The 124268-nt window shown below is 41.7% G+C and overlaps 1 protein-coding gene across 3 annotated transcripts; it reads right to left on the reverse strand.

Moving 5' to 3' along the window:
* Positions 1-48415: 48415 nt before the first annotated feature.
* LOC124163835 (chitooligosaccharidolytic beta-N-acetylglucosaminidase-like) lies at positions 48416-95942 on the reverse strand. 3 transcript variants are annotated; one of them, XM_046540938.1, is made up of 7 exons: positions 95866-95942; positions 73198-73323; positions 69699-69796; positions 61127-61723; positions 59098-59983; positions 53590-53920; positions 48416-48833 (listed from the first exon to the last, which is right to left on the reverse strand). In XM_046540938.1, exons 2-6 carry the CDS (start codon positions 73210-73212, stop codon positions 53609-53611), a joined length of 1908 nt encoding a protein of 635 aa, XP_046396894.1. In that variant the 5' UTR covers positions 73213-73323; positions 95866-95942; the 3' UTR covers positions 48416-48833; positions 53590-53608. The 3 variants fall into 3 exon arrangements, with proteins under 3 accessions (XP_046396894.1, XP_046396895.1, XP_046396896.1); XM_046540939.1 differs by lacking the exon at positions 95866-95942 and having other exon boundaries at positions 73198-73503; XM_046540940.1 differs by lacking the exons at positions 73198-73323; positions 95866-95942 and adding an exon at positions 70114-70389.
* Between the last annotated feature and the right edge of the window lie 28326 nt (positions 95943-124268).

Here is a 124268-nt window from a genome sequence, read left to right on the forward strand (position 1 = left end):
TAAGCCATCTCCCCCTGGATGAAGCTCCAACACTCTTCCGGTCCTCCACTGAAGAGGGGGCTGGTTTTCCTCGACGAGCAGCACCAGAGTCCCAACTCTTAGATTCTCCGACTTAACCGTCCACTTGGTCCGCTACTGAAGACTGGACAAATACTCCGTCGACCATCACCTCCAGAAGGCCTGGAAGAGCTGCTGCACATGTTGCCACCGCGACAGTCGGTTGACCTGGAGAGCAATCAAATCTGGCTCTGGCATTAATAATGATAATAATACGTCTTTATTGGGCGAGATTGGGACTAGAAAGTCCCATCTTCCATCTAACCCCTAATGTTTATGTCTTCTCGGCCAAGGATCTCTAGTATTAGACGTGTGTTGGATTTCTTCCATGGCCATTTCTTTCCTATGGCCTTAAGGGCATCACCCGCAAAGAGATTGTAAACCTCACTTCTGTGAGGGGTTATCGCCTTATCTTCTAGTAGCTCTGTAGGATCAGGATAGTAGTTGAACTTCTTGTGGGGCTTAAAAACTACATCAGCCCAGTATTTATCTGGGACCTCTCTCATGTTGTCATTGTTCCCTGGTTCTCGACTTGCTACTATCACCTGAATCCCTTGATGATACGTCAAGCTTGGAACTATTGGTGGAAGACATCCCTCCTTCTCGTAGTAACCCAGTATATACGACCTGACAAAGGCCCCTGCTACCCTCTTGCTATACGGGATGTCCCCTGTTCCAAATTGAGTTCCATAAGAGTACATCTTGACTAACCCAGATTCTAGATTAACTATCGGAAAGAAATGCATCTTTTCCTGACCGTACTGCTCAATGATATCAGGGATTATTATATCACCCCATTTTCCTATGAGGTAACTCGCCTTGTCAACAACCTCTTGGGCTGCAGATCTAAGATCGGGATGATCACCTGCAATCCCTTCCATAATCTCATCAAGAAATTTGTGATCATGGGTGTTCTCAGGGAGGTGTCTCAGTATCACCCCACAGAAGATTGCTTCTAAAGATTTAAAAAGGTTGACTGCCTTATTTCCAAATGCGCGATAAACATCATCCAGTAATATGTACAACCAATCGCCAAAACTCTTAAGTTCTGCTTCTCTTGGAATAGCACTATTGTATCTGGAGGTCATATACACATGGTAGGAAAACTCCGATTATACTTTGTCCAGAACACAAACTAACATAGAATAAGGGATGCACAACTGACCGCCAGGGAAAGTAGGCATATAAACAATATCTCTATCCAGAATAAATGGCAATAACGGTTCCAGAGACCCTCCATCAGGGGTGGTTCCAGTCAGGGTTTCTAAGCACTCATGAATAGCCATTATGTGAAGTTTTACCCTGAATGAGAATGCACAATCTGGGGAATTATCAACTCTCGTGACCATGCCATCGAAGGATTCAAGGTCCAAGTAGTTGGAATTGCTGCTCATACTTGATGCCTGAACTCGGATACTCGTGGATGCACAACACACGACTCTTTCCCACATTTGTTGAACCGAGTAAGACCATTCTGGGCACCTGGATTTGATAAGATCAGCTATCCAGCTCATGATGGTGACTCCACCATGTATCCCATCAGGGATCCCGTGCACTGCGCCGGAGGGAATCTTGGGATACCTCTTCTCCCACATCTGCGGATGCTTCGAATAAAATGATAGTTTGTCATCAGATATAGTCTCATCTAAGTGTCTTGAGTAATTGAAGGGTGGCCGGATCCTGGTTGGATCTGGTGTCCCGGGGCCGTCGTGCGATGAGGTTTCCATGGCTTTTTCCATGGCATTGAGGTTAAGGGTTGGCCAATTAGGAAGTGGCCGGGAGTGAGAGGCATTAGGTCATTAGGATCGTTAGACATGGGGGTGATAGGGCGTGAGTTGATGCAAGCTTCAATTTGCGCTAACAGTGTAGTTAATTCTTCATACGTAAGGATAGCCTTGCCGATCACTCGTAGAAGATGGCGTTTTGCAGATTTGACGCCTGTTTCCCAGAGACCCCCGAAATGCGGAGACCTGGGTGGTATGAAATGCCACGCCACATTGTATTCTGATAAAGAGCGAGAGACCTCGTATTGATGCTGCTGTGATTGGAATAATCTGCGTAGTGCTATCAACTCGTTTCATGTTCCCACGAAATTGGTAGCGTTGTCGCTGTAAAAGTCATGCGGTCTCCCTCTGCGTGCCATAAAGCGTCTCAAAGCTGCCAAAAAAGAAGCAGTAGTAAGATCGCTGACGAGCTCCAGATGGATAGCCTTTGTGGAAAGGCATATGAAAAGAGCCGCGTAGCCCTTAACGGGTGGACTGCGCCTCTGTTGCACCCGTCGAAACCACACAGGACCAAAATAATCGATGCCAGTGTTGCTAAAGGCTCTGCTGGGTGCCATTCTTGGAGGTGGAAGTTGTCCCATGAGTTGCTTAGAAGTGGAAGGGTACACTTTAAAGCAATTTAAACATTTGCTTACTACCTTGTGGGCTAGTTTTCTGCCATGAATAGGCCAGCAAAATTGTCGAACCTCACATAAGAGCGCTTGAGGTCCTGAATGTAAGGATAATATATGAAATTCTTTTACTATCAATTCAGTAAAATGCTCATTTTTTGGCAAAACAATTGGATGCTTCCGGTCATAATTTAGTCGTGAATTTTCAAGTCTGCCGCCCACCCTGATCACACCCTTGTCATCCAGAAAAGGGTTTAAGGATCTCAGGTTGCTTCTAGGGGGCACCTCCTTTTCCTTCCTCAAAGCTTCTAATTCTGGACCGAAATGCTGAGATTGAATGACCTTAATTGAATGAAACAGAGCATCTTGAATTTCGCCCAAAGTTAGTATTCCTATTTTTCGTTGACGTTTCGGTAGCCTACTGTTATTTACAAATCGGAGGCAATAGGCGATGACCCTCTTCAATTGGGAAAATGATGAAAATCTCTTGAAGATAGTATTCCCGCGCATGCGCGTTGGGCTGCAGCAGACGGCGTGAGGCGCTGGAACCGTAACCTCGCGTCCGTGCTTCAACATACCGCCCACCTTGAAAGCAGGCGCTTTCAATGACATGCAAAAATAAACAATTGGAATGAAAAAAAAGAGCATAATAAAAATCTAAAAATGAAACAGATTCTGCTTTGAAATAAATGATATAAAAATAATACATGAAAACACAAAACATTCTTAATTCTCAATTGGTAGAATGCACAGCTTGTTAATAGCTCTCTTAAAAACACCCGTGGAGGTTTTTACGGTAACGACCCGGCATAAGCCATCTCCCCCTGGATGAAGCTCCAACACTCTTCCGGTCCTCCACTGAAGAGGGGGCTGGTTTTCCTCGACGAGCAGCACCAGAGTCCCAACTCTTAGATTCTCCGACTTAACCGTCCACTTGGTCCGCTACTGAAGACTGGACAAATACTCCGTCGACCATCTCCTCCAGAAGGCCTGGAAGAGCTGCTGCACATGTTGCCACCGCGACAGTCGGTTGACCTGGAGAGCAATCAAATCTGTCTCTGGCATTAATAATAATAATAATAATACGTCTTTATTGGGCGAGATTGGGACTAGAAAGTCCCATCTTCCATCTAACCCCTAATGTTTATGTATTCTCGGCCAAGGATCTCTAGTATTAGACGTGTGTTGGATTTCTTCCATGGCCATTTCTTTCCTATGGCCTTAAGGGCATCACCCGCAAAGAGATTGTAAACCTCACTTCTGTGAGGGGTTATCGCCTTATCTTCTAGTAGCTCTGTAGGATCAGGATAGTAGTTGAACTTCTTGTGGGGCTTAAAAACTACATCAGCCCAGTATTTATCTGGGACCTTTCTCATGTTGTCATTGTTCCCTGGTTCTCGACTTGCTACTATCACCTGAATCCCTTGATGATACGTCAAGCTTGGAACTATTGGAGGAAGACAGCCCTCCTTCTCGTAGTAACCCAGTATATACGACCTGACAAAGGCCCCTGCTACCCTCTTGCTATACGGGATGTCCCCTGTTCCAAATTGAGTTCCATAAGAGTACATCTTGACTAACCCAGATTCTAGATTAACTATCGGAAAGAAATGCATCTTTTCCTGACCGTACTGCTCAATGATATCAGGGATTATTATATCACCCCATTTTCCTATGAGGTAACTCGCCTTGTCAACAACCTCTTGGGCTGCAGATCTAAGATCGGGATGATCACCTGCAATCCCTTCCATAATCTCATCAAGAAATTTGTGATCATGGGTGTCCTCAGGGAGGTGTCTCAGTATCACCCCACAGAAGATTGCTTCTAAAGATTTAAAAAGGTTGACTGCCTTATTTCCAAATGCGCGATAAACATCATCCAGTAATATGTACAACCAATCGCCAAAACTCTTAAGTTCTGCTTCTCTTGGAATAGCACTATTGTATCTGGAGGTCATATACACATGGTAGGATAACTCCGATTATACTTTGTCCAGAACACAAACTAACATAGAATAAGGGATGCACAACTGACCGCCAGGGAAAGTAGGCATATAAACAATATCTCTATCCAGAATAAATGGCAATAACGGTTCCAGAGACCCTCCATCAGGGGTGGTTCCAGTCAGGGTTTCTAAGCACTCATGAATAGCCATTATGTGAAGTTTTACCCTGAATGAGAATGCACAATCTGGGGAATTATCAACTCTCGTGACCATGCCATCGAAGGATTCAAGGTCCAAGTAGTTGGAATTGCTGCTCATACTTGATGCCTGAACTCGGATACTCGTCGATGCACAACACACGACTCTTTCCCACATTTGTTGAACCGAGTAAGACCATTCTGGGCACCTGGATTTGATAAGATCAGCTATCCAGCTCATGATGGTGACTCCACCATGTATCCCATCAGGGATCCCGTGCACTGCGCCGGAGGGAATCTTGGGATACCTCTTCTCCCACATCTGCGGATGCTTCGAATAAAATGATAGTTTGTCATCAGATATAGTCTCATCTAAGTGTCTTGAGTAATAGAAGGGTGGCCGGATCCTGGTTGGATCTGGTGTCCCGGGGCCGTCGTGCGATGAGGTTTCCATGGCTTTTTCCATGGCATTGAGGTTAAGGGTTGGCCAATTAGGAAGTGGCCGGGAGTGAGAGGCATTAGGTCATTAGGATCGTTAGACATGGGGGTGATAGGGCGTGAGTTGATGCAAGCTTCAATTTGCGCTAACAGTGTAGTTAATTCTTCATACGTAAGGATAGCCTTGCCGATCACTCGTAGAAGATGGCGTTTTGCAGATTTGACGCCTGTTTCCCAGAGACCCCCGAAATGCGGAGACCTGGGTGGTATGAAATGCCACGCCACATTGTATTCTGATAAAGAGCGAGAGACCTCGTATTGATGCTGCTGTGATTGGAATAATCTGCGTAGTGCTATCAACTCGTTTCATGTTCCCACGAAATTGGTAGCGTTGTCGCTGTAAAAGTCATGCGGTCTCCCTCTGCGTGCCATAAAGCGTCTCAAAGCTGCAAAAAAAGAAGCAGTAGTAAGATCGCTGACGAGCTCCAAATGGATAGCCTTTGTGGAAAGGCATATGAAAAGAGCCGCGTAGCCCTTAACGGGTGGACTGCGCCTCTGTTGCACCCGTCGAAACCACACAGGACCAAAATAATCGATGCCAGTGTTGCTAAAGGCTCTGCTGGGTGCCATTCTTGGAGGTGGAAGTTGTCCCATGAGTTGCTTAGAAGTGGAAGGGTACACTTTAAAGCAATTTAAACATTTGCTTACTACCTTGTGGGCTAGTTTTCTGCCATGAATAGGCCAGCAAAATTGTCGAACCTCACATAAGAGCGCTTGAGGTCCTGAATGTAAGGATAATATATGAAATTCTTTTACTATCAATTCAGTAAAATGCTCATTTTTTGGCAAAACAATTGGATGCTTCCGGTCATAATTTAGTCGTGAATTTTCAAGTCTGCCGCCCACCCTGATCACACCCTTGTCATCCAGAAAAGGGTTTAAGGATCTCAGGTTGCTTCTAGGGGGCACCTCCTTTTCCTTCCTCAAAGCTTCTAATTCTGGACCGAAATGCTGAGATTGAATGACCTTAATTGAATGAAACAGAGCATCTTGAATTTCGCCCAAAGTTAGTATTCCTATTTTTCGTTGACGTTTCGGTAGCCTACTGTTATTTACAAATCGGAGGCAATAGGCGATGACCCTCTTCAATTGGGAAAATGATGAAAATCTCTTGAAGATAGTATTCCCGCGCATGCGCGTTGGGCTGCAGCAGACGGCGTGAGGCGCTGGAACCTTAACCTCGCGTCCGTGCTTCAACATACCGCCCACCTTGAAAGCAGGCGCTTTCAATGACATGCAAAAATAAACAATTGGAATGAAAAAAAAGAGCATAATAAAAATCTAAAAATGAAACAGATTCTGCTTTGAAATAAATGATATAAAAATAATACATGAAAACACAAAACATTCTTAATTCTCAATTGGTAGAATGCACAGCTTGTTAATAGCTCTCTTAAAAACACCCGTGGAGGTTTTTACGGTAACGACCCGGCATAAGCCATCTCCCCCTGGATGAAGCTCCAACACTCTTCCGGTCCTCCACTGAAGAGGGGGCTGGTTTTCCTCGACGAGCAGCACCAGAGTCCCAACTCTTAGATTCTCCGACTTAACCGTACACTTGGTCCGCTACTGAAGACTGGACAAATACTCCGTCGACCATCTCCTCCAGAAAGCCTGGAAGAGCTGCTGCACATGTTGCCACCGCGACAGTCGGTTGACCTGGAGAGCAATCAAATCTGGCTCTGGCATTAATAATAATAATAATAATATGTCTTTATTGGGCGAGATTGGGACTAGAAAGTCCCATCTTCCATCTAACCCCTAATGTTTATGTCTTCTCGGCCAAGGATCTCTAGTATTAGACGTGTGTTGGATTTCTTCCATGGCCATTTCTTTCCTATGGCCTTAAGGGCATCACCCGCAAAGAGATTGTAAACCTCACTTCTGTGAGGGGTTATCGCCTTATCTTCTAGTAGCTCTGTAGGATCAGGATAGTAGTTGAACTTCTTGTGGGGCTTAAAAACTACATCAGCCCAGTATTTATCTGGGACCTTTCTCATGTTGTCATTGTTCCCTGGTTCTCCACTTGCTACTATCACCTGAATCCCTTGATGATACGTCAAGCTTGGAACTATTGGAGGAAGACAGCCCTCCTTCTCGTAGTAACCCAGTATATACGACCTGACAAAGGCCCCTGCTACCCTCTTGCTATACGGGATGTCCCCTGTTCCAAATTGAGTTCCATAAGAGTACATCTTGACTAACCCAGATTCTAGATTAACTATCGGAAAGAAATGCATCTTTTCCTGACCGTACTGCTCAATGATATCAGGGATTATTATATCACCCCATTTTCCTATGAGGTAACTCGCCTTGTCAACAACCTCTTGGGCTGCAGATCTAAGATCGGGATGATCACCTGCAATCCCTTCCATAATCTCATCAAGAAATTTGTGATCATGGGTGTCCTCAGGGAGGTGTCTCAGTATCACCCCACAGAAGATTGCTTCTAAAGATTTAAAAAGGTTGACTGCCTTATTTCCAAATGCGCGATAAACATCATCCAGTAATATGTACAACCAATCGCCAAAACTCTTAAGTTCTGCTTCTCTTGGAATAGCACTATTGTATCTGGAGGTCATATACACATGGTAAGAAAACTCCGATTCTACTTTGTCCAGAACACAAACTAACATAGAATAAGGGATGCACAACTGACCGCCAGGGAAAGTAGGCATATAAACAATATCTCTATCCAGAATAAATGGCAATAACGGTTCCAGAGACCCTCCATCAGGGGTGGTTCCAGTCAGGGTTTCTAAGCACTCATGAATAGCCATTATGTGAAGTTTTACCCTGAATGAGAATGCACAATCTGGGGAATTATCAACTCTCGTGACCATGCCATCGAAGGATTCAAGGTCCAAGTAGTTGGAATTGCTGCTCATACTTGATGCCTGAACTCGGATACTCGTCGATGCACAACACACGACTCTTTCCCACATTTGTTGAACCGAGTAAGACCATTCTGGGCACCTGGATTTGATAAGATCAGCTATCCAGCTCATGATGGTGACTCCACCATGTATCCCATCAGGGATCCCGTGCACTGCGCCGGAGGGAATCTTGGGATACCTCTTCTCCCACATCTGCGGATGCTTCGAATAAAATGATAGTTTGTCATCAGATATAGTCTCATCTAAGTGTCTTGAGTAATAGAAGGGTGGCCGGATCCTGGTTGGATCTGGTGTCCCGGGGCCGTCGTGCGATGAGGTTTCCATGGCTTTTTCCATGGCATTGAGGTTAAGGGTTGGCCAATTAGGAAGTGGCCGGGAGTGAGAGGCATTAGGTCATTAGGATCGTTAGACATGGGGGTGATAGGGCGTGAGTTGATGCAAGCTTCAATTTGCGCTAACAGTGTAGTTAATTCTTCATACGTAAGGATAGCCTTGCCGATCACTCGTAGAAGATGGCGTTTTGCAGATTTGACGCCTGTTTCCCAGAGACCCCCGAAATGCGGAGACCTGGGTGGTATGAAATGCCACGCCACATTGTATTCTGATAAAGAGCGAGAGACCTCGTATTGATGCTGCTGTGATTGGAATAATCTGCGTAGTGCTATCAACTCGTTTCATGTTCCCACGAAATTGGTAGCGTTGTCGCTGTAAAAGTCATGCGGTCTCCCTCTGCGTGCCATAAAGCGTCTCAAAGCTGCCAAAAAAGAAGCAGTAGTAAGATCGCTGACGAGCTCCAGATGGATAGCCTTTGTGGAAAGGCATATGAAAAGAGCCGCGTAGCCCTTAACGGGTGGACTGCGCCTCTGTTGCACCCGTCGAAACCACACAGGACCAAAATAATCGATGCCAGTGTTGCTAAAGGCTCTGCTGGGTGCCATTCTTGGAGGTGGAAGTTGTCCCATGAGTTGCTTAGAAGTGGAAGGGTACACTTTAAAGCAATTTAAACATTTGCTTACTACCTTGTGGGCTAGTTTTCTGCCATGAATAGGCCAGCAAAATTGTCGAACCTCACATAAGAGCGCTTGAGGTCCTGAATGTAAGGATAATATATGAAATTCTTTTACTAGCAATTCAGTAAAATGCTCATTTTTTGGCAAAACAATTGGATGCTTCCGGTCATAATTTAGTCGTGAATTTTCAAGTCTGCCGCCCACCCTGATCACACCCTTGTCATCCAGAAAAGGGTTTAAGGATCTCAGGTTGCTTCTAGGGGGCACCTCCTTTTCCTTCCTCAAAGCTTCTAATTCTGGACCGAAATGCTGAGATTGAATGACCTTAATTGAATGAAACAGAGCATCTTGAATTTCGCCCAAAGTTAGTATTCCTATTTTTCGTTGACGTTTCGGTAGCCTACTGTTATTTACAAATCGGAGGCAATAGGCGATGACCCTCTTCAATTGGGAAAATGATGAAAATCTCTTGAAGATAGTATTCCCGCGCATGCGCGTTGGGCTGCAGCAGACGGCGTGAGGCGCTGGAACCTTAACCTCGCGTCCGTGCTTCAACATACCGCCCACCTTGAAAGCAGGCGCTTTCAATGACATGCAAAAATAAACAATTGGAATGAAAAAAAAGAGCATAATAAAAATCTAAAAATGAAACAGATTCTGCTTTGAAATAAATGATATAAAAATAATACATGAAAACACAAAACATTCTTAATTCTCAATTGGTAGAATGCACAGCTTGTTAATAGCTCTCTTAAAAACACCCGTGGAGGTTTTTACGGTAACGACCCGGCATAAGCCATCACCCCCTGGATGAAGCTCCAACACTCTTCCGGTCCTCCACTGAAGAGGGGGCTGGTTTTCCTCGACGAGCAGCACCAGAGTCCCAACTCTTAGATTCTCCGACTTAACCGTCCACTTGGTCCGCTACTGAAGACTGGACAAATACTCCGTCGACCATCTCCTCCAGAAGGCCTGGAAGAGCTGCTGCACATGTTGCCACCGCGACAGTCGGTTGACCTGGAGAGCAATCAAATCTGGCTCTGGCATTAATAATGATAATAATACGTCTTAATTGGGCGAGATTGGGACTAGAAAGTCCCATCTTCCATCTAACCCCTAATGTTTATGTCTTCTCGGCCAAGGATCTCTAGTATTAGACGTGTGTTGGATTTCTTCCATGGCCATTTCTTTCCTATGGCCTTAAGGGCATCACCCGCAAAGAGATTGTAAACCTCACTTCTGTGAGGGGTTATCGCCTTATCTTCTAGTAGCTCTGTAGGATCAGGATAGTAGTTGAACTTCTTGTGGGGCTTAAAAACTACATCAGCCCAGTATTTATCTGGGACCTTTCTCATGTTGTCATTGTTCCCTGGTTCTCCACTTGCTACTATCACCTGAATCCCTTGATGATACGTCAAGCTTGGAACTATTGGTGGAAGACATCCCTCCTTCTCGTAGTAACCCAGTATATACGACCTGACAAAGGCCCCTGCTACCCTCTTGCTATACGGGATGTCCCCTGTTCCAAATTGAGTTCCATAAGAATACATCTTGACTAACCCAGATTCTAGATTAACTATCGGAAAGAAATGCATCATTTCCTGACCGTACTGCTCAATGATATCAGGGATTATTATATCACCCCATTTTCCTATGAGGTAACTCGCCTTGTCAACAACCTCTTGGGCTGCAGATCTAAGATCGGGATGATCACCTGCAATCCCTTCCATAATCTCATCAAGAAATTTGTGATCATGGGTGTCCTCAGGGAGGTGTCTCAGTATCACCCCACAGAAGATTGCTTCTAAAGATTTAAAAAGGTTGACTGCCTTATTTCCAAATGCGCGATAAACATCATCCAGTAATATGTACAACCAATCGCCAAAACTCTTAAGTTCTGCTTCTCTTGGAATAGCACTATTGTATCTGGAGGTCATATACACATGGTAGGAAAACTCCGATTCTACTTTGTCCAGAACACAAACTAACATAGAATAAGGGATGCACAACTGACCGCCAGGGAAAGTAGGCGTATAAACAATATCTCTATCCAGAATAAATGGCAATAACGGTTCCAGAGACCCTCCATCAGGGGTGGTTCCAGTCAGGGTTTCTAAGCACTCATGAATAGCCATTATGTGAAGTTTTACCCTGAATGAGAATGCACAATCTGGGGAATTATCAACTCTCGTGACCATGCCATCGAAGGATTCAAGGTCCAAGTAGTTGGAATTGCTGCTCATACTTGATGCCTGAACTCGGATACTCGTGGATGCACAACACACGACTCTTTCCCACATTTGTTGAACCGAGTAAGACCATTCTGGGCACCTGGATTTGATAAGATCAGCTATCCAGCTCATGATGGTGACTCCACCATGTATCCCATCAGGGATCCCGTGCACTGCGCCGGAGGGAATCTTGGGATACCTCTTCTCCCACATCTGCGGATGCTTCGAATAAAATGATAGTTTGTCATCAGATATAGTCTCATCTAAGTGTCTTGAGTAATTGAAGGGTGGCCGGATCCTGGTTGGATCTGGTGTCCCGGGGCCGTCGTGCGATGAGGTTTCCATGGCTTTTTCCATGGCATTGAGGTTAAGGGTTGGCCAATTAGGAAGTGGCCGGGAGTGAGAGGCATTAGGTCATTAGGATCGTTAGACATGGGGGTGATAGGGCGTGAGTTGATGCAAGCTTCAATTTGCGCTAACAGTGTAGTTAATTCTTCATACGTAAGGATAGCCTTGCCGATCACTCGTAGAAGATGGCGTTTTGCAGATTTGACGCCTGTTTCCCAGAGACCCCCGAAATGCGGAGACCTGGGTGGTATGAAATGCCACGCCACATTGTATTCTGATAAAGAGCGAGAGACCTCGTATTGATGCTGCTGTGATTGGAATAATCTGCGTAGTGCTATCAACTCGTTTCATGTTCCCACGAAATTGGTAGCGTTGTCGCTGTAAAAGTCATGCGGTCTCCCTCTGCGTGCCATAAAGCGTCTCAAAGCTGCCAAAAAAGAAGCAGTAGTAAGATCGCTGACGAGCTCCAGATGGATAGCCTTTGTGGAAAGGCATATGAAAAGAGCCGCGTAGCCCTTAACGGGTGGACTGCGCCTCTGTTGCACCCGTCGAAACCACACAGGACCAAAATAATCGATGCCAGTGTTGCTAAAGGCTCTGCTGGGTGCCATTCTTGGAGGTGGAAGTTGTCCCATGAGTTGCTTAGAAGTGGAAGGGTACACTTTAAAGCAATTTAAACATTTGCTTACTACCTTGTGGGCTAGTTTTCTGCCATGAATAGGCCAGCAAAATTGTCGAACCTCACATAAGAGCGCTTGAGGTCCTGAATGTAAGGATAATATATGAAATTCTTTTACTATCAATTCAGTAAAATGCTCATTTTTTGGCAAAACAATTGGATGCTTCCGGTCATAATTTAGTCGTGAATTTTCAAGTCTGCCGCCCACCCTGATCACACCCTTGTCATCCAGAAAAGGGTTTAAGGATCTCAGGTTGCTTCTAGGGGGCACCTCCTTTTCCTTCCTCAAAGCTTCTAATTCTGGACCGAAATGCTGAGATTGAATGACCTTAATTGAATGAAACAGAGCATCTTGAATTTCGCCCAAAGTTAGTATTCCTATTTTTCGTTGACGTTTCGGTAGCCTACTGTTATTTACAAATCGGAGGCAATAGGCGATGACCCTCTTCAATTGGGAAAATGATGAAAATCTCTTGAAGATAGTATTCCCGCGCATGCGCGTTGGGCTGCAGCAGACGGCGTGAGGCGCTGGAACCGTAACCTCGCGTCCGTGCTTCAACATACCGCCCACCTTGAAAGCAGGCGCTTTCAATGACATGCAAAAATGAACAATTGGAATGAAAAAAAAGAGCATAATAAAAATCTAAAAATGAAACAGATTCTGCTTTGAAATAAATGATATAAAAATAATACATGAAAACAAAAATTCTTAATTCTCAATTGGTAGAATGCACAGCTTGTTAATAGCTCTCTTAAATCACCCGTGGAGGTTTTTACGGTAACGACCCGGCATAAGCCATCTCCCCCTGGATGAAGCTCCAACACTCTTCCGGTCCTCCACTGAAGAGGGGGCTGGTTTTCCTCGACGAGCAGCACCAGAGTCCCAACTCTTAGATTCTCCGACTTAACTGTCCACTTGGTCCGCTACTGAAGACTGGACAAATACTCCGTCGACCATCTCCTCCAGAAGGCCTGGAAGAGCTGCTGCACATGTTGCCACCGCGACAGTCGGTTGACCTGGAGAGCAATCAAATTTGGCTTTGGCATAAATAATAATAATAATAATACGTCTTTATTGGGCGAGATTCGGACTAGAAAGTCCCATCTTCCATCTAACCCCTAATGTTTATGTCTTTTCGGCCAAGGATCTCTATTATTAGACGTGTGTTGGAGTTCTTCCATAGCCATTTCTTTCCTATGGCCTTAAGGGCATCACCCGCAAAGAGATTGTAAACCTCACTTCTGTGAGGGGTTATCGCCTTATCTTCTAGTAGCTCTGTAGGATCAGGATAGTAGTTGAACTTCTTGTGGGGCTTAAAAACTACATCAGCCCAGTATTTATCTGGGACCTTTCTCATGTTGTCATTGTTCCCTGGTTCTCCACTTGCTACTATCACCTGAATCCCTTGATGATACGTCAAGCTTGGAACTATTGGTGGAAGACATCCCTCCGTCTCGTAGTAACCCAGTATATACGACCTGACAAAGGCCCCTGCTACCCTCTCGCTATACGGGATGTCCCCTGTTCCAAATAGTTCCATAAGAATACATGTTGACTAACCCAGATTCTAGATTAACTATCGGAAAGAAATGCATCTTTTCCTGACCGTAGTGCTCAATGATATCAGGGATTATTATATCACCCCATTTACCTATGAGGTAACTCGCCTTGTCAACAACCTCTTGGGCTGCAGATCTAAGATCGGGATGATCACCTGCAATCCCTTCCATAATCTCATCAAGAAATTTGTGATCATGGGTGTCCTCAGGGAGGTGTCTCAGTATCACCCCACAGAAGATTGCTTCTAAAGATTTAAAAAGGTTGACTGCCTTATTTCCAAATGCGCGATAAACATCATCCAGTAATATGTACAACCAATCGCCAAAACTCTTAAGTTCTGCTTCTCTTGGAATAGCACTATTGTATCTGGAGGTCATATACACATGGTAGGAAAACTCCGATTCTACTTTGTCCAGAACACAAACTAACATAGAATAAGGGATGCACAACTGACCGCCAGGGAAAGTAGGCGTATAAACAATATCTCTCTCCAGAATTAATGGCAATAACGGTTCCAGAGACCCTCCATCAGGGGTGGTTCCAGTCAGGGTTTCTAAGCACTCATGAATAGCCATTATGTGAAGTTTTACCCTGAATGAGAATGGACAATCTGGGGAATTATCAACTCTCGTGACCATGCCATCGAAGGATTCAAGGTCCAAGTAGTTGGAATTGTCTCATACTTGATGCCTGAACTCGGATACTCGTGGATGCACAACACACGACTCTTTCCCACATTTGTTGAACCGAGTAAGACCATTCTGGGCACCTGGATTTGATAAGATCAGCTATCCAGCTCATGATGGTGACTCCACCATGTTTCCCATCAGGGATCCCGCGCACTGCGCCGGAGGGAATCTTGGGATACCTCTTCTCCCACATCTGCGGATGCTTCGAATAAAATGATTTTTGTCATCAGATATAGTCTCATCTAAGTGTCTTGAGTAATTGAAGGGTGGCCGGATCCTGGTTGGATCTGGTGTCCCGGGGCCGTCGTGCGATGAGGTTTCCATGGCTTTTTCCATGGCATTGAGATTAAGGGTTGGCCAATTAGGAAGTGGCCGGGAGTGAGAGGCATTAGGTCATTAGGATCGTTAGACATGGGGGTGATAGGGCGTGAGTTGATGCAAGCTTCAATTTGCGCTAACAGTGTAGTTAATTCTTCATACGTAAGGATAGCCTTGCCGATCACTCGTAGAAGATGGCGTTTTGCAGATTTGACGCCTGTTTCCCAGAGACCCCCGAAATGCGGAGACCTGGGTGGTATGAAATGCCACGCCACATTGTATTCTGATAAAGAGCGAGAGACCTCGTATTGATGCTGCTGTGATTGGAATAATCTGCGTAGTGCTATCAACTCGTTTCATGTTCCCACGAAATTGGTAGCGTTGTCGCTGTAAAAGTCATGCGGTCTCCCTCTGCGTGCCATAAAGCGTCTCAAAGCTGCCAAAAAAGAAGCAGTAGTAAGATCGCTGACGAGCTCCAGATGGATAGCCTTTGTGGAAAGGCATATGAAAAGAGCCGCGTAGCCCTTAACGGGTGGACTGCGCCTCTGTTGCACCCGTCGAAACCACACAGGACCAAAATAATCGATGCCAGTGTTGCTAAAGGCTCTGCTGGGTGCCATTCTTGGAGGTGGAAGTTGTCCCATGAGTTGCTTAGAAGTGGAAGGGTACACTTTAAAGCAATTTAAACATTTGCTTACTACCTTGTGGGCTAGTTTTCTGCCATGAATAGGCCAGCAAAATTGTCGAACCTCACATAAGAGCGCTTGAGGTCCTGAATGTAAGGATAATATATGAAATTCTTTTACTAGCAATTCAGTAAAATGCTCATTTTTTGGCAAAACAATTGGATGCTTCCGGTCATAATTTAGTCGTGAATTTTCAAGTCTGCCGCCCACCCTGATCACACCCTTGTCATCCAGAAAAGGGTTTAAGGATCTCAGGTTGCTTCTAGGGGGCACCTCCTTTTCCTTCCTCAAAGCTTCTAATTCTGGACCGAAATGCTGAGATTGAATGACCTTAATTGAATGAAACAGAGCATCTTGAATTTCGCCCAAAGTTAGTATTCCTATTTTTCGTTGACGTTTCGGTAGCCTACTGTTATTTACAAATCGGAGGCAATAGGCGATGACCCTCTTCAATTGGGAAAATGATGAAAATCTCTTGAAGATAGTATTCCCGCGCATGCGCGTTGGGCTGCAGCAGACGGCGTGAGGCGCTGGAACCTTAACCTCGCGTCCGTGCTTCAACATACCGCCCACCTTGAAAGCAGGCGCTTTCAATGACATGCAAAAATAAACAATTGGAATGAAAAAAAAGAGCATAATAAAAATCTAAAAATGAAACAGATTCTGCTTTGAAATAAATGATATAAAAATAATACATGAAAACACAAAACATTCTTAATTCTCAATTGGTAGAATGCACAGCTTGTTAATAGCTCTCTTAAAAACACCCGTGGAGGTTTTTACGGTAACGACCCGGCATAAGCCATCTCCCCCTGGATGAAGCTCCAACACTCTTCCGGTCCTCCACTGAAGAGGGGGCTGGTTTTCCTCGACGAGCAGCACCAGAGTCCCAACTCTTAGATTCTCCGACTTAACCGTACACTTGGTCCGCTACTGAAGACTGGACAAATACTCCGTCGACCATCTCCTCCAGAAAGCCTGGAAGAGCTGCTGCACATGTTGCCACCGCGACAGTCGGTTGACCTGGAGAGCAATCAAATCTGGCTCTGGCATTAATAATAATAATAATAATATGTCTTTATTGGGCGAGATTGGGACTAGAAAGTCCCATCTTCCATCTAACCCCTAATGTTTATGTCTTCTCGGCCAAGGATCTCTAGTATTAGACGTGTGTTGGATTTCTTCCATGGCCATTTCTTTCCTATGGCCTTAAGGGCATCACCCGCAAAGAGATTGTAAACCTCACTTCTGTGAGGGGTTATCGCCTTATCTTCTAGTAGCTCTGTAGGATCAGGATAGTAGTTGAACTTCTTGTGGGGCTTAAAAACTACATCAGCCCAGTATTTATCTGGGACCTTTCTCATGTTGTCATTGTTCCCTGGTTCTCCACTTGCTACTATCACCTGAATCCCTTGATGATACGTCAAGCTTGGAACAATTGGAGGAAGACAGCCCTCCTTCTCGTAGTAACCCAGTATATACGACCTGACAAAGGCCCCTGCTACCCTCTTGCTATACGGGATGTCCCCTGTTCCAAATTGAGTTCCATAAGAGTACATCTTGACTAACCCAGATTCTAGATTAACTATCGGAAAGAAATGCATCTTTTCCTGACCGTACTGCTCAATGATATCAGGGATTATTATATCACCCCATTTTCCTATGAGGTAACTCGCCTTGTCAACAACCTCTTGGGCTGCAGATCTAAGATCGGGATGATCACCTGCAATCCCTTCCATAATCTCATCAAGAAATTTGTGATCATGGGTGTCCTCAGGGAGGTGTCTCAGTATCACCCCACAGAAGATTGCTTCTAAAGATTTAAAAAGGTTGACTGCCTTATTTCCAAATGCGCGATAAACATCATCCAGTAATATGTACAACCAATCGCCAAAACTCTTTAAGTTCTGCTTCTCTTGGAATAGCACTATTGTATCTGGAGGTCATATACACATGGTAAGAAAACTCCGATTCTACTTTGTCCAGAACACAAACTAACATAGAATAAGGGATGCACAACTGACCGCCAGGGAAAGTAGGCATATAAACAATATCTCTATCCAGAATAAATGGCAATAACGGTTCCAGAGACCCTCCATCAGGGGTGGTTCCAGTCAGGGTTTCTAAGCACTCATGAATAGCCATTATGTGAAGTTTTACCCTGAATGAGAATGCACAATCTGGGGAATTATCAACTCTCGTGACCATGCCATCGAAGGATTCAAGGTCCAAGTAGTTGGAATTGCTGCTCATACTTGATGCCTGAACTCGGATACTCGTCGATGCACAACACACGACTCTTTCCCACATTTGTTGAACCGAGTAAGACCATTCTGGGCACCTGGATTTGATAAGATCAGCTATCCAGCTCATGATGGTGACTCCACCATGTATCCCATCAGGGATCCCGTGCACTGCGCCGGAGGGAATCTTGGGATACCTCTTCTCCCACATCTGCGGATGCTTCGAATAAAATGATAGTTTGTCATCAGATATAGTCTCATCTAAGTGTCTTGAGTAATAGAAGGGTGGCCGGATCCTGGTTGGATCTGGTGTCCCGGGGCCGTCGTGCGATGAGGTTTCCATGGCTTTTTCCATGGCATTGAGATTAAGGGTTGGCCAATTAGGAAGTGGCCGGGAGTGAGAGGCATTAGGTCATTAGGATCGTTAGACATGGGGGTGATAGGGCGTGAGTTGATGCAAGCTTCAATTTGCGCTAACAGTGTAGTTAATTCTTCATACGTAAGGATAGCCTTGCCGATCACTCGTAGAAGATGGCGTTTTGCAGATTTGACGCCTGTTTCCCAGAGACCCCCGAAATGCGGAGACCTGGGTGGTATGAAATGCCACGCCACATTGTATTCTGATAAAGAGCGAGAGACCTCGTATTGATGCTGCTGTGATTGGAATAATCTGCGTAGTGCTATCAACTCGTTTCATGTTCCCACGAAATTGGTAGCGTTGTCGCTGTAAAAGTCATGCGGTCTCCCTCTGCGTGCCATAAAGCGTCTCAAAGCTGCCAAAAAAGAAGCAGTAGTAAGATCGCTGACGAGCTCCAGATGGATAGCCTTTGTGGAAAGGCATATGAAAAGAGCCGCGTAGCCCTTAACGGGTGGACTGCGCCTCTGTTGCACCCGTCGAAACCACACAGGACCAAAATAATCGATGCCAGTGTTGCTAAAGGCTCTGCTGGGTGCCATTCTTGGAGGTGGAAGTTGTCCCATGAGTTGCTTAGAAGTGGAAGGGTACACTTTAAAGCAATTTAAACATTTGCTTACTACCTTGTGGGCTAGTTTTCTGCCATGAATAGGCCAGCAAAATTGTCGAACCTCACATAAGAGCGCTTGAGGTCCTGAATGTAAGGATAATATATGAAATTCTTTTACTAGCAATTCAGTAAAATGCTCATTTTTTGGCAAAACAATTGGATGCTTCCGGTCATAATTTAGTCGTGAATTTTCAAGTCTGCCGCCCACCCTGATCACACCCTTGTCATCCAGAAAAGGGTTTAAGGATCTCAGGTTGCTTCTAGGGGGCACCTCCTTTTCCTTCCTCAAAGCTTCTAATTCTGGACCGAAATGCTGAGATTGAATGACCTTAATTGAATGAAACAGAGCATCTTGAATTTCGCCCAAAGTTAGTATTCCTATTTTTCGTTGACGTTTCGGTAGCCTACTGTTATTTACAAATCGGAGGCAATAGGCGATGACCCTCTTCAATTGGGAAAATGATGAAAATCTCTTGAAGATAGTATTCCCGCGCATGCGCGTTGGGCTGCAGCAGACGGCGTGAGGCGCTGGAACCTTAACCTCGCGTCCGTGCTTCAACATACCGCCCACCTTGAAAGCAGGCGCTTTCAATGACATGCAAAAATAAACAATTGGAATGAAAAAAAAGAGCATAATAAAAATCTAAAAATGAAACAGATTCTGCTTTGAAATAAATGATATAAAAATAATACATGAAAACACAAAACATTCTTAATTCTCAATTGGTAGAATGCACAGCTTGTTAATAGCTCTCTTAAAAACACCCGTGGAGGTTTTTACGGTAACGACCCGGCATAAGCCATCTCCCCCTGGATGAAGCTCCAACACTCTTCCGGTCCTCCACTGAAGAGGGGGCTGGTTTTCCTCGACGAGCAGCACCAGAGTCCCAACTCTTAGATTCTCCGACTTAACCGTACACTTGGTCCGCTACTGAAGACTGGACAAATACTCCGTCGACCATCTCCTCCAGAAAGCCTGGAAGAGCTGCTGCACATGTTGCCACCGCGACAGTCGGTTGACCTGGAGAGCAATCAAATCTGGCTCTGGCATTAATAATAATAATAATAATAATATGTCTTTATTGGGCGAGATTGGGACTAGAAAGTCCCATCTTCCATCTAACCCCTAATGTTTATGTCTTCTCGGCCAAGGATCTCTAGTATTAGACGTGTGTTGGATTTCTTCCATGGCCATTTCTTTCCTATGGCCTTAAGGGCATCACCCGCAAAGAGATTGTAAACCTCACTTCTGTGAGGGGTTATCGCCTTATCTTCTAGTAGCTCTGTAGGATCAGGATAGTAGTTGAACTTCTTGTGGGGCTTAAAAACTACATCAGCCCAGTATTTATCTGGGACCTTTCTCATGTTGTCATTGTTCCCTGGTTCTCGACTTGCTACTATCACCTGAATCCCTTGATGATACGTCAAGCTTGGAACAATTGGAGGAAGACAGCCCTCCTTCTCGTAGTAACCCAGTATATACGACCTGACAAAGGCCCCTGCTACCCTCTTGCTATACGGGATGTCCCCTGTTCCAAATTGAGTTCCATAAGAGTACATCTTGACTAACCCAGATTCTAGATTAACTATCGGAAAGAAATGCATCTTTTCCTGACCGTACTGCTCAATGATATCAGGGATTATTATATCACCCCATTTTCCTATGAGGTAACTCGCCTTGTCAACAACCTCTTGGGCTGCAGATCTAAGATCGGGATGATCACCTGCAATCCCTTCCATAATCTCATCAAGAAATTTGTGATCATGGGTGTCCTCAGGGAGGTGTCTCAGTATCACCCCACAGAAGATTGCTTCTAAAGATTTAAAAAGGTTGACTGCCTTATTTCCAAATGCGCGATAAACATCATCCAGTAATATGTACAACCAATCGCCAAAACTCTTTAAGTTCTGCTTCTCTTGGAATAGCACTATTGTATCTGGAGGTCATATACACATGGTAAGAAAACTCCGATTCTACTTTGTCCAGAACACAAACTAACATAGAATAAGGGATGCACAACTGACCGCCAGGGAAAGTAGGCATATAAACAATATCTCTATCCAGAATAAATGGCAATAACGGTTCCAGAGACCCTCCATCAGGGGTGGTTCCAGTCAGGGTTTCTAAGCACTCATGAATAGCCATTATGTGAAGTTTTACCCTGAATGAGAATGCACAATCTGGGGAATTATCAACTCTCGTGACCATGCCATCGAAGGATTCAAGGTCCAAGTAGTTGGAATTGCTGCTCATACTTGATGCCTGAACTCGGATACTCGTCGATGCACAACACACGACTCTTTCCCACATTTGTTGAACCGAGTAAGACCATTCTGGGCACCTGGATTTGATAAGATCAGCTATCCAGCTCATGATGGTGACTCCACCATGTATCCCATCAGGGATCCCGTGCACTGCGCCGGAGGGAATCTTGGGATACCTCTTCTCCCACATCTGCGGATGCTTCGAATAAAATGATAGTTTGTCATCAGATATAGTCTCATCTAAGTGTCTTGAGTAATAGAAGGGTGGCCGGATCCTGGTTGGATCTGGTGTCCCGGGGCCGTCGTGCGATGAGGTTTCCATGGCTTTTTCCATGGCATTGAGATTAAGGGTTGGCCAATTAGGAAGTGGCCGGGAGTGAGAGGCATTAGGTCATTAGGATCGTTAGACATGGGGGTGATAGGGCGTGAGTTGATGCAAGCTTCAATTTGCGCTAACAGTGTAGTTAATTCTTCATACGTAAGGATAGCCTTGCCGATCACTCGTAGAAGATGGCGTTTTGCAGATTTGACGCCTGTTTCCCAGAGACCCCCGAAATGCGGAGACCTGGGTGGTATGAAATGCCACGCCACATTGTATTCTGATAAAGAGCGAGAGACCTCGTATTGATGCTGCTGTGATTGGAATAATCTGCGTAGTGCTATCAACTCGTTTCATGTTCCCACGAAATTGGTAGCGTTGTCGCTGTAAAAGTCATGCGGTCTCCCTCTGCGTGCCATAAAGCGTCTCAAAGCTGCCAAAAAAGAAGCAGTAGTAAGATCGCTGACGAGCTCCAGATGGATAGCCTTTGTGGAAAGGCATATGAAAAGAGCCGCGTAGCCCTTAACGGGTGGACTGCGCCTCTGTTGCACCCGTCGAAACCACACAGGACCAAAATAATCGATGCCAGTGTTGCTAAAGGCTCTGCTGGGTGCCATTCTTGGAGGTGGAAGTTGTCCCATGAGTTGCTTAGAAGTGGAAGGGTACACTTTAAAGCAATTTAAACATTTGCTTACTACCTTGTGGGCTAGTTTTCTGCCATGAATAGGCCAGCAAAATTGTCGAACCTCACATAAGAGCGCTTGAGGTCCTGAATGTAAGGATAATATATGAAATTCTTTTACTATCAATTCAGTAAAATGCTCATTTTTTGGCAAAACAATTGGATGCTTCCGGTCATAATTTAGTCGTGAATTTTCAAGTCTGCCGCCCACCCTGATCACACCCTTGTCATCCAGAAAAGGGTTTAAGGATCTCAGGTTGCTTCTAGGGGGCACCTCCTTTTCCTTCCTCAAAGCTTCTAATTCTGGACCGAAATGCTGAGATTGAATGACCTTAATTGAATGAAACAGAGCATCTTGAATTTCGCCCAAAGTTAGTATTCCTATTTTTCGTTGACGTTTCGGTAGCCTACTGTTATTTACAAATCGGAGGCAATAGGCGATGACCCTCTTCAATTGGGAAAATGATGAAAATCTCTTGAAGATAGTATTCCCGCGCATGCGCGTTGGGCTGCAGCAGACGGCGTGAGGCGCTGGAACCTTAACCTCGCGTCCGTGCTTCAACATACCGCCCACCTTGAAAGCAGGCGCTTTCAATGACATGCAAAAATAAACAATTGGAATGAAAAAAAAGAGCATAATAAAAATCTAAAAATGAAACAGATTCTGCTTTGAAATAAATGATATAAAAATAATACATGAAAACACAAAACATTCTTAATTCTCAATTGGTAGAATGCACAGCTTGTTAATAGCTCTCTTAAAAACACCCGTGGAGGTTTTTACGGTAACGACCCGGCATAAGCCATCTCCCCCTGGATGAAGCTCCAACACTCTTCCGGTCCTCCACTGAAGAGGGGGCTGGTTTTCCTCGACGAGCAGCACCAGAGTCCCAACTCTTAGATTCTCCGACTTAACCGTACACTTGGTCCGCTACTGAAGACTGGACAAATACTCCGTCGACCATCTCCTCCAGAAAGCCTGGAAGAGCTGCTGCACATGTTGCCACCGCGACAGTCGGTTGACCTGGAGAGCAATCAAATCTGGCTCTGGCATTAATAATAATAATAAAAATATGTCTTTATTGGGCGAGATTGGGACTAGAAAGTCCCATCTTCCATCTAACCCCTAATGTTTATGTCTTCTCGGCCAAGGATCTCTAGTATTAGACGTGTGTTGGATTTCTTCCATGGCCATTTCTTTCCTATGGCCTTAAGGGCATCACCCGCAAAGAGATTGTAAACCTCACTTCTGTGAGGGGTTATCGCCTTATCTTCTAGTAGCTCTGTAGGATCAGGATAGTAGTTGAACTTCTTGTGGGGCTTAAAAACTACATCAGCCCAGTATTTATCTGGGACCTTTCTCATGTTGTCATTGTTCCCTGGTTCTCGACTTGCTACTATCACCTGAATCCCTTGATGATACGTCAAGCTTGGAACTATTGGAGGAAGACAGCCCTCCTTCTCGTAGTAACCCAGTATATACGACCTGACAAAGGCCCCTGCTACCCTCTTGCTATACGGGATGTCCCCTGTTCCAAATTGAGTTCCATAAGAGTACATCTTGACTAACCCAGATTCTAGATTAACTATCGGAAAGAAATGCATCTTTTCCTGACCGTACTGCTCAATGATATCAGGGATTATTATATCACCCCATTTTCCTATGAGGTAACTCGCCTTGTCAACAACCTCTTGGGCTGCAGATCTAAGATCGGGATGATCACCTGCAATCCCTTCCATAATCTCATCAAGAAATTTGTGATCATGGGTGTCCTCAGGGAGGTGTCTCAGTATCACCCCACAGAAGATTGCTTCTAAAGATTTAAAAAGGTTGACTGCCTTATTTCCAAATGCGCGATAAACATCATCCAGTAATATGTACAACCAATCGCCAAAACTCTTTAAGTTCTGCTTCTCTTGGAATAGCACTATTGTATCTGGAGGTCATATACACATGGTAAGAAAACTCCGATTCTACTTTGTCCAGAACACAAACTAACATAGAATAAGGGATGCACAACTGACCGCCAGGGAAAGTAGGCATATAAACAATATCTCTATCCAGAATAAATGGCAATAACGGTTCCAGAGACCCTCCATCAGGGGTGGTTCCAGTCAGGGTTTCTAAGCACTCATGAATAGCCATTATGTGAAGTTTTACCCTGAATGAGAATGCACAATCTGGGGAATTATCAACTCTCGTGACCATGCCATCGAAGGATTCAAGGTCCAAGTAGTTGGAATTGCTGCTCATACTTGATGCCTGAACTCGGATACTCGTCGATGCACAACACACGACTCTTTCCCACATTTGTTGAACCGAGTAAGACCATTCTGGGCACCTGGATTTGATAAGATCAGCTATCCAGCTCATGATGGTGACTCCACCATGTATCCCATCAGGGATCCCGTGCACTGCGCCGGAGGGAATCTTGGGATACCTCTTCTCCCACATCTGCGGATGCTTCGAATAAAATTATAGTTTGTCATCAGATATAGTCTCATCTAAGTGTCTTGAGTAATAGAAGGGTGGCCGGATCCTGGTTGGATCTGGTGTCCCGGGGCCGTCGTGCGATGAGGTTTCCATGGCTTTTTCCATGGCATTGAGGTTAAGGGTTGGCCAATTAGGAAGTGGCCGGGAGTGAGAGGCATTAGGTCATTAGGATCGTTAGACATGGGGGTGATAGGGCGTGAGTTGATGCAAGCTTCAATTTGCGCTAACAGTGTAGTTAATTCTTCATACGTAAGGATAGCCTTGCCGATCACTCGTAGAAGATGGCGTTTTGCAGATTTGACGCCTGTTTCCCAGAGACCCCCGAAATGCGGAGACCTGGGTGGTATGAAATGCCACGCCACATTGTATTCTGATAAAGAGCGAGAGACCTCGTATTGATGCTGCTGTGATTGGAATAATCTGCGTAGTGCTATCAACTCGTTTCATGTTCCCACGAAATTGGTAGCGTTGTCGCTGTAAAAGTCATGCGGTCTCCCTCTGCGTGCCATAAAGCGTCTCAAAGCTGCCAAAAAAGAAGCAGTAGTAAGATCGCTGACGAGCTCCAGATGGATAGCCTTTGTGGAAAGGCATATGAAAAGAGCCGCGTAGCCCTTAACGGGTGGACTGCGCCTCTGTTGCACCCGTCGAAACCACACAGGACCAAAATAATCGATGCCAGTGTTGCTAAAGGCTCTGCTGGGTGCCATTCTTGGAGGTGGAAGTTGTCCCATGAGTTGCTTAGAAGTGGAAGGGTACACTTTAAAGCAATTTAAACATTTGCTTACTACCTTGTGGGCTAGTTTTCTGCCATGAATAGGCCAGCAAAATTGTCGAACCTCACATAAGAGCGCTTGAGGTCCTGAATGTAAGGATAATATATGAAATTCTTTTACTATCAATTCAGTAAAATGCTCATTTTTTGGCAATACAATTGGATGCTTCCGGTCATAATTTAGTCGTGAATTTTCAAGTCTGCCGCCCACCCTGATCACACCCTTGTCATCCAGAAAAGGGTTTAAGGATCTCAGGTTGCTTCTAGGGGGCACCTCCTTTTCCTTCCTCAAAGCTTCTAATTCTGGACCGAAATGCTGAGATTGAATGACCTTAATTGAATGAAACAGAGCATCTTGAATTTCGCCCAAAGTTAGTATTCCTATTTTTCGTTGACGTTTCGGTAGCCTACTGTTATTTACAAATCGGAGGCAATAGGCGATGACCCTCTTCAATTGGGAAAATGATGAAAATCTCTTGAAGATAGTATTCCCGCGCATGCGCGTTGGGCTGCAGCAGACGGCGTGAGGCGCTGGAACCGTAACCTCGCGTCCGTGCTTCAACATACCGCCCACCTTGAAAGCAGGCGCTTTCAATGACATGCAAAAATAAACAATTGGAATGAAAAAAAAGAGCATAATAAAAATCTAAAAATGAAACAGATTCTGCTTTGAAATAAATGATATAAAAATAATACATGAAAACACAAAACATTCTTAATTCTCAATTGGTAGAATGCACAGCTTGTTAATAGCTCTCTTAAAAACACCCGTGGAGGTTTTTACGGTAACGACCCGGCATAAGCCATCTCCCCCTGGATGAAGCTCCAACACTCTTCCGGTCCTCCACTGAAGAGGGGGCTGGTTTTCCTCGACGAGCAGCACCAGAGTCCCAACTCTTAGATTCTCCGACTTAACCGTCCACTTGGTCCGCTACTGAAGACTGGACAAATACTCCGTCGACCATCTCCTCCAGAAGGCCTGGAAGAGCTGCTGCACATGTTGCCACCGCGACAGTCGGTTGACCTGGAGAGCAATCAAATCTGGCTCTGGCATTAATAATGATAATAATACGTCTTTATTGGGCGAGATTGGGACTAGAAAGTCCCATCTTCCATCTAACCCCTAATGTTTATGTCTTCTCGGCCAAGGATCTCTAGTATTAGACGTGTGTTGGATTTCTTCCATGGCCATTTCTTTCCTATGGCCTTAAGGGCATCACCCGCAAAGAGATTGTAAACCTCACTTCTGTGAGGGGTTATCGCCTTATCTTCTAGTAGCTCTGTAGGATCAGGATAGTAGTTGAACTTCTTGTGGGGCTTAAAAACTACATCAGCCCAGTATTTATCTGGGACCTTTCTCATGTTGTCATTGTTCCCTGGTTCTCGACTTGCTACTATCACCTGAATCCCTTGATGATACGTCAAGCTTGGAACTATTGGTGGAAGACATCCCTCCTTCTCGTAGTAACCCAGTATATACGACCTGACAAAGGCCCCTGCTACCCTCTTGCTATACGGGATGTCCCCTCTTCCAAATTGAGTTTCATAAGAGTACATCTTGACTAACCCAGATTCTAGATTAACTATCGGAAAGAAATGCATCATTTCCTGACCCAACTGCTCAATGATATCAGGGATTATTATATCACCCCATTTTCCTATGAGGTAACTCGCCTTGTCAACAACCTCTTGGGCTGCAGATCTAAGATCGGGATGATCACCTGCAATCCCTTCCATAATCTCATCAAGAAATTTGTGATCATGGGTGTCCTCAGGGAGGTGTCTCAGTATCACCCCACAGAAGATTGCTTCTAAAGATTTAAAAAGGTTGACTGCCTTATTTCCAAATGCGCGATAAACATCATCCAGTAATATGTACAACCAATCGCCAAAACTCTTAAGTTCTGCTTCTCTTGGAATAGCACTATTGTATCTGGAGGTCATATACACATGGTAGGAAAACTCCGATTCTACTTTGTCCAGAACACAAACTAACATAGAATAAGGGATGCACAACTGACCGCCAGGGAAAGTAGGCGTATAAACAATATCTCTATCCAGAATAAATGGCAATAACGGTTCCAGAGACCCTCCATCAGGGGTGGTTCCAGTCAGGGTTTCTAAGCACTCATGAATAGCCATTATGTGAAGTTTTACCCTGAATGAGAATGCACAATCTGGGGAATTATCAACTCTCGTGACCATGCCATCGAAGGATTCAAGGTCCAAGTAGTTGGAATTGCTGCTCATACTTGATGCCTGAACTCGGATACTCGTCGATGCACAACACACGACTCTTTCCCACATTTGTTGAACCGAGTAAGACCATTCTGGGCACCTGGATTTGATAAGATCAGCTATCCAGCTCATGATGGTGACTCCACCATGTATCCCATCAGGGATCCCGTGCACTGCGCCGGAGGGAATCTTGGGATACCTCTTCTCCCACATCTGCGGATGCTTCGAATAAAATGATAGTTTGTCATCAGATATAGTCTCATCTAAGTGTCTTGAGTAATTGAAGGGTGGCCGGATCCTGGTTGGATCTGGTGTCCCGGGGCCGTCGTGCGATGAGGTTTCCATGGCTTTTTCCATGGCATTGAGGTTAAGGGTTGGCCAATTAGGAAGTGGCCGGGAGTGAGAGGCATTAGGTCATTAGGATCGTTAGACATGGGGGTGATAGGGCGTGAGTTGATGCAAGCTTCAATTTGCGCTAACAGTGTAGTTAATTCTTCATACGTAAGGATAGCCTTGCCGATCACTCGTAGAAGATGGCGTTTTGCAGATTTGACGCCTGTTTCCCAGAGACCCCCGAAATGCGGAGACCTGGGTGGTATGAAATGCCACGCCACATTGTATTCTGATAAAGAGCGAGAGACCTCGTATTGATGCTGCTGTGATTGGAATAATCTGCGTAGTGCTATCAACTCGTTTCATGTTCCCACGAAATTGGTAGCGTTGTCGCTGTAAAAGTCATGCGGTCTCCCTCTGCGTGCCATAAAGCGTCTCAAAGCTGCCAAAAAAGAAGCAGTAGTAAGATCGCTGACGAGCTCCAGATGGATAGCCTTTGTGGAAAGGCATATGAAAAGAGCCGCGTAGCCCTTAACGGGTGGACTGCGCCTCTGTTGTACCCGTCGAAACCACACAGGACCAAAATAATCGATGCCAGTGTTGCTAAAGGCTCTGCTGGGTGGCACTCTTGGAGGTGGAAGTTGTCCCATGAGTTTCTTAGAAGTGGAAGGGTACACTTTAAAGCAATTTAAACATTTGCTTACTACCTTGTGGGCTAGTTTTCTGCCATGAATAGGCCAGCAAAATTGTCGAACCTCACATAAGAGCGCTTGAGGTCCTGAATGTAAGGATAATATATGAAATTCTTTTACTATCAATTCAGTAAAATGCTCATTTTTTGGCAAAACAATTGGATGCTTCCGGTCATAATTTAGTCGTGAATTTTCAAGTCTGCCGCCCACCCTGATCATACCCTTGTCATCCAGAAAAGGGTTTAAGGATCTCAGATTGCTTCTAGGGGGCACCTCCTTTTCCTTCCTCAAAGCTTCTAATTCTGGACCGAAATGCTGAGATTGAATGACCTTAATTGAATGAAACAGAGCATCTTGAATTTCGCCCAAAGTTAGTATTCCTATTTTTCGTTGACGTTTCGGTAGCCTACTGTTATTTACAAATCGGAGGCAATAGGCGATGACCCTCTTCAATTGGGAAAATGATGAAAATCTCTTGAAGATAGTATTCCCGCGCATGCGCGTTGGGCTGCAGCAGACGGCGTGAGGCGCTGGAACCGTAACCTCGCGTCCGTGCTTCAACATACCGCCCACCTTGAAAGCAGGCGCTTTCAATGACATGCAAAATTAAACAATTGGAATGAAAAAAAAGAGCATAATAAAAATCTAAAAATGAAACAGATTCTGCTTTGAAATAAATGATATAAAAATAATACATGAAAACAAAAAATTCTTAATTCTCAATTGGTAGAATGCACAGCTTGTTAATAGCTCTCTTAAATCACCCGTGGAGGTTTTTACGGTAACGACCCGGCATAAGCCATCTCCCCCTGGATGAAGCTCCAACACTCTTCCGGTCCTCCACTGAAGAGGGGGCTGGTTTTCCTCGACGAGCAGCACCAGAGTCCCAACTCTTAGATTCTCCGACTTAACAGTCCACTTGGTCCGCTACTGAAGACTGGACAAATACTCCGTCGACCATCTCCTCCAGAAGGCCTGGAAGAGCTGCTGCACATGTTGCCACCGCGACAGTCGGTTGACCTGGAGAGCAATCAAATTTGGCTTTGGCATAAATAATAATAATAATAATAGTCTTTATTGGGCGAGATTCGGACTAGAAAGTCCCATCTTCCATCTAACCCCTAATGTTTATGTCTTTTCGGCCAAGGATCTCTATTATTAGACGTGTGTTGGATTTCTTCCATGGCCATTTCTTTCCTATGGCCTTAAGGGCATCACCCGCAAAGAGATTGTAAACCTCACTTCTGTGAGGGGTTATCGCCTTATCTTCTAGTAGCTCTGTAGGATCAGGATAGTAGTTGAACTTCTTGTGGGGCTTAAAAACTACATCAGCCCAGTATTTATCTGGAACCTTTCTCATGTTGTCATTGTTCCCTGGTTCTCCACTTGCTACTATCACCTGAATCCCTTGATGATACGTCAAGCTTGGAACTATTGGTGGAAGACATCCCTCCTTCTCGTAGTAACCCAGTATATACGACCTGACAAAGGCCCCTGCTACCCTCTTGCTATACGGGATGTCCCCTGTTCCAAATAGTTCCATAAGAATACATGTTGACTAACCCAGATTCTAGATTAACTATCGGAAAGAAATGCATCTTTTCCTGACCGTACTGCTCAATGATATCAGGGATTATTATATCACCCCATTTACCTATGAGGTAACTCGCCTTGTCAACAACCTCTTGGGCTGCAGATCTAAGATCGGGATGATCACCTGCAATCCCTTCCATAATCTCATCAAGAAATTTGTGATCATGGGTGTCCTCAGGGAGGTGTCTCAGTATCACCCCACAGAAGATTGCTTCTAAAGATTTAAAAAGGTTGACTGCCTTATTTCCAAATGCGCGATAAACATCATCCAGTAATATGTACAACCAATCGCCAAAACTCTTAAGTTCTGCTTCTCTTGGAATAGCACTATTGTATCTGGAGGTCATATACACATGGTAGGAAAACTCCGATTCTACTTTGTCCAGAACACAAACTAACATAGAATAAGGGATGCACAACTGACCGCCAGGGAAAGTAGGCGTATAAACAATATCTCTCTCCAGAATTAATGGCAATAACGGTTCCAGAGACCCTCCATCAGGGGTGGTTCCAGTCAGGGTTTCTAAGCACTCATGAATAGCCATTATGTGAAGTTTTACCCTGAATGAGAATGGACAATCTGGGGAATTATCAACTCTCGTGACCATGCCATCGAAGGATTCAAGGTCCAAGTAGTTGGAATTGTCTCATACTTGATGCCTGAACTCGGATACTCGTGGATGCACAACACACGACTCTTTCCCACATTTGTTGAACCGAGTAAGACCATTCTGGGCACCTGGATTTGATAAGATCAGCTATCCAGCTCATGATGGTGACTCCACCATGTTTCCCATCAGGGATCCCGCGCACTGCGCCGGAGGGAATCTTGGGATACCTCTTCTCCCACATCTGCGGATGCTTCGAATAAAATGATTTTTGTCATCAGATATAGTCTCATCTAAGTGTCTTGAGTAATTGAAGGGTGGCCGGATCCTGGTTGGATCTGGTGTCCCGGGGCCGTCGTGCGATGAGGTTTCCATGGCTTTTTCCATGGCATTGAGATTAAGGGTTGGCCAATTAGGAAGTGGCCGGGAGTGAGAGGCATTAGGTCATTAGGATCGTTAGACATGGGGGTGATAGGGCGTGACTTGATGCAAGCTTCAATTTGCGCTAACAGTGTAGTTAATTCTTCATACGTAAGGATAGCCTTGCCGATCACTCGTAGAAGATGGCGTTTTGCAGATTTGACGCCTGTTTCCCAGAGACCCCCGAAATGCGGAGACCTGGGTGGTATGAAATGCCACGCCACATTGTATTCTGATAAAGAGCGAGAGACCTCGTATTGATGCTGCTGTGATTGGAATAATCTGCGTAGTGCTATCAACTCGTTTCATGTTCCCACGAAATTGGTAGCGTTGTCGCTGTAAAAGTCATGCGGTCTCCCTCTGCGTGCCATAAAGCGTGTCAAAGCTGCCAAAAAAGAAGCAGTAGTAAGATCGCTGACGAGCTCCAGATGGATAGCCTTTGTGGGAAGGCATATGAAAAGAGCCGCGTAGCCCTTAACGGGTGGACTGCGCCTCTGTTGCACCCGTCGAAACCACACAGGACCAAAATAATCGATGCCAGTGTTGCTAAAGGCTCTGCTGGGTGCCACTCTTGGAGGTGGAAGTTGTCCCATGAGTTGCTTAGAAGTGGAAGGGTACACTTTAAAGCAATTTAAACATTTGCTTACTACCTTGTGGGCTAGTTTTCTGCCATGAATAGGCCAGTAAAATTGTCGAACCTCACATAAGAGCGCTTGAGGTCCTGAATGTAAGGATAATATATGAAATTCTTTTACTATCAATTCAGTAAAATTCTCATTTTTTGGCAAAACAATTGGATGCTTCCGGTCATAATTTAGTCGTGAATTTTCAAGTCTGCCGCCCACCCTGATCACACCCTTGTCATCCAGAAAAGGGTTTAAGGATCTCAGGTTGCTTCTAGGGGGCACCACCTTTTCCTTCCTCAAAGCTTCTAATTCTGGACCGAAATGCTGAGATTGAATGACCTTAATTGAATGAAACAGAGCATCTTGAATTTCGCCCAAAGTTAGTATTCCTATTTTTCGTTGACGTTTCGGTAGCCTACTGTTATTTACAAATCGGAGGCAATAGGCGATGACCCTCTTCAATTGGGAAAATATTGAAAATCTCTTGAAGATAGTATTCCCGCGCATGCGCGTTGGGCTGCAACAGACGGCGTGAGGCGCTGGAACCGTAACCTCGCGTCCGTGCTTCAACATACCGCCCACCTTGAAAGCAGGCGCTTTCAATGACATGCAAAAATAAACAATTGGAATGAAAAAAAAGAGCATAATAAAAATCTAAAAATGAAACAGATTCTGCTTTGAAATAAATGATATAAAAATAATACATGAAAACACAAAACATTCTTAATTCTCAATTGGTAGAATGCACAGCTTGTTAATAGCTCTTTTAAAAACACCCGTGGAGGTTTTTACGGTAACGACCCGGCATAAGCCATCTCCCCCTGGATGAAGCTCCAACACTCTTCCGGTCCTCCACTGAAGAGGGGGCTGGTTTTCCTCGACGAGCAGCACCAGAGTCCCAACTCTTAGATTCTCCGACTTAACTGTCCACTTGGTCCGCTACTGAAGACTGGACAAATACTCCGTCGACCATCTCCTCCAGAAGGCCTGGAAGAGCTGCTGCACATGTTGCCACCGCGACAGTCGGTTGACCTGGAGAGCAATCAAATCTGGCTCTGGCATTAATAATGATAATAATACGTCTTTATTGGGCGAGATTGGGACTAGAAAGTCCCATCTTCCATCTTACCCCTTATGTTTATGTCTTCTCGGCCAAGGATCTCTAGTATTAGACGTGTGTTGGATTTCTTCCATGGCCATTTCTTTCCTATGGCCTTAAGGGCATCACCCGCAAAGAGATTGTAAACCTCACTTCTGTGAGGGGTTATCGCCTTATCTTCTAGTAGCTCTGTAGGATCAGGATAGTAGTTGAACTTCTTGTGGGGCTTAAAAACTACATCAGCCCAGTATTTATCTGGGACCTTTCTCATGTTGTCATTGTTCCCTGGTTCTCCACTTGCTACTATCACCTGAATCCCTTGATGATACGTCAAGCTTGGAACTATTGGTGGAAGACATCCCTCCTTCTCGTAGTAACCCAGTATATACGACCTGACAAAGGCCCCTGCTACCCTCTTGCTATACGGGATGTCCCCTGTTCCAAATAGTTCCATAAGAATACATGTTGACTAACCCAGATTCTAGATTAACTATCGGAAAGAAATGCATCTTTTCCTGACCATACCGCTCAATGATATCAGGGATTATTATATCACCCCATTTACCTATGATGTAACTCGCCTTGTCAACAACCTCTTGGGCTGCAGATCTAAGATCGGGATGATCACCTGCAATCCCTTCCATAATCTCATCAAGAAATTTGTGATCATGGGTGTCCTCAGGGAGGTGTCTCAGTATCACCCCACAGAAGATTGCTTCTAAAGATTTAAAAAGGTTGACTGCCTTATTTCCAAATGCGCGATAAACATCATCCAGTAATATGTACAACCAATCGCCAAAACTCTTAAGTTCTGCTTCTCTTGGAATAGCACTATTGTATCTGGAGGTCATATACACATGGTAGGAAAACTCCGATTCTACTTTGTCCAGAACACAAACTAACATAGAATAAGGGATGCACAACTGACCGCCAGGGAAAGTAGGCGTATAAACAATATCTCTATCCAGAATAAATGGCAATAACGGTTCCAGAGACCCTCCATCAGGGGTGGTTCCAGTCAGGGTTTCTAAGCACTCATGAATAGCCATTATGTGAAGTTTTACCCTGAATGAGAATGCACAATCTGGGGAATTATCAACTCTCGTGACCATGCCATCGAAGGATTCAAGGTCCAAGTAGTTGGAATTGTCTCATACTTGATGCCTGAACTCGGATACTCGTGGATGCACAACACACGACTCTTTCCCACATTTGTTGAACCGAGTAAGACCATTCTGGGCACCTGGATTTGATAAGATCAGCTATCCAGCTCATGATGGTGACTCCACCATGTATCCCATCAGGGATCCCGTGCACTGCGCCGGAGGGAATCTTGGGATACCTCTTCTCCCACATCTGCGGATGCTTCGAATTAAATGATAGTTTGTCATCAGATATAGTCTCATCTAAGTGTCTTGAGTAATTGAAGGGTGGCCGGATCCTGGTTGGATCTGGTGTCCCGGGGCCGTCGTGCGATGAGGTTTCCATGGCTTTTTCCATGGCATTGAGGTTAAGGGTTGGCCAATTAGGAAGTGGCCGGGAGTGAGAGGCATTAGGTCATTAGGATCGTTAGACATGGGGGTGATAGGGCGTGAGTTGATGCAAGCTTCAATTTGCGCTAACAGTGTAGTTAATTCTTCATACGTAAGGATAGCCTTGCCGATCACTCGTAGAAGATGGCGTTTTGCAGATTTGACGCCTGTTTCCCAGAGACCCCCGAAATGCGGAGACCTGGGTGGTATGAAATACCACGCCACATTGTATTCTGATAAAGAGCGAGAGACCTCGTATTGATGCTGCTGTGATTGGAATAATCTGCGTAGTGCTATCAACTGTGTCCCGGTGGCCCGGACCACCATAAGTTGCAGTGAAGAAGTTGAAGCGGAAAGGAACCTCGGGATAATACATCGGCCGGATTCTCAGAAGAGGGAACGTGGCCCCACTCCATGTTATCAGTTAGCTCCTGTATTCATGCAACCCGGTTAGCAATGAATGTTTTCCAAGTTTAAGATGGGGATGAAAGCCAAGCTAAAACTATCTTCGAGTCCGTTCAAAGAAAATAACGCTGACACTTGAGATGACTTGATACCTTTGAAGCTAATTGCGCTAATAATAATGCAGCACAAAGTTCCAGTCGCGGAATAGTCATTTGTTTTAATGGAGCGACTCGGGATTTTGCACACAATAATGTCACTTTTATTTTTCCCTTGTCGTTAACGGAACGTACGTAAATACAGGCGCCGTACGCAGCTTCGGAAGCATCACAGAATCCATGCAGCTGGTCATCGTTGTGGTTTCCACCGCCATTTATAATACTTCTGGGTATCTGTATCCGATGGATTTCTGCAAGCTGCCGTCGGAATTCCAACCATTCAGTGTGGATATGGGTAGGAATAGATTCGTCCCATTGCAGCTTGAGTTGCCAAAGTTTCTGCATTATTAATTTGGCCTTTGCGATTATTGGTCCTAAGAGCTCCAATGGATCGAATAATTTAGATATATCAGACAAAATGCTGCGTTTTGAAAATTGAACTTGATTATCGATGGGAGGAACAATAAAAGAAAAATGATCCATCATTGGTTGCCACTGCATCCCTAGAGTCCTGATGGTATTTTCAGATTCATTTGGGAGTTGATACAATGTTTCTTGATCTTCAATCGGGATCCTTTCTAGGATAGATGGATGGTTTGCGCACCATTTATGAAGTTTAAATTGAGCAGATTCAAGCAATTTCTTCAATTCTGCTTGCAATTCTAAGGCCTCCTCGAGTGTATTAGCTCCTGACATGATGTCATCCATGTAACAGTTGTTTTCCAAAGCTGCTGATGCCAAAGGAAATTCCACTCGTCCATCGATGGCTAGCTGCAAGAGGCATCTGGTGGCTAAAAAAGATGAGGACGATAATCCATAGGTAACGGTGTTTAGGCGATAGGTCCTCAATTCCTCCTTCACGGAATCCCTCCACAAAATTAACTGCATGTCGGTGTCAGGTGATTGAAGCTTAATTTGCCGATACATGTGCTGAATGTCCGTGGTGACGGCAAAAGCGTATGACCTGAAGGTAAGAAGAATTGAGAACAAGTCCCTTTGGACCACTGGACCGACCATCAGAATATCGTTCAAAGAAATTCCAGTTGAACTCTTCGCTGAACCGTCGAATACAACTCTTAATTTTTTAGCGGCATTGGTTTGTTTTATGACCGCATGATGGGGTAAATAAAACACTGTTTTTGATGTATGGTTCTCAGAATCAGATTCATCTAACAAATCCATGTGATCCAGTTCTAAATATTCATTAAGAAAATTGCCGTATTCCACTTTTAATTGTTGATCGGCCGTAAATCGCCTTTCAAATTTTTTAAATCGTGGAAGTGCATTGGTTTTGAGTCACCTAACAGGTGTGGATCATGGCGAAACGGAAGTCTAACTGAAAATCTTCCTCCCAAACTGCGACTGAAGTGGCGTTTGAAATGTTCTTCGACAGCCTTTTCTTCTTCTGAGAGAAATTTTCCCTCTTATTTACTTGTTCAATTTCCCAAAATCTCTGCATAGTATCCTCCAAGCTGTCCCCTAGTGTGCTAAGATTACAGACACTTGGTGGTAATGAATGAGGTGAGCAAACGTTAGTTGTAATTTTTCCTGATACCACCCATCCTAAAATAGTTTTCTGTAGGGTAGGTAAGTTATCAGAAATTCGGATTTGGCCAACACACATCAGACGCCAGAATATCTCGGCACCAAGAAGTGAGTCTATTCTACTGGGGCGATAGAAGCAGGGATCAGCGAGTTGAATATTCTTGGGTGCATGAAATGACGAACGACGCACTGTTGTTGATGGTAAATCCCCGGTAATACGGGGCAGAACTATGAAATCTAGTTCCGATGTGAAAGCATTTATCCTTGATTTGATGCTAGTAGTAACATAATGAGATGCTCGGGATATATTTTGATTGATGCCCATAATAGGTTTGGAAGCCTTAATTCTTTTAAGTCCCAAGGATCGAGAAAGTGATTTTGTCATGAGATTCGATTGAGAACCAGAGTCCAACAATGCTCTGCAACTATGCAAATGGCCTCGTGAATCCGCGATGTTGATGATGGCAGTGGCCAAAATGATTTGTTGAGATTCATCGCTGTTGTGGAGGCAAAACTCGTTTCCTGCCGTTTGAGGCTGTTGAGTGGAGGAGGCGGAAGAATCGTGAATGGGTTGCTCCAAATGCAATAATGTGTTATGCCTCTTCCCACATTTCTTGCATTAAGTCGATTTGCAATTAATTGTCATGTGGCCCCGGCGCAGGCAATTCTTACATAACTTTAGATTTCTGCATTTATTTATCTTCTCAGAAGTCGGTAACTTCTGGAAAGCGCTGCATTGGAATAGCTGATGAGCCTTCTCACAGAACGCGCAAGAGGAGGGTTGCGCGGCAACATGAACGCTTGACTTGCGAGAATATTCCCCCGGTAGACGAGAATGCACTGTAGAGTTCCCCGGGGGTACATACTGAATGGACCTCTGGTGAGCGCACTGATCATTTTCAGATGCCTCCAAGATTTTGCAACGCTGGGATAAAAATGAAATTAAGTCCTCGAAAACTGGTAGTTCATTTGAACTCAATGTTAATTCCCATGCTCTCTTTGTTGTCGAGTCCAATTTATGGAAAACTATGTGAATTAATAGGGTATCCCATTGCTCTGTGGGTTGACCCAAAGCCTTCAAGGCTCTAACGTGCTTCAGAGTTTCGTCCAAGAGACGCCTTAACGCTGCCACCGATTCCTTGGCTATCGGAGGGAAATTCATAATCTCTTGTACGTGCTTGTTTATGATTATTCTTTTATTCTCATAGCGGTCCTTTAATAGTTGCCAAGCCACTTGGTAGTTAGTGGCAGAAATCTCTAAACTATCCAGTAATTGAGAAGCCGCTCCCTTTAAAAATGATTTAAGATAATGGAGTTTTTGAATGGGAGAGAGCGATGCATTATCATGAATTAGAGACTGAAAAGTGTCATGAAATGGAACCCATTCCTCGTATGCTCCAGTGAAAGATGGCAAATTTAACGCGGGCAGCTGGAGTCCGGCGATTGAGGCATTGACGTTTGGAGGCGAATTTGACGAAGTTGAAGTTCCACTTTTGATAAGCTCTTCAAAACGGGTCTCCAACTCAAAATAAGTATCTTCAAAAGCTTCTCTTTCGGCAAGAGCTTCGCTTACAGATTTAGATTCTGATGGTAATAATTCAATTTCTGTTTGAATAGAATCAAATTCCGACCAGCACTCTCGCAGCCTTGACAAACGGCTTGATAACTGAAACTCCGCGAGGTTTCGTTCTTCGTCGTCCAAGTACGCCTTAAACCTCGCGAGGCGAGATTTTATTAGACCCCGCTTATGAATTAATTTTTTAAGATCCTCACTCATGTTAGCTTGGTAACTTATTGCATCAAAGGATACTGAGGATTACAATGGGAGAAGGAAGAGCCAGAACCAAAAATGATTACACTCACCAGAGACGGCAATCGTCGACAGGAAAGGTAGAATCGGCAGAACAGCCGCTCGCTCCGTCGTTCCACCGGCGTGGTTTCCACAGGCGTGATGACGCTCGTCGGGAAAACTGCACATGCGGTCGCGCAGCAGTCGAAGTAAGCTCCTTCTCGTTGAAGACTGCTCTCTCGTGAAGAAATACGACTCGGAAACCGATCGCAGCCACGTGGTTGATTCATGCAAAGTATCACGTCGGGGTCACCAAATGGTTATTGCAGGAGTAAATTAAAATTTCCTGGCTTATCTTTGCTAATTGTGTATTGAAAATTGAAATAAGGACAAAGATACACAACTAAAAATATTCTGGATGAGGCAGGCTGCGCTCGTTGATAGTGCTCGGCTGATGCAGTTGGATCAGGTCCGCACGCCGTAGAGGTTGTAGTAAGAGAGAGAGCGTCAGTGCGCGGACGAGAATTGAGGCCGGAGCGGCGAGAGAGGGCGCCTCAAGTATTCCCGCGCATGCGCGTTGGGCTGCAGCAGACGGCGTGAGGCGCTGGAACCGTAACCTCGCGTCCGTGCTTCAACATCTCTAAAAGTTGATAACTTCAATTTGTTTAACGCCGGCAATGCAGCGAATAGGAAACAAGTAGTCTCACTACTCATCATATTTTACCTTCTACCACCTTCATTAAAAATGCTACCGCTTGTCTCTCAAAATGCTTCTACAGTAGGGGGAACCTTATGCTCCTTCTTTCACATTAGAAAATTTTTCGCATTATTTCAAATGTTCCTTTGAGAGTGTTTTGAGTTTTGTGCTTCAATAAAACTCTACTTTTGGCCTATTCGCAGTTTCCATAAGTTTTAGTACTTCCTGTGGTACAACTAAATCCATATAGTCACACACATAATGGAAGAAAAGCGCGTCACCATAGTTCGCACACTTTTATAGCCACTCGAGAGGCCTTTCCGTAGACCTTAGGCTTCTTTCCTGCGTTCTCGGATCTGTTAATATTTCATAACTTCCCTAAAAGTTGGTAACTTCGATTTTTTTTACGCCGGCAATGCAGCGAATGGGAAACAAGTAGTCTCACTACTCATCACATTTTACCTTCTACCATCTTCATTAAAAATGCTACCGCTTGTCTCTCAAAATGCTTCTTCAGTAGGGGGAACCTTATGCTCCTTCTTTCACATACGCAAAAATATCGCATTATTTCATAACGTTCCTTTAAGAGTGTTCAGTTTTGTACTTCAATAAAACCCTAATTTTGGCGTATTCGCATTTTCCGTAAGTTTTAGTACGTCCTGTGGTACCACTAAATCCATGAAGTCACACATAATGGAAGAAAAGCGCGTCACCATAGTTCGCACGCCTTTATAGCCACTCGAGAGGCCTTTCCGTAGACCTTAGGCTCCTTTCCTGCGTTCTCGGATCTATAAATATTTCATCACTTCTCTAAATGTTGGTAACTTCGATTTGTTTAACGCCGGAAATGCTGCGAATAGAAACAAGTAGTCTCACTACTCATCATATTTTACCTTCTACCATCTTCATTAAAATTCTTCCGAATGTCTCTCATGATGCTTCTTCAGTAGGGGGAACCTTATGCTCCTTCTTTCACATACGCAAAAATATCGCATTATTTCAAACGTTCCTTCAAGAGTTTTTGAGTTTTGTAATTCAATAAAACCCTACTTTTGGCCTATTCGCATTTTCCGTAAGTTTTAGTACGTCCTGTGGTACCACTAAATCCATTTAGTCACACACATAATGGAAGAAAAGCGCGTCACCATAGTTTGCACGCCTTTATTGCCACTCGAGAGGCCTTTTCGTTGACCATAGGCACCTTCCCTGCGTTCTCGGATATATTAATATTTCATCACTTCTTTAAAAGTTGGTAACATCGATTTTTTTAACGCCGGCGAGGCGGCAAATGGGATACAAGTCGTCACACTACTCATCATATTTTACCGTCTACCATCTTCCGTTTTATATTATCTATGATGAACGCCCTCCTAGCTAGACACGCAGGATGAATTTAGGTGTATTCGAGGCGTGCGGGGATGAGATGCGAGCGGGGAGGGGACAGGATCTGTCTGCAGTTCTTGTATCCGCGAAGCTGCGTGGGCGTTGGAATATTTTCTTCGCGTACGCGGACTTAAATTAGGCATTTTGGGGCTAAACGGTGGCAGATACGTCAGAGTGCACGAAATTTTCGTGTTAAAGGGGTAGAAACTCGGAAAAATCTATTGGGAGTGACCATTAAATATTATATTTTTCGAATTTTGACCCTCCCTCCTTAATATCATTTGAGCGAGGGTCAGGGGTTCACCTACAGGTCTAAAAAATTTCATGCCATTTTTTGGTCGGTCCCACAATTTTTTTCTATGGGCCAGATGGATTAAAAAATCGATTTTTCCGATCCTCCCTACTAGATCCGCCCGCGGAAAGATTCCTATCCGCCCACGGCGCTTTGTTCCACTCGCGCTTTTCTGATGTGTGACCTCATTCATAATATAGTATAATGGACGGGATACTGTTGCAGAAATTAGGTAAATGAGAATGAAGTAAGAGTGTTTGGAACAGTAATTGGCCAAAAGTTTGTATGCATGATTCGTAGGTTTACCCTAAGTAAAAGTGTCCACGCCTCGGTAACTATCGGTATTCGTATCATTATTTCCAATGCCGCCCTTATTTTAAGAGAAGAACTATTTTCTCTACTATTATTATTTAACCTACTTAACCTCGAGATCATATTTCTTCGTATTGATTTTTGGCCAATAGTGACTAATGAATATTCATGATTCATTATTTAACTGCCGTAACTTCTAGGGTACCTAAGGTTTAAAACGTAAGCATAAATAGCTGTAGTTAAATTTAGGTACATTCCAAGCAGTAATCAGTCCTCCATTTCTTTGACAAAACGCACTTGTTATTGATGTTTTTGTTCTATCGTGGAAATGATAAAATCAAAAGCGGATTCCTGATTTTATCAATGTTTATACAGTTTATTTAAATTTTGCCAATGTAGTTATGTCAGTTAGCTATACATTTGCTTGTGTGAGGTTTATGAATTACATTTCTGAGGTATATCTTAAAATAATGTTGAAAATTCGGGCCGTATGTCAATAATTTTAATGGAAGTAGATTCTCGGGGTGGAAATCAAATGTTTGTCTGTATTAACTGACGATTACTTTTCATTCATCGGTATTGAATTTGCTTCTAGTAATATTTATTAGCGCAATTTTTGAGTTGGGTCGTCTTCTCTACATTTTTTCATAGTTTTAAGTTTATAGGTTTTCATGATACAAATTTTTGCTCTCTTTTGTTACTTCTATCTTATAATTCTTATGAGTACTTAACGATGAACTTAATGGATAATTTAAGTAATATATACTAGCTAAGACTCCACGTACATATAATTCCGCTGTTGATATTTAGTTTTAATTCGCGTTTTCTGTTAATTATTAAAATTGAGCTTGTTTCCATTTGTTGCTTTTATAACTCATATGATAAATATTTACGTTAAAGTTATGGATACTGTTACTTAGTGACTTAGTTATCACGAATTAAGTCGTAATATTACGGGTATCATCACAGTTTAAGTGTCACCATTAAAATTTATGTCAATACAAATCTGCAAGCGAACTTAAACGCGAGAACCGAAGAGCAAGAAACACTAGTAAGTTGCTCTTGGTAGAAAAGTGGATAGAGTGCGTTCCACATTTAGTTAACAGCTCGGGCCCTATGGAGAGAGAACGGTGTTGTCAAACTCGCTCCGACGGCAGGCATCCTGACCTCTTATGATACCACTCATAACAGAGCGCCAGATGGTGTAGTTCAAAAAGGAATATGGGTTCTTACGAAAGATGACGTAAATAAAGATTTTTTAAAGTGTAAATGACACAACGTTTGTTGGAATACAAGGGGAAAAGTTTTTTTATCGTATGTGTACACCTATTCAGCATACATCAGCTGAAAAATGAAAAATCTGTATTGTTACATTCGGCTTCAGGCCGCGCGTTGCGACCATTTCGGAAGCTTTTGGGCAGGTCCTAGCCAACACAAGCAGTGATGATAACTTCCACGGCTCCTTTCTCCACCGTAAACGCCAACACGAAGCCTCTCGCCTTTCCTTCTTAGTAGGAGATACAGATGCTCCGTACAACGACCCGTTCACCCTGTGGGAACTCACCTCCGCCATCGAAGACACCAGGAACACCTCGCCAGGGTTGGACGAGGTACATAATGCATTCCTCCGTAATATTCCGGAAAAGGCATTGGACGAAGTTCTGCTCACTTTAAACCAACTTTGGGTTGATAGGGATTTTCCATCGTCATGGCGGGAGTCAATAGTGGTACCTATCCCTAAACAAGGAAAAGAAAAAGCTGACCCGAATAATTACAGACCCATTTCCCTCACAAGCTGCCTATGTAAAGTCATGGAGAGAATGATAAATCGGAGACTCATGTGGTGGCTGGAAAAGCAAAAGCTTCTCTCAAACATTCAATGTGGCTTCCGCCGAGGTCGATCCACATTAGATCACCTCGTCCGTGCAGAAAATTTTATTCAGGAAGCCTTCCTCCTTCGACAGCATGTCGTAGCAGTCTTTTTCGACCTAGAAAAGGCGTATGACAGAGTCTGGCGGAGGAGAATTTTAGACAGGCTTCATGCGTGGGGTTTTAGGGGGAACTTGCCGATTTTTATTCAAAACGTTTTAACCGACCGAGTTTTTAAGGTACGAACAGGAAGGCATCTCTCACAATTTTATTCACTTGACAATGGCATACCCCAGGGCTCAGTTTTAAGCGTGACTCTCTTCGCCATTGCTATTGACGACGTAGTCGACTGTATTCAGGAACCGGTGATGGGATCTCTATTTGTAGACGACTTGGCGATTTTTTGCCGTTCGTCTAGAGTTGCAACAGCAGGACGGCAGTTGCAAATTACTCTCAACAGGCTGAACGTGTGGTCCAAGCGAAACGGATTTCGATTCTCTGCGGAGAAATCTAAGTGCCTGCATTTCCACCGTATGCGTGGGATTCATTTCCCACCAAACCTTCGCCTGGGCAATGCTGTACTCCCTTTCGTTGAGTCATATCGCTTCTTGGGGATGATATTTGACCGACGGCTAAACTGGCGTGAACACACGAAAGACTTGAGGGAGAGATGTCTGAAGATTTTAAATATTTTACGGTTTTAGCGACGAGAAATCACCCAGCGCATAATGTCATTTTCAAACCACGATTTTTAGAAATATTTAACCGACGACGGAAAGCCACCACACCAGTAAGCGTACGGCTAAGAAACTTTTTAGACGAATGTCCGTTCAACGTTCCCGTATTATTCCCCGCTACTACTTCTAGACTACCTCCATGGGAGAAGACGAGACCGTTATGCGATACGCAACTCCACAGACGTCTCAAGAGTTCCACTTCGGCCGCCGAATACAAGCAGCTCTTCAACGAATTCTTAGCCCTCAACCAAGAGTTAATTCCCGTGTACACGGACGGGTCGAAAACTGATTCGGCGTGTGCATGTGCCGTGGTCTCAAATCACCACGGTGTCATCAAGCGGAAGCTCAGCCCTCTGTGTGGTATTTTCACGGCTGAATTGATTGCTCTGTGGATGGCCCTTCAGGGAATCCATCAAAATGACACACCTTATGTCATCTGGACTGACTCAATGAGCTCTCTGCAAACCATACTCCGATTCTCTCCGTCGCATCCCATTGCAAACGAAATTCATGTTGCCCTCCACTCTCTCCAAATGAGGGGTGTGAAAATCAGTTTCATGTGGATACCAGGGCATATGGGTATACGCGGAAACGAAAAGGCAGACAGAGCGGCGAAGGAGGCTCTATCCGATATAGAACGCAATACACTTCCAGTACCTGCAGGTGATCTCCAGGTAGCGTGGAAGAGAATCGTTCTAAATCAGTGGAAAGAACGCTGGTGTTCCCAAACGGGAAACAAACTCCGTAGTGTGAAACCTGACGTGTCAGAGTGGGCCTCTTTGGTCAGGAATACTCGGAGAGAGGAGGTAGTCATCACACGACTGAGGATAGGGCACTGCGCCATGACTCACTCCTATCTATTCACAGAAGAGAAAATCCCGCCTAATTGTGAGGAATATGACTCTATAATCAGTGTGAGACATATCCTGACGGAATGTGACCTATATCGGGTATTGCGATATAGGATGAACCTTGTTGGAGGACTAAACGATATGCTTCGTGACGACCCTGAACGTCTTAGTCGGGTAATAAAATTTCTGAAAACTATTGGTCTGCTGAATGAAATCTAACCTCGTTACACAATGTGTATTCACGCACTCACCTTTCTCACCTATTATTTTATATTCCGAGGAAGTAAATATCCAGATTCCTTCAGGTTCAGGTTTATGACGTGATCCTCCCAAAATGAATTTTTACGAATGGAATGATGCGGTTCAAAATGACCTAAGATGTCGACGCACCCTAAAAATAACAATAACTAACTAACCGCGCGTTGCGAGCCGAATACGCGACAGCCGGAAGCTAGAGCACGATACCTCAAGGCTGGACGATGTAAAAATAAGCGCGTCCATACAACTAATGAAGCGGTTGATAGGAAACCAGGAAACCTCCGTTCTCGAATTTTAAATCCCAAAACACATTTATACTTTAGTAAGCAAGATTTATTCATGAAATGGTTAGTAAGGGGACTTATCTCTATTGAGAAAATATCTGCATCAATGAAATATGTGAACGTAAAGAAATCAACAAAAAACAACTTGTCAAAGAAAAATGATGAAAGTTAAATTTTCAATCAATTCCACAACACAACTAACCTTTTTTGGCAATTTTTAGTCTCTTCCGCGTAAATTACTTAAATATAGGTGACCCTGAGAATTATTTTCACAAAATGACATGGCATTACGAAAGTTATGTGTTTCTTCTTGAAAAATAATACGTGTGCGCTGATGGGAAACGAAGGGGAAAATCGGGGGGTCGTTGAGTGAGAGTGTCGTCTCCTATCTTAATTTAGGAGTTGATGATGCAGGCAAAAGCGTGGGGGTTGCTCGTGGGCCTCGTCGAAAGGTGCGGCGCAGGCTAGCAGACAACTTCCAGGATCCGGAAATGGGTTGTCTGGCAGTGGATGGCTTGGCCTGCCCTTCCTTCAGCAATTCTCGCGTAAACCCAGATATCAGGCTCTCGAGGAATAAGGATAATCTGGCCATTGACTGGCGAGCAGATCGCCACGGCTCGTCCTTGGCTCCGGTCTCGCCTCGCCTCCACGATGACAGCTCATTCGGCGTCTATACTTCGCCTGCTGTCGCCTGCTTCTTCCGACTCTTTTTCCTGACTCCTTCCGACCGCTTCTCGATCGCTCCTGCCCGTCTTCTCGGGACAAGGGAGGGGGGAAGGGAAACCTACACGTGGTGTATTACATCAGCGCCACCTGCTTTTCTAAATACTTCATTACCGTTTCTTCCTTCTTTTTTTTATCGCACACTTTTTGAATCACTTTTAAAAACAACAACACACACTCATACACATCAAAAATTACAAAATACAAATAAATCATCAATTGAAACAGACATTAGGGAAAAATAAACTCATGGTCATTTTAAAATAAACAAATCTTGATATGAAATTAATTTATAACAAAAAAACAAACATGCTGGCGAGCATTATCGCCACATTGCCCCCGCAATTAAATCAAAAATTTTCTCTTATTTTTCAAGACAAGAAAAATCTTTGATTAAGCTCGACAAATGCGAGAGAAAAAAAATGAATTTTAACCAAGTGCGAAAGTTTTCCGTACAAGGAAAGGAAAAAGGGCGTGTTATTTCTGCATCTCAGCCCTAGGATCGTAAAACAAAGTTCAGGCCTGAATAGAAGGCCGTAGATTACCAAAATTATAAATTCCTAATACTCGTCCGTCGCCATCCGTTAACTGACACGCATTTGGGAATACGGCACAGTTGCTGAGAACAGCAGTCGCCCAGTTTGGCCCAGGAAGTGGTATACCCCTAATCCCATCCACAGTTTCGGAGAGGGCGAGAAGTGAATCTGCCAATTTTCGAAAGGCACCGCTCCCAATGAGACATTTAATGGTATCTTTTTTTCAGCTTCTTCAACCAGCAAAGGCACACCATCAAACAGGGTTACGCACACGTCAGAACCATCATTCCCGCAGGTATCCCTTGGATGAAGCACTGCGGTAGATGGCCTTTCCTTCGGAGGCTTCCGAACGGTGACCTTCTAGTCAAGTACTTCGGGCAATTAGGGAATATCGTCTGGCTTAAGTTCAGGTATCCCCCTCGGCTACGTAACGATGGAACCGTCTTCAAGTTTATTTCGGTGTCCCGCGCAATTGAACCCTCAGGAAAGCGATCCTCCTATACAACATCTCGTTCAGAGAACTCCGTGTCCAAACGTGGAATCACCCGGCGCCATTTCTGCATTTGGGCAACATTCTGAAGAAAAATCCATTTGCAGCTCCGATTATATAATAGAAATGCATAACTCCGAAGGTCACGTGCAAATTGCTTATAACCCTGCTACAACGTAGCACGACCAACGACGCCATTTGCATAGTACGAATGGCAGAATCGAGACCACGTGGGTTTTAACATGACAATTCCTCATAATAGGCTTTTTAACACTATGATCACAGCTTTTTATTTTAGAGATAACACGAATTTCTTTACGTTCGCTTAGTCGTTGAATGTACATTTTTAAAGGAATTTTGCAATCATATCGGCATTGCGACCAAGACAAATCGTTGCATTGCATTTCTGCCAAAAGCTACGCGGTACAATTACTTATTGGACTCGGGGAGTTTATCTCGAGTCCGGTAATTAGTAATTGATTCAATTTTAAATAATTGCCAAAATCTACCTAAAATAGGTGAATTACTTACCTTTGCTTGGAAGGGTTTTCGTTGCGCATGCCCAGCTCCTTATTACGTCTCTTTTGCCTACCGCGTAGCCTCCTTTGCACCCAGGTACACAGCAAGGACTGTTAGGCCCCATTGTGAAAGCCGAATAAAACTGAATGTACGACACTCACTACGAAAAGTACTGCAAAAACCGATTAAAGACGGAGCACGCGAAACCACCTCAACTACGCTTTATGGTGATCTGAGGTGGAGATCAACTAAGGTGGATCGATTTGTCTTGTGGCGCCGCTATGCGGTCAATGTTGGCGATAGAATAAAATGCCCGCCAAGCGTCATTAGGTAAAAGGTATAGCCTTCGCCCAACATGAGCCTCTATAATGGAGTCCCCTTTACTTCCACCTATGAGGTAGTCAGAGTGACGTCACTAAAAAGTTTCAAAATCGCTCCAGCGCCGTAGCCGTCAATAAATTGACGAAATCCGTTTGTGACGGCTGTATGATATCTTCAGAATCGACCTGCCTGTCATCTTCCTAAACCTCGTGCTATATTAGGAGATTTCAGTGACTTAGGGGAAGCACAGGAGCTCGAGTAAATGGAAGTAAAGCACATAATTCTATGGAACCCAGAAGTCTGAAACATTTCTCAATATCTTTCTTTCAGTTATAACTCCCAATCCCCTTCTGCCTCTCCCACTCAATATAAATAAATGCCAACATCGCCAAGTATTGTCATTTCCCAAGTAGCCAGAAGGGGATCTTGGATCGTCGGGTCAAATCTCGTGCTGGATCACGCGGCAGATGCCCGTAAGTGTATTTATCACTTTAGACCGTCAAAGATTTAATCAATAAATAGTTGCCTAGTGCTTGTTTTCATAGTAGTATTTAAAAGTTGATGGAATAGTCACAAATCTTTAAAGTGCTTTCTCTTTCCCTATTATAGGAACGATTACGTAGTTACAATTAAAAGTTATTATTTTTTGGAAAATTGTATGTTATCATACCAATATCCACTCCCAGATTGCTAGAATCGTCAGATTTAATACTTCTCCGTCACCGTTGTTTGTCGCCGGCTGTTGAGTGTTGAAGCCCTCTGGAGCAATCCGTGCATATATATCCTGTAGACAATGTTTGTGAACACTATTTTTAATGGTATATTAAAACAACTGGTATAAATATATCAGGATATTGCATTGTCCCGAATAGGGGCACAGTTTTTTCTTATTTTTGTGGTAATATACAAAAGGGATTAAAGGTACGAGGCAGTCACAATTGCACTGTTTGACACGCGTCGCAGTTGTATTTCTTTTGCTCGTAGTGTGTGCTCATAGTGAAAGGTTTGACCACTTATATCACTCCACTGGTGGCAGATATCACTTGGCACTTCCCATTCCATACTTGGCAGGAAAAGGAAAACTGTCTTGAAAATTAAAGGCACCGCAGTTTGTGAAGCTTGAACGTAACCCTCTGCGATGGCATTCGTAATACGTCCAGCTTCACTCTCTTCGAGTGTTGTTTGTACTCCACTGCGCCTCTCAGTCCATCTGCCTACAATGAAAGAAAAGAGAGCTTGATACGGATAATACATAATTTAGTTGAATTCTATTTTGGAATCAAGGACCTTCTGGAATTCATATTCGTGCAGAAAGTGCTTGATTGGACAACTAAAACCGTATCACCATCTTCGTTTTATACAATATTAAAGTGACTTCTCATTGTTTTCATTTATTTATTCGGAAAATAGCTTTTAAGGTGAACGGGCAAGTTAAGTAATATGAATAACATAATTGCTTCAAAATCACAATATTTTTAGAACTTTGACTATCTTTTATACGGTCTTGAGGCCTGCATGAATTGAAATGGAACTACCAAATAACTTCTCAAAAATAATTCCAAGCGGAGTTTTCTTTTATAGCTGTCGTCCAAGTTCCCAGCCAATGGGCTGTCTTCTCGGCGAATCAGGAACGGGGTTGGTTTCATATACTATGGTGAGCTGATGGAGTGAAGATTTCTGTCAAGACATTGCGGGGGTTAGGAAGGGAAAGGAATAGGGGATGGGTTTAGGGCACATTTAGAGGTACTATACGCAGATTTTTGAGGAATTGCATAGTCCCAAAGATTTTCTTAAAGTCTATTATTTGTTTTCTTGAAAGAATATTGGAAATTCGTCAGAGCTGTTTTTAAAATTTGCAAAATCGGTGTAAATTTGATGTCATTGCGTATTTGCTTGTTACTTTTTTTGAATGAGGAACTTGCATGGGTCGTAGATTGCCCTAAAAACTATTTTGAATAAGTCAAATGGATACATTAGGTCGCAAAAATACCTTCAGTTTCTCCATTCAACATCAAAAGAAATAAAAAAATTGCATTTAAAATCGAGAAAAATTTCTCTGAGCCGACCACTGCGCGAAGACACCCGAGCGTTGCCGAGGCCAGGCGTGACGTCATAGGTGCCTAAACAACCGTGGGGAGTAGGGAAATACGCTGAGCGCTTGGAGTAAAATTTGTTTTGAGGGAGTATTTAGCCGCTAATCGTCACTTTATTTTGTTCTGTTATTCTTGGGCAAGTTTTCCTATTGCTATTGTGCCTAGATTATTACTTGGGATATTAATAATGCGGCATCGGGATGATGAAGTACAAGCGTTTCACTTCGTGTGTTTTGGTTATCAGAAAAATGGATGACAACGTTGCCACTCGTTCGAATAGTACACCTGAAATTCATCTACGTCAACATAATACCCCGCAAGCCGCCTAAAAGGCGTGTGGCATGGGGTGTTAGGACACCAGCCTTTTTTTAGGACACCAAAAATTGATGCTACGACCCTCATGGAATTTGTTAAGACAAATTATTGCTATACGTCGGCGGCAAATCGAGTTGTAAAAGAAACTTGTAATACTGGAGGATAACGATCGTAAGCTGTGCTGTTGACATTAGAGTAAGCTGTGCTGTTGAATTTGGCAACGCCGGATTAACGGAGAAGGTAGTCCTATCCGTCCTACGGTACGAATTCACAGCAAAACAGTCTGCACACAATCCACATGTGAGATCGCGAATCGGTTCCGCTGCCAACACACACACAAGCTACAACCTATTTCAATGATATAGGTAAATCCATAAACAATATACTAGCATATACCATAAAAATATAGTGGGAAATAGGCAAATACTCTTATCAAAAACTGGATGTCACTATCACATTCTTATATTCATCACGTACAACTTACAATAACAGAACTCGTTATGATGAATAGAACTATTTATTCACTGATTTAAACCATTAAATTAGCCCACACAAGTGACATTTCTCACTACTATTCGTTGAAATAATGGAATAACAAACTTCACACCCAGTTTTTATTTCAATAGCGTGATCGTGAAATGTCATATCTACGGTGAACAACGGAGATTAGCACGCCACTGACAATTTTTACACTACTGTTAGACATTTATCGATAGCGTAATAGCGCTTTTTACAATTCAATCACGATGGAACACTGATAACTCTTGGCCGATATTTTTCAACCTTGTCAAACTTTGTGCATTACAACCACTGGCACTGTGATTATTAGCAGTAGCTTAACGGGAGATGTCACGTTGAAAATAACACTATTTTGGCACCAAAATGTTCCTAGATGTCTCCAATCAGCGAGCAAAAGTTGCATTGACTGGAATTCACCCCTTAATACAAGCACAGACAGTCCTAAACGACGAATTCTCCGGTACCTACGAATAAACGGATGAAGTCATTGTATATAAAAGCTAAGCGGACATTAGTAAACATCAAAATCGTTCTAATTACATACTTAAATGAATGATATGCCGTCGATAACATCAACTTACAATTGACGTATCCCCCTTCCAATGGCCGTGGCTCAGACTCCTACAACGATGTTATTTAGGTATTATCAAATTTTTGGTTTAACTGCTCCAGTTTTATATTTTATGCCCTTACTCAGATATTAATATTATAAATAATGCAAAATATGAGGGCTTCCAAGCCTCTTTCGTCGGACATTTATCTTTAAATATAAAATAATCAACACGTCTAACAAACGAAGCTCTCACAACTGCTGGCAACTATTACAAACAATCACAACAATAGCTTCGCGTGATGTTTAGGCACCTTTGACGTCATCGAGGCTTCGTCGGCAGTGGCTTGGGGGGTGAGGGAGTTTTTCCCGCGCTTTAAAATTCGTTATATTTACCTATCATTAAATAACTCGCGAAGGAAAACTCAGATTTACATGCGGTTTTCTTTGTTGTATTCAGAAAATAATTTTCTGTCCGCCTATGTAATAAAAAAAATCATGCAAGTTCCCCATTGGGTTCATTTGAAAAATAGTATTTCAATATTTTTCCACTTACTATCATAGCATTGATGGAATGATATGATTTTCTATTTAAAAATAAGTTTTCCTGCTCTTTTGGTGCTTTGATGACTACATAAGTTCCATCAACATAGCCTATGGTGCCAGTTATTTGTGTGGCAAGGTAATTCCTGGGTGAAGAGAAAGTATATTTTATTATTAATTCTCGATTTATCTCTTTCATAGATTGATCGAGTACCTGAGAAGGCATTAACTTTAATATTTTTAATTATAGTTTTTCATGTGAACCAAATTGTTTTTTAAATAAAGTAAATGTATATTTTAATTTATTAAATGAATTAATAACTTGGTAATGTTAATGATAAATAAATCAAGAATTAAAAATATAATGTCTCCATGCTTGCGAGAGATCCTGCTCATTTCCTCTTTCCTCAATGATAGTGGATCTATTTAGCAAGGATTTCGTTTGAGTTGAGAGCTTCTGTTAATTCCTTAATGGAATTGGACACGTTACTTCGGCAGAGTCAGAGATTACTATCGGTTCCGGTACTTTTTTGGTAGCTCCCCTGGCCATAAAAGTGAAGTGCATAGAGCACCTACGTAAGTAATTTGAATAAGTCAGTAACATATGAGTCACATGCAGAGATAATTTTCTTAGCCTTAATTTATTTAAGCTTACTTTTAACTCAATGGGTATGGCCGTGCTCCTCCGTGCTACTGCCATGTGTGGTCACAATTCTGCCATACGTCCACGCACCATATCTTTTGTCAGGCGGTAGAGCCCCTTGAAGAAAAGCTCGTCCACGGCAAAAAGGTCTGAGAAATCCCTGATTCCACGCAACCTAGCGCGATTGTATGCAATATTTTTGCACTCTCTCCCCCTTTGCCTTCTTCTCAAAAAGTTGAGTCCCCATATCTAATCCATAGCTTTAGTTCGAGTTTCGTTATGCATCACAGATCAATCAATGATAATATTTTTATGTTAACAGAAATAACATGGAGAATAAAATATCATAATTATTCTAAATGGCAATTACCACAAATCCTTTTCACCATTCGAATTGTAGCTCCCATTACGTTATATTAGCCTCAAATATGAAAGTTCATGAAGTATCACTTTTGCAACATCCAAAATTGAAATATTTAGGAAATAAATTAACGAATTCATTGAAAATGCTAATTAATTAAAAGGCTAATAAAAACAAATTAATAATCCAACCTAGCTTTATCAATGTTCGTTGATTGTCCATATTGGAGGTTTTTTGAAATAAACGATTGGCTATAGCATCATGGAAATGTTAGTAATGACGATGATTACTTACCGATGCAGCTTAAAAATTCCATATTAATGGTGAATATGTCGGCCCAAACAACGCGAATTGATTAGTTGCATACCGACTCGCATGAAGTAAATTTGTACATTAAGATAACTTGGGAATTTTAATTTGAAAACTTGACTATTTCATGACCTCAAAGGAAACTTCAGGATCTAAGATACATTCAATTTCTTACTCATACCTCAACGTAACTATTATCAACATAATACGATACACGAAGTCATCATCTTGGCCAAAACCCACAACCGGGAATTGATTCAAAAATCTACAATTCGAAGCCTGTGAACGGATTTTGTTATTGTGCCATTCTTAAAATTAATTAAACTAAATAGTAACATCATTTAAGCATCGTGGTTAACAGCAGAGGACACAAAAATTACGATATAAGAATTCTCGCCAAACCTTGAATCGAGAATCCAAATTCGGCACTGAGAATTCGAAGCCTCAAACCCCTTCAAATTCGCATGCCGAAGTTCGATTTGAAGTTCGGAATGAATTGCTTACGTGGTCGCAACAATCGGGAACCTCTTCGAATGAGACGTCACTTCGGCTCCGATTGTCGAAGTTACAATAGAAGGAGTTCGATGTTACAAAGAAAGGAGTCGAAAATGAAAAGGAAAACTTAAAATTTTCATACGTTGAAAGAGTGTTTCCGATCAGTCGCACTCCCCTTCGTTGAAGAAGCACCACTTGGGTTGTAGAGCGTCCGCCCCCACGCCCCTCCCAACCAACCGCTCGCGATGCGTCATCATGCGGCGCCTGGCCTTGATCCACGATCCCTTGGCGCCGCCCCTCGCCCCAGTCATCGGGTTGCTCCAGAGTCGTTCGGCCGCTGCGGCCGCACGGGGCCACGTCTTAGCGTCGAGGGAGCTTTCGTCCACCATCTCGCCCCAAATGGCCACTTCGCCCCCGAGGACCTCGCCCCCGCTGCGCCAACGACGTTGGGGCAGAGCATTGTCGTAACCCACCTGCAAAACATTACAGTTTACCATATAATGTCCTGATGAAATTCCTTGCTCCGTGAAAACAAAGTGTAACTCAGCTGAAACTTGGTTCACAAAAAGTTATTAATGAATAATAAATTGGACAATGAGATAATGGAATCAGGTGGTACTGTCATAGGATGAGCAAATAAAAATAGACATTGTCAGGCAAAAGACTGAGAATAACATAAATCATGGCGAGGGATTTTTCACTTGACATGATAATCGCTCACCGACAGCTTTATATTTTGGGTGTTCGTAGACTCTTGAAAATCTTTGAAGACATAAAATTCTACCTATTTAAGCGCATTGCTCAAGATTTTTGTACCTATAATAATCGGTGGTTTTTTATTGGTCCACAATGAAGTTAGATTAGCACACACGGCTGTAGAGCTAGTTAATTAGTTTCAGAGTTAAAGGTGCGTTGCCTGCGCCAACGTCATTATCAGCACGCTTTATCTACTGCTTAATTATAATTTCAATTGATACTGTTTTTATTGATCGATAAAAATTGTGTGCTCAAGCATTCAAATATTTTTATATTTATGAAGCTGGTATGATTAATGTATGAAAATGTATAACACGGCTACGATCGTCACTCAAGATACAATTTGCGATTCGCATTCGGAGTCAGGATTTAGATTTACTCCCACCTTTCTTGTGACAAAAGTTCTAACCCTAGGAAAGTTATCACATCGACCTTAGGCATAGTTTTATGGTCTTCATAGCACGCGCCCTCTGCGCTGCGTAGGAAATTTTATCCCACTGTTATGAGTGTGACTGCTCTCTTGCTGTGCAGCATCTCCTGAAGAAAAGTAGCGAACACGTGTTGTAGAGACTTGATACTAACGGAGTGTATCATCGGTTTACTAGTACGAAGTGTCATGGGTGTTGATATTTATCTTATCCTCAACCGTTTCATATCGTTTCCGTTTCATTTTAAATCTATCTTCTCTCATGAATTCCAGTAAAAGTTAGTTTTCATTGACTACGCATTTTGTTTTTTTTTTGTGTTTTGTGTATAATTTAACACCTTGAGTGCGGCATGACGTGATATCACGTCATGGTAAGCTATCCCCTGGTGCTGATGACGTGATATCACGTCATGTGTACCCCGAGTGTTCCGGCCCTCCGTAAGAGCTCGGTTCAGTTCTTTTATGACATTTTACCCCCCTAAGTTGTTCAGCAGGGATCTAGGAGTGCATTTGTGGACGCCGTTTCAAGCAACCTTTCCTGGGAGGATTGGGATATAATTTTTTCTTTTATCTTAAGGTAAGCCAATTTCCATTCATTTTCTCCCCTGTATTTTATGCTATTATTTTTATTTATTTCTATTAATGCGTGAGTATGACAAATTTTATTTGAGTTTTATTTTACAAATCAAAAGTATTTACTAACTGGAACTTACTTATGTGTGTTTATTAATTTTTTATTGTTTTAATAATGCTTAGCGAGAATATAGATTTTTTCCATCCTTCCTTTTTTCTTCTTGCGAGCCTTTCATTTTTCGAACCTTTATTGTCTGATGTTAATAAGTTTTATTCAATTAATACATGCAGTACTGTGATTAGTTAAACTTTAATGTAAATTTGAAAATGCCATTACATTTTTTTATGCAACGTAACATATCTCTAACTTTTGCACCCTTTCTTTGTTTGTCAGTGTAACTCCTGAGCAGTGAGGGGATCGACAAGCGGCAATATTACGAGAGTGAAGGAAGTTATTTACGGAAAAAGTGTAAGTTATTTATAATATTTATTGTTGATATATGTATATTATGCACTTATAAACATTCTTATTACAATTGCAAATAACTGTTTGCACATTATCCCATGGATTGGCGAAAAAGTGCTTAGGAGTTACTTTATAAAAATGCTTTTATTTTCTCGATAACCATGAAATCAATGGCTTATGGGTGCTTTCAATTCTTTGTCTCGCCATTGTGAATATTTAGTTCCTAAACATAGTTTTACATTAGTAAAGCTGTTTGTAGCATTTCAGCTTTGGCCTATTTCACCGAGAGTGTTTACTTTGATCCTGTTATTTATCGGAATTTAAAAAAATACAATGTATTTATTGCAGATGGTACGGAAGGGAGAAGTAAAACGGAAAATGTTTCATGCTGGCCGGTAGTCGATGCCGCCTGAAAGAGGTGAAATTCTCTATTCATCAGCTTTTGTAGATGATCAGTAGTCTTCGACCTTCCATCAGGACCTGCAGCCATCGACGTCGAGGGAGGAAACCTCCGCAAGGGCACAAACATTTCCTTCTTAGCTCTCTGCCTTCTCTAGAAGAATGTACACGAAGAAGGGGGAGCTCCTGGAAGAGAGCGGGATCAGGCATTCTCTGAAGACTCCGAGCTAGAAATTAGAGAGGAGGAGGGTGGGGAGGAGGTTGAACCCTCACAGTCAGGTACTGCGTTGCCTCCTTCTACGCCAGATCCCTTTGTGTCAATCACTGGCCCATTCCCTTTGTCCTATTCTTTCCTGAACCCTATAACAATACCGTCCGTCCTTTGCGGTGGACCCTTAGTTCAGTGACCCCTCAAAATATCACTTTCATAGAAAACCCAGCTCTCACCATTCCACCCCCTTCCAAGGACCCAAGTGTTTTTTGCGTCTCCTTTTCCCAGACACCCTCTTTCGTATACAGACATACTTTCTCATAATCTTCGAAAGAATAGGTTAGGAATTGGAAACAATTGACCTATGAAGAGTTTTACCTTCATAGGCCTAATATTTCACAAGGTAAGTATTCCTATTACCAATATATCCGACTTATGGAGCATTGCTATCTTGTTTGACCTGCTTTGCTTTCGGATATACATGAGTCGTGATGGATTCTTTAGCATTCTTCAAGCCCTACATTTTTCAGCGAATACCGGCCCAAACGATGCAGAGCCTTGAGTATTTCCTCTAAAAAAATCCGTTCCTTTTAGATTCATTTCACTCCTCCATTGATTCCCTAATAATTCCTTCCCGAAAGCTATGCACGCTTTTTCATTTATCGTGAACCCGCCGGAAAGATTTCCCTTATAAATTCCGTCTTTCTGTCATTAGGTCCTTTATTCTTCCATCCCACATTCCTTATCCCAAGCCACTTTTACCATCAATATATCAATCTCACTTCCCTGAACTCATCCAAGAGGAAGGTGGCAGAAAGAAAAATCGATGGTGCAAGTATTGCACTATTGCGGTGCAAGCACTCTTGGGCGTAGGAAAGAGACTGCAGATATCTACATTGGCTGCTAGGTCTCCTCTACTCTGTCCCGAGCTTTTTTCTTTCTTTCATAAGAAGGCATAAATAGTATTATATATTTTTGTATCATATATTGCAATAGTATTATAGGTTGCCTTGTTTAGTTGCTTTGTTATATTGCAATAGTATTGTAGGTTGTTATATTGTTATAAAATTTGTGAGAGAGGTATTTCCTACACAGGTAAAACATACATGACTGTACGTAGTGGTATATAATATATAATTTAAAAATGGTCATCATTTCGATTGTATTGAATTTGTTTTGGGTAAATAAAATATTTTTTTTCATGTTATGTGCTCCTTTTTTCAATAGTCTAGGGATCTTACATAAATAAGAAGTAACTAGAGATTTCCTAGCGCGATGGAATTACTCTTTCCCTCGTGTAATTAGAAAGAAAACGTATCGTTGCTTTCGGTAATCGGGTAAGTAATAAGGGGCATAGATGCTGCAAATCTATTCCTAGCAATACGTATTATTGAATGGTTTACTCGAATTGATATTATTATGCACCAAATGAAAAAATATTATTGCGGTAAAAATTTACATCATTTTCAGATTTTCGCAGAATATTCATAGTAAGAACCGCGATACGTGGCCTAAATGAAGATTACTTGTAAGATGTTTGCTTGCAAATACTATTAGTTCCAGTTTTTATGCATTAATTTCTAACTCGGTAACATCATATTGAAAAATATGTTATTGGCTTGAGTTCAGAAGATAGTAATGAGGAAAATATAGGTTGATTATTTTTGTTTCCACATCCATTTTTATTTCGGCAACGGAGCCTATACTCCAATAACCCTAAAAGGACACGCATCAGCAAAATATTTCCCCATACCTTCCCCATCTTTTTGATGTGCCGATAGCACTTCCAAGAAGGTTATTCCTAGTTCTCACAAGTGGACCGACTAAATCTTACTATCACCCCTCGCTTCATCTCCGTACCCCCTCCAACCTTAGAACAGCCGGCAGGAGTGGTGCACGTCAAGAAACACCCTAATACACCGTCGGAAAATAATCTCGAAAGCAGAGTGCCACTCATCTCAAGCACGTGCAGTGAAGGGAATACATAATGGTATGTGAAAACCATTTTTGTTAAATATCTGATGCTTACGGGTGGTCGTATGGGAAGAAAGGAATTGGAGCTGAAAACATGAAACGAGTGAAGGAATTTGTGACGAGAATAGTGGCTTCAGAAGAAAATGTAGAAATTATTCAATATTATCGAACCCTACCCCGATACTCAGGATTACTAGTACAAGGAATACGCCGAAATATCTTGTGCAGAATTACCATCACAATCAAACAGCTGTTCACGGCGATTCCTTGTACTTATAACTTGCATTACATCCGTCTAAGCCAAAAATTTCCCTATGGCAGTGGCAAAATACCAATGGCGATACCAGTAGAGCATAACAAATTCATTTTCCTCGTATTTTTTTGGATACATAGCGCAGAAAAAAAATTGAAAGAAAACGGTGGTGCGGGGAAAAATCCGACAGTATGCAACCCGCATTGCGTTAATATCCCGCTGTGCGGGTGACGTGATATCACGTCATAAATAAAAAAACTCATAGCTAACAAATTAGGGCCAAGAAAATTTTTTCATTATTTTTCCCAGCTCTTTTGGCACCCATGCATGCGTTTTGCATTAAAAAACGACAGCCGCACCGGGGGTCGATTTTGAGTTTTACCTGGTCAGCATTGAAAGTGTTAAATAATGATGTTTCAGATTGTAAGTGGTGCTCATACCTCACTTGTCGACACTCTGTTTAACCCATTTTAATTACCACTTAGCTCTACGTGCTCACATATTAGCCATGAGAATTCCAAATACGGGCAACGCACTCCTAAGGTCACCTCAGGACATCTGCACTTCCCTTTCCACAAATGCCCAGCCTACCTGCCACGGATGGAAAGGATATCCGGACGTGGAGGACCCCTTCCAGTTGCCGTACCCATGGTCCAGGTACCAGGCATCTTTGGTGGAGAAGATCACCCGGTATCCCTTGGCCAGTAGATCGGTGGGCATCGGATCCCCGGCTGGCATCCACGCCTGGATCACGTAACGCCCCTTGTCCAAGTACTCTTCCACGGCCCCCGAGCCGGTCAGATCGCTCGTCCACAGGATGGCTGTGGAAGGCCCAAATGACAGGGCCCGATCCTGGAACTCGGCCCAAGCGCGCACGAAGCCCTCCTTGGTGCGAGGGTATCCCCTCGACTCCATCCACGACACCACCTCGTCTGAAGCGTTCCAGCAGCCGAAGTGAACCTCGTCGCCCCCCATGTGCACCAGGGAACCCAACTCCCCAGTCGCAGTCCTCTCTCGAGCCCCGAAGTCCTCGTTCATGTCCGTAAATAGCTCCCCCAGGATCGGGTAGAGGTTCGGGTTGGCGGGGTTGAGCTGACCACAGGGCGGCTCAATGCAGAAGGCGCGCCACGGCTGTCGGCGGACGCAGACGGCCAAGGGCCCGAGGCCGAGCTGGTCCGAGGCCGCGCCCCAGCCGGCGGCGGCGTGAGCCGGCGCGTCCAGCTCAGGGAGAAGGCGGATGCCGCGACGCAGGGCGTATCGGGCGAGGGCAGCCACGTCTTCGGCCGTGTAGGCGAGTCCCGGCTGCTGTGCGCCCCACTTGGATAGGATGGGAACCCGCTTGGAGGCGTACGCGAAGCTCTGCGAGTCGGTGAGATGGAGGTGGAGCACGTTCAACTTGCAGGCGGCCATGGCGTCCAACTGGCGGTAGAGAGCGGGCAGGGGCAGGAAGTTGCGGGCCGGATCCACCAGGAGGCCTCTGTAACAGTGCAAAGACCCTTGGTAGCAAAAGAAGCTGCTTGGGATTTATCTGTGCTTGCTCGTCATCATTATCATCACTGGTCCACAGTCCTAAAACTGGTTTGACGCAGCTCTCCTGTCAGTGGTATGGTCCGGGTTAGCTCTACGGTCACATGTGAAAATCAACTTTGAGGTGACTCATAGGAAGAGTGAGTGACTTTATATGAAGACAATCGTGGACCAACAAGTTAGTGTCATGAACGGAAAAGGAAGACCTCGAATAATATATATGGAGCATCTCAAGAAGGATGTAGGATTCGTTTTAAGCGTACAGCGAACACGAATTGGGCTGAGAACATCTAGATACTCGGAGGCTACGTGCTAGGCTTAGCAATTAACTACAGCTATTTTTCGAATGACAAAATGAACATAACCTCAGAGCCTTACTATGATACAAGGCCCGACGGTAAAATTATAGTGATTTTTCCAGACGAATAGTTAATCATATAGGAAGTCGTGTTCACGCCGAAAAATAAAGGATTGAAATAAATGCTCGTGTGCTCGCGGAATATAAATCACTTTAACGCTCACTTACTTTTAATTTCTCGTAAATTTTACGTATTTTTCTAGTTACACTACGAGAACATCAAGGTTAAGGGGATGTCGCTACGGCTGAACGTTAGATATTTGTTTTATTCCAAATATTCTTTATTTTCTTGATTATTCACTTTCTATTTGCCTCAATACTTCGAGCAACTCCATTTTTTCTCCCCTCACCTCCCATCAATAACACCCCGGCAATATTAATAATTGAATATCAAACGTTACAGCGGATGAAGACCCAGGGTAGGCCCTTAGAAGTATACAATCAAAGGGGCCGGGAACCTTGTAACCTAACTTATTCGCCAATCATCCCGGGGAGGGGTTTGGTGGGGAAGGAAAAAGGAAAGAATGCCGTCGTGATAGGGAGGCCTCCAACTCCTTCTGGGTGAAGATAGGTTTAGAAGGGAGTGGATGGGGAAATCCCAACGGCGTCATTGGGGCGGTGTGGGCCACTAATACCGAAACCACAATTTAATGTTTCTACGGAAAGGAAATATTTTCCTATGGAAAAAACCGTACGATTTTCAGTAGATTATCAAACGTTACAGGACTCACTCACCTGTGTGGATAGAACGGCCTGTCGTCAAGCACGGAGGCGTCGGCCACCATCTTGATGACTCCGGCGTCCCACGCCGCCATTTGCGAGAGCGTCTCGAGGGCGTGACGGGCGCCGAAGAAGGAGCTCGCGTTCACCACTGCGTCTACATATCCACCGCCACTGCTCTTCACCTCCAACGAATAACCCTCGTCCGTGTCCCACATGAGCAAGTCTTCTTCAAGTGGCGAGGAAGATGAATCTATGGAGAAGGCGATGGAGAGGTCGCTACTGCCAGCAGGGGCCCTCCAAGGGCGGCGGCGGGCCTTCGGCGGCAGCAGTGCCCTCAGGTTGCCCTGGAAAATGTTGACGGCGTCGGCGAGGAGAGAGGCGGTGGTTTGCGAGGTCCCGGCGTATGTGAAGGCCACGGTCTCGGGGTTGAGGGCCACCAGGCGGGTTCCCAGTGCCACGGGACCCGTGGGCAGGGGCCACAGCGCTCCACCAGGCCCACAAGAGAGGCGGCACGCCTCCAGCCCCACGCCGCCTACATCCCCCGATCCCAACCGTCGGCAAAGCCCCGCGCTTTGATCGCAAGCCCAAGACCACTGAGGGCCGTTGTCACTGTAATGGGAAGCACGTAGGTGCAAGTCATATATGGGGAAAGTACTGACAAATACTATCCTGCCCCATTATAATTTCACTTTGAAATCTGTAATTTATTATAGCTATGAATTATTAATCATAGCGTTTTATTATTCATAAATTTTACAAATTATTTATATTAATCGTGAAGCAGGGTTAAAATTGGTTTGTTTTATTTTCTCTAGTATACGATGTTATCGGCATGAATTTATCCTCTATCAAGGATTACTTAAATAGTATATGGATAGATATTCTGGATTTAAATACTTTGGGATTAAAGACATCGAGTATTTTGGCGCTTGAATTCTTCAAGCTGGTTTTAAAGGGTAAGGAGATATATGGTGGTGTCACGTGTTTTCGAGTCATGTGTCCATAAGTTTTTAAAATGTTCCTAAAATCCACCATCTTTTCTCTTATAGGGTAAGAAACTTAAATGTTCGCCGTCATAACCTCTGTAAATCTTCAATAGTATTATATTTAACGAATACGTCATTGCTCGGAATGGCTAAGTTAATCATTGAGGCAAATTTGTACTAAAGTATTAAAAAGTTTAAAAAAGGAACGATTTTGTGGTTATTTTCAACGTTTTAAGTCCATAATTAGTGAGCGGCCCCTTTATTTTATTAAACAAAAAACGTAAAAAAGTAAAGCTAATCTAAAAATGAATCAAAGTTACCTTTGACGTGACTACATGATTTTACATATTTAAAAGCATTGCTGCTTCATTCTCCCTCCTTGAATACCCTAAGAAAGCCATAAGCCACAATTTTGTCTTTTATTTTTTTTATTTTAAAATTAAATTCAAATTAAATCTATAACTAATAAACATATTACAATGAATAAGAAAAGACAGAAAAATGAGTCTAGTTATTATAAATAAAAATCACTTCTCTCAAAGACAGCTTTAACAGCATTAGCCCTGTCCTCTTGCTTCCTATGTAAAAGCGTAACCAAATGTTTGCAATATACTGCTGTTCATCTTGTTGTATGGTAGCTCCTGATGCTTTGTAGTTTAAGCAACAAGCAATCATTGTTTCACAATCATTAATGCACCCGAACCTTTCAAATCCATCACGGTTAGGTTCTTCATGTGTCTTAGCTAGTAAATTTTGATAATCTAGTATAAATGCAAGTCCAAACCAGGTTCCAATGACAACCTTCTCCCTTGTGTTTCAGTTGTACATCTTTTGTTCGTTTGTTGAAGCCTTCATCCTCCGCCAACACGTGGTTGGGGTTTTCTTCGACATAGAGAAGGCCTACGATCGGGTTTGGCGCAGAAAAATCTTACGCACTCTGCATGATTGGGGTTTTAGGGGTAACTTACCAACTTTTATTCAAAATTTTTTAACAAACCGTATTTTTAAAGTAAGGACGGGGCAGTTCCTAACGCGTCCCTACCCTCTCGACAACGGAGTCCCCCAGGGGTCCGTCTTGAGCGTGACGCTTTTCGCTATTGCGATCAACGACGTAGCTAAATACATCCAGACGCCGATAATGGCCACTCTATTCGTTGATGACCTGGCGATATTCTGCAGGTCATCTAGAGTGGCCAACATATCGAGATTGATCCAACTCACGTTGAACAAATTAGACCAATGGACCCATAGTAGCGGTTTTAGATTTTCAACTGAGAAAACCAAATGCGTTCACTTCCACCGTGTCAGAGGCGTCCACCTTCCTCCTACACTTCGTCTTAGCGGAAGAAATCTCCCATTTGTGGAGTCAATCCGTTTTCTGGGGCTAACATTGGATCAAAGACTCAACTGGCGAGATCACATCAATAATCTGAAGGCAAGTTGTTTTAAGTCTATAAATATTTTAAAGTTTTTGAGTCACATATCGTGGGGAGCAGACCGTACCACCCTACTCCTACTATATCGCACATTGGTGCGGTCTAGAATAGACTACGGCTCCTTTGTTTATGCATCTGCCCGCCCATCGTATCTACGAGCGTTAAATTCTTTGCACAACGCCGCGCTACGACTCTGCACTGGGGCCTTTCGAACCAGCCCAGTTCCAAGCATCCACTCTGACGCAGGAGAACCTCCCTTGTACTACCGTAGGACTTGGCTGCTTTGCAGTTACGTATCCAAAATTTTATCTATGACGAGTCACCCATGCTACGACATACTTTTTAAACCTCGGCTTTTAAATGTTTTTAATCGAAGGTCTAGGGCAACGAGACCTCTAAGTATTCGTTTTAATGATTTTATCCTCGGATGTGATTTTAAACTACCAGACGTATACCCTGTTGCGTACTCAACTTACGCACCTTGGTTGACTCCCACTCCTACGGTTAATACGTTTTTACTATCTCGGCCAAAATCCTCCACTACTCCCTTGGAATACCAACGTGAGTATTTTAAGTTTCGGTGGAACCACCCCAATTTAATCCCCATTTACACGGACGGATCGAAATGTAACTCTGCCTGTGCATGTGCAGCGTTCTCTCCTCTACATGGAGCCATTAAGGCGAAGCTGCATCCGCTGTGCAGCATTTATACGGCGGAACTCTTCGCAATTAAAATGGCTTTGGACGCCTTGAGTGACGAAAATGGCTCGTTTGTCATATGCACCGACTCCCGTAGCTCCTTACAATCCATTTCTGGCTTCTTACCCATGCATCCAGTTGTTCAACACATTCAAGCCACGCTGCGGACTCTCATGAACAAGGGAATAAGTGTTTGCTTTCTTTGGGTTCCGGGACATGCGGGGATACGTGGAAACGAAAAAGCAGATTTGTTGGCCAAGGAAGCTCTTACTAACGAAGAGATTAAATCAACGTTAGTTCCGTACGAAGACCTAAGAGGGTCACTAAAAAATGTTGTACTTGAACAGTGGAGGGAGTCGTGGAGGGCTTTGAATAACAATAAACTGCGAAGCATCAAACATACAACGTCAGCTTGGCCTTCTTCTACCAGGATCAATCGAAGGGAGGAAGTAGTTATCACTCGTTTGAGGATAGGGCACTGCCCTCTGACTCATGCCTTTCTTTTTACCGAAGAGAAGCAAGCTCCTCAATGTGACGAGTGTAGGTGCCCTTTAAGCATCCGACATATCTTGACAGAGTGCGACAAATACCGTGATGCGCGGACACGGTTCAATCTATATGGGGACCTAGAATCTATTCTAGGAGACCACCCCACCAATCTAAGTAGTACAATTTTGTTTCTCAAGGAAATAGGTCTTTTCAACAAAATTTAAAAACTTCCCTCTATTTTATGTTAAAAATTGCGTAGTAAAGGTCCATTTATAATGAGTGTTGAATCAAACGATTGAGTAGTGGTGCAAAATGACCTTGCCGTCGACGCACCCTTTATCTCAAATCTACTACTACTTTTGTTCGTTTGTTGCCATAGCATACCCATGAAGTGAGTAGCCAGGACCGACCAAATTTAAAATCCTTTTCTCATAATTTCCAAGGTTTGCAGCAGTTCTAATATTTACAGCTAATGCACAAACAGGACTTTCGATATAATTACTTGACAATCCAAAGATAGTTGCATAAATCCTGTTGAGTGTCAGGTCATTTGGCTTATAATCAGTTTTCACCATAACAGGGGTTGGTATACCAGGAAAACTAACCATGGCAACATTCTTGTTCTTGGCAGAGTTGAACTTAGTCCGTAATTCCTTACCTTTGTTAAGATAATTAGTCAACATTTCATTGTGTGCGACTAAATTTGTGAATACAGTCTTGTGATTAACGTAAAATGCTGTGAGGTTAACAATAGCCTTGCTTTCTGGGTCTCGAAGCTTATTACCGTAGGCTTATTTGCTGCTGAGCCTTGCCCTCTAGATGTGCCGGTATTGATGTCTGATACTTCTTCTCCTTCGAAATTTAAATCTTGATGACTAGGACCTGCTATTGTTGTAAGCTCTTGGGTACATAGATTAATGCTTAGCAAGCTTGGAACTTCCCCAAACGGAGACCTCAATCCTTTTTCCTTAGGGAACCTAAAAGACAGCTTTCCGAGCCTAACTGGAGCAAGACCTTCCTCTGAAGCAGAATTCCCTCTTCCCCTTCAACTAATCCTCCTTGCCAGAGACCTTGCTCTTGATCCGGGAGTAGAAGCCAGGCAAACGTTCTCAAACGACAAGTCTAAAAAGCCTGAGTCTTGAGATACACTTGCTGCACTCTTACTCCTTGTGTGTCTTATTTTAAACTTTAGAATTTTCTTTCAACGAAAGCAGACTCTGGGTTAAAATTTCAAAGGGAAAGGGGACATCGGAGCCCGCGTCTTAAAATCGGAATTTGACGTTACAATAAGATACCAGAGGAAGAATATGGCACCAAGAATACATGGAATTCTAGCAGAGCTGACGTAAACTTAGGTGTATAAACCCATTTACGAAATCTAGTCAACAGGAGATATACCAAGTAACTTCGAGAAGAACATCATAATTCATTTTATAAACAAGGAGGCAACAAAGACGTGTGAATATTTTAGGACTAAAAGCTTGACGACATATGCATCGAAGATACTGACAAGAATGATCTACAGGAACATAAAACAAATTGCAGAAGAATTCCTGGATCGGGGTCTAATTCGGATTTAGGAAAAACAAGGGCACATGAGAAGCAATCTTGCCTCTTAGGCTGCTCAGAGAGAGGAGAATGGATAAGAAAACAAATTTTCACAGAATTTGTCGACTTAGAGAGGGCCTTTGACGATGAGGAATCAAATACAATGGTAAGAATCCTGAAATAATGGGAGTGCTATGTATGAAACCAAGTATTTGTGATAAAATCTGGAACCAACTCTAAAGAAGCAAGAATAATAAAAAATAGTGAAACAAGGGTGTCCAGTGTCCACTCTCCCCCGTTTTGATGTTAACATCAGGAAAACCGTCAATTAAATCAAAGAAAAGGCTAATGGTATCCATATGTACGGAGAAATAATTAGAACATGCTGCAGTTTGCTGACGACGAAGCAGTTACAGTCGAGACGGAGAATGATTTTGGGAAGAATTTGACAAATATGGTGTGGACAATGGATAGATACAAGCTGGAAATCAATTAAAAGAAGACTAAAGCATCATTATGGAGCAATATACGATACTAGGGCATGCATTAAACTAGGAAAACAGAAGCTTGAAGGGTTTTAAGAATTTTGTTTCCTAGGAAGCCGAAATACCAACGATGGACGAAGAAAGAAAGAAACTAATCGTAGAATAGCACAGGCGAGGAGGGCTATCAACGAAAAGAAGAATCTACTTACAGCTGAAAATTCAAGGGCAGAAATAAGTGAACACTTCATTCGATTCTGCATATGGAGCATGTTTCTCCATGTGAGCGAAGCTTGGACGTTGACACGTGCAGAGAAGTAAAAAGTAGAATCATTCGAAATATGCTTCAACCAAATAATGATGAATATAAAATGGATCGACCGAGTAAGTAGTGAGGAAGTGCTAAGAAGAAAGGAAAAAAAGAGAAGCCTTCTTAAAACCTTTAGACACAACTTAGCTGGCCACATTATGATACATGATGGCCTGATGAAAAAAATCGTAGAAGAACAGGTGGAAGGGAAAAAGGGCAAGGGACAGCCCAGAAAGAGTCATTGGACAGCTTATGAAGAATGTAAAGGGTGAGGAATCCGTTGCTGGCGGATTGGAGAGCGGAATGAATAGTTGCTGCAAACCAATCTTAGGGTTGTTGACTCATGCTGAATATGATGATGATAGGCTTGAGTGGAATAAATCGCAACTCTTCACAGATCAACGGGTTTTAGTGAAAAGTAGACAATTTCCCGTAGCTAAATTTTACTAGTATACTCATGGGAAAACTCTTAAGGCCCCCATTTATTCGGAAAACTCCTCTCGCGCTACTTCATAAATTTTTAATAAAAAATGGCTTAAAAACGACGGAAAATGTCAAATCTTTTATAGCCTCCTATTCACCCACGTCTTATTCCGGCGCAGTGAGAAAAAGAAATGCCGTCCAGATGGGGTAAAGCTCTGATTCTATTACTGCCAATGTTTAGTCTCCTACTTTTTGAGCTGGAAGTATTTATGACGGCCTCTTCTTCCTCTATTCACACGTTCAAAGGTGATATGGTAAGGAGCTCGTAGAACCCGGTTGCAATTGTAGTTCCATACTTACTTTTTGCAATGCACCAAATGTAATTCTATACTGTAGCCTTTACTATTTTATCCAAATTTACTTATTATTTTATCCATGTTAGACACTCGAAGGCTACCCCAAGCTAAAGAAAGCGTACAAATCGGGGGAAGTCGTCATATGGAAAATATTTCGAGGGGGGAGTTGTAGACCCCTGAGCATATCAAAATGCATATACCTCCTTTGCATAAAATGCATCAACTTTGAAGTCAACATAACTCCGCGGGGGAAGAAGAAGCATTTTAAATTCTACTTTGCTTGGGGCAATTTATTTCTCACCATAACATGGATTGACGCTGATTAATCACTATCCCCGCGAGAAATCTCCAAGTAATTCATTCCACCATTCGCTCGCAGTGTCGCAAGAAACGGCGCGAGTGCGTGTATGCGATGCGGTGAGAGAGAAATAATTTTCCACTGTCTCTGCGTCACATCTCACAGTCGATCGGAACTGCAATGCCCTGATGTGCGCGCGTGTACGTGTCGCACGTGGGGTTTGTATCGCCTGATTGCCCTCGCGGGTGGCGCCCCGTCATTGGCACCACGTGTCATTCCCTTGTTTCCACCCAGAAAAGAGATATATAAACGGAAGAGCGCTCAGTATGACTGCAATAGTGAAGTGATTAAAAAGCAAAAGATAACATTGACCAAACCAACTTCGACTTCCCCTTAATCGTGTGTCTTTGTTGATATCTTATTGTAGGCAGTTAAAATAGTGCAAATTTGGTGAAATGTGGCATTCACATCAGAAAAGTATGTTTTGCCCTGGGTAAACAATATTTTACTATATTGGCCCCAAATGTGAGTCTAAACAACAAATCTAATTTCGCCCTATGGAGTTACTATAATTAAAAAAAATATAGATAGAAAAACTATCGAATATGCCTGTGAGAATGAAATTTCTTATGTTTATGGGAATGGAAAAAAACAATCTTACATCATTTTAAAACCCCAAACTTTGGGTACTATAAAGAATAAATTACAACTGTAACGTCTATATGGTGGACTGACTAGATCAGGGTTAATTGACGACCGTCGCTATCTATACGATACGTATACGCGAATATAATATCAGAACTCAAATCCGATAGTGGTCACTTTAGTCACGAGACTGCGGGCGTTTTTACTCTGTTATCGTTTCGAGTGGCCCTTCTGATGCATGCTCCTTCCTATCTATTAACTATCAGCGTGTGAAATCTGTGGAGGCGTGAGTGTTCGCGCTCATTTCTTTCATACTGCGAGGAAAGCTTTTCCATTATTACTGATTAATTGTCCTTCGGCGTTTGTCTTCATAATGCCGACAATATGTGACCGAGCAAGTTGTTAGGCGTCTTATTAAGGTTTTTTTTTATTTTACTCTTTATTGCTCGCTAGTTCCAACCATTTAATTTTCATCAATCTCCTGCTGCGCCACATTCCTAATTCTTCCACCCTATTTTCCATGCTGCTGAAATCGTATATGCATCACTAACGCACAGAATCAGATACCCCTTGAAAGTTCTGATGAATTGTTTTCTTACCTCCATGCTCAAATTTCCTGCAGTAAGTTGATCCTTATTTTTGTGGAATTCCATCTTCGCCCGGTCTATTTTGCTCATGATTTATTTATTCTTTCTTCCATAGCTGGTAATTGCATTATTTGCTCCTTGAATTCCGAAGTACTGCACTATTTATAACTAGGGACGATTTACTTATCTAAAAAAAACGGAGCTTCGTGGTCTGATTTTACCCTGCCGTTGTTGCTGTGCAATTTAAATTCTTCATCATAGTTTACGGCATTTGAATATTAAAATCCATGGAACTGAACCTTCATTACTAGTAGTTTTAACTTACCGTTGGGCTGAGGTGGTCGCGATTATCGCGCATATCAAGACGATCGCCGAAATCCTTTCCTTTTTCATAGCGACGTTCGTCGAGGCCATCTTGAACACCTGCGATAAGAGAGAGCAAAAGGTGGTTGAAATCGGGAAGTAATAAATTATGTTATGTTTACGGAGATATATCATTGATGGAGGAGGTATCATATTTTTTTAGGAGAAGCATTACCAGAGGGTGCTGCTATGGGATAATTCTAATGAAGGCTGCACCCCAATGTGGAAGATAACTTAAATTAAGTTTCTTATGAGTAAACTATTCGTTCTATGAAATTAATTTGATTCTGAAAGCGGAAGGCTCTCAGTAACATATACTGCTAGTTTGACCAGTTTCCATCGCCTGCAAGAGGACCCCAACTCCGCGTGGTGCGTACCGGTGTCGCTTCGGCTGTAGCTGATGGAATAAGTTGGCGAAGCTAGGGGACGAGGGGCAATCAAAATCCCGCCCGTCACCGTGCATCGCTCATAGAAGAAAACAATCCTCGGATAAACAATGGAACCGGCACTGGTCGCTATCCACAAGGCCCAACAATAGGAGATGCGTATTTCCGTAAAGCTTTCTAGTCCGTCAGCCAAATCTGGAGTGCTATCCTAGGAGGTATTCCATCTTCATTTCCAGAGATACATCGGGCAACACTCGTCACAACGTCGGGTCGCTCAACACTGGAGCGGAAACCAGACTCCTGCGCCGGGAAGCCATTAGTTCGCAGGTTTCTGTCCGACGCGGGAATCGCCGAGGAGATACATTATCACCTCTTCAGATCTTGGTCCTGGATGATGTGATTGTGGAGCTGCACAGTGAGGTTAACTACCGGCTAGAGAGGATTATGATTGGAGCTTTGGCTTATGCCGACGACTTCTTCTTGGCGTCCCAGTCCGTCGATGAGATGCAGCTGTAGCTGGTTATAATATCGGCCGATATTTTACCGGTGGTATGGTGCCTGCCGGTGATCCACAGTGGTAATGGTCGGCTGCCAACTGACTTATCGGTTCTGGTGCGTAGACAGTCAGTTTGCAAGCTCCCATACCCTTCCATCTTACACTATCGCCATGTGGAACAGTGATATTTTAACGGCTGTCCAAATCGGTACGTGAGCAAGGGCCTCTCATAAATACAAACAAAACCGTAGATACTTCATTCCTGCTTTTAATCTGCGATACAGAATAGCAGATGCAAATTATAGGGTTAGTGGTAGGTGGTAGAACAGTCAGAGAAATAGCTGGCATTCTAAATGTGTCTAGTAGGACAATTTAAAATTGGTTTAACCGGTACAGCGAGGGTGACGAGTTGCTAAATGACAGCCGTCGAAGTGTAAGCCCACGGGCGTCCACTCCAGTGGAGGATCAGAGGGTTCTAGTGATGATTGAGGATAGGCCCGTACCACTCGGAGGATTTTCTCTACCAGACAATGAGAAGGCGGGTGATGGAGGGTGGCTCTCTCCACCACCAACCGGAACAGAAGCCTCTCTTCACCGAGGAGCAGAAAGTGTCAAGGATGAATTTTGTACGAAACAACCTTGTAAATGACCGGATATTTTGGTACCTGGGTATTTTTTCTAGCGTAAAGACCTACCGTAGCGACCAGCAGGGAAGGCTAGAGTTATGAAGGACAAGAAATACGCGGTAGTTAAAAATGTATTTAATTTATGTCGTTTTTTAAATAGGGGAACCACTTTTCGTAAGCAATCTTAAATTTATCGCTAAAAGACGCAACCAGCGGCACATCCTCAGTATGTAATCAAGCGGAAGCCTCAGCAAAAGTTTTTGCGGAGCTATGACGGCTGCTGATCCAGGCCAATTGGTGATGAACGCAGAGCAAAACGTCGGCATTCTGATGGAGCATCTCTTAATATATGCAGACCGCATCGTGCCATCCGGAGAGGATATCATATTTATCCACGATAATTGCCCTATAAATAGGGCTAATATTGTTAAGGAATTTTTTTAGGGACAATCCTCGAATCCACGTTCTGCCGTGGCCACCTAACTCTCCAGATGTAAACACAATGGAACACCTTTGGAGCATTATGGTGAGGGAATGGCAGAACGCCAACGAGCGGAATTTGAATGCTTTAATTGATTATGCCAATGAAATCTGGCGATAGATTGGGCGCCGTCCTCATGTCTATGAGCAACTGGTTCATTGCATGCGCTCCACTCACATTGAATAAATAAACTCGAAGCTATCGAAGCACTTCAGGCTTCTTCGTCAGCTGAAGTATGAATGGTGAGGAAAGGAGAGGGTTGGAAGAGGGAGAAGAGGGGAAAGGGGAGAGGTGTATGGGGAGGGGGAGTTAGGAATAGGGGTTAGGATGCGACGTTCAGACCTGGAAAGCTATTGGCTTGAAAGTGCCAAATGCAAGCCAATTCGAGGGTGTGGAGGTTGAGGGCGGAGACGGTGGGAGGGAGGGAGGCAATAATGGATACTTTAGTTTTTTCAAGTTTAATAATTACGTTACGTTATGAAACTATTTTTAAAGGACTTTTTTTGTTTGTTGCATCTCCCACCAACCATATAGTTAGCCCCTTACGATATGGTTTAAACAGTCTCGCATTTGCTCCTCCATTTCGCAGATTAAATTTTTCTAGATAAATATTAAATAATCTTTTATTTGGTATCTAAATAAATTCTTCAGTCGCACCTTGATGACTACAGAGATTGGGCAGACCAATGGAAACTATCAGTAAATGCAGAGAGGTGCTCCCACATCGTCTTCTCCAGGCGACGTAGAGCAGGACTTGGACCTCGTCTTTCCTCCGGAAATAAAAGAACACCAAGGGCTCCACACGATACTTAAACGTTGAAATGGACTGCAAATTAACGTGGTCAAAACATATCCATCAAACCGTCCAGAAAGCCACCGGAATCCATGCAGCACTTTTCCCTCTACTGAAGTCAAACTCACCGCTTCCTCTGAAAACCACTCGCCAAAAGGATATCCTCATAGGTGAACTTCCGATTCAATTTAAATTGTTACTCGATGAGAGTCTATTTAAATTTGATCGGAAGGTCACCTATGAGGATATTGTTATAACTGGATGGCGCACTAAAATAATGGATGCATAACAATACTCATTGAACGAAATATTTTTATTTTGTGAAGAAATTCGTAAAGGATACCATTGTAAACTCTATTCTCAACTGATGTTGATCCTAATTTGAAATTCTAGCCTTTCCCGAGAGATTCGACGGGTTTCGAAAATTCTAGATGGTTCGTGACTTCTCGAGTCTCGTCCCGACAATGCCGAGAAATTAAAGTCTCGTCTCGACCGCCGAGACGGGACTCTCGCACAGCACTAATTAATAAGCTAAGCATTCAACAAATACTATGGTCACCATGGCAAATACTGAAAAATAATTCATCTAACAGTTTTAATTGCGTGGAAACGACTGTGCCCAGGGCCATAATTGACGTCTCCTCGGAGAGTGTCACTAGAGAGGGGTAGGGGAACTTACCTTCCCGCTTGCCATCAGCTTGTGTGACGAGGTCTTCTGTCGAGAGAGATGCTGCTAGCGAGGTGTCTGAAAAGTCACTCTGAGATAGCGACGGCGTCTAATTCTCCTCTGTTGAGAGTCCTGCGGCTGCGAAGAGATAATCAGTGCAAACAGAGAATGTAACAGCGAGAGAGGAGATTAGAATTCCTCTCTTCTAAGTAAATCCGCGGTCCAATTAATCTTTAGCGCCGACTTGAAACATGCTTCGCACATTCTCTTTGTGGCAGCTGTCATGGAAGGTTCATTTAATCCCTCACTAAGCGGAAACATGTCGACGCCCGCATTCAAAATAGAATATGAGCATTTGGCTAACTGAATGTCAGCAACTGTAAAAGCGATTGGCTAGTTCCCTTTTGTAATCTCAGAGTCAAGTTCAGTGTTGCAACCTCACAGACAAATTGTACGGTTCCGTCTACTGTGCGAATGGCTATGCATAGTAGGATATATTTTTATCAAGTATTATTATTAATAAAGTATTCTACTAATCGAAGGTTGGCTTCCATGGAGTATTTAAGAACTTCTATGGTAGCCTCCCCTTCTCATACTTCCCTATATAATTCATAATAAGGCCTACTCCCTTTTATTCTATCGAAATTCCTATTTTCTTCCCTCCACTCCCTTGTTTACCTAACATTCTACCCTCTTAACACTGTTTTCAACATCCTCTAGTTTAAGTCTCTCTTCACCTACCATGTCCAGCACTTCGTCGCGTTCCACCACCTCTCCGTCCTCTTCAACCTCTCCGGACCCACATCTCGAAGGCCTCCAGTCTTCTCTCGTCCTCCTTCCTAAGAACCCATATTTTCCCACCGAAAAACGACACACTCCAGTTCAGACTCTTCAATAACCTTTTATAAACTCTTACATAACGATCATCTCATACGCTCCTTGATCGCCTCCTCCACTAACACAATTCTCTTCATGATGTCCTTACTGCTGAGTCCGTTTTCGTCTAATGTGCTGCCCAAACAGTTGAATTGCTATACCTTTTTAAGTATAACGTCGCAATTTCAGTCGTAGAATATTATCCTTTGAGACCTACACTTTTTTGATTTGCGAAAGTTGAATCACTAGAAAAACGGTCCATACTATGAGTGCATCATCCCAATAACCATAGCTAAGGTTTGATGAAGGAAGAGCCTAAAGCCTTGGGCATAAAGGCAGATGATTTTGCCATTTTGTCATTTTCTATACCTATTATGTCGGCTGCGTTTTTGGATACGCCGAACAAATGAACACCAGTCCAAGTGAGACGTGGTCTTAGACATAGTTCGGAAATATTGGATGAATAATTCGTGTTTGGGTCTTATAGCGATGCATATGATTGGATTTTACCCGGACAAAAGGAATGAAGCTTGAATATTCCCGATTGTATAAGAACCTTATGAGGGAAAATTTTCTGAAGACGGATTTCTCGCCACACTTAATGAGCCACGCCGATGAGCCTTACGTGGAGCTTTTTCCGCCACTACGCTACCTGCCTGCCGGCCAGTCAATCTAATCATGCACTCGACTCTCTCAGATAATGATGATATTAATGTCTGTGATTTTCATTCTTGATCTGATTATTTCCGAGTATTTATCAAGAAAAGTTGTCCAACAGGAAGACGTATAGAATAACGTGTCTGTTTGCAACTGAGAGCTAATGTAAACCTAGGTATCTACAATACAATAAATTACATGGAAAATGTCTCCCAGTACCTGTAAAGAGAAAGAAAATTAGATGAAGCCGTAGGAGATAAGTGATGAATCATTCCTACTGTTCCCATGATTTTACATGTCTCGTTGTTGTTCTCGAAGAAGTTTTTCGTGTAGTGCCTTTTTGAAGGAGGCGAGTGATGATGATTTACGTAGAGGTATGTCAATGTTGTTCCATTCGCGGCATGCAGTAACAATGAATGAGCGATAGCATAATTATTAATAGTAGGGAACTCTTTGCGTGAGATTCCAGTACCCTTGCGTCATTGGTGGCGTTCGTGTGGTTCACGTAGCGTGGGGTTTGGTCGGTTCTGATTCTAAGGGAAAATAAGCGTGAAATTTCAGGAACGCACAGTATCTTATCCATTTCTTGAAGTAATTATGCGCTTTTTCCTGCGTTTTGTAAATTTGAAACGTGAAGTATGGTAGAATACGTTTAGGATGAAAATGACATGGATTTAACCCCTTGCGCTGTGATGACGAGTCTAGCTCGTCATGAACTTTCGACGCCGAACCGCGCAATGACGAGTGTAGCTTGTCATCGGATTTTCATAATTTTAGCACTATTTAGAGGAACAATATAATTATTTTGAAAGCTTAATAATGTTAAAACATACTTACAAGGGGAGACCACGAAAGTTGCTCCGCCTTTTTCAATGCCGTATTTTTTATGGCCTTCGGAATGGTGAACACATCCCTGAACTAGTAGTGGTTCCGTTGAATGGGCCTTAGTTTGGCGGTAATTAATTAATTTTCATGCGGTACTTTTCACAAGCCGCTATAGTTTCATGATATCGCATCCTTCAGCAGGAGGGTCAGGTGGGGTAGTGGTTAGCGTTTAGCGATCACAATGGAGACAAGAAAATATAAAGCCATCGCGGAGCCTTGAACCCTGGTCTCCCGTGTGGCAGCCGTAAACGCTTACCACTACCCCACCTGACCCTCCTGAAGAAAGGTGTGATATTATAAAACTATAGCGGCTTGTGAAAAGTACCGCATAAAGATTAATTAATTACAGCCAAACTAAGGCCCATTCAACGGAACCACTACTAGTTCAGGGATGTGTTCACCATTCCGAAGGCCATAAAAAATACGGCATTGAAAAAGGCGGAGCAACTTTCGTGGTCTCCCCTTGTTAGTATAAATGAATAATTCATATATTTTATGAAACATGATACATTGGAAGGATTCAAATGAGTTTTTATTCGAGTTCGATAGCTGTGTTCTCCATGTTTAATAATCACAATTTATTTCACGGTTCTACGTTTATTACAGATTACAAAATATTATTTCATTACCTGCCATTTAAAAGAGAACCACATGAAGAATAATTGCAGAATAGCAGCACGATATTCGGAAAATTAATCGAATTGGAAGTGGTTAACACAGAATGGAGAAGTTAACTGCGGAAAAGACACCGAGACAACTGAGAAACCTCGCGACTCAATGTCAATAAATGAGCCTTCTGAGCCTCTGGGAAAATCCGGCTCTGGCGACGGTGCGAGTTCCAAACATTTCCTGGTAAATCTAATGCGGCCCTTACACGGTCGTTAGTGGAAGAGTGCGAGAGTAATTGTGGTGATAAGTCAGTTGTGACTACGTTTTTGGGAGTTGTTTCTGACCGTGCAGTTTTTCTGGAATCAAGACTGACTCTAACGCATCAATGTCAGTACATTTCTCGCCGAACTTTATCGAAACATACAGAAGTAATGGCTGTTTGTGGTTAATAAAATCACAGGAGTTCTTAAACAGACAGTTTACAACAAATCTTTCGTTTTATTTCCCGAGGCTTGCTATCACACACACACTCAATTAATAAAGGTGCCAATGACTTTCCTTGCTGATTGACATTGTCACTCAACCGTACGACACATAGACTGAGCAAAGAGTATGAGGATTCAGGGCGAACCCTGCGAGGATATAACGCACCGGGGCAGGAACCAAGCCAGTGGCTTATACGCCCGATCACCCGGGGAGGGGCTGGAGAGGAAGGAGAAAGGAAAGAGGCGCCGCCGCGGTAGGAGCCCGACGACGCCTCTGGGAGAGGAAAGGTGCGGAAGGTACGGGAGAGGGAAAAACACCTCAACGATATAGAAGCGAAGAGGGCCCTACTATTAGCGAAACCAGGCATGCCTTTAATGTTCTAACGATCTTGGAGGATTATTCTATGAGGAAGAATAATCCAACGATCAGATCGTTAGAACATAGACTGAGCAGTACGAACGTTAGTAAACGCGGTTTTGGAGTGTGGTGTAGTGCAGTGCATGGCGGGCGAAGCACGTCCTGCGGCCGCTATCATCGACCAAACCCCGCGCGATATTTTTCGCGATAATGTCTCCAGGTTCTGCTCCAAAAATTTCTATGAACGCCGCCATCGACGGATGGGTCCTGTAATTCACGATTAGCGCTCCCTACGGGTAAAAATAATGCTAGTTTTTCCACAAGCCGGCCTTAATCCGGCGCCGTAAAAGACTGCCCGAGCGGAAGGTATGAGTTACCATACGTTTATGAACCTATCTAGTTTAGTTAGGAGATGTAGTTATGCACGAGATTTCAGCCGTCCTTTCTCCAGCCCTTAGCAGCAACAGCGACCGAGTTTCACGGACACAACAGCGGCGGCAGCACTGTGCCAACTTTCATGAATGTTTCCGAGGCATCGCGTGTACACATCGTGTGGGCGACCTTCCCTCGCCGCTCACGGTCAAGTTCACGCCCATCCCATTCCCATACGTCATCATTCACATCCCACAATGCATTGCAATGATCAGAGCGGGTGCCCTTCGCAGATCGCATGCCCCAAGGTAGAATGGGCAATCGTCATCGGCAACTATGTTTCGTGGCTTCCGCGCCCGAAAGCTTTCAAACCGGGTTATCATTGCGCACGAGTGGCGGAGAAGTAGGAAGACTAGCGAAGAGTGGACACGCCCTCTCTACCGTGCGGTCGCGCGTCATTGCGGCAGTGCGTCGATGCATTGATGGGGACGTGCGTTGCACAGTGGGGCCAAGTGCCTTAAAGGTGGTCATAATTAGTAAATATCATGTAATCTTTTTGAAATCTTGATTATAATTTTTTAACAGTTTTAGTTAAATTAAAGTTAAATTTAGTTTAGTAAAAAATTAAATAGTTTTAGAGGTCGCAAATTCCGAATATGATATTGAAATACAAAGTAAGTGCCAACGTGTCAACTAGCGGTGCGCTTCGGCATCCATACGGTTAGGCGTTATTCACGTATTTCTTCAATAAATCACGAAGGGGCGGGTTGGGGAGGTTGGGTCAATGTTTTTTATTTGATAGCCGAGAGTTGTGGCTACAATAATATAACTATAAAAAACACTGCCGAGCGCTGCTATATAATTTAATAATGTTCGTATTTTTGTTTTAGAACAAAAGTTGTGAAATTTATTCGTTAATATTTATGTTAACAATAATTTTAATTTTGTTTCAATCTTATGGTAAAGCAGCATTTTTTAAATTTTTACTTGCTTTTCGAACTTATTCCTCAGCGGCTCTAATAAATGTCTACCTAGCCTTGTAATAATAAATCATAACCCCAAACTTATTTTTTTCTAATTATGGCCACCTTTTATGGATTTGGCCCCACTGTGCGTTGGTTCGGCTATGCGTTGCCTCGGCCGTCTTGATGCGTCGCGTCGCACTGTTGACTGAAATCGAAAAAAGTGGAAAAAAACTCAAAAATGGTTTTACTCTTATTAAATGACGATTAGCGGGAAATACTGCTGCATGTGAGCGAAACGGACAGTTATACCGAATCGGGGTAATGCAATTACACCTGCGGTATATCCAACAGCCATCTAGCTATTCATTGTCAATCTTTTATGGAAATGGAGAGGCTGAGAAAAAAAGCTTAAGTATGTGCATTCTATTAAGTAAATAATGAGACTAAATATAACCGCAACAGAGACTATACATACATAGCAATTTTTTGTAATGTTAGGTAACGTCACGGTATTCCATAAGCCCAGGGAGCAGTCGGGGACTTCGCGGCACGGTAAGAACATGCATTTTATTTTGTTTGTTGCTAAAGTAACAGATGGTTTCTTTGAATGGACCTTTTAAAAGGTTTGGTGTAAATATCCCTAGTTAACTCGTTGATCCTTTTTTTATAATTCTACATAAACATAAAAATTCGACTAAAAACATGGTACTCCCTTTTGCAACGTATCGACGATAAATATTATGACACATTGAATAAATCAGGTCATAAGATATGGAAAAGAAATGCGGATGTAATATATTATAGCTCTCGTGCAATTCACTTTATATGATCAACTTTCCAACATCCACTGAGCACGGCCACCAGACGGTACCGCACGTTCTCAAAATCGATCTTAATTTCGGCGGCACAGGCGGTCACAATTCATCTCTACGCATCACAATCGACAGGCTTTGTTTTATATGTGGTGTAAATATCTCGAGGTAACTCGGTAATCCTTTTAATGATCCTACGTAAACGTAAAATGTTGACGAAAAACAGGGTCCATCATTTTCTATCGTATCGGCCACAAGTGTTACAACGAATTCGTAGAATTTGATGAGAATTAACAACAATAAACCTTTTCATAATATTGTAAATTTCTGTTGCTGTTTAATTACTACAAGAGGCGTGGAATTTGTTTTAACATGCAGAATTTTAAAAATCAAAAAGAAATATTTGCACAATTTGTTCAACTTTTAGGCCATATAATTTTTCGAAAAAAGTTTGGCTTCAATACATGCACTTATGTATTGACAACAATTATGCAATGTTTCCAATTCCATGCTTTAAAAAAACATTTTATGAGGTTGTCGACGATATCGGAGATTGTTCAAGCGATAATGGACATCAGTGGTTGTTGACGGCACGGAAGAGAGAATAGAGGAGTATTGTAACGAAAATTGTGGCGTGCGGATGTACGTGTCGTCACTCCCGAGGTAATAGAACGCATCGTTGCTCCCGGTCTTCGTCGTGAGTACCTGCCATAGACAAGTGTGTTTGAAATTCGTGGTAATTAAATTTGAAAAATTGCTGCTTGTGTTGTCGCCCGATTTTCTTTATAATATTTGTGTTTAATATTTATGTGTAAATTAAATTTGTGAAGTTACGGAGGAATATAAACGTTACAAGATTTTGTCTAACTTTGTTCGATTTAAGCCCACTGTGGTCAGTGCGATTGGAGTGCTTTGGATGAGCGCTCTATTACGGAAATGGGGTTGTCGGGATTCCTTAAGGTGGAGTTACCGTTCCGCCGACATGACGGAGTCACACCGCCCGTTACCATAACGACTTGACTGCACATGGCTAGACCAATCTTTTATTAGTACATACTAAACCCAAGTAGATCTCAGGTAACTAGCTTCATTGATTTATTCGCGCAACAGTTTATTACAGAATCATTATTTGAAACCCATGAATTAGTGGCTTATGTATATTTAAGGGGTATCCATTAATTACATGAGCCATTTGGGGGGAAGGAGGTCAAACTAATTCTCACCCAATCTCACATTGGGTGGGGTGTGGGGGTGGTCCTGGCAAGTATCACGTAGTTTTTTCCGCTGGAAACAGTGTAAAATTGCGACAACTCTGGGATGAATTGAGAAAATAATTAAACAAATTGTTTTTCCAATAAATCCTTCGAAATGAAGCATATATTAGGATATTTACACTGAAAATACGCATTTTTAACAATCTCATGTGAGATGACAGGGAGAGGGAAGGGGGTCGAACTACATCTAACGATATCTAACTAGGGGACAGGGGGGGTCCAAAAATCACCAAAATCATCTCACGTGATTAATGGACGACCCGTGATTAACTTAAAAAATATTGCATCACATATTTCATTTAAGGGGCAGTGGCGGAAAATTTGGAGGTCATCATCATGTATTTGCTGTTTTTTTATACACTTAGAAAGGTCAAGACTGTTCAGATAGAAAAAAGAGAGCCCTGCAGGAAAACTCAGTGGACGGCATTCCATTTCGATGTGTTCCCGTTCACGTCCTTGACTGTCTGATGCCGATCTTTTGGGCGGGAGTAAAGCCAATTAAGTGAGGAACATGAAAATTTATAGGTGCTCTTATCTTTTGTCGAAGTAATGCGTGGATAGCTGGAACCAGAGATGAGTAGTACTCACTAGGGCGGCAGCATTGCTGATGGCAGAACTGGGATGGGGCCCTTCACTCAGATCCGAAATGGTTTATCATTAAAAGAATTCGTATGGTATAGAATTTGGAGGAGGCGACCGACAGCTGAGGTCATTTGCGCTATGAGGGAAGGGTGGAGAGAAACCCAGCGTCGGCACTAGCCTGCTTTTAACGAAAGGCGTCAAGGGGACCACGGCATAACGTCCCATCCGACGGACGGAGCGTTGCGCTTGGAATATCCTCCACACAACATTCAAGCAGGGATCGGGCAGTCTAAAAATTTCCTGCCACCGCTTGGTGGGAATCCAACACTCTAGCCACCATACCAACCCGATCCCCTAATAGAATTCGCTTGATAGAAAAAAAAAGTTACGACTATAAAGAATCTTCCCCATTTAGCCCTTCTATCGAAAGTTTAAAACAAGAATTTTACTATTGAGGATCCTCAAGTCAGCCTCCAGACCAGTTTAAACCCACCTTGCATGAAAATGTATTTTAAAAAGTCGCCACTCATGTCTTTGACTGCAAAACCAATCCGAATTTCTCGGAAAAATAAGCAAAAATCACGGCTGTTTACTAAACTTTGTATTTCTGATGATGTGATCTATCAAATTCATAACTTTTAAATGCTATTCCTCGCAATTACAAAACTATAAATACTATACTATCACCGTTACAAATAATAAATACTATATTGTCCCAAGCCAATCCGAATTTCTCGGAAAAATAAGCTAAAATCACGGCTGTTTACTAAACTTTGTATTTCTGATGATGTGATCTATCAAATTCATAACTTTTAAATGCTATTACTCGCAATTACAAAACTATAAATACTATACTATCACCGTTACAAATAATAAATGCTATATTGTCCCAAGCCAATCAGAATTTCTCGGAAAAATAAGCTAAAATCACGGCTGTTTACTAAACTTTGTATTTCTGATGATGTGATCTATCAAATTCATAACTTTTAAATGCTATTCCTCGCAATTACAAATATAAATACTATACCATCACCGTTACAAATAATAAATACTATATTGTCCCAAGCCAATCCGAATTCCTCGGAAAAATAAGCTAAAATCACGGCTGTTTACTAAACTTTCTATTTCTGATGATGTGATCTATGAAATTCATAACTTTTAAATGCTATTCCTCGTAATTAAAAATATAAATGCGATACTATAACTATCACGAATAATAAATACTATATTGGAAAAAAGTGGATGGCTCTGTACTCAATGCCACGCTGCGGGCATTTTTGAGAACAGATTAAAAAGCGACCAAGGTGGCAACGGAAATCAACATTTTATGGGATGGAATGGGACCTCCGCCATCTGGTCATCTTGGTTTAAAATACGAAAAATGTAAAAGCTGCCGCCTAAGTTTTAAATTACTTTAAAATTACTGACTTCATTAAAATTATGGTTCATTAACTCGTTCAGGGAGTACTTTTTATAGAGGGAAGTTATCGCTCACGAGGGTGTGAACAATGAACCGCGAAAAGTCCATGCACGAAGGTAAGTACGAGTACTATAAGTACGAGTACCTTTATAGGCGTGAAGCGGTGACTATACTTTAAATTATATTACTGTATAAAAAACGCGATCGTAACATTTTTATGTAAAAATATTGTATATCGTTGTCATCTTTGTATTTTATATTGTTCATGTTTTCTCTTTCATAGCCCTGAGGATGATTTTAAATAAATCGAAACGTTGGCTATAACTTGTTTTACAGTGACCTAAAACTCCAAGAAATATTATTAAATGTATTAAACAAGGTCAAGAAAAGAAGAGGGAAAAAAATAATATGGTACCCTTAATTTTTCAAACTATCATGATCGACAATAATGAAAAATGAGTTAACAGGCCCATTGTATATTGTAGGCTACATCTACATTATACCTAGCGAGCCACCTCTCGGGTGTTTGGCAGGGGGGGGGGGGTATCAATCGCCAGCCTACAGCATGTAACTGTATGCCCACTTGCACACCGCACAGTTGTAAAAACACGCACAGGTGGTAACAAAGACAATAAATGCGTGCACAGTCATGGAGGTGGATTCATGTGAACTCCATCCAAGCGTGAATGGCTGCATTCAACCCGAGACCACAGCACAGTGTACACTCTCATGCCTATGGATTGTTATTAATATAGTACAAGTATATCCATGCAAGGTTAGAACAAAGCAAAGTAGGTTATCACAAAGGAACGCTGGTCAAACATTGTTTAAAGATAGTTTTTTAAATTAATTAATATGCTTTTATCGTATGTAGATATCCTTGGTCTTTGAAGCCACATGGCTTGTCAGAATGTTCCACATTTTTCTTACACAGCTTCAAGTTATAAACACATCTAATAGTGGGTATTGTAAATTTTACATTCTTACATAAGTAAAAAATAATCCTAAATACATCAGCAGAAGTATAAGGAATTATAAATTCCTAATTTTGCCAATAAACCAATCTTTAACTTCTGCCTGAATTGCTGGAAATCATTTAAAATTGAATAAGTGCTTAGGAATACAATTATAAGTAGTTTATTCAACCACTTTTAATTGTTTGAGCAACCACTTCAATATTAATGATAGTAATCATAAGTTTTCAGCAGTGAAACATTTCTTAAAATCATACAATGTGTATTCTTACACGAAATTTTGTATTCTTTTCTACAAAAAATGTCTGCTATGCTTAAACATTTTAATAATTTATCTATATTTTTCACATTGCTGTTTTAGGCTACAGTATAAGAATCCATTCAGATGAAAGACTTTCGGAATCCTCTTTTGGTTTCTCATTATAGTTGTTTATAGTATATCATACGCCATTTCCCTAAATGTGATTCAATTCCTCATTTTCAGAATACTCTCAACCATATTCTGAGAAATTATTAATCTTACCTTCATCGCAGATATTTTTTAAGCTTAAATTATCTATTATTGTCCATATGAAAAGGGAAATTTAAATGATCATCTATTATCACACGAAGATAATTATATTTTTCTAGACGGCTTGGTACTGGACAACTGTAGGCATAAAAACAATGCTATTATCGTGAATATCGGTGTGGGAATCAGGTTTTATATTTATCTTCTTTTTCGTCATGTTAATTAAGATTATATGCTCATTTGATTTTTTTTTCTTCAGTAATGGCTAAATTATTATCATACCGTAAATTTAACCTGTTTAAAGCCTTCCTTTCATGGCGCCTTTCAATTTTAATGAGTAATTATTAACATAATTTCACCGGCATACATTACGGTTTAACTATAATTAAAAACTGAAGATATGTCATGCTTATAAAACGGGAGATGCTCAAGGATATCTTTGAGGAACCACATATTTTACGTTTGAGGAACCACATTTATTCTCATCCTTCTATTGCATTGATAACTTTTAAGCCATAACAAAATATGTCCCCTAACCCAAATCATCTCCAATTTAGATAAGAGAATGTTGATATCTCAGGTGTCGAAAGATTTACGAAACTCGATGGAAGGTGCTATTACAGAAAAAAATGATCCAAATTTTCAATTACAAGGTTTGCGAAATTTCCAAAGACGTCAAAGATGAAGAAAAAGAAAAAAGGAGAAAATGGTATGAACAAAAAATACACGTGTTAAAAGAATAGCATACAACGAGTAACCCTAGTAAGTGGCGCCGTTGATTAGATGATTCGATATACCGTTGCTCACCCCGATATATTCCATAGGTTTAAGTACCTATAAGCGCTGTCTGCATTCTGGAGAATGCCACACGTGTTCACATCAAGTGGGGACCACGCCCACTCTTCAAGGAAAAGAGGAGTTTCTCTCTTGCAATGGGTCAGTGGACCACTCACTGAAGATCCATGCCGAAGGCTGTGCGGTTTTCACGGTGTTTCGGTTTCGGGTTTTCTTGGAACCGACCTGCCGGTTCATGTTAAATTAAAAAAAACAAAGTCGCTCCGGGGAATAAGAACAGCACCTCCTGTGTATCAAGCCCTCTCGCGAGGCACATAGGCAGGGCTTTTGGCCTCAAGCCCTTCCCACCACACGATAGTTTCACATTCTAGCGACTACCCGCGATGCATCCGCTGAGGAGACCGCTAGCCCATGGGCTTTATATCATCCAATCCATTTTTCGATTTACAGTGGAGCCTCGTTTATTCGGACCTCAATGTTCCAGCTCTCCTGATTAGTGTTGGCCTCTTCTGTCAGTACGCGGAGAGAGGAGGCAGTCATCACACGATTGAGGATAGGACACTGCACCATTCTTCTCACTCCATGGAAGAGAAAATCCCGGCTCATCGTCACGAATGTGGCTCTGTAATCAGTGTGAGACATTTCCTGACAGGGTGCGAAAGATCCACAGAGAAAAAAAATCATTCGCCTTGACCGGGATTCGAACCTGGATCCCCCGATTTCCGGTCGAGTGTTTTAGCCAGTTAAGCTACCGAGGCGCGGACATTTGCGGACACTACCGGACAGGGTGTGAATTGTATCGGGTATGGCGTAATAGGGTGGGCCTTGTAGAAGGATTAAAGGACATGCTGCGTAATGACCATGAGTGTCTCAGACGGGTCATTTTTACCGATATTTTTGAAAATAACTGGTCTTCTGAACAAAATCTAAGTATACAATTCGCGTTGCAAATTTTTTTTCTCTTTTAATATCCAAATTGAGAAAATCAGCAATATCGAATTTTATCGAATGTATGAGGTGATGCCAAAAAAATTAACATAAGATACGGTGCGGTGGAAAATGACCTCAGATGTCAACGCACCCTAAAAATCAAAACTACTGCAACTACTCCTGCTCGCCGGTTTTTCCGTATCAAGGTCTAGGTCAATATCTCACGAAAAGTACCGTATAAGATTACACCTGACACTACACCGGCTGAACTTTTGGTAATCAAGCGATCGTGCAGCGGTAAAATAGAGGGAGATATACGATTTCTTTGTAAACAAAACCTAATTAAATTTTTTCTTTGCGTATATTTACTTTGCAGTGAAACGAGTTGTGCTTATGGTCGACCATGGAAACTACCAGGCTTGTAGCCAGACTTTTGCTTCTAGGGTATTGGGGTTGTATACGGGTTGCCTTCACGGTAGTTTTATTGTCAATAACTATGCATCGGAAAATCGTATGTTGCATTGAATAGGCTATAAATTTATAATCGTATGCATCTATAAACATATAATTATCAGTGATTGACTTGTATATCTTTGCTACAACAATATTGTGTACCCCACAAACTATTATCTGCACTCATCTCCAAAATTATAAAAATTGGACTGGTACCCCTTGGCTCCTAGGGTCCTCAATAAATCTCTTAAATAAGTTTTAGGATGAAGCGTGTGGAGACGAAGTCAAAGATATTTTGACTGTCCCAAGTTTGGACGATGGATGCAAAACCAGGAAAGTAGATTCGAGAAAGACGAGGTTCCAAAATTCATTCTTATCGAGAATGATAGTAGACTACGACAGAATTCACCCAGATGTAAACATGTGCTAAGCATTTCTAGTACACTCTTAAGTTAGTGATACATTTAGCTCTGGGCGTTAATGTTGTCTCAGGTAAAGGTACGAATGGTATATGCTTTACGAGGCCTAACGTCTCCCATGTTGTTGCACGTATTATTGTTTTAGCACTAATATGTAGCCGAGTGAATTTTGTGGAAAAATACGCATCCTATATCTGGCACGCTGTATATCATGTAGATGAACAATGGGGGTGAAATATGTGGGAAGGTTGAGTGAAGGAACGTAGGAATGATATTTCAGGCATGATAACTAATGTAGGGCCGAAGTGTAGCGGTGGAATACTGGACCCTCTCGATCTTCCTCGTTAATTGGATTGACGCCTTTGAATCCATTCTCCGTCGATACGCTACTCAATTAGCTACTTTCTCGTTGAGGATTATCTTTATCGTAAGTAATGATATAAGCTCCCAAAGAAAGGTTTTATCATCATCAATTAGCGAACCTTAGATTAGTTTGACCCATTTCTCCATTCATTTCTCCCGTCAGCATATCTTTAAATGATTTCACAATTCTTCTGTTTTACAACCATCGTCACCTGCTCCATGTTTATCATACAAGGCCTTCCTCTGCAGTTTTTGTCCTTCAACGATAATTTTCATAGAACCATCGTGCATCATGATTCGGCCTATTAACTTGCACCTTAACAGCAGACTATTGTGTGGTTTTATGCGGAAAAGAAGAAAGATATTTCCCAATCTCTTCATAACCTTTCTCTTCATAACCTTTCTATTAGTATTGTGAGCATCTCTCGACCTCCATCCATCGTCTACGAATTCCAAGCGGCCATGAATATTTATTCTTTTCCGTCCGCCCCATTTCCCCTGGGCGCGGTGGAGTGGCGTACCAATGGTCGCTAGGCGAGCGATTTCGGAGCAAGCCCCACTGGCGTCTTATTACTAGAAAGCTACTCTCTCAAGCTCAAGGTGCAGTGGCATGACTTCGACATGACACTAGTGTTGAGACGTCATGTAGGTCGGATGATATAAACGAAACGAGACAGACTTAATGGAAGGGTTTTTGGATGACGTGATGATGCCGAGGGCGGATTATTATTTATTCACTCTTGAAGTTCGTTGTTCGTTGCACTTGTTTCGCGACTGTCACGTGACTCATTGTCGATTATCAGCCATATAAATAAAATTAACAGTTAAAGAAAGGGCATCCAATGGCCATAAAATTTGGCGCCAATTTGGGTTTGGTATGACGAGTGGTGCCAAATCTTACGCCCACTGGAGATCCTTTCTTTAATTTTTAAATTATCGAGGCCGTAGAGCTCATTTCGCGATGTAAAAATAAATAAAATTCCAACTTTAAAAGGTCATACATTTAAAATGAAATTTGTATGTTACAGGCAACGGTTTAAAAGTACAGAAATCCAATAGGTATATCCAAGCAAATTATTGTTTTTAATGCGTTTATAATGTAGTGTCAGTGTTTCTCACTACTGTCGGTGGAGTCTCCCGACAGCGCTAATACAGAGGATTGAAGTAGTACAGAGCTGATAAGGAGGAGCTTAGAAGTGTGCCAGGAATGATGCTGCCTTGCAACCTCAACTGTTTCTGTTATTCTCATTTTATTATCGAGGGACTTATTAGCGGCACTATACCGCCGTACTTATCACTGTTCAATAGTAAGATGCGATCACAATGGAACCGTTGCAACTACGAGTATAAAGGCCATCTGTCGGAAGTTAATCTGTGAATCTACATAATCAACGAATAATCATAAGTTAACGTAATCATTCATCTCTCGAGTGCATGGACGAATATTGTTTCTGTTTACAGTGCATTCCTCCTAAGCTGTTTAGTGCGTTTCATTACTTTGAGACTTACAGAGTAATAATGCCGATCAAGAAATCGAATCAATGGGCGACAATGGCGCTGTCACAGTGAAATAGGCCGCCGTGTATTTGATTTGTATACAGCAGTCTTCTCTCGCACTCTAGTTGTTTATATCAGCAGCAATTTCGGATGATTCTTCCAAAACGTATTAGCCGCTTTGTTAGCCAAAATATGGGGGTGGGGGAATAAATACACTCTCGTTGTCTTACATATTTTGATTGCGTATTATCGTTCAGGCTGCCCGCAGCTGGTAGGCACAACTTCGCACGCATTTTCGGTTAATTTGAAAACGATCGAGCAGATTTTATATGCCATGTGGTTTCTTTTTAGGATAAAGTGAAGTTCATTATTACTTTTTCCGGCCGTTTGTCTATTGATGGATTTTTTCTAGACGCAGCAGCTGCGCCAACCGCTGTCAATCAGCAATGTCAGTAACTGCTAGTTTCGTTGGTTGCTTCATGCGTTGATCGCGTCATTTTTTGGGACACGTTCGTTGCAGCAAACGTAAGCACATTCGTAATGTAACGTAGGTATAGCGTATAGCTGGTGGCGAGGTATTTTCTGGCGTCGTCTGCTTCGAATCGGATCCCGCGCATGCTGAGGGGTGCTTTCTAGACATCTATTTGAAATAGAGAAACTTGATGCATGTGTGTTATTTGTGACATCTATGGAGGAAGAAAAAATAAAGAAGCTCATATTCGTCAAGCGTATTGTGGGAAGATTTTCGGACGAAAAAGTCAAAGGGAGGTACTATGTTGCACTCGTCCGGTCTCACCTTGAGCGATCATACGGGATCTGCTGCAGAAAGAATGAATTCGTTGACTCAATCAAATACTACGGAAATCCGCGTGATTCGTCAAAAACGGCTATGGGCGTAAAGACAGCGTTACACAGATGTGAAGCCAATTTGGCTGGGAGTCGCTAGAGCCTCGAAGGCTGCGCAGTAGGCTTAGATTGCTTGAACAATTGATAATTGATTTATTTTAAGAGCGACACGGAGAACATAAAATTAGAGCCCCACTATATTTCCAGTTCCGACAGAAGAGGTAATTTAAGAGAGATATTTTGCCGAACAGATAGATATGGGATTTAGTTTTTCACCGAACAATGAAGGATTTGAATAAATGCTAAGCATATTCTCTTTACAGAATTTTCTTTTTATTTGTAAACGGTCCTTACACCCGCTACATGCCTATTGAGGCAGCGTGCAGGGTAGTATGAAGATGTAGATGAAACTATGCTTTCGACATCGTTTGTTAGGTATATGTTTTGGTTGCTCGTATGCCTGATTGGGTGTGTTGTTGTTATCATTATTATGTGGGCGGTTTTTGAACGCTCAAGGAAAGTCCTCCTTCCACTTAGTTCACTTTTATGACTTTATTTCAATCTATTAACATTTCTATCTGGGCGTTACCGACGCGTAGGATGGACCAGCCAAAGGGGCTGGTTACCGCAACCTTGGGTCCTTAGTACCCCCGCGCATGAGGAGTTCCCTTCTGTCTAATGTCATTCCGCCCCCCTTTCTATTACATCGTCGATAACGAGTAATCCATTTTGTAAAATGATCATTTTCCTTCCCAAAGCCCTCGTTTTAATGAAAAACTTTTTTTTTGCCTGCGCCGTAAAACGCGTGCTCACTCTATAGCCTTTTTCTTAGTTTTCTTCTTAAGGGTTTTATGAAGTTTTCGTCTTCTCTTTCTCCCTTATCGAACGCCGTGAGGTGAGTTCAGTGAGAAAAACAACGTATTTTTTCACGGCGAATTTTGGTTGAAAAAATTTGGCATTTCTTGTGGAACATTTTCTAACATCCCCGCTTCGTCTCGTACAGTTGCATTTACTTCCGATAAGTGATCGTGCTATACTGAGCTGTTTAAATGACGTCTGTAGCGGAGATGCGTTCCAATCAACGGGCAATGATTGAGTTTCTTTGGGCGGAAAACCAGGGTATATCAGATGTTCATAGGCACTTGTAGCATGTCTACAGTGATCTGGCAAAGGGCAAAAGCTCTGTGAGTCCTTGGGCAACGCGTGTTTCATCATTGCCGCTACGAAGTTGTTGATGCAGTGCGACGTTGACTCCGACATCGACCAGTGGAATGGTACAATGAAGGAATACAGGCCCTGCTTTCAAGGTGGCGTCAAGCCGCAGCATTTAATGGAGATTGCGTTGAAAAATAGTGTCGTGTAACTGAAAGAATGGGGAATAGCATGGTGTATTTGAATGATGAATAGCATGGTGTATTTGAATGATGAATAAAACAACCCTTGTTTCAGAAATAAATGTGTGGCATTACTTGTTGAACGCCCCTCGTAGGTATACATGGCGTGTTTAACAAAGCTTATTGGATTGGGTGTGCACGTGATTTGCAAGTGAGTTAGGAAATTCTGTTTTAGAGGCAGAGGTTTCGTCCTGAAACTATCCCCATTCCCGAACACCAACACAGTGTTTACTTTTTGCAAGGTGCGAACGAAAAGTGGGAGACATTATACGGCCAATTGAGTTTTCTTTGCATATTGCTGGCTCACATATTTAAATTACCGCCTCAAGTCGTGCAAACACAGGGTGTGGGAAAGGAAGGGTATGTCGCTTCACTGCCATCTTGATTGTCCTCTTTTCCCTCTCTAATACTCATTCATGGTAGGTCTCCGAGACACATATGCGAACGCATGACCTGATTCCTTGAACTTGAAGCTCGCCGTTCCTCACGCGAATGTTTCTGGCTCAGTTTTCGTGTCAACGGCCGGACCTCGTTCGCGAAAAAAATAAGTTGACTTCGACGAATTTATAGTCAGAGAGGGAGATAAAAGAGACTGATAAGGGAATTCCCTCAAGTCTCACCACCAAATCTCGTTCAAATGTTGATAGGTGATAGAAAATGGATACCATTGAGGTGTAGTTTTTGTTTCAGCCGCCAATGCTCAGTACTTATCGAGATATTAGCGACGGAAAACGGCTAAAATGCGACCCACGGCACAAAAATACGGTGTAGGTGCTCTACGTCGTAGCAATGGAGAATAAGGGTCTATCTATGATTGCGCTGCGGGTTGCAGACGTTTAGGCGTTTCTGGTATTTATCGTCGCTTACATCTCGAAAAGTATTGTTTCATGAGTATGAATGTACTTTTAAATTTAATGTACTGGAAGTGTAGCGTAAGAGGAGAACAAAAGGAGGGGAGAATGCTGAATTATGAATTTTTGAATTTTCGTGTAAATTCTATTCGCAATCGTTTCCCTCCTAGCTGGAGACTTGTCGAAATAATCCTCAAATAACGATGCACGACCGCTATGACTGTAAGTAACAAGCTTGCCAAGTGTTACGATTCGATATGTATCGTTTATTTGCATACGGCACTAAACTCTAAATAGTGGAACTCGCCCGCGCTTATGTTGAGAGGCTCTGCCCATCTCAGATCACCCGTAAAAGGCTTGCGGCCCGGTCGCTATGAGTGTTTTTACTATTTTACTTGAACCCTGTGACGCAACACCATATCTCCCTCGTTGTTGAGATAATAATTAGCGAAATAGTGAATTTCAAGATTTGGCCAGAATTGAAAGTGCTCCAATGGTAATAAAAATTGGTTTCTCAACATATCAAATGGTCTAGATTCGAAAAATGACAGTTTTGAAAAATCGATTTTTGGCCCCAAAAAGTAGTGGCAGTGGGAAACACTTTATTATATATAAAATTAAATCTTTCGACATTTTTTCCTATGGTTTTTGACGGTTATAGAGGGGGTCGATTCAATGACTTGTTGTCATATCTTGTGTCGTTCAACGCAAATGCCCCAAAAACTAGAGAAATGGATTGATTGCATTGATTTCATCGAAAGAAAACAGTAATTTTAGTGTCACTACAATTTTTCACAGGGTTCCAGACGATCCCAGAAGGGGTCGATTGTATGCCTTTTTGTCGATTTCGTCTCCTGCACCCCAAAATTAGAATAAATGAGTGGTTGGAGGTGGGTTTTATAGTATATAGATGATGATACCCCCTCCCCAGGAAAATCCAAGAAATTGCGCATCCGGCTATCAAGGGAAGGACCCCCAGACTTGCGCTCCGTTTATTTGCATGGGAAATCGCGCCATCTAAATTTTTTTTCTCATCTCATAATTTTCGGATAAAATAACGATTTGGAAGATAAATTGCTTGGATCTTGCACGGCAGTTTTTCCACCTCTAAATGCGCTATTTTTTCAACCGAATTTTCGCATTTTCCCATTTAAAATACCTGGCAGCCATATTTGGAGGATCGGAACGGCTTCAGCCTTCCTTCAAGACATAGAGTGTATATTACTATTTAACATTCATAGTATACATCATGCAACTATATAGCATTCATCGTATATTCATGTTTTATTCTTAATATAGTATACAACAAATTTGCTTCAGGTATACGCAGAGCATTTTTGTGTATGGGGAAACGCGTCTCGAAGTTATCAAGGTTTCCGGAAGTGGACGTTGTGCGCCATTTTTACTTTTTACCAGTCCATAGTGATAGGTATTATCTCAAGGTACACTTGAGGGGACAATGAGAATGTTGTTGTAACAAAGGTATGTGTCGTGCTATAATAAATTCAGTGGAAATACTGCATGTTCCACGTAACTAACATAATTTACTTTTACGTTTATTTAGAATGGGTATATTGCTATAGCAACGAAACGTCTCATGCCCTTAAAAATTCAGGTGAAATGTGAATTTCATACTGAACTGTGTCATTTAACTGTAAACTTCCACTCTATCATGCCACATATCATACAAAATACTATATCAATAAAGTCAAGTTTTTCCGGTGAGATATCGAGGAACAGTATATTAAAGGATACAAAAGATATCGTACTGCCCACTTAATTGTATTTCACAACTCTGCTACACGTATTTCGATTGGCTTGCAATCACATGAGATGATGAGTTGCAAGCCAATCGAAACACGTGAAGTAGAGTTGTGAAATAAAGTTAAGTGGGAGGAACGATATCTTTGTTTAACATTCAAGATGTCTCAAGGTGGCCTACCATGGATTCAAATAAATATTTTCTGGTATCTAGAGGCTGGGAAACACTTGCAGCTTTAGGCGAAAGGTTCGTTTAGGAAAGGCTCGTTTACGATTTTACCTCATGAAGAGAGGTGGGCCAAACTATCTGCGTGAAATCTTCACTAACACATGTAGGCCACAGACCTATTTTTTCCATGATAATCGAGTAATTATAATATGAAAATTGAAAGTTAACCACGGTAAATTCTTTGAATTTATTTTTTTGGGGGAAAAACAAAATCTTGTAAACATTGTGGCTATGTGAATGGTCAAATGCGAGTTTTGAAACCATTTAAAATGGTTGAATTGTCTAGTGGCGTTAAGGAAGCACGCGACTAGCGTAGGTGATGGGTACTTGTTTGACGTCACTGTCAGCCTTTTATTTGTAAGTTGCGAGGTAACCATAATTACTACTAGCCTGAAAAATAAATATTCACAAGATGAACATGTAGTTGTCAAAAACAGAGGCCAATATCGAAACCCCAATGTCTTTATTGTTATAGGAAATGAAAACTGATAACTAAATACTTATGCAATTTTTGTAAATCCTGATACATTTCCGTCTTCGTGAAAGTTCATTTCAACCGAAGTATACACCGTGGAGACAAAAGCTATCTTCAGCTGGAAATCAACACCTTTGTTAGTTATACTTTTATAAAGGCAATATAAATATAATTTTACTAAATATATTTATTTTGTTCTTGACCTCCTGATTTAATTTTTATGATTACGAATTCTTGAGGTTTAGGGCCTTTCATAGATGAACATATGTTTCGGAAATATATTTTCATTTTCAAGGCTTATAATATAAAAAGATGAGAGGTACAATAAATAGGTGCAATTGCTGGTCAAGCATTAAAAATTAATTTTGCGGTGCAAAAATATCAAATAAAATATTTAATTAATAGATTTAAACTAAACAAAACTAATTGAAGTCTTTATGTGACATACCTTTTATGTAATAGTTTCTTTTGTTAAATGTTTGTGATAAAATTATATTTATATTTACATAAATTTTGGTTATAATTACGCTAAATTTTGCTTGAACCATCTACGTCAATTCTTTTATTACATTTATTTTTGTATTTTGATTGTATAAACCATTTCTTTAAATAACCTTTTCGATTAATTACACTCTGTATCCAAAATTTTGGTGTTACAAAAATTGAATGTGTGATTTTTATTTATGGCATAGTTAGCAAGTGCACCGAATAAGTGCTTGTTTACAATTTTTTCACTGTCGAGTCTGTTTGAAAAATGAACAGACCTTTATTTTCCATTTTTTAGATCTTTACCCACTTGAATAGCTATTCACGGTGAAATATCGACGGAGTTCAATATGTCGTAGGTAATTTGTGACGTCACAAACTCCATAGGAGCGCGTCCCCGCGTCTCAGCCACACTTCAGCTTCGTGCATTGGCCTCACGTGACCACGCGTGATTGGTTGTATGTTGTTTATACTCTTGCTGGCGATTCGTTTCTTCAATGAGTGATTCTCTGGGAACGAACTAATTAAACGTAACTCGAATGACGTCACCAGCTCATGAAAAAAGGGTGGACACTACCGAGTTTTTTTTACTTTAAAATTACGGGAGAATAGCTGAATTTTAGTTTTCATGTTAAATTTCCTTTCCCTTACACCCTAACGAATTATTGTAATTGGTATGATTGGACGGCACCATTATTATTCTGTAAATTTGATGAAATGAGACGATCCTTGACTCTCAGGTGGGCTCGAGATTGCAATTGATGCCTGTTTACCTTGGATTTAGTCTTGAATACTCCAAATACCCTTTGGATACCTTTATGCTCCGAACTCCTCGGTAGCTTTGTGAATTCGAAGAGACTTTGACGTCGGTTTGATGATTTAAATAGGAGAAGACGCATTCACTTGTTTATTTCTGATGTTATGATATATTATTTTGTAAATAATTGTAACTGCTACTTTCACAGCATGAAAATAGCGGTTCAAAAATTGTATACGAGAGACGTGAAAAAATGTAAACAATAGTCATGGTCGTCAAGAGGCAATTTAAATCAGAGGCGAAAGTAAACGGAACCTAATTATGAACAACGGTGATTATGAAAATAGTGGTTCAAAAATGTATGCGAAAGACGTTAAAAAATGTAAACAATAGTCATGGTCGTCAAGAGACAATGTAAATCATAGGCGAAGGTAAACGGAACGTAATTATGAACAACGGTGATTATGAACATAATTTTAGTGTAAAAAATGCTGCATGCAACGCCTTCATCAGCCCTTTTAATCTGAAAATAACTCCACCATAAGGAAAGGAATGCAATTTATATTTGTGGTGAAATTGTCACGTAGCGTGGGAGTGAATTTGAGGCATGTTAATCGGAAAGTTGAAATGGTGAAAACACTCACCCAATTGGTGAAGGCTGTTGCCGCTGTCCGCGAGGGAGGAAGCTGTTTTCCTCCTTCCCTCTCTTTCCCCGCGTGTTGGGTTGGGTAGTTCTGCCTCTCCGCCTCCCATTCGATCGCCCTTTTATACTCCTGCTCCTTCCCTCTCTTCCGTATGTGAATGCGGGGAAGGGGAACACCCTCAGAATCGGAATAATCCCCTCCCCTCCCCCGCTTGCCCCGCCCTCCCTGCGTCTGGAAGCTACTTCGGCTGAGCTCGTTCAACATTTTTTTTATTGTGTTATAGTCCGAATAATGAAGAGATCTGCATTTTTCCGTTCCTCGATCCATCGCCTACTTCTCGAGCTATCCGCGACGAAAAGTCGACGGTGGTCACAGATTACTTGACGACGTCACCAACTTATGCCGGGCGGATTACCGCTTCTCAGCTACCCCTCGCGTTAACTCGCGGACCTTTCGTGGTTTGTGGTAGTAGTCAATCTTGCGAGTGAGTTCTTTCCTTAAAGAAAGCTTCTTCCTGAACGCGTGAATGAACCGCAACTCTTATGACGTCAGTGACTCGTAAAAAGTGGGCGGCAACTTACGAGTTATAGGATTTCAAACTAGAGAGAAAATAGCTAAATGAGCAAGATATTTTCTCGTCGCTTCGTCGTTATCTTTTCCTTCCGTCTACCGAATTGGTTTTACGAATTGAGAGTTTGGGTATTAGAGGCCCTGATATTTTGGGTTCTCGTCCGCATTGTTACCCCAGTAATGTCGACATATTTGTGAAGCGAAATTTTGACTGTCTTCTTTTAAATATTCGTAATTTTCTGAAAATATCTTTTAAAAAAACTCAGTTTTTCCTTGAAATCGACAATAGCAGATTTCCAGTTAAATGGTAAATATTTTTGTGGCTATAATCAGTTACTGGTGAGTGAGTTTCAAGTATAACAATTTCTTTCTATTTGAAAACCTCTATTGGCATCATACTTCACCCTCAATAAACATTTGCTATGTTACCACAGGATGGTTTGTTTCCGTTACAAGGAATGAAATTTACTCGAGTACTGTGAATTCGTCGCGATTGGACATAATTCAATTGGAAGGGGGATTGGTTTTTTCGTCGGTTTTTTGCACAAATTGAAATTGTTTTGCGTTATATTTTTACATTTTGGTGATGTTTTCGCGCTTTGAAATCATTCGTGTTTTCACTGCTACCTAGTTAGACTTGAGGTTTGGTAAGGGTGGGTGAGGATAGAGGTCTTATTGACTGAAGAAAGAGTTTGTGGATATCAGATTTTCACGCATTGGAGCAAGTTTCTTTCCCTGATTCATTTCGCCCTTCAATAATTTTAAAAGGATGTCCGTCGGGATTCGAACCCAGGACCCTTTGGTCAGGCACCTAGTGCCCTTACTCACTGGGCTCTTATTAGCCCACCGTGGGTGTATTTGATATGAAAATTGGACAGCCGAAGAGCTAATCTACGGAAATAAGCAGCTACTTACAGAATAATAGCATGGAGGTAAGAAAAATTCATTACACTGTACATTTTAAGTAAGTATATTTCTACATGTGAGCGAGGCATGGACGGAGGCACCGTCACAGAAGTCGAAAGTGGTAGCAAATGTGGTGCTAAAGGGGAATGATGAGGATAAAGTGGATCGACCGTGTAATTAACGAGGAAGTGTTTGGAACAGTGAAGTCTCTCATGATGAAAAAAGACGAGACAACTTAATCGGCCGCATCATGAGGCACGATGGCCTTATGAAGACAATCGTAGAAGGACAAGTGGATAGGAAGAAAAGCGAAGGAAGACGGCGAGTGAGTTATGTAGGTCAAAGTATTAAGGATGCAAAAGAGTATGTATACATGAATAAGAAGTTGCTGGAGGAAAATTGAGCGAAGAGCTGCATCGAACCTATCTTCGGATTACCGAACAGAAATTCAATTATTAGATAAGGAAGATACTTCGTGGAGATCGCTTCATTGCGAATCACAGTTGGATATTTTAACCTTCCGTGTGCCGGCGGGTCTTAAAACCACCTCCATTCCTTCGATGATCGATGGGACTGATTTATCGGGGCTTGGCTGCCGTGGCCCATTGAGGCCACCAATGGCCCTGGGGCCAGCACAGGGGGCGGGGTACCACCGCAGACGACTCAAACGGCGAACATGTATGCGGGCCTTCTCTGGCTCTCAACATATCTTGTTGCTCACTAAATACATCTTCCCGAATGACTTAATCTAGTTCACAAGGAGCCTCTTGTATACTCTAATTGGTTGGGTATGCAGATATTAAGCGAAATAGGCTGAGGGCAGCTAGGGACTCGGAGGCTGCGCGCTTGGCTTAGATAGCTTGAGCAATTGAGAATGGATATCTTTAAGAACTGCACGGATAACATCATTTCAGAACCCCACTATAATTCCAGGTCCGACAGAAACGATAAATTAAAAGAGATATTTTGCCTAACGGATAGGTATGGGAATTCGTTTTCCCCCCTAGTAGTGAAGGTCTTAATTAAATGCTAGTCGTAATTCCGTTTGAGCACTTGCTTTTTAGATGAGAACGACTTGTGTCCTAACAATAAGTGCACTGACCCGAGCGGTATCGCATGTTGAAAAACATACTTTTCGAGAAAAACATATATATTGAGTAATGATATGCACGCTTTAATTCGTTTTATAGGCGGGGCGATTAATTACATTATGCAACCCTGACAAGCACTCATTTCACACAATTAATTTTTCTTTTTGTATTTCTTCACGGAGTAAATCCCTAAAGCGACGGTGCTTCATGCGCAACAGTCTTAGATATACAAGGCATCAGGCTAATAGCCCGGTCAAATAGGGTAGTTTCCTTCATCAAAGAAAACGAAAGGCATTGATTGCGATTCGTTACCCACCATTACTGTATTCATAATATACAAATTATTTCGATTTAGAAATACCGGTTTAGACGAATGGCAATGGTCCATTTTTATCCTCATTTGAAAACGGCCAGATTGGCGCCCATGCGAGGCCACTCCACGTGACGTCACAGGGACCTAGTTTCTATACGAGAAGATAGGAGTTATACATCGTCTGAGGTTACCAATGCATGCATGAGGCGCAGAGCTCAGGGAAACATGTCTTAATAATCACCTATTAAAACTGGCTAAGGTCGGAAAGTTTTCTTCGTTTGATAAGGTATTAATAAACCTTTTTTAAGCCAAGCGCTACCATCCAGCAAGGTACTCAGCTATCCGCTAGCATCCTGCGACGTGTCAGCGCTAAGCCTCGCCTCAAGGTCACCTCACCGGGCGGGAGGGGGAACCAGAAATACGACGTACGGAGATATTTCCCGGCATTCATACTTAAGCGTCGCGTTTTCGCGCGCTTGAACATTTTCACTTTTCATTTGATCGCGAAAAATAGATGTTGTCATTTAAAAATCTAAAAGCGTGAAATACGTACTCCAGGAGTAATAATCTTTCGATTAAAGCGATAAAAAAATAATAGGAAACCACCCTATTAGCCCAAAAAATAGGGGTACCCTTGCAAAAATTGCCAACAAGCTGAAAATTCTCATGAACCTCAAGGATACCACTCTTATGAAATCCTGAAAAGTCCCCATCGATCCCGTGTGTGCAAAAAATTTTATTTAAGGTCAAAGGTCACAAAAATGAGTTTTTTGCATTTTTTGGCCTAACGGTTAGTTTTATGATAAAAATTGCTCAGATCAAAATTGTAGATCAGAAAATTATCTACAAAATTGTCATTTCTATTTTTTCTCTAAGATTTATCGTTTCTGAGAAAAAACCTTTTAAATAATAATGAATAATGTTCCAATAATGTTCGGAGAACGCAACAATATAGTCAAACATATTACGGAGAGTACAGCTCCAGCCTACATTCGAAAGGCTTTTTCTCAGAAACGGTAAATCTTGGAGAAAAATAGAAATAACAATATTGTAGATAATTTTCTAATCTACAATTTTGATCTGAGAAATTTTTATCATAAAACTAACCGTTTGGCCAAAAAATGCAAAAAACTCATTTTTGTGACCTTTGTCCTTGAATAAAATTTTTTGCACACACGGGATCGTTGGGGACTTTTCAGGATTTCATTAGAGTGGTATCCTTGAGGTTCATGCAAATTTTCAGCTTGTTGGCAATTTATGCAAGGGTCAATGTCTATTTTGACCGGGCTATAATAAGATTTTTGTAAATATCATATCTTCTCTTGTTGGATTTTTCTTCCGTAGAATTACTTTTCTCTTCAAAGTGACATTGGTGTTAGTGCGTCTGATTTTGATGAGAGGAAATCAGAAGAATTCTCCCAGGTACTCGAACTCCTTCTTTATCTTCAATTTGTCTTCATTTTCAGTCAGGAGATCGCCGTTCTTACTCTTAATGATATGGCGCATCTTGCGCTCTGCCCCTTGAAGTGGTTCCTTACTATCGGCTGGCAGCTTTTACTTATCCACGTGAGAAGTTGTCATAAGAATGACATCTCTTCTCTTGTTGTAGTTTACTTGGAGTTTCCCATCTCTTAAAAGTGATATTGGTGTTGAGTGCGTCTGCTTTTGATGAGACGAAATCACAAAAAAAACAAATGCGGAGCGTGTTCCCGGCCTTAGAGTTAAATTTCAAGCTCCCAAAAACAACATCGCCGTACCAAATATGAACCTTCAAAAAACAGGATATCACTGGTATTACTCCTTCGACTTAGATCAGAGGTGTAGCAGAACATTTTTATTGATGATACATACGAGAGTAACTCCATAAGTAATGCACACAAATTCCTGGATACCGCAACTCTTATTCTAGGCAATTTAAATGTTTGCAGTGTATTAACCCATTCTTTGGGAACACCATGTCGATTTTCAACATAATCTTCCTCCTTTTCAATAGCCTTACGCCACCTTGGAACTAAGGGTGTATTCCTGTTCGGTAAAACTCTGACCCAACAAGTTTTAGCCACTGTTTCGCGGCTGTCACTAGGTCATCATTGTTGTCAAATCTTGTTCCACAAAGATCGTCCTTGAGCGGACGAAAGAGATGGTAATCATGGGGTGCCAGTTCAGGACTGTAAGGTGGGTGTTGTAGTACCATCTATCCAAGTTTCCAAATCTCATCTGAGGTTTGACGACTGACATGAGGCCTTGCGTTGTCGTGCTACAACAACACATCCTCCTTTTGCCTATGCGGTCGAACACTTCTCAGTCGCTTCTTTAATGTTTTCACATCAGCGGTGGAATTGATGGTTTCAACGCGCTCCATTACGTCCACGAGGAGGACTCCTTCCGAATCCCAAAACACGGAACCCATAGTTGTTCCTAATGAGGGTTCACTCCTGAATTTCTGTTTCCTTGACGAGTCCTTATGATGCCATATCATTGATTGACGCTTAGTTTCTGGTTCAAAATGGTACTGCCAGGTTTCATCTCCTGTCACAATTCTTGCAAGGAAGTCATCACTACCATATTCGTACTGAGCCAAGAGTTCGCTGCACACAGTTTTTCGGGAGCTTTTGTGGATATCCGTAAACATTCTCGGAACCCATCAGGAACAAACTTTTTTCATTCCCAAAGTTTTCAGTGTACAATAGTTTCAATTCAATAGTTCCTGCACACACTTCCTCCCCCAATTCCCAATATCGATGAAATTTGTCTCACAGTAACACATATACGTCGTCCCTAATGAAGGTGTTAAGGCGCTGAACAATGAGAGGTGTTTTTGCAATATAGGGTCTACCGCTACATTGACGATCGTCAATATTTGCGTGCCCGTTCTCACCAGATACTCGTTGTGCCCACTGCCTTACAGTACTGCGATCGATAGCATCATATCCACGCACCCTCTTTAACCTCTTCTGATTGTTTCCGACCGTCTCATTCTCACAGCAAAGGCACTCAATTACAGCCCGTTGATTTTGACGGACATCAAGTGCAGCTGCCATCTTGAAGAACTGCTACTTCCACACCATGGGCAATAACGCGTTCAACTAAATTCAAGTGGAAGGGGGAAGAATGCTTCTTTGAACTCTAACAATTAGAAGTGCCTAGAATGACAATTGCGCTGTCGGGAAATTTGTATGCATTGGTTTTGGAGTGTTCCTCGTATAATACGTCTCTTTGCCCTTTTGTCAAATACGAGATGAATACGTAGATGAAGTCATATTCGAAGGGCCTTCAAATTAGTGTCAAAAACAATTAAAAGAAGCATTGAATGAGTGTCTGGAAATAAAATCTCCGAATGTGACCTGGTATCACTGAAAAATTCACGAAAAAGTTACGATGAACTAAATGTTCCCAACATTATTTAAGCAAAATCTAAAGGAAACTATAAATCAGAAAAGTTTTCACGCGGAACCGATAGCCTATCTGCACCTTCAAATGTGAGATCGCGATGTACTTGAGGTACGCTTAAGAACTTGGAGACGGAACTTTTTCACCGGACAAAATGGATTAGGTGAAATAAATGGAAGAAGAGAAATATTATTGGAATTCCGCACGAAATACAATTTAGTGGTTGTTACCAATTCATTTAAAGGTCATAACCGAATGCGGTAACCATACGACAAAGATGACGGAAGTATTAGTTGGTCTGCGGTGGAAGGGAAGTGGTGATGACCAGTCTGAAACCAGGAAACCATATATTTAGGAGGTGAAGAAGTTCTATTCTTAGATAGCAAAGTGATCAACGATGGACGGAGCAAGGAAGACATATTAACCCATTAATGCCCAGAAGATTTTTTTCAATACATTTTACTTTTGTCGCTTACAACATGATTAGATACCATATCTAATGCTAGGAAAAATGTTTTAAAATGTAAAAAATGTAAACAAATTTCTAGCATTTGCATAGTACTTAATCCTATATGTATTTTAAGTTACATCTTGGCACTTGAGGGGTCAAAAATGTACGCCATCATTGAATTGAATGCAAGTTTTTGCTTAATTATTTATCACTAGTCTTCATCAGTAGTTTTTAATAGTAAAATATGAATTTTTATGAATGAAATAATATAATGTTGAGAAAGTATTATTATGTATTCAATACGCAGGAACATTTTGAAATTTTATAAAATAATCTAAATCACAATTTTACTATATTGCAGCTTTCTTCTGTCGTATTTGGTAAATAAATTGGATAAAAAACAAATTAGAGATTATTAATGAAGTTTTAAAGTATGACGTATCTAGAGATGTCTGGACTTTTAATGGGTTAAGTTCAATAAATAATCCAAGCAAACGGATTCCTCAAAAAAAGGTCTTTTCTTACATGCGAAAATATAAGAGTTGAAGTTAGAACACAAGTTATTAGGACTTACCTCTGGAGCATGCTTGTCTATGGTAGTTAGGCGTGGCCTTTGATAGCAACGGAGAAATCGAGGATGAAAGCTTTCTAAATGTGGTGTAATGGAGCAATGAGGGAGATCAAACGGAAAAATCGTGATCGTGAGTAATGCGGAAGTTCTAAGAAGACTAGGAGAGAAATCTTTCGAAAACCTTGCGTATGCACGGGATAATTTAATCGGCCGCATCAAAAGACGCGATGGAATAATGAAATTATTGTTGAAGGACAGGTGGAAGAGAAGAACGGCAGAATTAGGCCACGGATGATATGCATTTAGCAGGTGATGAGCGGAAGAATTGTTTAGTTGTTAAATGATCAGCCTGGTGTATAATTGAGTGGAATTATAACTCCAAACCAATAAGGCCTGTTTACAAGGTACATTATCCCATACGAGTAAATGTCTAAATGTATGAACGCATGAATGAACACGAAAATGCACCAACTCTTGCGATTTCATGTACTGAAAATAGAACCTGTTCTACTTTGGTTCATGCATTCGCACGTTCCTTTGCATGAAAATCGTGCATACAAATAGGCATTAAGTCGTAAGTGTCAATGTATCGTGTAAACAGACCTTAGGGATCGAAAAAACTAATTACCCAAGGCAGTACTCTTCACTGGATGAAAAAAAGGGAACTGGAAGGGGAAGGATAAAGCGGTTTGAGAAGTTAGAAAGGATGCCAATAGAATGAAATGTAGTAATTTAAACTGGAAACACAATTATGCAAACAAACGTGCAAGCTCACTCACTCAGCCAGCAGATTTACCAAGGGAACGAATTTCGGGTCCCAATCACACTATGACTCACATGGAAAGAAATTTATTTGTTCTGGGTACAAATACGCATTTGCTGCCTCGTAGAGACAAATCTATCACTAAGCATTGCAAATAACTTTTGTTCTCCAATAGAACTAGTCTGTTACGGTAACAAATGTTGTTAATCTTGAATTAGTAACTCATACAAGTGCAAAATACTTGCAGGTTTTCGAAGCTTTGCTTAAGCAAGTGACCCTTTCATTCTAATAAAATTGGCAAAATATAAATAAAATTAAGAAATACACATTCACGCTCACGTCCCTCGCGGATTTACTCTAAGGAAAAAAATTCGCGTGGGAAACACGCACGCGCCATTCATACCAATTATTTATTAAACCAATCTTAAGATTGATGACTGTTGATGATGATGATGATACTGCCATTTGAGTCTCTATCTCTAACATCCCCCTAGCCACCCACTTATTATGCGTGTCCGCACCCGAGTGTGTCATGGCCGTCTTTGAAATTACTCATCTTGGCATCTTGGGAAGATCCTCCAGAATTGCTTTCAAGTTGAATGCATGGTAGATCGCGCAAATTTGACCTAATTGTGTAACTGTAAATGACTATGCAATGAAACCCGGGTCGTGCCTATAAATTTGAGGGGATGAAGAAGTTCTAATTTTATGCAGTGCGATATTTTTTTACGATGAACGAAGCAAGCTGAATCCTCAACTTAATTTTTTTTCCATTTTTCAGTGTAAAATACGTGATGTTTGAAGCCCTGGATTGATTTCAGTCTGGTTTCAACTGATCGCGTGCCCGCGAATAGCAACTAGCTGTATATTTTTACGAGATCGGGGATTATACTTTTAACAGCCGCTTCCACAATGTTTGGCAGCGGGTCATTTCTTTAGCCAACATGCACGACGCGACGTAACTCATAGCGTAAGAAGCCATTGCAGCGTAAACTTTTCAAGGCCGTATCCAGAACCATTTTTTGGGGGTTCGATTTGAAAGGAATTTTGTATTTGGGGAGGGGAGGAGGGTCCACATATTTTTTAATAAATAACACCTTTATACTCCAAATTTCTTGAATGTAACTTAAGTGACAAAAATGGAGTCAAAATATAAGCCTTTTTTAAGATAAAAAAACTTAAGGTAGCATTAGTGGTTAACACACCAGTGTGGAAGCAACTATCCTTAAATCTATTGCAATGCTAGTCTCACCAAAAATTATTTTTTTATGCATTATTAATAGCTCTACATCATTAAGTATTACACGTGGTAAATATCATATCATGTGAAGAAATGTAAATACGAGCATACAAGATTTTTTGTTACATTTTCGTTTCAATAACTAAGCACTGCTTGAAATAAGTAACTTTGTGCGCTGTGACACGCACGGGTGCAAATTTATATGACCCAGGTATATATAAATTTGTACCTATTGGTTGCTTTCATCCTTAGTGTTTATTAAAGTATCTTCTATAAGAGGATGTCTGTTTGTCTGTCCATACGACTGCACGCACTGCTACCAAAGTTGGTGTATCTCATTCTCCCGAACCCCGTAGTGTTACCTTCGGTTGCGTCGGACGCGTTTTTTGTGTCATTACTATTTGTTGCGTCACGTCAGACAACATCTGCGGGTGGATATCCTGCCGGGTAGGCACGCCCCTTGACATTCTGAAAGAGGAAATATTGAAATCCTATATATTTATGAAATGCAAGTTTCCCACTTCTATAGGTACTATCTTATGTTTTTCCACATACATAAGTTGGAATATTTACGATTTAAACTAATTTTCACTACCAAAACCATTGACGGGCCAATTAATTAGAATTGGGCACTCTAATTATAAAAACGGACTGTGAAGCTAGGGTCGTGCGAAATTTATTAATTATTTAGTTTCCGTATACTCTACAAACTAATTTCCATGTCAGACCCTAAGACTTTTAGTAATATTGCGAATAAAGAATTGGTGCCATGTCTACAATAAGGCCCGCTTTCATATCAAAATGCAAAATAAACTGGGAAATATGCGCAGGAAATTATGCCGATGGTTATGAATAGAATGGCCGAGAAGGTAATTCATGTGAAGCTGTTTACTTATGCGCGCCGATTACAAACTTCTGCCTTTCCTTCAAAGCCCGGAAAAAGACTACACAGCCTAAAAAAGGTAAATTTATATTTATCGTTGGAAAATGGCTCGTGCATGCCCTGAGAAATTGATTACAAATTGATTTTGATTGGGAAACATCAAGCCATTGGAAGATCGCACGATTCATGAAAGTAAAGTAGTCTGTATTGCATTATGCTGTAGGCATATCAAAAGAAAACACCATTTTTCATATTTGCCAGGTATTTTATGAATACTTGACTTTTACTGCCAACTATGTGAAAGATAAACAAATAGATTGAAATTGAAAACCTTTTCATCATCAGACTAGAGTTCACGTTCCTATAATTCATACATCGTACATCATAAAATACACTCGTATCACGAATTGAACGTAGAAAAATGCCCTGTATTTTGGAACGCTTAAAAAAAACTATTGCCCTGTATTTTGAAACGCTTAAAAAAAAACTATTGCCGCACACTCTGTGTGATTCTATCAGGTGGAATCAGTCGATGGTGGATAATGGTAGCTCTACATATTTTAAACTTATTTGTTGAAACTATCACGCAACAGCAATTAGGCTGCATATATTGGTAGAATACATGGGTTCTAGCTGATCTCAATTCTAGAGATTAGCGAGATACAAATGTTAAACTTCATTACATTTAATACGACTCTTTTCAACATAAAATCTCCCAGACAAATGACAAAATAAAACTTAAAATCAAGAATGTTATGAGGTAAAAATTGAAATTTATTACCGTCATTTGGTACCCTAGCCATTTACAATATAACATGTAAAATTCAGCGTTATACATGAACATAAGACTTCAAAATTAAACAAATAACTTACAAAAAAGAAAATTTATCAGCATATAAGCAATCTGATATGTATCACTAAAAAGTAGTATTTACCCTAAATAAAACTAATTGAGTCTTCAGATGACAATGGACAGCTTAATTTAAAAAAAACCTTTTGTTACAGAAGCATGTTTGGAAGAAGTTTTCCATTGAGGATATGAAATAGGTCTCACAGGACAGTCAGTCGTCTTTGGTTCAATGTTTTTCATCGTTGACGGTTGATCTGCAAGGAAAAGAACAATCCTCGGGAAGAATTTTAGAATTTCTGCATATGGGGTCGACTACAAGAATGCTAATACCATTCAAGTGAACAACCTAAAATTTATATGAGGTGGTATACTCCTCCAAAATAATTAGAATTCTCTATCCTGAGTCATGCTCAAAATGCAGGATTATCATGAAAGGATTGTTTGGTTTCAGTAATTCCTTGGATGATGGTAGGAATAGGGTGTCAGAGAATTTTCATAGGCTTCCCGATCCCTAATGGAGTGCCTTGAGAAGGGCACTTCACGTGCAGCACTACGTCCGTCGGATGGGACGTTAAGCCGTGGACCCCTTGGCGCCTTTCGTTGGGAGAAGGCTTATGTCGACGCCCGGTTTCTCTTTTATCGAGCCACTAAGGGGGCACACATTGAATTTTTTAAAATTTTGTTCAACAAAAATGATTGAGACGACAAATTAAAAAAATAAAAAATAAACTATATTTTATTCTGCATTCATTCGGACCATGCTCCAAACCGCACCATTCTTTTATGATGACCCTGTACAAATATACTTGATATTGCATTATCACCAATCCAAAGGACTCTGGTCTGAGTGGGTGTAGATACACGTGCTCCCATAGCACCGTTATGTTCCAAGTGTGTTATCCCGCTGCGGCGGCGTCGTATCGTTGGCGAAGGCGCGTGGCGAGCTGGAATCGCGCGGAACGTGTGGAGATTGCGTGCGCTGAATGCGCAATGAGCGCCCTCCTGGGGACTCGGCGGTGCAGCTGCCGTGGGCGCGAAGCTGAGCCATAACACCTTCCTGCCGGTGCCGCCCATCGCCACCAGGGCGCAGTCATCGCGCGCCCGCCGTCATTTCGGAGAGAGACACTGGCACTGGAGGTGGTGGCACTGGTGGTGAATTAAAAGGGGCGGGGTGTGCGGATATCCCCGCGTAATTTTTGGAATAATTGAAAATATGGTCGTCTCTAAGGTGATTCTCCAATGATTATTTTGTTTCTCAAGATTATAGAAAAATGACTGAAAGTCATAGATGAATATCTAACTGCTACTTGTGTACGATCGTAAGACCTCAGACGCATTATCGCTGAAAGTTATTGCATACCATCAAGGCACAGCGGTAAGTAATGATCTCAGTGGCGCAGACAGGGGGGGGGGAGGGTTTGGGGGATAAATCCCCCCCCCATATAGCTCACGGAAATTTTTAAGTTAAATATATTTTATTTAATTGTATTAATATTATTATGATATGATATATTATGATAATATTAATATGATTAGTGAGAGGATTAATAAAATATCCCTCAGAAGGCCGTGAAACACCATTTTGAACCATTTATTTTAATTTTTTTTGGCGGAGGGCCTCCGCACCTCTCAATTACCCTGGCGGGTATGCCAAACCCCCTGGCTCCCCAGTATTAGCTGCGCCAGAAACCCCCCTAGCCTTTATTCCTAGCTGCGCCCCTGAATGATCTCACTCTCCGCTCTGTTCTCCTATCAGCAAATATAATATATCCACATCTACGTATTTATTCTATTTATCGTCCAACCATTTCAATGTTTTTTTATTTGAGGTCTTCATCTTCTGCTCTTGCTATCTCCTCTTCCCTCGACGGTTGTCTTCATTAAGGTTGTTTCGTCTTCTTACCATGTTTTCAGAGCGCCTTTCTTATCTCTTACCTTACTTTAGACTTCCTCATTACTCACTCGGTCGATCCATTTGATTTCAATATTTCTTTTGTGTCACCATATTTCGAAAGCATCCATCCTTGATTTATCTGCTGCAGTCATTTTCCATGCCTCCCTTCCATGTAGAAGCTAACTCCAAATTTAATTTATAATAAATGTTATCCTTACTTCTATGCCTAAATTTCCTGGTTTGAGTAGATCTTTTTTGTGGTGCTCAGCAACGATGTCTATTGGGCGATTAAAAAAATTGATAGTCAATCTAATGAAATTTGCTTTCGTGGGCAAGATTAACATTCAGGTAAACAAATCGCCTTATGAAATTGTCTATTTAGCTATTAATAGAACAAGAACCGAAAACTGGTGTTTTTGGTGTGATGTTAATATTGTTAATCAGATCATCAATTAAATGAAATTGATGTCATAAGAGGAAAAATCAACACTCAGGCGAAGAAGTCGACTTAATCAATTGTTATTGAAGCGTATTCATACGCCAAAAATGAAGTAGGAACCGAGATCTGGTGTCTTTTGTTTTTTTACTCCAAATTTATGATGCGAGCTAATTAATGACTTAAATAGATGAGAGCTAATTAAATGAAGTTACAATTCATTGAACCGAGAACGGGTGCTTGGAACCGGTGTATTTAACATGATTATTTGCTAATTAAATGATCGATTGAGTTAATTGATTGATGTTATCGAAGGCAGAATTAAAATTCAGGCATGAAATCGGCTTTAGTTATTTTTAATTTAGCGCATGGAAGTGCTTATCAAGGAACCGAAAACCGGTGCCTGGAACCATTGTCTCTGGGATGATTTTTCCACTAATTAGGTGATCAATTGATGTAGTTTTATGTTATCGTGAATATGAGCATTATGTAGGAAAAACATCCGTCTTAAAAATTTTTAGTGTAGCGTGTTCATGTGCTCATTTTGGGTTTTCAGTCGAAACTTTAATGTGCCAAGGTTTTAATATCATGGATTTGTAGAAGTTCCTCAACTGGAAATGAATGTGACGGTGTGAAAAATTCTTTTCCGGCCAATTATTTTGGTACCAAGTCATTTTGCGCCAGTTCCGGTTCTGACCTGAAGAGTCTTTGGAACCAAGACCCGAAGAACCGAACCGACCCAACCCTAGTTTTTATGATTGCTATATTCGGCCAGTATTGACTGCCGAGACTGATTTGAAGGTTTAATATTCCGAGTGCCTATAACTATGTTTTTCATGTTGGGTTAGCAATACATTATTCAAATAAAGCAACGAAAAGCTGAAATAGAAATTAATAGAAAACGTGGGAAAAATCATAATATAAAAAGTTCAATATACTTGAATTGCGTCTAGTGCCGAAACATCCTTAGTGACTCAAGTAGAATAGAACAATTTTATTAATTATGTGTATGTGTCCATGCTCGTGAGATAAAAAAGATACCCACGTATTTTCTCTTCAAATGAATAAGCGGTTGACATGCAAAGAGAAAATAAATCATGTGTGTTTCAGTCGTGTGATAGGAAAAAAAGAAACATTGAAAATACCTAGCGTGGTAAGAAACCCAAGTGCCACGTCAGGTCGCGCTCAGACCTGAAAGTGTGGTAGAAAATGAAATTTTAAGAGAAAGGATGTTTTGCTTGAGCCTCCGATGGGTTCTAGTTTTGGAGACTTGAGCGAAAGAAAGAACTATTGTAAAAGCCTATATTTATGCAACCCACGGTACAAAAAACAGCACTACAGACCGTATGCGCCACGGAAGGCTTCAATTGGCAATTGGCAACTCGTCGTCACTGTGTTGAAATACGTGCTAAATATCAATCGGTTGGAGTTTTAGTTCCTCACGTTGATAATTAGGGATGAATACTTTGCCATTTTCAATGATAACATAATGTATTAAAGATTACTGGTGTTAGCTGACTGTGAGTTTTAAAAATGAGATCGCTTCCTAACGTAAAAACGGGGTCGTTCCTTAGTTACGATTTTTCAGAAGAATTCAATGGATATAAATGAAAGATAATTTGTGGCGAAAAAAATATTCTCCATTTAGTAATCTCGCAGTCAAGTTTAAATTGAGTAACTCTGCGAAATATGCCGTCTACTTCCCACGAGTTGGTGACATTTTAATGAAAAAGAGAGATCGAAAATTTTCCACAAATTTATTTAGTTATGTACGACACATTTCGACCTTCAGGTCAATTTCAAGCATATTTAACTTTTTAAATGAATATGTGGAATTTTTTTCACCTCTCTGTGTCATTAAAATGAAGATGTCATTCCATCAAATCTCGCCTTCCTTAGTTACTTTTAGTTGGTGACGTCATTAAAGTCCTGGGTACTTGATTGGATCGAGAAGACCCTGTCGATGACAATGGAAGGAATCGCTTAGGAGTGTACGAACAACAATGGACCACGCGAGGCCAATACACAAGGCCGGAGTAGTGGTGGAGAAGTTGAGGAATTCTCGACACGAGTTAATGACGCCATCACCTTATCTCTGAAAGGGTGAATTACGTTTAGTTTTCGTCGAGAATAGCTCGAGAAGCAGGCGATGGATCGGGAAAATGCGGGTCTTAATTTTTCAAATTCTCTCACAATCGACTAGTACATTAAGTGCGTGAGCCCAGCCTGGCAATTCAGGTCTTCTTCGAGAATCTCTAGCCCTCAGCCTCCTAAATGTCAAAATTCTTTGCTGTCCGAATGCAAAGTTGTTCGAAACTATAGTTGTCTGTACTCCTCCACACCAGCTAACAACAGTTGCATCTACCTCACTCTCCTTACTCCTGTTCTTCACCTCTGTACAGCACACTCTGCTAGTGACCGTCTAATCTAAAACAACTACTCTTCTTCGACGAAAAATCCCACGCACTGCCCCCAATCAAACCTTCCCGCGCGAACACCAATCTGTCATTGGCGCAGTGCAGGTGTAGGAATAAGTGGATATGTCTTCAACCATTTCTTGCAACGAGAGGGAGCGTGGTATCGGAGAGGGTAGAACGATTTTCTGTTGGAGGAAGGATCCCTGGTTCAAATCCCGGGTGAATCCCTGGGACAACCGTCGTTAGAATCTTCGAAGTTCGAGATAGCCCAGAGAAGGGAGTTGGACTTATTACCCTGCATGTGTGATATTCGCTCGTTTGTTGCTAAGTCTGGGGTGGGGGGATTAGCCTTACCTATTCTAACCAACTTACCTTCGGATTGAATAAAAAATGTTGGAGCTGTGTCAAAAGTTTCGACCGTTATTTTCAGGACGTAATTGTTAATATGGGCTCAAAGAGACGAGCGATTACCTTTTTAACCACCATCAACCATGTTTCTTTCCAATATCCATTGGTACCCAGTTCCTCGAGCTCCGCTCTTTGGTGCCCTGGAGCAGCACACTTTTTATCGCGGTGGTATGAGTTAATGCATGATTTGCGTGTGCGAATGGTAATCACATGAACATATGCTTTAGGAGTGGCTGGAAGATCTCTACCCGTGTCCGCCCTGTTGCGGCATACACTTCAGCAAACTCAGCTTTTCGCTCGTCCTACAATCGGGGGGGTATGATGTGTATACGTCCGTTCATTCTTTAGCTGCGGGAGGGTGGGAAGGGGGGGAGAACTGCCCTCCCTCTCGGCCGCCAATAATAACATTCAAGGTCGCCCCGGCAGCGGAAACTGGTTTGCGCTAGGACACGGCTCTCGTGCCCACCATGATGGCGCCTGGCGCAACCGCTTAAACCTCGATCACCCGCCTCAGCAGCGATCTCTCATGCATTAAGGAGGTGTAATTGGCAATTTAAAATAATCTTATTTCAATGGTGTTTACACAAGGAATATTTATGGTAGATCCCTGAAGAAGTTAGGATTCGTCAAGTGTATTAAGGGAAGCTTTTCGGATGAGAAAGTAAAAGAACGGTGCTATTTCGCATTCGGCCGACCACACCTTGAATATGCAGCAAGCATATGGGATCCGGTGCAGAAAGACTCAATCCGTGAACTGGATAAAATACAAAGGAAAGCTGGGCGATCCGTCAAAAACTGCTAAGGGCATACAGACTGCGTTACCCAGATCTTAAGCGAACTAAGCTGGGACTCGTAGGTTGTGCGCTCGGCTTGCTTGTGCATTCGAGAATAGATATCTTTGGGAGCGACACGGGGTACATCATCTTAGAGCCCCACTATATTTTCAGGTCCGACAAAAGTGGTAATTTAGGAGAGATATTTTGCCGAACAGATAGATTTAGGAATTCGTTTTTCCCCCGAACCATCAAGGACTTCAACAAATACGGACCGTAATTTTTCTTGCACGTTTGATTTTTATATGTAAATAGCTGGTGTTCTAACACCCCCTGCCACACGTTTTAGACGGCTTGCGTGGTAGTACCTAGATGTAGGTATTAAGATGAGTAGGTAGTTCAGTCTACGGACGTCGAAAATGGCCAAATAGAGGAAAAAAATCGAGTATTGTCTAATTTTTGTCCAGCGGTAGAGCAAAGCCTCATGAATAACCCGCTAAAATCCCTAACACCCGAGGTGTGAGGGGGATCATCCACCATCCCCTAAATGAGATTTATCCACGGTTTTTCGTGAATGAATGGAGAGCCGTTTTCCTACAACGAAACGTTATAAGAATATATATTTTCACTGCATAAAATGTGCTACGATAAGGTCCTTATTTTAGCGTAGGAATTGTAGTTTAGAAGTTACGGAGAACGTATGAATGGCAATTTTTGAAATATAGTATTTCAATGGTGTATAATCAACGTTTAAAGTTCAATTGGCTCTAAATTAACAGAACAATACGTTATTTTATCTAAAGAAACCATGGATCGCGGGTTGTTAATCGGCACGAATTAAGGTGATCCCGGTTCAATTCCAGGAGAGGGCAAATGATTTTCCCCTGTAGAAATTTCCCACTTTGAGTGTACTTGCGGGGTTTTCCGTGAACTTTTACCTCTGATTAGCCCGTTCCTTTGATCTACTCAATTATAGCTCAGTTTTAATTCATACACCATATACCTAGCCAGAAAAATCATTATGTCTACCTCGGAAATTGAATTGAAATCGTACTTTTAATAAAAGTTTAAACTTTTTTATTTCGCGAGTATGTCGATACGTAAATACAAGCTTGAAAAAACTTTAAGGCCGTTTTACACGGGGAGCGTTACTGCGCAGGTTTAATTGCATTTCTTTCTCAATCTAGCTTGAAATTGCGCGAATTCTCGAACAAAATTAGATTTTGTCATCTTGCATCCATACATTCTCGTAATTTGCCACTTCAAATGACGCAATTCTTACTGCGCCTTCGTACATACGTTACATTGCACAATTACGTGCGCCGTGTAAAACGGCTTTAAGAATCAAAATGAGAGCCTGAATTGAGTTACGTTGCGTTGAACTTTAGGTATAGCAATAAGATTAAGTGCAGATAGAAAGTAATTGCTATTCGGAGTAATCCTTTGTACGCAGACAAGTCAACTTACTTTGGCAGTACATGGAATATTTTAGTCAACTTTCAATATTTCAGGAAATCTTAATGCAGAAAAGATTTTTATGTGAATTATACGTGTATATTGTCGAAAAAAAGCGAAAGTCTAGCGGATCCAAAGCTGTCTTCAGCTGGACTTAACCTGAAATTAATAAAGTTTACAAGTCTATAAATAAATTTAGTGCTTCGGATATCATTTTCGAATGTGGAAAAAGTCCTATGACACCGTCTACCCAGCAAAGCATTCGACAGGGAACTCTGCTACGTTAGGCATTTTAATGATAACCAAATCTAATTTATTTAACTGTTAGCTATTATTGTTTTTTTGTATGTCTTTTCACCTATTCCATGTTATTTGAAGCGAATGGTTGCCTTACCATCGGCAACTATCTCGATAGATTGAAGCTTTAATTCACACTCATGACCGCCTGAGTATGAAGAAATTTAATTCCTTTTCTACCATCTCCAACTCTTTTGCATCTCCTCTCTTATCACGTGGCTCTGTCACGCTACCGGAAGATGAGTGACTCTCGTGAGATAAGTTACATCCTTGTATCAACGAAGATAGTCGGCAGATAGGGTTGACGACGTCGCCACCAACGCCTGGATCGCTCGGTGCGCTAGTTTGAGTATGCTTGTAGATGCGTATCCAAGTAATTGTAACCGCTACAAAGGAATAGGTAATCGTCTTTTCACGTGTACTTAGATACTTAAAAGCGACAGTATCGTGTACAAAGTAACCGCGATTACTGACAGTATCCTGCCTGTGAGTAAATAAAACTAAGAATCGCGAGTTCAAGGATTCATCAATGGAAGTGAATACAGCTGGGAATCACGGGAACATTTGTAATCGATACTCAGTACTTGATACTGAAATGTATCAGTATTTGCTGTTACCGATACTGGAAAGTTATTGTTCACCCTACCTCTACATTGAAACGAGTATGCTTGGAGTTCAAGTATCGTGTGATGCAGAACTAGCATGATGTACATTTTTCAATGTGGATCACCTTTGATGGTACACTAGGTCTTATCATTGGCACAGTCCTAGTTTAATTCTTGGTTCAACCTAGACCTAGTTGCCTTCTACCAATTACGTTTGATCTTTGTGACGTTTGCATTGCGATCGTCTGTTATTTACTTAAGCGTTTCAATCCCGATCTGAGGAAATCAAAGCTACCCATGTATACATGGCACCAAACTTTGTGCATGTCCAAATGTTGTGAGGCGCTTATGGCAATGAAGGTTTACTGCATTCTATACTGAAAATTCTGTAATAGCTAATATCCTGGGGCGTTCATTTTTTATTGGGATTTTCCATTTTATTATAGTTTTCCCTTACCAAACAGTATATTCATCTTCCAAAATAATAAGTCCTTCAAATTCCCCTCGAGTTCATCATCCAATCCCAATTCTCCACCCATCCCTATCAAATACCTCTCCCACATACCCCTCCCCTCTCCTATCCATTTCCTTCCTTTCTCCCTCCCACTGCGACTTCTTGGGTATTCCTCTTTTCCTTCAGCCTTCCGGTATCCATTTGAGAATACCTTTTCGAATTATATCTTCTTCCATCTGTTGGACGTCTCCAAACGATCACAGTCTCCCATCTTTGAGATTCTCGATCATCATCCATGATTTTTCTTATTTTTTTCATTTCTCAAGCCTGTATCACACGACAATTTTTTCCGTCCCTCACAATGATAGCTCAAGCGATAGGTTTTAAGGGATAAAATAAATGATCGCGCGACCCATCATTTCTGAATCACACTATTATTCCCACCCTCCCTTTCTCCATCCCTTCTTCCCTCACTTTCCGTATTCACCACTGTCATTCAATTAAAATTCAAGCGTGGCATTGTAATCGCTATTAGCGGCCTTACGTACTGCTTCGCTAAAGGATGATGCCAGCGATGGTTTAACCGACGGAAAAAGGAACGTGCCAGGAGGTGAAAATAAGGGGTGAGATTATCAACCCTCGAGCTATCGCGAAAATGATCGCGTGAAACGGTCATTTTTTTCTGCCATCATTGGAGCGGTCGCTGGAGCTGTCCCTCGTAAGGGATGAAAAAAATGACCGTGTGATTCAGGCTTTCTTCTGGAATTCCTTTCGGACTTTCATGGGTCTCTTTTTTGCATGTCATTGTTATTCTCCAGATTCACGTAGCCCCGAAAAGTCCAATGGCGGATCCAGGATAGGTACAAGGGGGGGGGGGGGGGGAGAACTAATTGGGGGTCTGAAAAAAATCAACATTCTATCTACTAAAAATTGTAGTGCATATTGGATATCCAAGGGGGAATGAATACTCCCTTAGCTCCCCCTCCTAGATTTGCTTCTGGATGAGTCCATTTGTTTTTTTTTCAAGGGAATGAATATCATTTATTATTTTGTGCGGGGTAAGCCCTGTCAAATACGTGCGCGTGCAAATATAGTAGCATCTACAACTATATGTCGTAGTGTGAGCGGGGTAAACACCATTGTCAAACACGGTGGTGCTGGCTCTCGTGGTGTCCCGTAAACTGATTTAACGAAAGTTACGTGTTGTAGCATTGAGAATGACTAATCTCACCCTACTTACGGAACTGGCGCGTGTTTTCATACAAGCCTTTTAAAGTGTACGCACTCGGAGAAATCTCTCCTATGGAGGTCAAGTGAATTACGAGGTTGCTCCGAGGAAGATTGCTGCAGCGAATTTTCAGTGGTGCAAGGCGGAATGCAATGGGTCGATACTTCCGTACTATCTCCTTTATACGTCTTTTCTTCGGGCTCAACTTACGGCTGTGATGGATTGGCCGATCAAAAAAAAAGATTCATTTGCATCCTGAGGGACAGGCAACCCAACCAACTCGTATTGAAGATTTTACGACGTAATGTCTAATGCCTATATATGTAAGTATTTTACAGGGTTATCATTAAAAAATGGTGCGGTTTCAGTTATTCATGGGAAGATAATAGAGAAATTTCAAGGTATTGTCTTCATGAGGAGGTGATTTAAAAGCGTAGTTTATGGACAAAAAAATCGCGGCCTAAAACCACTTTATGGACAGGGTTATTCCAAAGTACCATATAATATATTCATTTTTAACAATGGCAGTCGAACCTTTTCCATAATTAAAATAGCCTTAATTTCTGTCGCCGAGTTACATATCATAGGACAGCGCCCTCACGTTTCTCTCATTACTTTTTCCTCGAAGTCCGTGCTCCAGTTTTGAAACGTTGCTTAAAAGAGGCGGAGATTCACCATATTTAAACATCTTCACTATTCAACCCGTATTTTTATAGTATTTTATCGATTCAGGTAGGTTTCCATGGAGTACTAAAGAAGTAATCTGGTAGCCTCCCTTTCCTTCCAGCACTGCCTTCTTCAATTCACTGTAAGGCCTACTCCCTTTCAATCTATCTAAAAATCCTATTCTCTTTCTTCCTCTCCCTCGAGATGTTACTTCGTTATCAACTTCCTACAGAATGTTAAAAAGATAAAAATGTTGTCAAATACATGACATAGCGTCTGCGAAGCTTCAAGTAAACCATTACCGAACACTGTAAGAAGAGAGGAATTTTCATCATATGCGATAGTATCAGCAACATGATACGACGTACAAGTTTTTGAACAGAATAGGGAGTGCTAGAAAAAGTACTCCGTCTTAAAAAAAATAAATTTTGACGAATAAATTAGGAGGAGAAAATTGCTTAACCCTGTAACCCTTTACTGTTCCATTTAGCTTGTTGTTTGATAAGCAAAAAACAATGGTGGAACCATTGGAAAACAGGCCAGACAGAAATGACGGCGATGAAAAACTGTTGATTGGTTATCAAGCTGCGTGGGATTAGATGTTGAAGTACTACGACCAGACGAACTGGATTCAGTGCGCGGTGTTAATATTAGATACTCATTGTAAATGGAAACATTCTCCATGACGCCATAATGAAAGGAAATACAGGGTTAGTCCGTAACCAGATTTGAAGAAATTTTAAAGTCTATCACGACAAGTATTCCACTCAAATGCAGGCCACTCATTCAACGAAGGAAGAGAATCTGCTGGTAGAAAGCAATGAGGAGGACTTACTCGATTTGTACACTCTGTCCAAATAGGCATGCATTAGAACTGAGAGGCATATTCTATTAGCTACGCTTTCCCTTTTATTAACCCCCTGAGGATTACGATAATATATTTTAACTAATTTCACTAGACTTACGAGATGAATGAAATTAATTTAATTTCTGATTTTGTTGTTTTAAATAGAGTTTTCATGCCTTATTCATTTATCAGGTAATAGTTTTGTAAAAGTACCCCTGTTCTGTCATCTCACTATGGAGGCTGGAGGAAAGAACGTAAAGACCATCTTCAGCAGCCGAGGACTCAAGTAATGAAAAAATACTGACTTGAGTGGAAGGTGATGGAGTCAACTTTCCCAGGGATGGCAAAAATGGGGAGAGATTTCCACAGCATTTCACTAAATCTGTTCCTGCGGAAAGCTTGTTCTCACGAGCAGCATTGACGATCAGAATGCAGGGAAACTGCTTACGCCACGAATCCTTATCTCCGTTTAACTCTGTTTGACCTTTTGAATAACGAGCAATTTGGTCAATCAAGGAGAAATATCAACTTGATATTACCGTTTTAAACTTAAAAATTTCATTATAAATTTTGAAACAAAATGTGCTATCTCATATTCAAATTATTGTATTGACTTCTGTCATAGTTTTTAACCTTGAGTAGATTTTTTCTATTAAATATTGTGGCTACCTTGTCACAATCATAAATTTTATGTATCTCGTTACGAGTGTAGTATCATTTAAACCATTGATATTAAATGCAGTTTGATGTAATCTGTATCAAAGTTAACCCATTTACGGCCAAAGGTGCGAAAACGCACCATTTTTTAATTAGTTCGTGAAAAAATATTTACACCGATATTTAATAGTTTTTCCATGGTAAATTAGCCTTTAGATGGTAAACTTATTTTTAAAACCATTTTCTTTAATAATTTTGACGTGATTATTTAGTTATAATTTTTCAAGTTTACTAAATTTCTAGCTCATCGAGGGCTATCTACTTAATATTTTTTTACGAGTGCACTAAGAATATTTATGAATCCTAATACTAGTATTATAAGTGTACTAATAATGCTTAATTACTCAGATTTTTTAAAACCAAATAATATATTTAGAGATGTACAATTTTGACACTTGTATATAATGGTGCGTTTTCGCACCTTTGGCGTTTGGGGGTATGGCGGATTAGGACTGAGGCACCGTACCGAGAGACAAATGTAGCAAACCTTGGTCACTAATATTGTACGCCGCCCTGTAATTATTCGGTGAATCAATTTGATCCCTGTTGGGTTGTAAATATCATGAAATGTACTTTCTCATCTTATTGGTCTCACAGCTGTCGTCTTCTAAAATGTGGCTTCTTTTAGCCATTGTGTACTAATGGGCAGCTCGATTCCCCGCCACGAGCCCTATCGGTTTTCAGCTGTGTGTAAAGTACTGTTTCTCGAACAGCGCTGGTCATTCAGAAACGGATCACTGCTATGTATAGTTCAATGGATCTTACCTTCAAACACTAGAAGAAAGCTTCAAGAAGTTAGTGTCATTGGTCTATTCGCATTCGTTAGGTATGACGGGTGTAAATGGGTGATTCTACATCTTCAATATTAACGTTTCAGGCGACGTGGGAGTGAAATAAATTATCTTTTTCATTTCATCAGATTTTCCGAGACTACTGTAGGTGGATAATAAAAGGTGTATGTCCACCCAATATATCTTGACCACTTTAGAGGAAACCCTGGATTCTGTGAATGACGCCACGGATGTTGTCTAAATACCGCCAGACGTTAAGAACTTGACTGATGAAGAAGACGTCGATGATAACATTTGAACTGCGAAGCCGATTAACAATGACATCGCGGTAACATTGCAAACGCATCGAGGCGATGGCATAGTGGAGCACCGGCTGAGTGCGCAAGAAGAAGAAGGAAAGCCATCAGAGTACCAAAAAAGATATCCAGTCGTCTGATAAAAGGCACTAATTTTCCAAAATGGAAAAAGGATATTGATGCTAAGTTTTTGTGCCGTCCAATATCAAAAGAGAAGGAATATGACGAAAAAATAAGACGTGAATTTGGAGGTATGTCTCCATCTGACATTTTCCTCCGATTTCTTGATGACGAGGTTTGGGAGGGAATGGTATATTTTTCAAAAAAAGTAATATATGTTACTTATAGCAGATGGAATCAGTTACAATTAGTATTGTAGACTTGAGAAGTGTCTTGAGATTTTGATTCTCTCTAGGTATCATGTGCTCCTGCAGCAGGACTTGTCTAAAGATATTATAAAGATTAATGGGTTGAATTAGTTCGTCAAACTATGAGTAGAAAGAGATAAATGAAAATATCCACCTTTTCTCTCGACAAAACGGACAAATGTGCAAAGCTAAGACCAATATTTACTATGCTGAATGCTAATTTTTTGCAGTTTGGAATTTTTTCTCATAACCCTCCTATGGATGAGCATATGGTTCCGTATTTTGGATGCCACTCAGCGAAAATGCTGATACAAAATAAACCGGTTTTATTAGGGTTAAAATTATGGTGCCTTTGCTCTTTACCTCATCCAATTTGTCTTCGTATACAGGGGCTAAATCAATCAAACTGTAATGGAGTGAAGGTAGGATTAGGAGCTATCGTTGTTTCACATCTCTTGAAAATAATTCCCGATATTACTCAGCATCGGTTATTTATTGAAAACTTCTCTTATACATGTTCCTTGTTCCAAACACTGAAGGAAAGACGATCCTTTGCAACTTGAACCACTCGGGTAACTGGAAAGTGCCCGCTTGAAGACTCTAAAGCTTTTCGAAAAAACCTCTGAAAATTGATCATGCTTTTGACGAGGAATCTGAATTGTTCGCGGTCAAATGGAATGAAACCTCTGTTGCAATTGTGGCCAGCAACAAATAGTTAATTTACCATTTGAAAGAAAAGGCATAACTATTCCCCAGCTTCTGCCATTCCAATAATCCAACCGGTGGATTATACATCACGATAATGCAAACGCGAATTATAGAATCAAAATCAGAGGGAAAAATTGGTGGTGGACATTGTTTACCAATTTAATGGAAAGTGTGTTAACTACTTCATTGAAATTCTATAGGAGGGCCAGTTGGCTCAAAATGTCTCCAATTGATTTCTCAAAGATCATATGACGCGCTAACGTCAATCAAAGGTGACCGATTCAGTTATGGCAATCACTAAGAAATACATGCAGAAGGACCATCAAATCCGAAAAAAGACAAACCTCCTCGTAATTCCTTACTAGCAGACACTAAAGAAGTTAATGCAGGTCATAATATCGAGAAAAAGGTAACAAGGAAAGGTGTAGGTAATGTAATAGGCTCAATGTATATTTTTGGGTAAAATGTAATGTGCCTTATATTAAAATAATTTTCATTAATAAAAGGGATTTGTTAGAGTATGAACGGTTACTTAATGATTTTAAATACTAAATCATGCGTTTATATGTGTTTAAAAATTAAAAAGGTGGAAAAGAAAAAGATTTTAGTTTTTCACGGTATGTTAACCGAAGTACCCACATTCCGCCAAAGGTGCGAAAACGCACCATTATTTTTTTTGTATAAATAAATTTTTTAGAGCCTCAAATTTTTCAAAATTTCTTTTCTAGTATCTATTAAGACTAAATATGATGATAAATTCAAATATTTCTACCGAATATTAGCCTTGGCCGTTAATGGGTTAATATGCATTTTTTTTAAGTTCATGAATTTGATTGATATTTCGAGTATACTGATACAACGATCGCAAAAGTAAAGGTTACGGCTTTTTTTCTGTACATAATTAATTTTCAGAGAAACGAGACTTGAAACCAAGACAAGACGGGTTCACGGGACGAGTATCAAGACGATACTTGAGTTCAGACTTACGAGACTGGCCCAAGTCTCGATATGTGAACCAGATGGCACCATGGTTTTAATTTATAATAAATTTAATTTCTATAAAATCGCTGCTATTATAAAGATAAAAAATGGAATTCCTTCATTTTTATATCATTTCTCCAAAGAAAAGTGAAAAAATTATGAAAATTTTCCATGAAATTCTTTGAATTGAGTGGGTGCATAGTTAAGCTGTGCGTAAGTGTCGATTTTTTTTCTTAAAAAATATCTCTACGTGAATAGACACCAAATATTCGGAAAGTTTTACGTGATTCCAGTTGCAGCGCGAGCCAGTTAGATGCTTGAAATATGAGTTTTACTTTCCCATGTGAAAACACCGGCCGTATGAGCGAAAACCACACAATAAAATGCTGGTAAAAAAATTCGTGCAGTAAACTTGATGTAAAACAGTCGCATTTTGAAAGAGTTCTTACATTACTAGTCTCATTTTTCTTAAAAGGGTGACTAAAGGTTCGTTAATTGCTATCATTTAAAAATTAATTGAGGAAATGTCGCCGAGCTGCCAAAACACAGACAGGTCGAAATTAAATTAACAGTTGAGTGTAAAATCGTGTATCCCATATTTGAGCGCTTAGTATTACTTTTGTTTTTGTTCCAGTGAATAACGACATTGATGCTAGAAAACTAGATCCATTCATAACTGAATGCAGAAAATATATTTTTATAGCATTAAAAATGAAGAAGTTCTAGCAAACAACTCAAACCTCCACAAACTTCGAAAAAAATGACATAATTGACAATTGATTGAGTTCTCTTTCGTGGTGTGGATTGTAAACAAGCTGGTCCTTTGAAAATTTAAATTAAACACTGTTAGTATGGCCAATACCGTTTGTTATTTTATCTGAATGTTCTGTAATGTACCGTCAGCTCCGGTGCGGGAGATGGAGGAATTGTCGGCGTAATTGTCACAACTCACCATTGCATGGCTCATAAGCGGCCAGCGTACTAACGTAGTAGTGCAGATTGGGGCAACTTACGGTACGGATGAACTTCATATTTTCTGTTATTTGTTTTGGTTTACCTCGCTTGTTGTCAGAAAGAATAGTTATACGTTGCTCTAAATATAAATTAATTGCAACCGCTATTGAATGAGCCATTACATTGAACTTCAATATTCTTAGTACATACCTACATACAAGGCGGATCCAGGATAGAGACAAAGGAGGAGGCTGAGTGAGGGGTAGCCTCCCAGCAGTAGTGGGGGGTCCAAATATTATTACCATTCTATTACCATAGTTTAAATTGAATGCCCAGATACCTAGCGGCGCTATAGCCCCCCTTACCCCTCTCTAGATCTGCCACTGGATTGTAGCATACCAAAAACGTGTAAATAGGCCCTTATTTTGGAGCTAATTTGTATTTTACTTCAAGCAGGTAAATAATTCGGAAAATGTGACTAAATAATGTTGTACATTGTGGCAAGTCCCAAAAATTTCGGTTATATCCAGTGTGTGTTTCGACCCAATTGGGGGGGGGGGTCCCTTTAGCCTCCCCCATAGATCCGCAACTGCCTACATGTACTTCTTAAATTTTTTTCTGCCAACAACATTATCAACAAAATTTCCAGATGGTCAAGGGGTTCGAAGTTGGCGGAGGTTTAAGTTATCTACCGCAAAATCTTCAATTTTAGAGGCATGGACGATATGTTTTCCTCGTATTGTTGGAAACGGATCTTGCTTCTTCGCATTGAAATTGACAGTTTTAGAACTAAAATTCAAGGAATACCAAGTACTCTACTTTGGGAAAAATGTGTTTTTTTTAGAAAACTCATGAGCACAAAAATACGAAGAGGTTGAGAATCTTGAAAGTATATCGCCTGACGTAGAAATAAACAGCCATTCTAACGGTCTTCGCTCCTTAAAAGTTGGATTCTTCGTTTAGATAATAGAACTACTCGAACTTGAGTGTCTTGCATTTTTTCATAGAAAGTAGACCCGAGCTGGCTTGATCGGCTGGTGAACGTTCTCCCAGATCCACTGACCTGTTTGAGATTAGATG

Source organism: Ischnura elegans, chromosome 8 (assembly GCF_921293095.1).
Source record: "Ischnura elegans chromosome 8, ioIscEleg1.1, whole genome shotgun sequence".
NCBI lineage: Eukaryota > Metazoa > Arthropoda > Insecta > Odonata > Coenagrionidae > Ischnura > Ischnura elegans.

Bases quoted from the DNA above. Each gene is read 5' to 3' on its own strand.
- LOC124163835 (XM_046540938.1), bottom strand. The intron at 61,724-69,698 runs GTAAGTTAAAAC...TTCCCATTACAG, and splicing joins GCGACCACCTCAGCCCAACG to TGACAACGGCCCTCAGTGGT. The intron at 59,984-61,126 runs GTGAGTGAGTCC...GCACTGTTACAG, and splicing joins AGGCCGTTCTATCCACACAG to AGGCCTCCTGGTGGATCCGG.